We start from the raw sequence: 121,896 nt of genomic DNA, 5'->3' as shown, positions 1-121,896 counted from the left end.
AGACCATCCTGGCCCTAGCTGGTATTTGCTAGGCTGATGAAATTCCTGCCAGACAGCAACCCTACTCCAGAACTATACCTGAGCAACAGGTAACACCAGAGCTATATCCAGGCAACAAATAACACCAGAGCTATACCCGGGCAACAAATAACACCAGAGCTATACCCGGGCAACAAATAACACCAGAGCTATACCCAGGCAACAAATAACACCAGAGCTATACCCAGGCAACAAATAACACCAGAGCTATACCCGGGCAACAAATAACACCAGAGCTATACCCGGGCAACAGGTAACACCAGCGCTATACCCAGGCAACAAATAACACCAGAGCTATACCCGGGCAACAAATAACACCAGAGCTATACCCGGGCAACAAATAACACCAGAGCTATACCCGGGCAACAAATAACACCAGAGCTATACCCGGGCAACAAATAACACCAGAGCTATACCCGGGCAACAAATAACACCAGAGCTATACCCGGGCAACAAATAACACCAGAGCTATACCCGGGCAACAAATAACACCAGAGCTATACCCGGGCAACAAATAACACCAGAGCTATACCCGGGCAACAAATAACACCAGAGCTATTCCAGGGCAACAAATAACACCAGAGCTATACCCGGGCAACAAATAACACCAGAGCTATACCCGGGCAACAAATAACACCAGAGCTATACCCGGGCAACAAATAACACCAGAGCTATACCCGGGCAACAAATAACACCAGAGCTATACCCGGGCAACAAATAACACCAGAGCTATACCCGGGCAACAAATAACACCAGAGCTATTCCAGGGCAACAAATAACACCAGAGCTATACCCGGGCAACAAATAACACCAGAGCTATACCCGGGCAACAAATAACACCAGAGCTATACCCGGGCAACAAATAACACCAGAGCTATACCCGGGCAACAAATAACACCAGAGCTATTCCAGGGCAACAAATAACACCAGAGCTATACCCGGGCAACAAATAACACCAGAGCTATACCCGGGCAACAAATAACACCAGAGCTATACCCGGGCAACAAATAACACCAGAGCTATACCCGGGCAACAAATAACACCAGAGCTATACCCGGGCAACAAATAACACCAGAGCTATTCCAGGGCAACAAATAACACCAGAGCTATACCCGGGCAACAAATAACACCAGAGCTATACCCGGGCAACAAATAACACCAGAGCTATACCCGGGCAACAAATAACACCAGAGCTATACCCGGGCAACAAATAACACCAGAGCTATTCCAGGGCAAGCCAACAGGTAACACCAGGGATATATAGTTAGGACACCTTAGATGTTCGTGTGACTATTTTACTACCCAATCACAGAGCATGAGCCCTTTTAAACACCCTCCCTCCCCCCCATATCTACAACCCAGTGTGGTTGCCTGAATAGACAGGACCTGTTGCGTGCTAGTGAGAATCAGTGATTTGATAAACAAAAGTTCTGTAGCCCGTAACAATGATGGCGGAACAACGTTTGGAGAACGGGCCAGGATGACATCACAGGGAGGAAGAAGAATAGGGAAGCTGGAATCAGTCAGGAAAAATAACATAACTGACATGGTAGGAGGGAGGAGTATGAATGGGGCAGGCGGGACCTGTCAGCAGTAAGTAAGAGGAGATCGCGTAACTGTTACAGCAGTGGGGGAGGTGGGATAAGGATTTCTTCAATAGGGAGATTTTAGAGGGGGGAGAAAACAGGACTCGTCTTTAGACATATGTCCTAAAATGGACTGTGTATATACCGAGGCACCACGTGACACACACAGCCAATAGTGTAGAGACCGGTGAAATCTTTCCGCTGTGAGTCCGGTGTGTTTGTGTGCAGCTCAGTGTTACACAGCTGTACTGTATACGCTGTATGAGAGTGAATGAGTCATCCATTAGCCGAGCATTGCCCTTTCCCACTGATTTGAGTGAGTGCTATTGCCGCAGCACACTGTGATCTGGGAGAGATTAGGAAAAAACTCACAAGTGTCCTTGTCCCTCCCTCTTGTGCTCCCACCCCCTGTGCCTGGCTCTCTGACACACGGCGACTCTCACACATCCTCCTTCCTCGCCACTAGCAGCGTGAGCAGCACGGACTGACACGAGCACTTCTACATACACTTCAGCCTGCTTGTCTGTGCCCTGTCACCGCCTCAGGAAAAGCAGGTGAGCAACAAGCTGTCTCCTGTATGGGGCCAGCACCTCCCTGTAGTGTTAGTGCGTGGGGCTGCAGACTGCTGGGATGAGTCTGTGCAACAAGCAGGGGTTTCCATGAATCGGCCGCTCCCTGCTGTGCACTGGGCTCCTGGCTGGATGTCAGCGCTTCCTAGTGTAGGCTGCGGGGGAGGGATCCCAAGTACAGTCGGTGTGTTGCTTCTAAGTTATTAGAGAGTGATAGTAATGGAGTAAAATAGTGTAACGTTATATGGAAGCTTTGTGTGTAGCAGTCATGTATGTGTCAAGTGGCTTCTGGCCGACATTCACACACGTTGTTTGGGTTGCAAATGGGTTGGGGCTGAACTTTTCCTCCTGCACCTTACAATGCCCCTCATGAGCCTCCTGCAGCCTGTATTTATAGGATTTATAGGTGCAAACTTGCCTCCTGCAGCCTGTATTTATAGGATTTATAGGTGCAAACTTGCCTCCAGCAGCCTGTATTTATAGGTGCAAACTTGCCTCCTGCAGCCTGTATTTATAGGTGCAAACTTGCCTCCAGCAGCCTGTATTTATAGGTGCAAACTTGCCTCCAGCAGCCTGTATTTATAGGTGCAAACTTGCCTCCTGCAGCCTGTATTTATAGGTGCAAACTTGCCTCCTGCAGCCTGTATTTATAGGTGCAAACTTGCCTCCTGCAGCCTGTATTTATAGGTGCAAACTTGCCTCCTGCAGCCTGTATTTATAGGTGCAAACTTGCCTCCTGCAACCTGTATTTATAGGTGCAAACTTGCCTCCTGCAACCTGTATTTATAGGTGCAAACTTGCCTCCTGCAACGTGTATTTATAGGTGCAAACTTGCCTCCTGTAACCTGTATTTATAGGTGCAAACTTGCCTCCTGCAGCCTGTATTTATAGGTGCAAACTTGCCTCCAGCAGCCTGGATTTATAGGTGCAAACTTGCCTCCAGCAGCCTGTATTTATAGGTGCAAACTTGCCTCCTGCAACCTGTATTTATAGGTGCAAACTTGCCTCCTGCAACCTGTATTTATAGGTGCAAACTTGCCTCCTGCAACGTGTATTTATAGGTGCAAACTTGCCTCCTGTAACCTGTATTTATAGGTGCAAACTTGCCTCCTGCAGCCTGTATTTATAGGTGCAAACTTGCCTCCAGCAGCCTGTATTTATAGGATTTATAGGTGCAAACTTGCCTCCAGCAGCCTGTATTTATAGGTGCAAACTTGCCACCAGCAACCTGTATTTATAGGTGCAAACTTGCCTCCTGCAGCCTGTATTTATAGGTGCAAACTTGCCTCCTGCAGCCTGTATTTATAGGTGCAAACTTGCCTCCTGCAGCCTGTATTTATAGGTGCAAACTTGCCTCCTGCAGCCTGTATTTATAGGTGCAAACTTGCCTCCTGCAGCCTGTATTTATAGGTGCAAACTTGCCTCCTGCAACCTGTATTTATAGGTGCAAACTTGCCTCCTGCAGCCTGTATTTATAGGTGCAAACTTGCCTCCAGCAGCCTGTATTTATAGGTGCAAACTTGCCTCCTGCAACCTGTATTTATAGGTGCAAACTTGCCTCCTGCAACCTGTATTTATAGGTGCAAACTTGCCTCCTGCAACATGTATTTATAGGTGCAAACTTGCCTCCTGTAACCTGTATTTATAGGTGCAAACTTGCCTCCAGCAGCCTGTATTTATAGGTGCAAACTTGCCTCCAGCAGCCTGTATTTATAGGTGCAAACTTGCCTCCAGCAAACTGTATTTATAGGTGCAAACTTGCCTCCAGCAAACTGTATTTATAGGTGCAAACTTGCCTCCAGCAGCCTGTATTTATAGGTGCAAACTTGCCTCCAGCAGCCTGTATTTATAGGTGCAAACTTGCCTCCAGCAGCCTGTATTTATAGGTGCAAACTTGCCTCCAGCAACCTGTATTTATAGGTGCAAACTTGCCTTCTGCAACCTGTATTTATAGGTGCAAACTTGCCTCCTGCAACCTGTATTTATAGGTGCAAACTTGCCTCCAGCAGCCTGTATTTATAGGTGCAAACTTTCCTCCTGCAACCTGTATTTATAGGTGCAAACTGGCCTCCTGCAACCTGTATTTATAGATGCAAACTTGCCTCCTGCAACCTGTATTTATAGGTGCAAACTTGCCTCCTGCAGCCTGTATTTATAGATGCAAACTTGCCTCCTGCAACCTGTATTTATAGGTGCAAACTTGCCTCCTGCAACCTGTATTTATAGGTGCAAACTTGCCTCCTGCAGCCTGTATTTATAGGTGCAAACTTGCCTCCGGCAGCCTGTATTTATAGGTGCAAACTTGCCTCCGGCAACCTGTATTTATAGGTGCAAACTTGCCTCCAGCAACCTGTATTTATAGGTGCAAACTTGCCTCCTGCAGCCTGTATTTATAGGTGCAAACTTGCCTCCTGCAGCCTGTATTTATAGGTGCAAACTTGCCTCCAGCAGCCTGTATTTATAGGATTTATAGGTGCAAACTTGCCTCCTGCAACCTGTATTTATAGGTGCAAACTTGCCTCCAGCAACCTGTATTTATAGGTGCAAACTTGCCTCCAGCAACCTGTATTTATAGGTGCAAACTTGCCTCCAGCAGCCTGTATTTATAGGTGCAAAATTGCCTCCAGCAGCCTGTATTTATAGGTGCAAACTTGCCTCCAGCAACCTGTATTTATAGGTGCAAACTTGCCTCCTACAGCCTGTATTTATAGGTGCAAACTTGCCTCCTGCAGCCTGTATTTATAGGTGCAAACTTGCCTCCTGCAGCCTGTATTTATAGGTGCATACTTGCCTCCAGCAACCTGTATTTATAGGTGCAAACTTGCCTCCTGCAGCCTGTATTTATAGGTGCAAACTTGCTCCACCTCACCCCTTAGTGATGGACGGCACAGGTCTATATATAAAGTTTGGGAGCAAATGGGTTAAGGTCGGGTGCCCCCGTTACAACCTAGTGCTAGCATAACTGGAAATTACACATGGTTATATACTTGCCTTATTATTTATCTTCATATCTCTATTTTCCATATAAATTGAGCCTGTCATACTGCTTACTTTACCAAAGTAAAATGAAATGTCATGTCTAAACTACAGGGAAACACTGTCGCTGTCCCCCAGTGGCCGAATTATCATGATAAATGGTACATATATCACTTGGATGATTTATCTCTAGAACACGGGGATATTAGCGTTTCACTCTGAAAGAAAGTCACAAACTTGTTCTTCATAATTCATTACTGTCCACTGCTATGTCCCTGTGACTGGCTTATATACATTCCCACTGGAGAATGAGCTTGTTTGTATTACATACACTGTGTGTTAGTGAGGGTATCCTTGCCCTGGCCCAGGTTTTCTTAGTCTGCATTCTGATAATGACTAGACACAAACACTATATACTGTACATTGTTGAGGCAATGATGACAGTTCTTGCTTATGTCTTGAACTGGGTCTCCTAAAGGTGGCCAGATAAAGCTGCCGATATCGGTTGTTTGGACCAATTTGACAGCTTATCTGCCCGTGTATGGGGGCTTCCGACGGGTCTTCCCGAACGATATCTGTCCACGATATAGATCGGGAAGGTTTGATTTTCAACCAACCGACCCGTCGGAAGCCCCTTGGCGTATCGTATTTAGATCGTTCGGCCGAACGTTCGAATTACCCCCGATATAGCCATGTCGTTTATGGCATATCGGGGAAAGATCCGCTTGTTTGGCGATGTCTTTGAATCATTGAGTCTATGGCCAGCTTAACCCCTAGAAATTAATTAGCAGGTAAAATTTACCTGTTGAAAGCAAAGTTTCACACCCACACATTAGACATCTCTACTTTATAAGTGAGATATGAGTGTGATGGCACCAAGACATGGGATGGTAAAGGTGCTTAGACAAGATATTCTTCTGGGTAAAGATTTAATGTAAATCCGTTTTTATGTAGCCAATTATGTCATGCAGTGCCACAATAAAGTAATGTATTGTGGAGGGCAGGTGTGTTTATTCCCTCGCCACCATCCTTATTGAGCACAGTCCCTTGCTCTCAGATGTGATAGCTTTATCTGTAATATCTTTGGAACAACTGTGTTTCTATGCCTCCCATTTCTATCACTTTCATCGCCAGCGTCATAAACCGATCGCACTCCATAAAATGGTTGCTGGGGCTGGGAGGGAGGGTTTTCCTCTGTATTCACCTTTGTTTTTATATAGATTGGCGGTAAAGGGGTATTTTCATGTCATCTGACCCAGCTGTGAGCTCCATAGTCTTATCTGTATGACAGTATCATTTTTAATAAGTTGGCCTATGAGCATATTTAGAGTAGCTCACTTTATATATGGCAGACCCATCAAAGGTGATTTTTAGATACATTTGTATGGGTTATGGGACATTGAAACTGTCTTTTGGGAAATTTACCGAACAACAGTTGTTTGACTGTGTGTTGTAGCAATGGCAGCAGCAGCATAAAAGATCAGCTTTGAGATGTGATGAAACTTTGTTAATGCATAACTGGTGGGACACCACCCAAGGTGTTTTGTCCCATATTCTTTAAAAATCTAAGGAAAGGCCTGACTGTACAAGGGCACATGTACCTACATATGCCTATTTGTTCCTTTATTTACTTTATTTTGAATAAAGTTATAGTGACAGCCTTGGCCAAATGTAAGAGGGACATTCTGACTGGTAACTTGAGCTTCAAATGCCTGAATTAGATGTTATCGTTCTCGGATTTGTTATTTTATACTATGGCTGTGGGAAAGATTGCATTGTTATATATTGAAGCTTGTTTGTAGCTATTTGCTGCTGCCACAGTATTGCTATTGAAAACAAGCGATATGCACAACTGTTCCTAGTTGACCAGATGTAAATGAAGGTGTTTTACAAGTGGCAATTTTTCACCATTGAAAGCTGTATAAAAGACCCATGATTATGTCTTGTTGCTTCTTGAATGGGCCCCACAGGGTGTGAAAGCACATATTTCATTTGTTTTGACTGCACTTGTTCACTTTAACAGAAATGCACTGTTTGTTGTTCTAACTGTTGTGACTGTGACCATACTGTCAACCACACCTGAATGAAACAAAGTTCATAGACTCACCTTTTTCCTCCCAGTTTCTTCTCTTATTTATCATTCAGTTCAGTTTGTCTGCTACTTTATTTGTGGCAAATATTATTGGGTTGTATTCTGGTTAATTATTATTATTGGATAATAATGAAGAGGTGTTTGAAAAAAACAGATGTAGCTCTTACAGGGGTGGTTCTCCTTTAAATTTTAGTATGTTATAGAATGGCCCATTCTAAGCAACTTTTCAATTGGTCTTCATTATTTATTTTTTAAAGTATTTTAATTATTTCCTTTCTTCTTCTGGCCCTATCTAACAACAAATGCGCTGTAAGCCACAAATGTATTGTTATTGTCACTTTTGTATTACTCATTTTCTATTCAGACCTTGTTTTATTCATATTCTAGTTTCTTATTCAAATCAGTGTATGGTTGCTAGGATAATTTGGAAACCACATTTCTGAAATCGCAAACTGCAGAGCTGTTGAATAACTCAAAAACAATTGCAAATTGTCTCAGAATATCACTGTCTACATCATAATAAAAATGATTTTAAAGATGAACAGCCCCTTTAAAGAGATTGTTCACAGAGTAACATAGTTAAGTTGGGTTGAAAAAAGACCAAAGTCCATCAGCTCACCTTTAAATTAACTTTTAGTAAGATGTAGAGAGTGATGTTTTAAACAATTTGCAATTGCTCTTAATTTTTTTTATTATATGTGTTTTTTGGAATTATTTAGCGCTTTGTTCACCAACTTTCTAGTTTGTCTACCTAGCAATGGTGTGAATGGGATGTGTGACTGGAATATGAATGGGAAAGTAATAAAATTGCAGCCTCACAGATTGATAGTAAAAGTTGGAAAGAGTCAGAAGTAGCAGGTAAATAATTCAGAAACAAAAAAAATACTTATTGGAAAGTTTCTAAGAATGGCTAATTTAATAACATACTAAAGTTTACTTTAAGCAAAGTCACATGCACTGAAGTGCATGCAGTTGATTATGCACTGAAATGCATGCAGTTGATTATGCACTGAGGTGCATGCACTTGATTATGCACTGAAGTGCATGCACTTGATTATGCACTGAAGTGCATGCACTTGATTATGCACTGAAGTGCATGCACTTGATTATGCACTGAAGTGCATGCACTTGATTATGCACTGAAGTGCATGCACTTGATTATGCACTGAAGTGCATGCACTTGATTATGCACTGAAGTGCATGCACTTGATTATGCACTGAAGTGCACTGTTCTGTTTTGCAGTTATGTTGTAATATGTATTTATATGGTTTGGACCAGAGCTAAATGTTTTGTCGATCCTGAGATGCACATCTAATTCCATTAGTTCTGGTGAACTCAATGTGCATTAATTCAGATATGAACACAAGGTCTATAAAGTCACAGCAGCATCCAAACAACTTTGCTTGAAGTCAGATTCAAGAATTGAGTGTATGGTGGGACATGGCCAATGAGAGCAAAGTTTGGTTTGGACCAGCACTGTTTGGTCTGATGTTCCACATTGGAATGTATTGTGTGGCAGAAGCAGTGAGTTGAGCAATCTCCGGAGCATGCATGAATTCATAAACGCCCACAGCTTCAATTGTGTAAGGATATGAAGCACTCATACTGTATATGTATTTGACTGATACGTATAGAAGAACTTTCTTCCACATGCAGAGGAAATGTGCTACACACAAAGAAGTTGGTGAGCCGGTCTAGGTGCTTTCATCTCCGTGAAAAATGCCAAAATACTGCCACTGTGTACCTAGCAGGGAACAATAAGTCATTTGTACCCTCTCTGAAATGTTAAACAATTTGAAATAATGTGGAGCTAAACACTTGCATGTAGACTCACGCCTTATGTCTCGAAACTATTTCTCTTGAGCTCTTTACTTTTTGTATCGTTTGTTGGGGTTTTTTCGTATGAAATCTGTACATTCAATCTATATACCTATTAATAGTACAGCCCTGTGGAATATGTTGCCACTTAATAAATAATTGTTAATAATAACATTGTTTGCCCTGGCAGTGCGGGGAACTAGGGTTAGGTCGATATTGGAGGGGGAGCAAGAAAGCAGACAATAGCTGCGGGCGTGTGGGGTTGGGATGCAGGCAAAGAAATGGGTAAGAATGGAAACATTGCATTAGGCTAAAATACTCCTTGACCCTGCCCTATGCCCTGAAATTTCTACAAATGGGATTCTTTTCTTGTTTTTTTTTTATTATTTTATTATTTAAATTCTCAAGGTCTCACGGAAGACAAAGTTACTTTCTGATATGTTTTCAGCTTGTTCATTTTGTTTTCGAAAACCCCGACTGGGTTTGTACCTCACACATGATGTTATGAGGATGTGTTGAATGTAGTCTCTTTTAGGAAAGCATTGCTGACAGCAGTGGTTAAGTTGTACACTTGTGTTTGTAAGGTCAAAGTGCACATTCCTGAAAGAGAATGTCAGGACCTTCTTATTATCCTGCGAAAGTGTTCCCTGCATCTCCTAAAAAAAGAGCAGCTTCCTTTGGACTGGGTATAAATCTGCTCATACTAAATTGTTTCCCTTGGTTTACTGTTTTCTAAATAAGGTTTCATAGCACTGATGGCCATAGACATGAGCCAGACATTGTTTAATTTGCAGACACTTCAGTCATTGCTGGCATTGTAACAGTTCTGCAGCAACTAGATACTTTTGGCACCTACTCTCTAAAGATGTATTGTTACAAAAATGAAAAGAGTATACCAAAAATGGCATTCTTGGAGCCTGCCTTTTATTTTTTTAAAGAACACTTTTTTGTCATTGTTTTGGGACATGTTATCCAGAATATTTGAGACCTGTGGTTTTCAGGATAAATGGTCTTTCTGGAATTTGGATCACCATACCCTAAGGGGGTTATTTATCAAAGGTGGAGTTGATTTTTTTCCATACATTCAAGTTTTTGAGGGTATTTTTCAGTCAAAACTTGAATTTTCAGGTTTAAAACTCGAGATGTACCTGGAAATAGCTTGAATCTGAAAATATTCCAGCTAAAACATGCCCAGGTCATGTAGAAGTCAAAGGAAGAAGTCCCATCAACCATTTGAAGATGTTTATAGCCTTCATGTTCAGGTTTTTTTGTAAAACATTCGAGTTGTGAATGAGATGTGGGAGATGAGCGTTCCATAATTTGGTTTTCCAGATAACTGATCCCATACCTGTACTCACTTGAAAGGACACTATACCTTCATTCTTTTTATTTTCCTTAACTTTTCAGCCACTTACTGACATATTGCCATACCTTAGAATTCCAGTTTGCCCTTCCCCTCTCTGCTGCGGAACACCTCTTCTAACCACAGGCCCTCCTATTTCCCCGCCCAGTCCGCTCATTTCCCCTCACGTTTTCCAGCCCCATCCACCTTTATTTCCTCCTACCTGCCTGTTCCCCCCCACACATGTTATAGTGCCACCCCAAATTATGCCACAACCCCGCCCACAAGTCATGTCAAGGCCTGCCCGACCCAAAGGGCAGTAACAGGCTTTGATGTTCTATGACCTATTTATAGGTTTCTGTAACTACTGTCCTTATCTTTTACAAAGTTGACAATTTTCCCCTATGTAAACATCACAACCTGGCAACCATCAATCATATTTTCATTTTGAGGCATGTGGGACCATCTGTTCATGTCATGTGTCATTGCAATGAAAAAAACAAACATTTTGTTGTATGTATGAAATAGTTAATAAGTGTTCAAATCTCACCCTAACTGACCTTCAAGTTAGTACATCCTTCCAATGCTTCGAGGGCCTCAGGGGAGCCATCTCCACAGTTTGGGAACCAGTGATCTATTGTAATGATGTATTATGCCTATGCAAGACTATATTTGCGTTATATTTTGACACACGCGATTGCTACTCAGGAAAGTTGTACAGGACCAGCTTACATGTCATTGCATCTGTGTGCTTTATATGCTTGTAAATGACCCCTACCATGTCTAGGACTGGAATGTTGCTAAAAAAAAAGTCAAGCACTGGTGGGAAAGTTCTTCGAAGACAGCTAGAAAGGCAAACTGTTCTTAAAGGGATGCTGTCAAAACACATCAGTTAATAGTGCTACTCCAGCAGACTTCTGCACTGAAATCCATTTCTCAAAAGAGCAAACAGATTTATTTATATTCAATTTTGAAATTTGACATGGGGCTAGACCTTTTGTCAATTTCCCAGCTGCCCCTGGTCATGTGACTTGTGCCTGCACTTTAGGAGAGAAATGCTTTCTGGCAGGCTGCTGTTTTTCCTTCTCAATGTAACTGAATGTGTCTCAGTGAGACATGGGTTTTTACTATTGATTGTTGTTCTTAGATCTACCTGGCAGCTGTTATCTGGTTACCTTCCCATTGTTCTTTAGTTTGGCTGCTGGGGAGGAAAGGGAGGGGGTGATATCACTCCAACTTGCAGTACAGCAGTAAAGAGTGATTGAAAGAGCACAAGTCACATGACTTGGGACAGCTGGGAAATTGATAGTATGTCTAGCCCCATGTCAGATTTCAAAATTGAATATAAAAAATCTGTTTGCTCTTTTGAGAAATGGATTTCAGTGCAGAATTCTGCTGGAGCAGCACTATTAACTGATTCATTTTTGGAAAAAAAAATTTTTCCCACGACAGTATCCCTTTAAGATCTACAAAGAGTTCATTTAACTTGAAAATAAAATGATAAAACCACCTTTCTTTTCTAAATTGCATGGCACCATGATCAAAAATAACCATACAGCAGCCAATGACGTGCTCCCTTTCTTAATGCTAAATAAACAGACCATTAATAGCAACTCTTTGATTTGGTTTGTCTCAGATATGAAACTGCATAGGGATATATTAATATCCACCCATTGGCCTATAAATGCTTTGTAATGCGAGAGTCTAACCAGTCATTACTGATTTTGCCATTTGTATAGACCAGGGCTGCCCTGGTAACAGAATGTACAGATATGGATGGTTGCAGATTGCAGATATTTCCTCCGATATGCCCAACAAAGGCAGGTCATATTGGGCTAATTCAATCATTCAGCGCTAGGGCCAGCCTATGATTAAGTGCACTGCGGGGGCACGAAATGCGTCAGGCTATTATTTTTTATACAAGATGTAAAATAAAGATTTTTGTATTACTTTAATAAGATTTTGAGACTCCTGGATTCTACTTGACTTATCAAATTTGTTTGGGGTGACGGATTGGTGCCAGCTTCCCTTTTTTAGGTTTTTTGTCCAAACAATTGCATTACAATGATGGGAGTAGGTGCTGACAAGACGAGGACCACATCAGCTAGCCCATGCAGTCCTCGATTGGATGGGAAAATCAAACCCATCGTATTGACATCAGGCCGATTTTTGGCCTGGTATCGATTGGGGAGTTCGGTAGATAAGCTGCCCAATTGGTCTAAAGGACCTGAATTGGCATCTTAAATCTGTATGGTCACCTTAAGTTTCTCATGATGAATCCATAATTCATGCACTTTGTCATGATCTCGGATTGCTGTTGTGGCAATAGCACTCCATACCAAGGGAAAGGCGATGCATCTGTTTATGCCTTGGCACAGAAGCATACACATTCACCTCTTCGTACATTGGGTCATGTTGACATTAACCAGAATTTCATGTTTTTAGCCAAGCCTCTCATTTTCCTCTAAATATTTCCCAGGATCTCAGCCCATACTTGAAAATCACAGGGGATTTCATTCTAAGGAATGTTTAGATCTGTCAGTTCCGTGGATGCAAACATGTAATTACTCACTGTACATTAAACTAACATACAAAAAACAGTCATTTTTGGGTACAGTTGATAAGGGCTCTTCTATCTAGGAGCCCAGTGGTGCTTTGCCAGCTACATTTTTCCTCCAAGCATGAATTTATTTCTAATTAAAATTAGAAGTTTCCATAGCAACAGTTTAGAGAGATTTCATATAGAGTAAGTTATTTTTCTGTAAACCTAATTTATTGTGTTAGATATTGAGTACACTCACTGGCTCATGGAGTAACATACTGCACATTTGCCCAGTTTAGTTACCCTGTGTAACCAGTGAAATTTTGGTTTCATTGTTATATTATCAATATACTGTTCAAAGCTAATTGATTAATGGTTGCTATAGTTTGCTGATGCTAATTTGTGCCATTACTAAATTATCCTTTATGTTTCAGATGTTAGCTGGCAAATATTTGGCACACAATTATACAGTGTTTATTAGAGAATAGGGGTAAATTCACTAAGGCGCGAAGCGCCGAACGCTAGCGTTAATTCGCTAGCGTTTGGCATTTTCGCTACTGCTCAAATTCACTAACGAACGCTGGCGTAGTTTCGCTAGTGTTACTTCGCAACCTTACGCCAGGCGAATCTTCGCTAGCGACGAAACTACGCAAATTCACTAACTTGCGCAGTGTACTGAATGCTACCTTTTACGCTAGACTTCCTTCGCCACCTCAGACCTGGCGAAGCGCAATAGAGTAGATAGGGATTGTTTAAAAAAAAGTCAAAATTTTTTCTAAGTCCCAAAAAACGCTGGCGTGTTTTCTACATGATGGCTGATAGGCTGAAAAAGATCGAAAATTTTTTGGGGCTCCCCTTCCTCCCCCCTACATTTCCTGACTCATGGCAACTTACCTAGACAGTGGGCACGTGTAGGGAAAAATAAAAATTTTATTTGCAGATTTGAAGGTTTTCTAGGCATTTGTATTGCAGATACGTGTTCCTCCATTGAAATTTGAATTTTGCGCCGTATGCAAATTAGCCTTTGCTAGCGCAACTTCGCTTTATATAGCGAAACAACGCTAGCGCAACTCCGCAACCTTACGCTACCCCTGTGCGCAACTTCGGATTTTAGTGAATTTGCGAATCGCTGGCGAAACTACGCCTGGCGAAGTGTGGCGAAGTTGCACCTGGCGCAACTTCGCATCTTAGTGAATTTGCCCCTAAAGGAGAAGCCAACCTCCCCGAGAACTGAACCACATACTAACCACACCCAGGGAACATCCAGTTACACCTTGATCTTGTCTTTTGCTCTGCCATGCTGGGGGTTAGTAGTTAGTTAGTAGTTATGGGCAAATCTGACAAGTTTCACTTCACCAAAAATTTGTGAAAGTTGAAAATGTGCCAAAATGCATTAAAGTCTTAGGGCGTAAATGTTTTTTCCCAATTACATTGTTTTTCACCCTTTGCAAGTCTATGGGCATCATGTTTGAGGTGAAACTTAGCGAAAAATTTTGATCATCACTAGCGGGAAGGGGGTGGGTCCATGGTGTCACAGGGGAGGGTCAGTGATGTTCCGATTGGCTGATTTTCATGTCAGTGGAGAACCTGCCTGGTGTTTCTTGTTTGGAAAACCGGGCACACTGTCTTGACCCGGCAGCACTTGCACGTGTGGCCAATGGTTTTCTATGTTTGTTTCTTTTAGGAGCCTCAATTATTGATAAAAACACAAAATATATAATACTATAAAATTATTATTATTCTTCTGCATCAGGAACATTAAGGGCAATGGCACATACTGTATTTTATAAACCATATTTCTTCCAGTACAAATGTCCTGTTGAAGATTCCTTCATATATCTGTCATTGTGGATCACCTATGATAAAACATTTGGATCGTGGTTTGAATCTTTAAAGACACAAAATGTTTCTGACTGTGCCATCACCCTAAATATTTGTGTGGAGATTAAGGGACAGATTTATTAAGAGTCGAATTGAAAACTCGAATTCAAATTTTCAAATCCTTACAGAGCATTTGTTTTAGATGGGGCCAGTGAAAGCTGGAAAAAGTCAGAAGAAGAAGGCAACTAATTCAAAAACTATAAAAAAACCAAAAACAATGAAGACCAGTTCAAAAGTTGCTTAGAATTAGCGATTCCATAACATACTAAAAGTTAACTTAAAGGTGAACCACTCCTTTAAATGCCTTCCAGCTGCTGATTGTGCAAAACGTGTGTTTTTATTGAATGATTGTTGATAAGTTATCTTTATCTTCCACTCAACATATCTTTTAGCAGTTATTGTGAATTTGGAACAAAAAAATTATTGCTGGTAAACAATTTCATCGCAGTTATAGTTTACATATTTGGTTATTTTTGAGAAACTGAAGATTGTGGTTTCATAATTCATTTTCAAAACTTCAAGGCCAATAATGTGTAATAACTGTAAAAGTTTACAGAAAAATATATATTAGTATATTAGTACTGGCAGGCAGTTTGGAGGGGCTTTTGGTACGTGGGGTTTACCGTAGTTCTCTTTTAATCCTGCTTGAATGCCAAGAAACAATGACAGTGATGTCAAAAGGCTTTGACTGACGTCCCTCATCAATTGCAAGTGGGGATGGAGATAGAAGAGAGGCAAAGCTACATATGCAGGCAGTAATATAGGCACAGTATTCAGCAGATGTGAGAAGCCTGCCAAATATAATTACTTGCCTTTAGGGATGTCGCGGACTGTTCGCCTGCGAACTTGTTCGCGCGAACATCGACTGTTCGCGTTCGCCGAATGTTCGCGAACGTCGCGCGACGTTCGCCAATTTGGGTTCGCCTTAGCTGGCGCTTTTTTTTGCCATTTCTTCCCCAGACCAGCAGATACATGGCAGCCAATCAGGAAGCTCTCCCTCCTGGACCACCCCCACACCCCCTGGACCACTCCCCTTCCATATATAAACTGAAGCCCTGCAGCGTTTTTTCATTCTGCCTGTGTGTGCTTGGAAGAGCTAGTGTAGGGAGAGAGCTGTTAGTGATTTGAGGGACAGTTGATAGTAACTTTGCTGGCTAGTAATCTACTTGATACTGCTCTGTATTGTAGGGACAGAACTCTGCAGGGATTTGAGGGACATTTTAGGTTAGGTAGCTTTGCTGGCTAGTAATCTACCTTCTACTGCAGTGCTCTGTATGTAGCTGCTGTGGGCACTGATCTCTTCTGATCTCATCTGCTGACTGCTGTAATAACCCAATAGTCCTTGTAAGGACTGCTTTTATTTTCTTTTTTGTTTTTTTACTTTGCTACTATAAGAGCCCAGTGCTATTAGTCTAGCTGTGTTGGGGAGTGGGACTGGTGTGCTACTGTGCTGCTCCTAGTAGTTCAGCACCAACCAGAGTAATTTTCTTTTTTTAATATACATATATTTTTTTTTATTTTACTTATCTTACTGTTCTTTAACGTGTCCAGTGCTGTTCGCTGTTCTTCATAGTAGTGCACCAATAGTAGTGCACTTGCAGGCATTATTTGCCCAGTGTGTTCTTCAAACAACTGCCACCTAGCTGTGTGAGCTTGTTCACATTCTGTCTAAATATCAATAATAATACCGTCTCCAGAAACACCACCCGAGTGACGTTTTTCAAGCAGCAATAATATATTCCGTATCCACTACTGTAGTAGTGTATACGTTGACCTTGTAGGCATTGTTTGCCCAGTGTGTTCTTCAAACAACTGCCATCTAGCTGTGTGAGCTTTTTCACATTCTGTCTAAATATCAATAATAATACCGTCTATAGAAACACCACCTGAGTGACGTTGTTCAAGCAGCAATAATATATTCCGTATCCACTGCTGTAGTAGTGTATACGTTGACCTTGTAGGCATTGTTTGCCCAGTGTGTTCTTCAAACATCTGCCATCTAGCTGTGTGAGCTTTTTCACATTCTGTCTAAATATCAATAATAATACCGTCTCCAGAAACACCACCTGAGTGACGTTTTCCAAGCAGCAATAATATATTCCGTATCCACTACTGTATACGTTGCCCTTGCAGGCATTGTTTGTCCAGTCTTTAACCAAGTGCCACCTAGCTGTGTGAGCTTTTTCACATTCCGTGTCCAGAAACATCACCTGAGTGACGTAGTGTGATTTCTGCCCTTTACAGCACAAAACGCAGCGCTGTGTCAACAATGGATTTTTCAGATACATTTTTGCCCTTGATCCCCCTCTGGCATGCCACTGTCCAGGTCGTTGCACCCTTTAAACAACTTTAAAATCATTTTTCTGGCCAGAAATGTCTTTTCTAGCTTTTAAAATTCGCCTTCCCATTGAAGTCTATGGGGTTCGCGACGTTCGCGAACCGTTCGCATTTTTGACGCAAGTTCGCGAATATGTTCGCAAACTTTTTTTCCGACGTTCGCTACATCCCTGCTTGCCTTACAACATAGTAAAGCAGCTGCCTCCTTGGCATCTGATGCCTGTATTCTGAATAAACACTGTGCATACATAGCGACCACTTAATTTAGCTCTCTAGGTACCCTAACCCCCATATGTAATAAAAGGCACAACGTTTTCCAAGGTTGAGCAACCCATAGCTACCAATACAATGCATGCATTTCCACAGGTAACCTGATTTCTGATGATTGCTTGCTAAAGGTGACTTGACCTGTAGCAAAATTTGAATTATACATCCTCATTGATTAATGATTTTGCATCTTCTACACTAAAGAAGCTGTATCCCAGCTAGTGTTGCCACCTTTTCTATTGAGGGAAAATGAGCATGGAGAGGGGTGGATGACTTTCGAGGGCAGGCTAGTGACGTTGGGGGCAAGCCAGTGGAGGGGTTTATGACTTTGAGGGAGGGGCTGGTGATGACACTGATGACATGGCGTTCAGCGATTGGCTGATTGACATGCCATTAACTTCAATGTCCTGTCCGTATTTCCTAATTTGGGAATCCGGACAGGCCCTTCCAAAAACCGGGCTGTCCGGGTAAAATCCGGACATGTGGCAACCCTAATTCCAGCCTCCACAGGGTTTCACAAATTTTTTTTTTTTTTGTTAAATTAAGAGATGTTCTCCATTGATACAGGTATTATGTAGAAGCATGGTTAGTACTTGCTATTGGAAACTTTCTCTTGGAAACAGTATTCACTAGTCTATCAAGTAATAAAAGGGTGCTTTTAAAAGTAAAATTTTCTAGTATATTATTACTACATTTTGGTTTCTTAATAGAAATGCTAAATACTAATAAAGAACTAAATACTTTAATATACATATTAAGCTGCTCACAAATAGACCACAGTGTAAGGAGCGCTCGCAGGCACTTTCGTCCTTAACGGCATCTTCCCCAAGATGGCGGCGCCCAGGGGGAACCACGTGGATGTCGGACACCAGTGTGCCAATCCGGGAGCAGTTTCATGACGCCATCAACGTGCAACATCATCGTGTGATGCATGACGTCATCACACAGGTTTTAGCGTGACGATTCACCTATAAAAGGACGCCAGAGGCTTACATACTTTGCCCAATTATAGGTTCAACTCTGTTGTGTTCTTGAGTGTGATTTATCATTATTTAATTCCTGATCTTGATTTTGGCCTTTATCTTGACTACGAGCCTTCGGGCCTTGACACAGAGCAGGAGAATGCTCCAAAGCTCCATTCGAATCCCATTCTTTGTTTTTTGCCATTGTCATTTGCCACTGAAACTTGACAAACATACGGTTTAACACGTTGTTTTAGCATTTTATTGATATACCGGTGTTGATGTGATAATATCTTATACACCTCATCACTGCAACTGTACATTTGTGGCTTGTGTTCTTAGCTTTTATTCTGACATCCATCTTTCAGTTTTTACATGTACAGAACTGCTATTTAAATCCCCCGCATGATTTTGCTTACCAGCCATTAAGCGCTCCAATAAATTACTCATGCTTGGATTTACGTATGCATTTTGTCTTTGTTCCCCTCTGTTCTGTGTTGGTGGGAAGTAAAGATATTGAGAAATCTTGCTCAGACAACGGAATATTAACGTTTTCCTGCCAGAATAGTTTCCCCTGCATTGCTTCTGGGTATTGCTAAACTAGGCTGCCAATTATAGGTATGGGATCCGTTATCCGGAAACCCGCTATCCAGAGAGCTCTGAATTACAGAAAGGCCATATCCTATAGATTCCATTTTATCTAAATTATCCAAATTTTGAAAAATGATTTCCCCTTTCTCTGTAATAATAAAACAATACCTTGTACTTGATTCAAATTAAGATAGTTAATCATTATTGGAAGCAAAACCAGCCTATTGGGGTTATTTAACATTTACAATATTTTCTAATAGACATAAAGGAATTGTTCAGTAAAAAATGAAAACAGGGTAAATCGCTAGGCTGTGCAAAATAAAAAATGTTTCTAATATAGTTAGTTAGCCAAAAATGTAATGTATAAAGGATGGAGTGACTTGATGTCTAACATAACAGAACACTACTTCCTTCTTTGCAGCTCTCTTGGCTTCCACTGATTGGTTACCAGGCAGTATGATCAATTGCAAACTCACTGAATAGTTATGCCCCATGTACCCTCCCTTAAAGCTCTGACTAACTCAGAGTTAGAGAGCTGAAAAGCAGGAAGTAGTGTTCTGGCTATTATGCTAGACATCCAGTCACTCCAGACTTTTTACATTACATTTTTGGCTAACTAAATATATTAGAACATTTTTTTATTCTGCACATCTTTTTACCCAGTTTTTATTTTACACTGAACTGTCCCTTTAAGGTATAAAGATCCAAATTATGGAAAGATCCATTTTCCGGAAAATCCCAGGTCCTTAGCATTCTGGATAACAGGTTCCATACTTGTACTATGATACAGTAACTCTTTTGTGTGGTTTATAGTAATACATATTCTTTAAAGGTAGACCCCATATTTATTATAAAAGAAAATTGTATGTAGTAAATGGGTTTTTTTTGTTTGTTTTTTTTGCTTCAGGTAAAGTTGCTGTACTGTGTAAGCCAGTAAAAATGTTACCACTTTTGTATTTTTTATTTCAAAAGGGTTGCCCTGTAACTTTTTTGCTTCAGAAACACTACTATAGTTCTTATACACAAGCTGCTGTGTAGCAATGGCGGAATTTGAAAAAAGGCTATATGGCACAGGTTAAATAGTGGATAACAGATAACACCATTATGTTCTACAGAACTTCTCTGCTGTGTAACTTGAGCCTTTTCTCTATTGAATGGCTGCCCCCATTGCTACACAGCAGCTAATTTATATAAACAAAATTTGTATTTTCTCAAGCAACCCCATCAATTTTACCAGTGCAGGGCAACACTACATTGTGTTTTTATTACTCTAATTAATTAGAGTAATAAGGAAATAATTTTTCAAAATTTGGATTATTTGATTGTAATGGAGTCTATGGAAGACTGGCTTTCCATAATTCAGGGCCTTCTGGATAATGGTTTTCCAGATAACGGATCCCATACCTGTACTTTTTAGAATTCAACCTAAAACTACAGGTTATCATAAACCGCAATTGCAAAAAAAAAAAAAAAAGCACATTGGTTGTTTAATTAAATTAATGTGAAGTTGCATTCTATGGCAATAGTATAAACACTATCCAATAAACTTCAGTATTTCATATTTGTGTACCTACGTGATGAAAGGAATCCAGTTACTTACTCTAAGGCAGGGGTCCCCAACCTTTTTTTACCCATGAGCCACACTCAAGTATAAAATAATGTTGGAGAGCAACACAAGCATGCAAAAAGTTTCCGGGGCTTCCAAATAAGGGATGTCATTGGGTATTGGTAGCCCCTAAGTGGACTTGCAGCCAATACAAGGCTCTGTTTTGCAGTATACATATATTTTATGCAACTAAAGCTTGTCTTTAAGCCAGAAATTCAAAAAGAAGCATCTGCTTGGAGGCCACTGGGAGCAACACGCAAGGGATTGAAGAGCAACATGTTGCTCACGAGCTACTGGTTGGGGATCACTGCTCTAAGGGCTGTGCAACAGATTTCTCACCCATGTGATCTAGGAGAGATGTCATAACTTTTGTTTAGGGAGTGTGAAAGTACACATTCTCTGTTTTTGGCTTCAGGCCAGTGAAGTTGCAGCAGATGCTACCTCTGGTTGATGAGCAATTTGCCTTTAAAGGAATGTAAAATCATTGCTAATCATATGTCCCTTAGTCAGTGGTCTCCTGTACAAGCTCAAAACCAGAGTAGCTTCAGTAGCAGAGACACTTCCCCGATAACTAATATTTTCCATCACTGTAAAACATCCTCTTAATTTTTGACACCTTCCACAGGTGGATGTCATACAGCTAGTGGTAGCCATTTTGTTCCAGACAAATGGAAGCATTTTTTGCACCTTGCATGAATGTGATCTTGATGTTCACAAGACATGACCACAGTGTGAAAGTGCAAAGCTGTTACTGGAAAAGTCCCACCTTAGACAGCAGATTTTAGGAACATGATCTGAATACGCTGGATTTACTGTGTATAGGGAGACATACCAGAATACAACAATGTGTTGTCAATGGCTGACATCTTAAAATTGTAGCCTCAATTTGGAAATAGAGCAGATCTCCCAGCACAGTTGTACAGAAAATACAAGCAGATGTGGCAAGATAAATTAATTCCTCCTAGGCCTTCTTAGTCTGATAATTTAAACAGGACTTTGTATAATTTACAAAGTTTACATTTAATAGGTCATTCGGATATTGCTAAATTATATTTCCCTGCAATCCTTCCATCACTTGACCTAGTGGATGGATGTTGGAGTTAAAAGTTTGTCTGTCTTAGTAGATGATAGATCCATAATTTGGTGTTATATTATATGGATTTTTCTTTTTGGCTCTTAGTACAGTACACTTAATTCACTTGAAACACATACAATAGGATCGTAGGCACTTCTTTTTTTTTTTCTTTGCATAGAGAGTGGTTTGGATTCCATGTCTCATAAAATACTTTATAAGAAGGTAGAGGTAAGGGGTTCATTATCCAATAATGTTAAACGCAAAATACCCCCTTTTATGACCTAAAGAAAGGTGCATAAATGCTACCTGTTCTATTTTTACATATACATTTATACATGATTCTACAGATTTAAAAATTTAAACTGTTACAATCTCTATTTGTGTTGGAGCCAATTCCCAACCTCTCTTAGGTTCAGAGAGTGATTCAACCCTTCCCTCTCCTTTTTCCATGAAGTGAAAGATTCTGGTATTTGAAGTCTAAAAATCTGTCCATCACCTATGGAAAGCTGAGGGTCATCAGATCCTACAATCTATAATCAGAGGTGTAACTCCAGAGGAAGCAGACCTTGTGTTTGCAGGGAGGGTAGGTATAATAGAGGGCCCAGTAATGCTCTATCTATATAATGAACATTTTCCAATATATCTTGATGGAATAGGTTAATTTACCAAAGTTTTTTTGGCCCAGCAACATCTAGTTATGCCACTGTCACTTCACAGTAAAACGAGGCTAAATACGGTTGAATGACTGGGAAGGGCAACAGATAAATGAAGAGGATAGATCAATGGCAAGGAGCAAAGATCGAGACTGCTAAAAAGCAAAAGTTACACTTAAAAATGTATGGGGAAGAGTGAAAACAGAAAACAGTATTTAGTAGTGCTAAAGAACTCCACATTCAGGAGAAAGAAATTAACATAAAAGGGACACCGCAAATAGGCCTGGGGACAAAAAACAAAGGATAGAAGAAAGGGAAAGTAGATGGAGAAGTAAAGAGTAGGGAGTTCAAAAGTCAAGGAGGGTCAGTAAGAAAGAACAAAAAGGCAAAAATAGGGAATGGAAATAAAATAAATGAAATAGGAAAATTTACATGATAGGGAAAAATGAATACAAAAGAAGAATACAAAATTGAGATAAGAAAGATAGAATGCATTATCATATTAAAAAGAACTGAAGAAGGGAGGGAAGTAGGCTTGGGCTATTTTATTTACCAGTATGTGTATGTATATAACTTTAGGGCTTTGCAGGCTTGATCTTGTTCAAGTGGTAGTTCACCAAAAAGGGGCTGTAAATATAAACACATTAATTCAAAGAATAGGTGGAATATTTTTGGGCAGAAGTCCTATTTAAAGATATCTATATAATCCTATTTTCTATTATAAAGCACAAATGAAAAATTCTGCTGAACGTCCCTTATATACAGATTCATTTGCTCAAGAATGTCAGGGCCAAAAGGTTGTCCAATGTCATGATCAGAAATTCGGGACTGAGAATTAGAAGATGGCACTAGGTAACAGGCACACTAGATAAATAGTCCATTGACATGGTATCAAACGGGGTAAACATACTTGAAGTAAAGCAGTGCCAAAATGATGGTGAACACATAATAGTAGATTTTTGTAAGATGAAGATTTAGGGAAGGGAAACACAAACCATTTCCAAGCTTTCAGTATAGGATATGTATTTGTTGCCTCATATATTCATATGACTTGGGAATTCATGACCTTTTGAACTTACCATTAACATTAGCTTAATTCCGGAAAATATGTTATCAAGGAAGCTGAAATATTAATACACAGTACACAGTTGTTGTATAGCCTGTCCACTGCTGGATGCCACAATGCAATTGTGTAGTAGTTTCAGATGACATCTGCTTCCCCTGGGATTATGTATGGAGTAAATAGTTAAAGAAAAGCAGCAGGCCTCTACTAAGATGATTTATTAAAGCTCATTATTTATTGTTGGATACTTGGGTGACCTAATTTCAACGATGATTTAAATATCTATACACTGAATACATCCATATGGACTCTAGGCAGTGATCTGAATTTTTGAACAATATAGAATTTGGTGACATGCTTTATGTCTAAAACAGATTTTTTTTAAATTCAATATGTATATGCAGTATTCATGTTTTAAATCTATTTTTACACATTTTCTAACATTATTTGTAACCACCATTTGTTGTAATATTTTGCTTTAAAACTATTACTGTAGTTTTGCATGCTAAAGCTTAAGTGGATAAAAATATACAATTCTGTTCTTCCTTCCCACTCTGACAAAGATAACTTGCCTCCTTAGACCCAAACGCACCATAAACTTGACATATCGAACAAGCTACTGAGCCTGTTTGCTGTCCGAGAGATGAGATACACATATTTCAGATTTCAGACCTCAGCTGTTTCCCATAATAGAAAATCAAAAGACAGCTAACCCTCTCAAAATAAGATGCAAAGTGCTTTCTGAGTCATTATGTAGTAAATGTTTCCAGTCATGCATAAATCTGAAAAGCAACAACTTTCAATAATATTCATAGTCGCATACGAACTACTAAAGAGCCTTTGCAAGCGCAACGAGATTTTAAAGTAATTCAAAACTTGTAAATTGTATCTTAAGGTGGGTGAGATGGCTAATATAATTTAGTGGAATGGGAAATGCACATACAGATGGAGCCAACTATCTGTCATTGGTATTTCACCCAAATAAATTGTGGTTACTTCTAGTCTCAGCAATTTGCTAACTAACATTTATTGTTTATTGATTTATATTTCTGATGTGTCCTTCTCCAAAATGGCATTCAGCCTGCTGCCTGGTTGTTAGGCCTCTCTGAAAAAAAAGTTAATGCACAGGCAATTAACTATACAGTATAAAACACCTAGAATGACCCCTTTTCCTGAATACTGTACTAGACTTGTTGATGATGTTATATGACTCATAACGATTTAGATGCTTTTTCAAAAATAGATGTATCTCATGAATACAAATCACCCTCTAAATAATCTTAAAAAAAATCCCCCTTTTGACATAAGCTCATGAAATTGGGCTAATGTTAAAAAAAATTGCATAAAACATTATCTTATTTTGATACAACTACAGGTATGGTTCCTGTTATAACCATATAAGTACAGAAAAGATTGTGATAATTTTTTTGTTATACATTTGAATATGAAAATAACAACCATTTATGAAAAAACACCCTTTTTTTTTTTTTTGCTTTAAGTGAAATATTTTCCAGGAAAAAATCCTTTCAGTTCATGATAAGATGTGATATAAACAGTTTTAAGATCGTATTCATACATTGTTGGAGCCAGCACTTTGCTGTTTGCTACCGAGTAATTTTATTCACATTATTTAAAATAGAGGGGTATATGAAATATTCAAGGTGTTCTTCTGTCCCTGCTTTTACTACCAAGAAGAAACCGAAGAAATTCAACATATGCCATTCATGTTAAGGTGAAACCAGAGCAATATGTTGCATGCCCTTTAGATTGTAAGCTCTTGAGCTCAGGAGTTGTTTAATTGTTGGTCAGTATTTTTCTAGCAAACTTTGGTATGTTCACGATTTAACTAGCTCTTTTCCAAAAACAGCTTTTCACAAACGTTAAGTATCACTTGTCTTGTGTTAAGTTCAAATGGGTGGTTAACTTTTAAGTTACCTTTTAGTATGTTATAGAATTACAAACTCTAAGCAACTTTTCACTAAGGGGCACATTTACTAAGGGTCGAATATCGAGGGTTAATAAACCCTCAAATTCGACCCTCGAAGTAAAATCCTTCTAAATCGAATTCGAAGGATTTTGCGCAAATCCATCGATCGATCAAAGTAAAAATCCTTCGATCGAACGGTAAAATCCTTTGAATCGAATGATTCTAAGGATTTTAATCGATCAATCGAAGGATTTTTCTTCTATCAAAAAAAGCTTAGAAAAGTGATGGGGAAGGTCCGCATAGGCTAACATTGTACCTCGGTAGGTTTAACCTGCCGAAGTATGTAATTAAAGTATTTTTTAAAGAGACAATACTTCAACTATTGGATGTTTAAATTGTTCCAGTCGAAGGTCGTAGTAGCCTATTCGATGGTCGAAGTACCCAAAAAAATACTTTGAAATTCGAAGTCTAGCCAAACTGGAATATATATTTAAGTAAAATAGTAAATATATACATATATTACATATCTTGCCTTGAACCACCATTTTGTGATGGTTTCTGTGCTGCCTCAGAAATCACCTGACCGAAATGCTACAACTCTTAACTGTAACGGAAAGAAGTGTGGAAGTAAAAGACAGAACTCTGTTTGTTAATTGGTTCATGTGACCTAACATGTATGGTTTGTTGGTTTGTTTGTGTGCACCGTGAATCGTACGATCCCAGGGGGCCCCTTATTTTTTAAAATGGAATTTTTCTATTTATGATTACCCAATGGCACACAGTACTAAAAAAGTATATTATTATCAAAATGGTTTATTTACATGAAGCAGTGTTTTACATATGAGCTGTTTTATGCAATATATATTTATAGAGACCTACATTATTTGAGGGGTATAGTTTTCCTTTAACTCAAAGGTGAACAACCCCTTTAAAGGAGAGCTGAGCACTGTCGTTGTGCTAAAAAATGCTAGACCTATAAAATATATTGGGTTTTTTTCAAATACAAAATTCAGTTCTTGTGTAACACTTTTTTTAAAAACATTAAAATGTTTAGCTTTATGGCATATGGAAAACCCTAAGTCCTGTGCTTTCCAGATAGTCAGCCCCATTCCTGTAATGCAACTAAATTTATTAATTTTGATTTTTGTTTTAAGATGATGTTAATGCAACTATATATTCAAATGAGGTGCTAAACATACATTTTGGGGAAATATACCTGTACAGAATAATATAATATGTTTGTGTTTAATATACAGGTATGGGACCTGTTATCCAGAATGCTCGGGACCTGGGGTTTTCCGGATAATGGATCTTTCCGTAATTTGGGTCTTCATGCCTTAAGCCTACTAGAAATTCATTTTAACATTAAATAAACCCAATAGGCTGGTTTTGCTTCCAATAAGGATTAATTATATCTTAGTTGGGATCACGTACAAGCTGCTGTATTATTATTGCAGAGAAAAAGGAAATCATTTTTAAAAATTTGGATTATTTAGATAAAATGGAGTCTACGGGAGACATCCATTCCGTAATTCTGAGCTTTCTGGATATCGGGTTTACGGATAAGGGATCCTATACCTGTACTTACTAGATGAATACATTTAAACCATTAAAAGTAGATGAAACAAGAAGTGGAGAATGTAACGATGCATCTATCTTCATCTGGGAAAGTCTTGGGCAGTCAGTTGTCCTTGGCTGCAAATGAACCCACACATCCAAGAATAAACCTGCTGATTCAGCTCTTTGAAGGCTAAGTGAAATACAATAGAGGTACTGATCATAGTGCCTGTGATACTTTAGAGCATTCATATAGGGAGCTCAAAGTGGACTTCCCATCTGCCTACAATCATTTCAGAGCAACTATTTTGAAACGTTGACTATTTTTTAGGTCAGGAGCTAGTTATCCCCTCTCCTGGCTATTTTCTTAGAATAAATTACTTTGAGATATATATATATATATGTGTGTATGTATGTATGTATGTGTGTATATATATATATATATATATATATATATATATATATATATATATATATATATATATATATACTTTTTTTTTTTTTTTTTTGAAAAGGTCATCAATAAAACATTTTAAATATTCATAATAATGATTTTTCTGTGAAGCTTTTTTTACTTGGCTGGACATTGCACCCATACCCTGAGTTCCTGTATATATGTCTAGGCAAACAAACAAAACCACAAGTGCATCCAAAGAACTGGCCCTGGAAACATTGAGTTTTTTTTGGATGTCCTAATTTTGTATATATTTTATATTTTGTCTGTCGTGAGTGGTCCAAAATGCAACACATATTTGCATTGGATACATGAATTGCACCCTAACCTATTTGCTGCAGAGATTGTTAGATCTTCTATACAAGACTAAAACCTGTTGTAACTGTTGTTTTGTTGATATGCTTAACACTTATATATACTGATATGAATATGCCTTTCAAGCATTGGAAAATTAACTTTACAAATTATTTGTTTACAGAAGGTGCATTTTTTTGTACGGTCAAATTTAGTTATGCAACTTAGAGTTTGTTAGTTACATATTTATATCTGTAAGGACAATTTACTTGCTCAAGTGCAGTATACAAAGTATAATTTTAGACACTGTTCCCCTTGTTTTTTACGGATGTACTGGCAGCAAGCACAACTATATGGTAGTGCAAGGAGGGTGTTTGGGCAAAAGTAATGAATGTTGTCAGTTCACACAATGACATTACATTCGTGCTCAGCTGCTGCAATTGCATTGTACAGCTCTGCAGAATATGCCGGTGCTATATAAACAAATGTTCAGGAACGCTCCTGCCATAAGGCGAGAACCTAGTAACCTAGAAGCTAGTTACCGGGGGTGGCAAAAAGCCGCCTCTGTAACTTTAAGAGCCAATTGTCTGGTTTTCAAACTGGAAATTCAGCTCCACTAGTGCAGCAAGCACAATAATGCTTGCTACATTAGCAATGGCCGCCCCCCCTTTGACATGTCCCGCCTCTTAAGGTTTTAATTGCGGAGCGGAAGTGGGGGGGGGGAGCAGCATCACTGGAAATGTTTATAATAATAATTGTAGTCTTTTTATGTTCCCAGGATGTTAGGTCTTACAGCAAAATATGGGTCATAGTTTCGATTCTGGCAGTCCAGTGATTTAGGGGCAAATTTCCTTTGCTATATCCAAATATATATGTTATATCAGCACTACACTCCAACATGGATCACTGCCACACAACTGTGCTTATATATGCCCTTTACTTTTGACACTTTTGTTATGGGGAAACGCACCTCCCTCATTTCCTACAGCTCATTGCATATATGAGATGGTCCAGAATTTCCATTACAACACGGGGGAACAGTGTCGCAGTCACATAATATCTAGAAGGCAGTTGATAAGAACTAATGTTCGAATCAGCCAAGCCTGCAGTCTATAAAAAATGGAAGGAGTGTACAGAGAAAGCTTACCTCATGATAACCAGAGACAGGTTTATTCAGACCGTTCTTTGTTTGTGTATCACTCCACTACATTTTTTCCAGAAAACATGGAGCTAATTTTATGCTTATGATGTGGTTATATCCTAGAGTAACTAAATACTGGAACATAGTGACCAAATTTATTCAAGATAAAACTACCTGCTCTCGCCAATATTCCTTTTAGGGACAATAGATTACATAGTCCCAACATTTACTAACAACCGAATTCAATTTTTTTCCATGAGTCTCTAAAAATGTGTGGTTTTCTTTATTTCCTTAAAAAAAATAAAAAGCTCTGAAAATTATTATTTAATTATTAAGTGTAAAAACCATAAAAACCACTAATACAAAACTTTGCCAGGTAAAAGTTGTTTTAAATCAGTTTGGACTTTGAGTTTGGAATTTTTTTTTGCTAGAAATTGTCTGAAAAACGCAAAAAAAATTTTTAGAGGTATTCATATTTTTTTTCCAAATCTTTCATCGTAATTTTCTGTTTGTACTTTTTTTTATTCGGATCTTAATTAATAAATTTGAAGGCAATTTTAATTAATAAATTTGAAGGCATTCAGGGTTTTAGAGAAAGTGAATTTAGTTTCAAAAACCACTAAAAGCACAGCAATGAGATTGGTGATAAATAGGCCTCTATGATCACAGTAAAACCCTTAAAAAAAACGTAATAATGAAATGGATGGGTGTTGAGTCCTCCCTTTTTCGAACCACTGGTTAGAATTCACAGGCTTCATATTTGGGCAGGGGATCAGAAGTGATATCACTCTGTGTATCTCTTGATCATGAGTCTGTGGGGCTCCACTGAGTCAAGAACCCCCAAGTTAAGGGTGCGGTGCACCCAAGTCGCGGATATTTTACCACAGATCAGGGTGTTTACCCTGACAAGCCTCATGCGACACAACCCTAACCTCTTTACCTTTTCCCCTTCTTTTTCCTGGCTCCTACTAACTATATGGCAGTTTAAGGATATTTATGAAGCAGTATATGAATATTGGCAGACAACTCAAGTAAATGTCAATGGCTAACACAACCAATATGGAAGGGAACATAATTTCATTTAACGTTAATGGATTGAATGAACCGGTAAAACGAGCACAGATATTTAATCAATGCAAAAAACAGAAGGCAATGATTGTAATGATCCAGGAATCCCATTTTAAGATTGGTCATACCCCTTCGATTCACCTACATCATTACCCACAAATATATATGAGCAATAACCCAGTTAAAAAATCCCTGGGAGTAATAACTTTAGTTCATAAAGACCTCCCTTTTAAACACTTAGAGCAGGGATCCCCAACCTTTTGAACCCGTGAGCAACATTCAGCAGAAAAAGGAGTTGGGGAGCAACATAAGCGTGACAAATTTTCTTGGGGTGCCAAATAAGTGCTGTGATTGGCCGTTTGGTAGCCCCTATGTGGATTGTCAACCTACATTGTGGCTCTGTTTGGCAGTACACCTGGTTTTTATACAACCAAAACTTGCCTCCAAGCCAGGAATTCAAAAATAAGCTCCTGCTTTGAGACCACTGGGAGCAACACCCAAGGGGTTGGAGAGCAACATGTTGCTCACGAGCTACTGGTTGGGGATCACTGACTTAGAGACTGTTATAGACAAAGAAGGCAGGTATGTCATGGTAAAAGGGAAATTGGCCGACCAAATTTGTACCATAGCAAATGTCTATGTCCCAAATGTGGGGCAGGTGGAATATTTAAGACAATTTTTAAAGGTGCTAGAAAATTTTAGAGAGGGTCTTATTATTTTGGGGGGAGATTTTAATGTCCCATTAAACCCATTAGTAGACTCATCTTCCAAAAGAACAAATATTTCATATAAAGGCCTTAAGGAAATTAAAAAAAGATTATCAGAATTACAGTTATTAGATAGGCTTCATACCTAAAAGGGAAGGGAAAGACAACATATTTAAAATCATTTCATTGATAAAATATGCAAAAGAATATAAGATACCATCAATCATTCTCACTACGGATGCAGAGAAGGCATTCGATAGGGTGTCTTGGCCCTTTCTAGAACAAACTCTCTATAGCTTTGGTATGGGCCCAATAATGATAGAAAGAATAATGGCACTATACGACAAGCCTACAGCTAGAATTAGGATTAATGGGATAATGTCCCCTGCAATACAAATTTGTAATGGGACAAGGCAAGGATGCCCCCTGTCACCGATTCTATTCATCTTAGTTATGGAAGTACTACCGTCTCATATCAGAATAAATCCTGATATAGCTGGCATCACCATAGGAGGTAAGGAGTATAAGTGCGTAGCATTTGCTGACGACCTTCTTTTATACCTAACAAAACCAATTATGTCGTTGCCAAATGTTATGTCTCTTATAAAAAAGTTTGGTGAATTATCCAACTTTAAGGTGAATTATAATAAATCTGAGTTATTGAATATTAACTTATCAAACTCAAGAATACAACACCTTAAATCCAGTTTTCCTCTTAAATGGATAGAGTTAAATATAAAATACCTGGGAATTAGAATAAGGGCTGACTTAGGGAAATTGTATCAGGATAACTATCTCCCTTTAATGGGCGCCCTTCAAAAATTAATAGACACTTGGGATAAACTTAGACTTTCATGGTTTGGGAAAATCCAGGCTATAAAAATGGTGTTTATGCCTAAACTTCTCTATTACATTCAAGCATTGCCGATAATGATCCCAACCTCCTTTTTCAAATCAATCAAATTAATGATCTCTAGATTCATTTGGGGAAAAAAGAACCCAAGGTTAAAACACTCCACTTTAATAGCATCCAAAGAAAAAGGGGGTTTGGGATTACCTGATTCTTTATTTATATTATATAGCCACCCACTTAGCCAGGATATTAGATTGGTCTACGGGTAAAACAAATAAAGACTGGTGCACTCTGGAATACCACATGAATGGTTATCCTTTAACTAATAATTTATGGACAGAAAAGGGAAATATTCCCAAATTAGCAAGTGACCACCCCTTAGTGGGAGCTACACTTAAAGTGTGGCATAAAAATAAAATACGATTCGGACTAACACAAACCCCGTATGTATTACAAACATTAATGTTTAATCCAGAGTTTACCCCAAGTTTGGAAAGAGGCTCATTTACTAGATGGGGGAAAATTGGACCTAAGGATACATTAATAAAAGACTTAATGGAAAATGGGAAGATGATTTCCTTAACAAAGATACAAAATAGATGGGGTAACCACCCAAGAGATCTATGGGGATATACTCAGGTGCACGGATACCTCCAGTCGAAATTATCGGACAATTGGGATAGACCGGAAACATGCTGGGAAATGTTACTCTCATCTACAAGAGACATGGATAAGCCGCTCTCCAAACTATATAAACTTTTAGTGGATACTCTGGCTGTAGGCCCAGAACTGCAACGTGAGGAATGGGCAGAGGAATTAAATATAGACATAACGGACACTACATGGAAAGACATTATTAAATCCACATTTCAGATATCTAAAGCAGCCAAAGCTAGGGAGTCAGCGTATAAATTGTTAACTCGATGGCATTACACGCCGATGAAGGTAAAAAAACTATACCCAAATAGTTCGGGAACTTGCTGGAGATGTAATATAGGAGAGGGGAATCATACCCATGTATGGCTAACATGTCCAGCTTTACAGGTATACTGGGAAGAAATTCTCCAGACTATAAAGGAGGTAACGTCTTTTGAGATAAGATCGAACTGGCCCCAGTTAATTTTACTGAACATAAATTCAGACATGAAGACAATAATAAAAGACCCACTTACCTTACACTTATTGCAGTCCGCTAAAGTCATAATACCATTAAAATGGAAGTCAACTGAAATCCCCACGAGTAGGGAATGGTTAGCTAAGGTTGAAGAAGTAAGACAAATGGAGGAAATCACATATCTTACTAATAATCAGTCACAAGTTTTGGTCAATATGGCATCCATGGGTAAACTTTATAAAGTCAACGAACTAAAATATACAGGACACTTATTATTTTACGCAGTAAGGAGGAACTATACGGGACAGGACTTGTTACTATAGTGATGAAATAGATAAAACTGCTATAAAATATAAAAAAATATGGATATGCCTGCAACAATTAATAAACATACTCGGAGCCAAACCTCCCCCCTTCTACCCCCCCCATTTTGTCCTTTTTTTTTTTCCTGTACCCCTCCCCTTAATAAACCTTTTCTTTTTTCTGTACCCCAAAATATTTAAATAAAGAATTGTTAAAAAAAGAATTCACAGGCTTCACGACGGAAATAAGGTAAGTAATGCCAGTGTCTGATCGTGTCGCATCAACAATGTGACACGATCAGACACTGGCATTACTTACCTTATTTCCGTCGTGAAGCCTGTGAATTCTTTTTTTTTCTGTCTGATGCTTTAGCAGCATCTGCATCCGGTAATCGTGTTGCGTCGCATCAACGCTGAGACACGATCCAACAATTGAATTACATACCTTATTTCCGTCGCATCCAACGTGACGCCTGCGATTTTGCGCAGCGCAGCGGAATCGGCCGTGTAGTCCTGCCTTTATACAAAGGCTTACTAGATTGCAACAATCTCCTAAGTGAATGAATGCTGACTGAGTACCCTGTGATACTTTACTCCTTCTACATTAAATACTTAGTTGAATGCTAAGAATTGTTGGAATACAATTCGATTTCCGTTCCTGCTGGTGTTTCAAACTGATGTACCCCTTGCTTCCCATTTATAATCATTACATACAACCTGTTTTTTAAAAGTTTGCATTTCTCTGGTAAACAGTGCACCTGCAATGAAAGAAGTATTGATATTTTAGGATGTTATGAGGCAAATGTTTAATTTGCTTTGCACCCACCTCTGCGTAATCTTCACAAAGTCTTCAGTATTGTTTTCCCATGTGTATCTATTTGAGGAGTATGGATTGCAGAAAGGTTGCATGTTTGGGCACTCATGGCCACATCTTAAAATAGATGTCGGAATGATTAAGTGAGAGGTTTCTCAGGGTAATTGGCATGGCGTTTATTATGGGTATATTTCTTACTTGGGGTTTTTTTTGCTGATACTTGCAATTTACTTGTTTTTGCTGCCTTAATATTTTCTCATGACATGCAAGATCAAGCAAAACACAATACCCCTGGGGTAAGGAAACAAGTGAGTAGAGTTGTCATAAGTAGATTTTTTTCCAATACATACAGCTAGTCATGTTTAATGACCCCAGTATCAAGTTTTGACAGCTGACTCTACCCCCATTAAAATTTAGAAACAGCTCTTGACTCACTATGCCAAATTAATGAATGCTCATCAGGTTTTTTTCCTTTGTTCAAGAAGTTAGTCTTATATAAAATAGTCCCCTACTGTACATTCAGTCAATGTTTTCATGAAATGTTAGTTTTACACATTTTTACTATAGTACTTCTGGTGAAAGAAAACATTTCTTTTACATATTACGTAATGAACAAATTACACTAACAAAGAAGCACTCTGATCAGCATTAACAGGACCATCAGTGATAAAGCACTTTATAGTAAATCGAGTAAACCACAAATTTAAGGTGTTTGTTGAAGTTGTAGGGGGTTATTTATCAAAGGTCGAATTTTAGACACTATGTGAGCTTTTTTAGACCTCAAATAAACTCACAACTCAAATCTTTTCTAATTTAAGAAAAGCTTAAATGCAAAAAACTCAAATGTAAAAATTTTGATTCTGTGTAATCAGAGTGAAAAACTCGAATACTCAAATTGATCAAGTTTTTGGTTTAAAAGACCTTGAATCGCTCTAATTGATTGAGTTTTCGAGCCAAACCCACCGAAAAAACTCAAACATTATAAAGTATATTAACATCTTCAAATGGTTCAAGAAACCACATGACCTTGACAGGTTTTAAATGGTGTATTTTCGGATTCAAGTGGATTTCTAGCTTTGGGTATAATACATTTTGAATAATTCAAGGTTTTTAAAGACAAAAAAATACCATAGAAAACTATAATTTTTCATGGCAAAAACAGCTCGACCTTTAATAAATCTGCCCTGCCCCTAAATGTCTTTTTGAACTGCAATTGCACTGCAGCATTGCTAGTTTAGTTTTAGTGATTTGTAGTCAATAAAATACTTTTCTAACAGTAACTGCTATTTGAGTGCTCTCCTCTATACTGCAGAATTTTGAGTCTAGTTTAGAAAACCTGGCTCCTTTGGTGACATTCCCAGTGTGCTTGCCTACTTCTTGTGGATTCTAAAAACCCCTCTATCCAGCATGAGCCAAATGAAAAGTGAAAATAAGTTCTGACTATTATTGTCATTCAAAATAATCTATAATGTTTTTTTATTGTAATCCTTGCTGCCACCCCTGATACAACCTGGAGTTAGTTTGAAATGAAATAATGAGAATTTTATAAAGAAGCCCATACATTTCCTTTTTAGCTGCTCAGGTTTCACAAAAAAAGGAGGAGTTTATTGTACTGTGTTTTTTTAATATTATGTAATATATTTTTCTATATCTGGAGATCATCATTCATATCAGTCCTGCCCCAGTAAACCATACAAACTACGTCATTATCATAGGTTCACATTTAAATAGCTGTGTTTGTTAGAACAGCAGAGATCATACAAAGAGGCAAATTTGAAAAATCAAATTTTCTGCTATTAAATAAAAAAATAAATAGCTTGAGTTTTTTAAAGGGATTTTCACCTTCCAACACTTTTTTTAGTTCAGTTGTTTTCAGATACTTCACCAAAAATAAAGACTTTTTTCATTTGTGGTGGCTTTCTAATATTGAGGTTTAAAGTTGAATTTTTCAGCTTTTAGGCTGGAAGGGAGGGTCGCTTACTCTGTAACCTGTTCTCAATTGACAAACATCACTTACCTTTGGCCCTGCTGAGCAGAATCCCCAAGTGTCACCAAGGCAGCTGTTGTGTTGATGCAATAGTTGCTAATATTCCACAGATGCTGCTGAGAAATGTATCAACTAATGTAGCAGATTGTAACAGTTCAGAATGTGTACCTGGATTACTGCGCTACCCCAAGTGATCGCATGTACTTACCTGAAACCCCGGGCCTCACCTATCAGGAGAAATCTACTCTGGCCCGGTATTCTTCCAGTGAGCACCATGGAGCGAATGTCTTCTGGCTTCTTCTTTTTTCTCGCAGCTGCGCATACGCAGTAGTGTGAAAAGCCAAACTTTAACAATAAAAAGTCACTATTTTGTTCTTCTGCGCATGCATCTGCCCAGGGAAATTTTAAGATAGAAGAAGTTGGAAGACGACTGATCCATGGTGCTTGCTGGAAGAATCTTCGGACCTGTGCGGTTTTCTCTTAATATGTGCACCAGCCGGGGTTTCAGGTAATTACACGGGTCACTTTGGGGTGCCTAAAAATGGAAAGCAATTGAAATAAGCCTTTATTTCTGGTGTATAACCTGAAAACAACTGAACTGAAAAAGTGTTAGGAAGGTGACCCATCCCCCTTTAAAAAATATGATTTAGAAAACGAATCAGTGGGCTTCCGCTGTGGTGTCAATTTCACTGTTCTGCACAGCAGCAAATCCAAACTAAATAGAAAACAAAATCAAAAGGCAGAATTAATTTTTAGCACGCATTTTGAGGCCACCAGAAAACAGCATTGGTGAAAACTCTTCTATCTGTCACCTTCTATTGGAATCTGTGGGAAATGCGCTGTAACAGTGATCGAAGGAACTTTTCTCAGAGACAGACTGCATTTGGACATGCATTAGTCTTGCATGCTTTTCAGTGCATACTTAAAATGGTGTTTACTTTACATGCAACAGATGGTGTAGTTCTTCTCCCTCATCCAATTTATAGTAAGTGCAGGCAGAACCACACCAGATGGTTATTGACTACTGCTTTCTTAGCACTTTTCCTGTGTGCAAACGTATGTAAAGGGGGGGGGGGCTAGCTGACAAAACCGGGACACATTAGGAGTCGTTTTTGAGATGTGTCCTTGGGAGACTGAATATATGAGTGATCTCAATATGTGTTTACATATATAGTAGAACCCCCATTTTACTTTTTCAGGGGACCATGAAAATATTATGTAAAATACAGGAAAATGTAAAATCAGGGAAATTTGTTTAAGGTAACAAGTACTGAAAGGATATAAGCACGGGAGTCTGTTTTACTTTGAGATACAATATTTAGTATGTTAATAGCAAGGATAAATGTAAAGTTTGTTGATATACCTTTTATTGGCTAACTGAATAAGTAACATTTGCAAGCTTCCGGAGCACACAGGCCCCTTTGTCAGGCAAAATACCTAGTATTTTGCCTGACGAAGGGGCCTGTGTGCTCTGAAAGCTTGCAATTGTTACCTATTCAGTTAGCCAATAAAAGGTATATCACCAAACTTTACATTTTCTGCGTTTTTTCCGTGGCTAACACGATACAACATCTTAAAAGGGTTAAGCATTTTAGCGTTAATGTTACACTATGGGGAACATGTGCAAGGCCTCTCTGTCAGTCACATACACAACTTAAAGCAATAAGTGATTGGCGCAGGACTGTATAAGGGGCAGACTAATTGGAATTGACCATTTACAGGCAGATCCATGGCAAAAAAAAAAAAAAAAATATATATATATATATATATATATTTCATTTATATATGATTTAATTTATTTAACTCATATCATCCACCTTACAGGAATGTATCATGAATTTGTTTCATGACCACTTGAATTTTATTGCACTGTGGTTGCCTCTGGCACTGGGCAGGGGGAGGGGGGTAGCACTAGCAATTGTCTCATTATAGACCAAACTATTTTCTGTTTCTGAAATGTTGTGGTTTTTTTACCTACATAACAATGATGGTTTGTGTTCTTGACAGTCGTGATTCTAAAAATGTAGGCCTTAGCAAAAAATGGAAATCTCAGCTATGAATAGTGACAAAGAAACCTCCCTTCCGTTACGTTAACACTTGCAGTTAGCGTATAGCAGATACTAAATCAATAATAAATAAATAAAATATTTCTTTTGATTTATTTCCTAAACCTGCTAACAGACTTGTATCTTGTATTTCTCGGTCTTCTTTTTCCTTTATGTGCTACTGGTACTTACACACCTGCGCCTTGGGAGGCTTTTCTGGAAATCTGCTATCCCTTTTTTCTTGAAGAAATGTGCTTTTTCAAATTTCCCAGAGCATCTACTATAGTGTTAGGATCATGACCCCTTGTTTTGCCATTTCACGTACTCACAATAGTATTCCTGCAATAAATCTCATTGTATCATTGATCTCTCTGGAAATATTATTACTGCATTGCTGGAAAAGAACCAACGGGGGAATGTAATAAAAGTCGCTAATGGAAAAACTATTCGCAATGCGAAAAGTTATGCCTTTGCGCGAACAAATTTTGCTTTGTGCGAATTTAATATAGCTTTTGCGAGCCCGGAAACTGTTTAGCGACCACTTCCGACAGTGAAAGACCGTTTGCGAATTTTATAGTTTGCGCCAATGCGCAGTCAATGTAATAAAACTTCTTACTGAAAAAGTCGTTATGTTTGCTCCAAAAGATTACAACACCTTCAAGCACTTCTTATGAGTGCGCAATTAAAATTCGCAATGCTCAATTAAAATTCGCAATGCGCAATTAAAATTCGCAATGCAGTAACAGTTTAAGGAACAATATTACATAGCGAGATGTGTATTTTTAGTCTTATTGGTGCGAATTGTTTTTCTCTTTGCGACTTTTATTACATTCCCCTGTAAATGTTTTAAAGAAGACATAATGTTGTGTTGTAGACCTCACATCATTTTAGCGGAATTCCTGTTGTGTGAGGAAAGGACTTATCAGTACAGGTATGGGATCTATTATCCTGGAAACCCATTATCCAGAAAGCTCTGAATTACAGGAAGGCCATCTTCCATAAACACCATATTATCTAAATAATCCAAAAAGGATTTCCTGTTTCTCTGTAATAATAAAACCGTACCTTGTACTTGATCCAAAGTAAGATATACTGTAATTCATCTTTATTGAAAGCTAAACCAGTCTATTGGGTTTTCTTCATTAATTTAATGTTAACATGATTTAAGGTATGAAAATCCAAATTACGGAAATATCCGTTATCTGGAAAACCCCAGGTCCCAAGCATTCTGCATAACAGGTCCTATTTCTACTGTATAAATGGTGAGCTACTTTTTAAATATTTATGTGTAAATTTGTACTGTGGACTTAATTATGGTATTTCTAAAGGTTTTAATATTAAATTGAATGTATTTATTTAATAGAGAGAGATTTAATCAAGTTATTATTTTTCTTTCCCCTTCCGCCATCCCTGTTAATTGGGAGAAGGGCATGCTTACCTCCACCCTCTGTAATTTCACCTCCCAAGTCCTGGGATTTGGGGAAGAGATGTTTTTATGATCTATGAATATATGAATATCTGCCTTACTGTTCCTCTTTTATCAATTATATCATTATACCAAGGTTTAGTGACTGTAATGTGTTTATTTTATGTTAATATATTAATGGTGGAAAAGTTCTTATTTTAATCTACTTTGCATTACTTTTGAACCATTGTGCAGTTGATTCACATATAGGGGCCGATTCACTAACTTTGAGTGAAGGATTCGAAGTAAAAAAACTTCGAATTTCGAAGTGTTTTTTGGGCTACTTCGACCATCGAATGGGCTACTACGACCTTCGACTACGACTTTGAATCGAAGGAATCGAACTAAAAATCGTTTGACTATTCGACCATTCGATAGTCGAAGTACTGTATCTTTAAGAAAAATCTTCGACCCCCTAGTTCGCCATCTAAAAGCTACCGAAGTCAATGTTAGCCTATGGGGAAGGTCCCCATAGGCTTTCCTAAGTTTTTTTGATCGAAGGATATTCGATCGTATTCGATCGTTGGATTTAAATCCTTCGAATCGTTCGATTCGAAGGATTTAATTGTTCGATCGAAGGAATAATCGCTCTATTTGCGCTAAAATCCTTCGACTTCGATATTCGATGTTGAAGGACTTTAATTCCCAGTCGAATATCGAGGGTTAATTAACCCTCGATATTCGACCCTTTGTGAATCGGCCCCAAAATGTAAAATCAAAGAACAAGCCAGTTTGACTTGCAGTTTTATTGACAAGGCAGTTGATAAATATGCCAAAATGGGAATGCGTGCAATAATGCTACCTGATGTATGCTACATGTCCGTTCGTAAATCCTCTTAATACATTGTTAGGACTATTTTTCAGGAAAGCAAAGAAGCATTGTCTACAAATCTCTCTCTAGCATCTGACCTTCTTTTTGGCCTTTCCTAGGGGCGTAACTTCAGAGGACGCAAACTCTGCTGTTGTAGATGGACTCCAAGTGTGTACAGGGCCCAAAAAAGTCGTAACAACCAAATTCTATATATACTGTATATCAGTAGACTAGAACAGCATACAATTGTTTAGGGGTCCTGAATTAAGTTTTCTGTGGGGTCCATTGACATCTAGTTACATCAATGGACCATCCCCCAGTCTTCTGATTTTAATTCACTCGAGGTAGGATGGAGCTATAGAGTTTTGGAACCTACAATTTCTTTTCATCCATGGTCAATAAAGAATCGAAAATGAAATTTAATCTAGCACTTCCAATTTGTTGATGCTAATATGGAGAAAAGAAATATAATATATACCATTCTGTCTGGGGCAAGAGCACCTGTAGTGCTCATAAACAGATGATGTTGCTGCCTTTAGCAGGTAATCAATATGGCAGCTCCACAACATATATAGACATTTTGCAGTGAACAAAGTTGAGTGTGGTCTTTGGTTGAAAATGGTTACTTTTGTATTAAAAACATCTTAAAATTATGTCCCAGACTTTCCCTGAACTCTGCTTATTACTGGTTTAAAATAATGGATTACTCATTTTGAAAATACCTTTAAATGGGTAAGTCACTATACTGTAAGTAGTTAGCCTTCTCAAATGCTCTTAACTCCAGGATATTTTCCAGACACTGAAGCAATCCAAATCCTTTAAAAGGCAGGCACTTGCATTTTGCCAAGTGCCTTCTTATTGCCAGCAGTGTTAGTCAGCCTTAATACATTTAGCACTCATACCATGTTCTGTAGGCCTCGCAGATGGCTTCTGACCACTTGGATGTTTAATAGACATTCGGCAGGTGCACTTATGATTTATATGAATGCTAATTTGTTGAAAGTGAAAGTCGTATCTAAGCTCATCAATCATTTTTGGGATTGTTTCTAAATATACTTTATGATGGTAAAAATATACAGCAACTTATAACAAACAACTGGTGGGAGATAGTTCTTCAAAAAAGTAACCAATATCTGCCTTTTCCATGTATATTGCAAACAAGATGTATTGACAGACATTTATAATGCATCATTAATAGTGCAGGTAACTTTGTAAGCTTTTCTATTCATATATATTAGATTTTTTATTTATTTATTTATTAATATATAGAGAGCAAGAGAGAGAGAGAGCGAATGAATAAAAAGCTCTTTTTAATTAGGATTCTGTTTTCAGCCAGACCCAGACGTGCTAAATTAACTGCAAAAGTGCTAATAAGGTGAATAAACTAATATATGATTTTTACAAATAAGATATGTCTAGAAATTTGGAATTTCCCCTCACATCAAAAATGCCATAAATTATTATAAAAATGGAGTGTAGATTAGAAAAAAGAACACAGGTTTCTTTTATGAAACTGTGTATCATTATTTCATTATTGATGACAACATTCCAGAGGCAAAAGTCAGCGTGTAGATTGCAAAAACATGTTTGCTTCTATCAAGGCAAAATAAAAATACTTTTGTAACTAACATCTAACTGTTGCTGCAATAGTTTATTTGTTCGTTTGTTATCCACATTCCCCACAAGCCGTATCGTTCTATAAGCAATGAAACAAAATACTTTTTTTTTTTAATCTACCAAAATGTTTATTATGCAAATTACCGATTAAACACAACCACTGTAACCTTGTCCTGCAGTAACCACTGCATTACATATACTCACAGATCCATCTGCTCATGAAATGTATTTACCAAATGTATTTGTAGAAATTATGAGCCATTTACTGCATGTCCAATACGCATTTGTACCTAGAGATATTATGTTTGTATAAGAAGACTAGTTAATCACATTGAGTCTAACAAACTACATATGCAGTGAATATGTGTGTGTGTACAGTACGTATGTTTATCTTGGGAATAATGTACCACATCTTGTAAAATATAAGGATTTAAAATATAATTCACAGGTCATAGAACTCTAGTGTGACTTCAACAACTGTCAACCTGGCATTACGTGCTGTCAGAGGATGAATGTGGCTCCCGAAACTTTTTAGTGCTTAGTGACGTTAGTGTAAGTGACACATTCACAACTGCACTTCTGAAGCAATGAATGCCCCCCTGTGCTATTGCACATCCCACTGATGACTCCATTGGACACTTAGTACATGTGTAACCCTTTCAACACCCCTTTGTTACACTCCACTTGTGGTGCTTACCTGATGGCACGGGATAAACCTGAGCCACTCCGCAGTGGTATATTACATAAAAAAACAATGTTTTTGATCAGCGCCTAAAGCAACCGGAGAGCGTAAAAAACAAACAAAAACAGAAAATATGGTGTAGTATTTTTGAAACACCCAGTGTTTGGAAAGATGAAGTGGATTTCTATATAAGCTTTCCTCTAACTTGATCCTTCCTCCAGTGTCACATACATTTGGCTTTATGTGCTTTCCCAGAGGGCACCTTCACCAACTTTGGATTATCACATGTAGTTATGGTACTCGTATATCCTTCTCTTTTCCCCAAACGGTACAGTAGTCAGTATCCTCCCCCGATCAATATTCAGGCTCCAAAACAGGGGTATAAACAGATCATAGTGTAATATCGTTTTATTAAGAAATTGTTAAAAAGTTAAAATTCGACTCACATGTTACATGAGTTAAAAATCATGTATAAGCTTGATAAAGGCCCCTGTGAGGCCCGAAACATTGCCCTTTGTCTACTTGAATTGGAGCCAATAAATGTCACGAATATAAACACATTCATCTTGTCAGTGTGCCGCAGTGCTTTGGACTTTGCAAGTGTATTCCCTACTGTTTATAAGCATTTGTTTTACAGATTTATCATAGTTCTTTTGTATTATATAGTAAATAAAGTACCCCCTATTGTAAAATATGTCACAATACACGGAGTTCCATTTCATGGTACTCTGAGGTATATAATTTAAGCATATAATTTACTGGATATTCAGGGCTTTTATATATACTCACACATCTTGCATGTAACTTCATAATAAACAATGTCAGCCAGAAATATTCATGAAAGCAAGTATTTCTTCTTGGAATTGATGTAAGCAAATGCTGGGATGTTGTGATGCTCTGCCTAAAGTGGTGCTCCCTGGGTTCTTGTGGAATATTGTAAAAAGATGAACATATTTAGTAGTCCTAACAAATTTCTTACCTGGCTAGTTAGGGCCAGATATTGCACAAAATTTCTATTTCTGGGTAGGGACTGAACCTAATGAACTGTGTGTGAAATTGGGTCAGATTTGGTATGATTGTGTGTAAGTGGGTGTGGTCTATCTTAAAATATTACCAATTATAAATATAAAAAACAATTTTTTAACCTCAATTATTTCAATGTGCTTTTTTGTTACATATTACAGAAATTAGCAATCATTTCATGTTTTCCGCCGTGCCCCTTTGCTTCTGCAGAGCTGATGGAATGTTACATGTCAAAGAGGGTTTTGAGTCAAGAAAGTGGGAAAAGCTCTGCCTAAAGCTGGCCATAGACGCAAAGATCCAATCGTATGAATCCTCGATTCATGCGATTTTCAAACCGCGTGTGGAGAGTCCTATATAGTCTGTGCAATGTTACTTTTCTGCTGTACCTATTCCACCACAGCATGAGCCATTGAGCCAATTTTTGATAGCGGTAACCAATACTCTCCATTATAGGGGTAAATTTATCAAAGAGTGAAGTTCCGCCACTAGAGTGAAATTCTGCAGCTCTCCATTCATTTCTATGGGATTTTGAAAGGCTTTTTTTATCAATGGGTGAAAGTGAAATTTCACCCTTTGATAAATACGCCTTTAAAAAACCCATAGAAATGAATGGGAAGTGGCGGAATTTCACTCTAGTGGCGGAACTTCACTATTAACTTCACTCTTTGATAAATTTACCCCATATTGTTATTACTACCAGTGCTGTATAGTAAATGGGCATATATAATAATTTTTTCTGGGGCACAGTGTTGCTGCTTGTGGATCCCGAGGCTTGAGAAACCAGGAAGCGTGCAAATGTACTCCAGCAGTGCAGGAACGTATATGAAGCTGTGAGAGGAAATTCTATTTGATAGTATATAATAGACATACAAAAATACAACCAATACAAGAAGTAGAGCGGGCCCTGCTTAGCAAAGCTTGTGGTTATATTATTTGTGTACAGAAAGAGACAGCTGCTAAATCACTGGAGAGGGAATGAGTCAGTTTGAGATGAATGATTCAGATTACAGATACTTTATATTAACATTTACCTGCTGAGTATATCCATTTTATTGATATTCTGCATGCATCTACCAGATGTTATTGAACGGCACAGTAAACTCTGAAAGCATGCTGGGAGTTGAAGTTAAACAGCAGTGCACAAGCAGCAGGTTTAAGATAACCTTGTGATTATTTCCCCACTCCTCCTTAGCAACAGCCTTTCAAAGAGATCCCCGGGTGTATAGGACAATTCCCTCTTCAAGTACATCTGATAAAAAACAGCCTCAACAATTTATTTATCTAGGCACTGATTCCCCTGCAATAATATTCACTTCATGCAGATGTAGTCCTGTAAACTGGTGCCAGCACTTTGCTGTTCCACCTTCTGCAGGGGAGGGTAAGGTGCAGAGCACAGGTTACAGCATAGCAGATTTGGGCTGGGTACAAGCAATTCCCAACCATTCACACTAGCAACCTGTGGGATAGATAAGATCCGTTGGATAAGCAGAAATATAGAATATTGTCTCTTGCTCAGTGTCTGTTTGGAATGAGATTAAAAATGAAGCAGTTGCGGTCAATGTGCTGGGACAGCAAGCACAGCAATGCAGGAAAGGCGCATTTAGACACACCGCAACCACTACAATGCAGAAAAGCAAGATGCACTATATATATATATATATATATATATATATATATATATATATATATAGATCTATATATATATTTCACATGCACCTGGTCTAGAAATGTAGCAGGTTAGCAGTAGTTGAAATGGCAGTATTGCTGTAGCCAATTATTATCTTGAGTATTGTAAGATTAGAAAAGCCAATAGCAGGATCTGGCAGAGGGCAAAACAATGAAGGGATGCAGATGCTATCTCCTGATCCTTATGTGGTTGACACTGAGCCTCTGTGAAGGAAATTCCTTTTCCATCAGTATGGATGCAATGTTGTTTTTTGCACATTACTGCTGCTGTACTCCAGTGCCAATCATTGTGCTCCAGCCAATGCTCACAGGCCAGCGATTACAATCCTGCCTGCTATTGGTGACTGTGGGGTGGGTGTAACCGGGAGGGGAGGGCTGCAGTATTCTGTCGACAGTGCTCTAGCCATCTCTCTCTCTGCTTCATCATCTGATGGGAAAATCCCCTGGAAGGGCAAATCTTCTCTGTGTGCCAAAATAGGGAGAAGAGCAGGACGCTATAGTTATCACTGTGCTGCAAATTATAATCCACTTGTGAATTGGCAAAGAAGTGATACTGTGCGCAGGAGCCGCCGATACAGAGCAATAAGAAACAGCCAGAACTGAACAAGGTAAGAGGCTCCTAAATACATCTGAATGCAAGAAGAGTTTGCTGCAGTCTGCTGCATACAGTGTGGTGCTTACAGGAGTATCGTAGTGCAGACGGGAACACAGCAGGAGGCATTCTGATCTGCAAGATACTATGTCTCCAATCACTTCAGGTTACTATTGTGTAATTGTCTAAATTAATTCTTGTATTCAAACCATTTTACTGCATTACTTCCATAGGCCATCAGTATGTTTACGCTACATATTGCCCACGATGCAGTGGTAGCACACTTTATTGCCTAGATACTCAAGATAAAGGTGCTTCAGTTTTATAACACATAATTATCCCTCATAACTACTATAAATAGGTTTTCATGAACACCCCAGGGTAAAATTGGGCTGTTACGTTATACAGAATCTGTATCGTTTCTCTCTGTATATATATTATGGAGATATCAGCATTGCCTCTACTGTACAACCATATCACTATTATCGTCAGTAATTGATAGCAGTTCTGTTTATCAAAGCCTTTTAATATTTCACGTTCACAACTGGTATCAGAATATATATTGGATTTGAGAGGATAACAACGCCTACTGTAATTATGCCACATTCATGCAATATTAATGAGAACACACAGCCAGCAGAATAAATTAATGAGAACAGATATTTTTTTATACGCATTGCTTTTACTCTACAGGTCTCTTTCAAGTTTCTGGCTTACAGCCCTAGCCAGATACAAGGTTGTTTCATTTCAATTCCTCTAGCATGACAACAGCAAATAGCATGTTTAGAACACTTGCTGCCGTTCCTGTGTCCTGTCAGGTGCTGGGCTGGGCACGGTGGGTGATAGGCCCCAAACCTATGCACTGATACTGGTTTTCTCTAACGTGCTGAGTATAGATAGAAAGGAAAAGTACATTCATATTTATTGATTGGGTAGCTCATTGGGTAAGCTGAAAGAAATGAAAAGCTCAAAATAATCCTCATACTGTAAATCAGGCACGTGCAACCTGTCGCTTTCCAGCTGTTAAAATTAAATCAGGTATTGGTGAATGCTGGGGGGTGTAGTTATTTATGTAGTATTTTATATTTATGTTAGAAATAGGTGCAGAGTTTTCTATCAGCCCTATCCCCAGTGGAGTTTATAATCTAAGGTGCCTATAACACGCATGCAATAGGGTCGGTTTCATCATAGGCCGGTAAAACTGATGGCTGATCCCAATGTTATTAATAGGGAAAAAAGGGGAAAAAAGAAAAAACCCTACTTGTAGATAGTGGCCAGTTTGGGACTGAACTGAGAACTCTAGCACCTTAAAGGGGTTGTTCACGTTTAGTATGATGTAGATAGTCATATTCTTAAGGTGGCCATACACGGGCCGATAAAAGCTGCCAACAGACCATGTCGGCAGCTTATTGGCCCGTGTATGGGGGCCCCCGACGGGCTTCCCCGATCGAGATCTGGCCGAAAGTCGGCCAGATCTCGATCGGATGGGATTAAAAATCCCGTCGGATCGCGGCCGCATCTGTTCGTTGATGCGGTCCCGCGATCCGACCGCCCGTTTGGTGAACGCTAGGATCCGATCGTTGGGCCCTAGGGCCCACGATCGGATCAGCCCGATATTGCCCACCTCAAGGTGGGCATATCGGAGGGAGATCCGCTCGTTTGGCGACATCGCCAAACGAGCGGATCTATCCGTGTATGGCCACCTTTAGTCAATTTGCAATAGGTTTTCATTTTTAATTACTTGGGGTTTTTCAGTTACTGTATTTAGCTTTTTATTCAGCAGCTCTCCAGTTTGTAATTTCAGCTATCTGGTTGCTATGATACAAATTAACTTAGCATCCATGCACTGATTTGAATAAGAGACTGGGAAATGAATAGGAGAGGTCTGAATAGAAAGATGAGTAGCAAAAAGTTGCAAGAACAATGCATTTGTGACCTTACAGAGCATTTGTTTTTAGATGGGGGCAGTGACCCCCATTTCAAAGCTGGAAAGAGTCAGAAGAAGGCAAATAATTTAAAAACAATAAAAAATAAATAGTGACAACCAATTTAAAAGTTGTTTAGAATTGGCCATTTTATGACATACTAAAAATTAGATTTTAAAAGTGAATCACTCCTTTAAGGCTCAGCCACTGACCCAACTGTGCCTCTTATAGTTCAGCAGTAATTGGAATGTGTTAGTGTTCATATGTTTTGTACAGATATGGGATCCATTATCCGGAAACCTGTTATCCAGAAAGCTCCTAATTACAGAAAGGCCATCTCCCATAGACTCCATTATAATCAAATAATCCAAATTTTTTTTTAATTTTTTTTTTCTTTCTCTATAATAATAAAACAGTAGCTTGTACTTGATTAATCCTTATTGGAAGCAAAACCAGCCTATTTAATGTTTATATGATTTTATAGCAGACTTAAGATACGAAGATCCAGATTACGGAAAGACCCCTTATCCGGAAACCCCCCTGGGTTCAGCCTCAGCTCTATCCCCCAGTATTTGTTAGGAGGATGCTGCAGTTGAATAACAGCTGGATGATTGCAGCTAAAACTTTGGAGATCCCTTGTTTAGATGCTGTCACTCTGATTTCCCATCTTCTATCTAATGTACACTCTTTACTGCAGTTTGTAACGTAGTAATGTAACGTTGTAATAGGGAGCACTTGTGACTGCAGCAACTCTGCAGTTTACAATCCTCAATTAGTATACCAGTATTCACTTAAGGACAATGTCCAACAGAGCAGTTCTCAAACCCCCCTCTCTCTGATGACAAAATTTTTGATTCAGAGGAATGGATATCACTTCACCTTCAATGCACTTTACATATGGCAGTCAGGCAGGAAAATACATTTTCCCCATAATTATGCTTAGATTGAGCACACAAAGTGTTTTAGTGTGTGGCGGATCACATTTTTTGGATCATAAGGTTTTTTTGGGTTCTTTGTTGGCCAGAGGGAGACAATATCCCATGAGCAACAAAGGGTCCTGTCTGTCAGTGCCCTTACTCAATTCAAAGGAATATTTAGGTTCAACTCATTCATTTTGACAATGTTAATAATGGCTTAATTGTAATTTTGTTTAAAATTGTAACTTGTCAGGGTGGTTGCAAGAATACTTCTGTGCATTAACATTTTAAACTAAGATGGTTTGGGCTATACCAGTTTTAATTTTTCTTGTCCTTGTGGCTGTGCTGTACACCAGACCGGATGCTATAGATGCAACCCATTTTTAAAGATTTTATTGATGCAGCTTGTCCTTTGTACTAAGTTTGAAAATGTATTGAATGCTTCAAGGACGCCCTTATGCTGTAGTGCCAATACTCTTCTCATTTCACGGGTGAGCAGCCTTCATTTTTATTTTACAGTACTGTTATCATTTGTTGCAGGGTGGTAAACATCATAAGAGAGTATGGCATGTAGTTATTTAAATTTTTAAGGCTGATCTTCAAAGGGTATTTCCAGATAAATATTTAATTTTATGTTCCATTTTGTTCTTTTTCCCCAAAACTATTTCAAATTTGCCACCTGCTGATTTGTCATACTTGACGTTCAAGGACCAAATTTATATTAATTTAATTTTGTTATGCAAAGAAGTTATAGAAGCCGTTGATCTGACTGAGGTCATAAAATTCCTTTGGAGGGCCACATACATCCAATGGGCCTACACTACAAGATTTTTAGAACAAATCCCAAGCAGTGTATATCACTTTCTTTGAACTTTAAAAGGGGAGTATACTGACTTGTTTAACATTAGTCAATTAATGAGGTTTGAATTGTACATACCATTTGACTAGTGTTTTAATCACAAAAAGGTGACTGTTGGCTTACAGATACCGAGGAGTCCTTATACAAGGAGATTCCGCAAGGACCAAACTTGGAGACGCTTCAGTTTCCATGTTTGCCGTATTTTTCTCAAGAAATAACAAAAAACATAGATTTATTTTTGCTTAAAATAAAGACAAAATGTATTGTGAGCACATGCTCTATTCTTTGAGCTAGGGTTACCACCTTTTAAAATATGCAGTCTGAAAAGAGCACTAAATGTGTTAGGCGGCTGTGATGTTGGCCATTACCAGTTAATTTGTAATAATGCCCCTCCCCCCGGTCTTGGCAGGTGTTTTACCGACTAGGGCAGTAAAATACCAGCTGAATGGTAAACCTAATTTGAGCTCATGTTGATCACCAGGGAATACGCCTTTCAACTATCTTTGGAGTTATAATTGAAACATCACAGTGAATTGTCCTTTAAAGGGAGTCATAGGCAAGAAGTATAATTCACAGGAGCATTGCTTTGCATGATAGCAATAAAGTTACATGAAACTCCACCAACAAATTAAATCATAGTGTTCCTATTGCATAGGGACATAGTAGTATTACTCTTTCCTACAGTATGTGTTTGTTTTTTATTACCTCTGAGGAGCATATATACTGTTTATGAACAGTCAACCCAACAGTTGTATATGGGCATATTTCCCAAGTCATATTTGTAAACATATAGCTGTATTTACTCTGGATTTCTGGCAGCTGTTTTCAGAACTGTTTTAAGATGACTCTTTATCACATGCATGGACGCAGTTCTTGTTCAAGCCCAATTATAAAGCAGTTTGAACTGCTTTATAATTGTCCCTTTTGTTATATATGTGTAGTCTCCCAAAGCCATCAAGTAACCCTCATGGTCTAAAGCACAGACGTACGTGGAAGTGGGCATTATTTGGGGCAAATCTGGGGCCTTTGAGACATAACTATACCTCACCTTGTAAACTGAAGCTGTGGCCTGTTTATAATTGGGAGTACTGGGAAGTACATTCCATATTACAGTTCTATTTGTTGAGAGCTAAAAAGAGAGTGTGAACATATTACATGTATGACCTTGCTATTTTATGTAAATAAATGCATGCTTTCACAATCCTGCTTCTCACCTATACACTAAATAATGTATGAACAGAGAAGAGCAGAAACAAGTATTGCTGTGGGGCATGATTACACTGACCAGCCGTTTCTGATGTGTATGGAATTGTGTGCAGTGGAATGTAGATAAAGCTTTTGCACAATGTGTTTTCAGGCATTTGGGTAACCACTAGGGTCATACAACATACAACTCAAATGTAGATTTAAAGATGAAAAAAATGCTTCAGAGCAGTGTGTATAATTCAGAACAAAAACTCTGTGTAGTGTGTGAAGTGTCACATAGCATACCTCCCAACTGTCCAGATTTTGACAGCTCAACCCTGCAGTCCTGGATTGTTACTGAAATGTCCCAACTTTCTCTTTGATCTCCTGCACTGAATAGCCAGAAAAAGATACAAAGTTTCTGACATAATTGGTTTTTGTAAGAGCCCTGAACAGCTACCAGGTGCGCTTGGATACATTTGTAACAATTTAAGATAAGCAGGTATCTTGGGGAAACTGACTTGCAGCTTAAAGGGCAATTCACCTTCATTAGCAAAACTGTAAAAACACAGAAAAACCACAGAAATGTGTTCAAACTTTCATAACCTGCCAAATTTTGTAAAATGAACATGGTAATTAGGGGGTGTGGCCACAAAAATGGGCATGGTCAAAATTTTTTGCCATGCAACGAGCGCCAAATCTTTTTGTCCCTCTTTGTATTTCAAAAATGTTGGGTGGTATGCATAGAGCCATTGCCAGCATCACTTTGGCAAGGCTTGAAAGAATTCCCAAGCCCTTCCTGTCTACAATTTCCACTGTTCAGATTACAGGGAAGTGGCCCTTTCCCGCAGCACCTGAAGACAACACTGCACCTTGCTTCTTGATATTTGCGGTCTTGCAATGACAATTCTTTACTTTTTTTTCTTGATACATGTCCCAGTCAGTCTATTTGCTGTGGGTTAGATGTGTCCAATTCAGCACATAAATATTATCTTGTTTAAGGCTATATGTATTGATCAAATAGTACAAGTAAGTACTGTGAAGCTAACATTTTTCCAATAACTTAAATCACGGAAAACAGAAATAGAGAAAATGTGAAAATGCCAGACTCTGACTATTTTTAAAATAGCATAAAGCTCCCCATAGACGCAACGATTCTTCTTGCCAAACGACCGATTTTAGGGAAGCCCAACCAATCCTTCGAAATTATCGTGTGGTTAGTGGGATTCGAACGATTGTACATTTTAAGATTTTTCGGCCGACATCTGTCAGGAAATTGATCGGCCAGGTCAAAAAATCTTTGTCGGTCCCAGTGCAATCTATCTATGTTTGCAGGGCCAAGCAGCTCCCCTTTGTTTTCCTGGCAAATTGGTCTTTTTAGTTGATGGTAAATTCGTACGATCGTTTTGAGAAGATCGTGGTCTCACTATCAGGATCTGATCTTTTAAAAATCTCAACATCTATGGCCAGCTTTAGTTTCAAAATCAGAATATCTCATCAAATTGATTCAAACAGTGCTCCAGACGTGCCATTTTGTAATGCAGACACACAATCACATTTCTGCCTGCAGTCTCTAGGAAAAAAAAAGATGCTGGGTGCTCACATAGCTTCAATCTCTAATCTCTTTAAGAGCATAGGTAGTGGATCATCTTGGATGGAGCTGGTGAGGATTACCACTCAGACGTGACAAACAAAACAATTTGCATGTATGAACATTTATTCTAGATGTGACTTCACACCTGTTGCTGTTCCATTTGAACACATCTGTGTGCTGTGCTATCTTTTCAGTTGTCAGTCTCATGCTATTGGTGTCCATCTGCATTTGCCTCAAGAACATATCAATGCCCTCACTGGCTGAAGGTCTCTTTTAGCCTTGCCCACTTTAATGTTTAGGTACTTAAAAATGATTAAACTAAGAGTTCATACACCAGTGAACACACTTTAAAAAGTTCATTAGTTCAAAAAGTTCAAATTGGCACCTGGTGTGGGCTAAGCTGTTATAGCCCAATTAAGGAAAAGCTGTTCTGGCTTTCTAGACCTCTAATGTGTCCTACAGGCTTTTGACTCATAATTAACTTCAGTAAAACTAGCTATCCATGTAGCATGGATCTTTACTTGATTCGCCTGTGTCAAATTTAGTCTTAAAAAACCCACAAATATATATTTGCCTTTATTCATATGAGATGGTAACATGCTACTATAATTAACTATATTATAAGTTAGCAGTTATCCAGCAGCGATTCAATAAATATAGACTCGTTCAATGTTGGTTCTAGTGCAGCAGCCATAAATGTTCTGTTACAAACTCTTTTCTCGGTTACATTTTTTATTACATTGAACTCTTGCACATTGGTGTAGAGAAGTAGTCATTGGATTCTAGAAATTAGGCCTTACTGCCACATTCATTTACCCGATATTAAAAAAAAAAAAAAAATTATAGCTCTTTACTAAAAACTGAGATACATGCTTCCCATTGCACTCCTGATATCTCAAGTATTCAATTGATTTAAAGTACATTGTTACCTCATTCTAAATACGTTGGATGTCCTATAAATCTTCTTATATAAACACCCTTTGCTAAATTGAATTGTTTAATATTGTACGACTGTGTTCATACTCCTGTTTTATTATTTGTGATGTGCCATGTGTGGTGTTTAGCAGGCCTGGCGCTCCATATTATATGCTGGCATCTTTCCCAGATTAGGAAACTGGTGACATGCCACTTCACTCATTGATATGGCTGGATATAACTGGGTGGAACCTTACTAGACTGAGAGTGTGGGGCTAGTTTTCAAATTGTTCATGTCTGAGGGCTGTGTTGTAAGTGATATCTCTGCAGACTAATAAAAAATCTTAAATCGTATGTGAATTACAAAACTAAATTATATGTTGGCATACTTTAATGCAGGGGTACCCAAGAGGTAGATCGGGATCAACCAGTAGACCTTTAGCTGGGGATCAGTAGATCTCAAGACACTGTTAACAGCTTGACTAAATTACCCTTCTTTTTTACTCTTTTCATTCAGATATTTATTATGTTATGGTTACATAAGAAATAGTTGTTTGTAAAATATAGCAATATACATTTTCTCATAAATCAATAATAATGTTTTATGGATGTAGATCATAATGGGACATCATCATTAAAAGTAGACGTTGCATTAATAAAGTATGGGCACTCCTACTTTAATGGTTATTATGAACACTTGAATCATCTATGGGAAATATTGGATTATAACAAAACTTGCAAAATGAAAAGGCTCTACTTTATCATCTGCCGTGTCTATTTTTGTTCTTAATCTATAGGACTAAAGCTCCTCAGCTCTGGTTCACGGTTCTTTATTGTCCCATGCAATAACTAGCAGCTGAACTGAGCTTTCAAATCCCACCTTGTGAAGAAGTCTTCATTAATTTCTCCTTAACTCAGCAGTTCATTTCCCTTCAAAAGCTCATGTCTCACTCTTAATCCGCATACGTAGAAGACTGATACGGATAAGTGACCCGCTCATTTTCTTCACTGGAACAAAAGTGACCTACACTGATTAATGTGCTCTCTACACATATGGATATATATGGACCAATACAAGTATTAGAATCATATCTTAGAATCATATCTGTAATCCCTTATTGAACCTTATGTAAACCCTACTTATTGAATGTTTGTTAAGCATAGATATATAATTTTTTCCTTAAAATAAAGTGACTTTAGGAGTGTTATTTATTAAGGTTCGAGTTGAGTTTTCCAATTTTTATTGTCATTTGTAGGTGTTTATGTATATTTTATTATCCTATTGCACAGCACAGCATTTGTATTGGTCATCATTTGTAGGCGTTTATATATTTTATTATACTATTGCACAGAACAGCATTTGTACTGGTCTGTGTGTGTGTGTATGGATTTATTCATTTTATTATGCTATTTTGTACAGCACAGCATGTTATTCTGGCTCTTAATGGTAACAATCAAACTAAAATTCAATAATGTTGTTTGGTGGATGGTATACTTATGAGTAAGCCTTTTAACAAGCTAAATGTTGTGTGGAGGGGGGTATATTCAGTTCAGCTAATTAAAAAGGCAGTGCAACTGTAACCTAATTTTTAAGTTAGCTGACAGCATTCTATTCTGGTACGTCTGTTGGGGCTTTCAGCAAATGAGAGCTGTGAACACTGGGATAACATCACAAGGGAGAATTTTTTTCACAGTATCTTTGATTTTGTCACTAGATTCGCACCAACTATATTGCTGCTCCATAAATGATTATCAAGACCGTGAAAATCATTAGTGTGATGAACTGCGAAAAAAGAATGTATACAAGGTTTTATTTTAAAAGAATCTGAAAATGTTTGCAGGCAAAAGCTGTATAATCATGTTGTCTCTTTATTTGAATCTGAGCAATTCATAAATACAGTAAATGTGGTTATATCTGTTTTTATAAAAAAAAAAAGTAATGCCTGATCATTTTGCTATGCCATGCTATGTCAGTGATTTTTTTATACAGTGGGCCAATGATTTCACATTTTGGGGGCCAAATTATTGTAAAATAATGGTGTGTGAAGTCCTTGAGAATTCTAAGGGTCATACAATTCTGTGAAAGGGCAACAAGTGTTAAAATAAGAATAATCCAGTTTCACATTCCTTCTTTTTTTTCTGGTTTCTGGGGTCACTGACCCTAACAACTGCATAGCATTTTAAATTCCAAGTTGGAGACAGCAGAAAATTATTCAAAATCTGCAAACCATAGATCAATTCCAAAGCTGCTTAGAGTACATTAATTTGCAAAGTACTGAAAGCTAATTAATATTAATAAAGATAAATTAAGATAAAACTTTCTATTACTATTATTGTCATTATTACTTCAATAATTAATCTGTCAAAACCTAAAAAGCTCAGTGCATACGTTTATTGTCCAGTTATCGGTAGGCTTTTACTGTGTACGGTCTTATAAGACAGATAGAGATGACTCTTTTGGGACCTGTTGCCATATTGTAATGTTTCTATTTTTACAGAATTTGTGGATAGTACAGAAGAGATCATCATGTAAGAACAGGTGAAATATTATTGATATTTACTTGTACTTCCTGAAGTGCAGTACAGGATCTATTCTAGATCTGTTATTTGGAATGCTTGGGACCTGGGGGTTTTCTGGATAAGGAAACTTTTGTTAAAGGTAAACTATACCCCCAAAATTAATACTTAAGCAACAGATAGTTTATATCATATTAAGTGGCATATTAAAGAATCTTATAAAACTGGAATATGTATTTAAGTAAATATTGCCCTTTTACATCTCCTGCCTTGAACCACCATTTTGTGATGGTCTGTGTGCGGCCTCAGAGATCACCTGACCAGAAATACTACAACTCTAACTGGAAGAAGTGTTGAAGCAAAACACACAACTCTATCTGTTAATTGGCTCATGTGACCTAAGAAGTATAGTTGGTTTGATTTGCTTGTTTGCATAGTGAATCGTACAATCCCAGGGGATGGCCCCTATTTTTTTTTTTAATTTTCTATTTATAATTACCAAATAGCACATACTACTAAAAAAGTATATTTTTATGAAAATGGTTTATTTACATGAAGCAGGGTTTTACATATGAGCTGTTTTATGCTATATCTTTTTATAGAGACCTACACTGTTTAGGGGGTATAGTTTTCCTTTACTTTAAGTCTGCAAAATACCTTAATTGCAAACTACTGTTTTAGTATTACAGAGAAAAAAAATCCATTTTAAAAAGTAAAATGATCTGGTTTAAATCCCACAATTGGATGTTTTCTAAATAAAGGGTTTCTGGATAAGGGATCCCATACTTTTATTTCAATATTGTCTATACAAAAGATAGATAACCTGTCAGTCAGCTGAGGATTTATGTTGGAGCATGGCTAATGAGAACATTATACAAGTGAACTTGAGGCATATTTAAGTGTGAAAATAGAGTTTTTCATTCTCAATTTTACAAATGTATGTATGTATATTTTTATTTGTATAGCTCTCATTGAGGGCAAAGCATTGTACAGCAAAACAATAAAATAGTAGTAACAAACAAGGGGCATTGAAATAAAAAGTATCAATAAGTGCATTATTAGAAATACAATTCACATAAATATAAAATACAATTACAATGCAGATTAAGTAAACAAAAGGCTAGAGGACCCTGCCCCGTAGGGCTCACAGTCTAAATAGGAGGGTAACATACAGACACAATTCAGGGGTATTAAGTTGCTGTAAGTTACAGTTTGTTACACTGTTATATAAGTCCACAGTTCTCCCTTGTATGTGATTTTTATGGAGATGTTTGATAAAGTGAAATAAATGGGTAACTCTCGCATTTACCCATTCATAAATATGTCCCTAAAAATTCCACAGAAGTAGCAGAATTTCACTTTTCACTTTCACTGTAAATAGCCTGTGCAAAAGAAAAAATCTTTCCAATATATTTAACCAAAAATGTAATGTATAAAGGCTGGAGTGAGGGATGTGACATGGGCCTTAGTGCTGTTTGTTCCTGAAGTAGCTCTCCACCCCTTTACTGCAGGTTAATGTTAAAAGCTGAGATTAAGTATAGAGAAGCATTGTAACTAGATCTAACAATTATATACTTAAATTGATTGCGCAAGGTGTCTCTCCAATTTGAAATGGCCTAATTGGAGGTGTCCACATATACTTTTCAAAATTTCAACAAAACCAGATGGGACTTATCCTCCAATAGTATGGGCCCAATTATTTGCAAAATACACACATAATCGTATTAAGGAGTAAAGATAAAAGGCAATATTTATTTAACTACCATGCCACAGATACTTAAAACCATTTAAAATAAATAAAAAACAGCGCTGCGCTGGGTTCAGGGATCCCTTTAACCCCAAATAACCACTTATAAAGAGGACTCCTCTATGTAGGATTTGGTGGAAATTTGATTATGTCTAGGTGGCTCAACAGCCAGTATTCCAATCAAGCGTTAGTAGATACACATGTAAATCCAATTGTTCATGTGAGGGAACGAAAGTGCATCCTTATAATTCACATCCGCAAGATATTGCAGAGAAGAAAATCCTGGTTATATAACACTGAATAGCGTGCTGCAGCTTAGTGAAGGTTACTATCTCCCGCGGGTACAATAGTCCCCGTGATGGTTTGCGGTGCAAAGCCAGTATATCAGGTTTAATGTCTTTGCGGGTAACTGGATTTGCCAATGTCTACTGTCCCATCCATATATTTACAGCCGCCTATTGCTCTCAGTGGCCAGCTGAGAGGTTGCGGCTTCGTGATACTGCGATCACTGACAGTCACCGTATTGTGCCAGCCCAGGTGTAACAGTTATCCCGGCTATCACCAGACCCGAAAATAAAGGTATACAGACCACGTGTCTTTGAGAGTTTTTCACCCGATAATTTCCGCGTTCCATCAACTGGCAGGAGATCTTCTGTCTGCGCACTTAAGTTCCCAAAATAGGGGAGCAGGGTATCCCAAACGACTCAGTGTCAGCGCTGTGCCTCGACAGCTGTTTCGCCACTCAACGTGGCTTTGTCAAGAGACCGAAAGGGTGGATATGACGTCGTTTTATCTTTGCCATCACATGTTCAAAGTGGGTGGTCTTTTGTGTAAGCCGCTTCCCACACATAAGAAGGATATAGTAATATCAATATGAACAATTGTATCATTTTCACTTCCCATAATCGTGGTTATGTAACCCTTTGGTATTATCTCAGTAGAATATATTTAAAGGATCAACCAAATAGGTATCAAATGAGAAGAGAGGACTCGCGGCTTCACTTTTGCTGTGATGGAAACATCAATATCAACTTGTGGCATGGTTACACAATACTATATTTCAAAAATTTGTAAGATTAATCACTATTGCTTATTTTTAACTATCATCCCATTTAATCGATATATAATTATAAACTTATATCAGAATAAGAAATAAGAGAGAAAAAGAGAAAAAAATGAAAAGAAAATCAAAAGGTAGAACTACAACTCTCACCAACACAAAATTTTATTTTTTTGAAATAGTCTAAAAAAGCGGGGCCAATCAAGGGACTATTGTTATGACCATTCCTTCATTTATTTATAAAGGCCTGAAAATTCAATTGGCCATTGAGTCCGAACTCTGACTTATAAGTATTAAGCTTAAATATCCAACTGGTCTCTAGTTGGAGCAACCTGTTATCTAGGTCACCGCCCCTTACATCACTATGCAGACGGTCAATGCCCTGAAAATAAGACCCCATATGTTTGCCATTGTGAATGCAATAAATGTGTTTGGCAATAGATGACAATAAATTGCAATTATTAATATCTCGCATATGTTCATATATGCGTCTTTTCAGCGGCCTCTTTGTTTTTCCTATGTATTTGCTCCCACAGTGGCAAGTAAACATGTAGATCACGTAAGTCGTAGTACAACATATATAATGATACATGTTGTATTTTACTCTTCCATTGCTAAAATCCCTAGATGTCCTCATATATTGACACTGTTCACAGGCCCCACACTTATAGCTACCTACTGTTTTGCAACACGCTGTTTTCGAATGTTCGAAAACAGCGTGTTGCAAAACAGTAGGTAGCTATAAGTGTGGGGCCTGTGAACAGTGTCAATATATGAGGACATCTAGGGATTTTAGCAATGGAAGAGTAAAATACAACATGTATCATTATATATGTTGTACTACGACTTACGTGATCTACATGTTTACTTGCCACTGTGGGAGCAAATACATAGGAAAAACAAAGAGGCCGCTGAAAAGACGCATATATGAACATATGCGAGATATTAATAATTGCAATTTATTGTCATCTATTGCCAAACACATTTATTGCATTCACAATGGCAAACATATGGGGTCTTATTTTCAGGGCATTGACCGTCTGCATAGTGATGTAAGGGGCGGTGACCTAGATAACAGGTTGCTCCAACTAGAGACCAGTTGGATATTTAAGCTTAATACTTATAAGTCAGAGTTCGGACTCAATGGCCAATTGAATTTTCAGGCCTTTATAAATAAATGAAGGAATGGTCATAACAATAGTCCCTTGATTGGCCCCGCTTTTTTAGACTATTTCAAAAAAATAAAATTTTGTGTTGGTGAGAGTTGTAGTTCTACCTTTTGATTTTCTTTTCATTTTTTTCTCTTTTTCTCTCTTATTTCTTATTCTGATATAAGTTTATAATTATATATCGATTAAATGGGATGATAGTTAAAAATAAGCAATAGTGATTAATCTTACAAATTTTTGAAATATAGTATTGTGTAACCATGCCACAAGTTGATATTGATGTTTCCATCACAGCAAAAGTGAAGCCGCGAGTCCTCTCTTCTCATTTGATACCTATTTGGTTGATCCTTTAAATATATTCTACTGAGATAATACCAAAGGGTTACATAACCACGATTATGGGAAGTGAAAATGATACAATTGTTCATATTGATATTACTATATCCTTCTTATGTGTGGGAAGCGGCTTACACAAAAGACCACCCACTTTGAACATGTGATGGCAAAGATAAAACGACGTCATATCCACCCTTTCGGTCTCTTGACAAAGCCACGTTGAGTGGCGAAACAGCTGTCGAGGCACAGCGCTGACACTGAGTCGTTTGGGATACCCTGCTCCCCTATTTTGGGAACTTAAGTGCGCAGACAGAAGATCTCCTGCCAGTTGATGGAACGCGGAAATTATCGGGTGAAAAACTCTCAAAGACACGTGGTCTGTATACCTTTATTTTCGGGTCTGGTGATAGCCGGGATAACTGTTACACCTGGGCTGGCACAATACGGTGACTGTCAGTGATCGCAGTATCACGAAGCCGCAACCTCTCAGCTGGCCACTGAGAGCAATAGGCGGCTGTAAATATATGGATGGGACAGTAGACATTGGCAAATCCAGTTACCCGCAAAGACATTAAACCTGATATACTGGCTTTGCACCGCAAACCATCACGGGGACTATTGTACCCGCGGGAGATAGTAACCTTCACTAAGCTGCAGCACGCTATTCAGTGTTATATAACCAGGATTTTCTTCTCTGCAATATCTTGCGGATGTGAATTATAAGGATGCACTTTCGTTCCCTCACATGAACAATTGGATTTACATGTGTATCTACTAACGCTTGATTGGAATACTGGCTGTTGAGCCACCTAGACATAATCAAATTTCCACCAAATCCTACATAGAGGAGTCCTCTTTATAAGTGGTTATTTGGGGTTAAAGGGATCCCTGAACCCAGCGCAGCGCTGTTTTTTATTTATTTTAAATGGTTTTAAGTATCTGTGGCATGGTAGTTAAATAAATATTGCCTTTTATCTTTACTCCTTAATACGATTATGTGTGTATTTTGCAAATAATTGGGCCCATACTATTGGAGGATAAGTCCCATCTGGTTTTGTTGAAATTTAGATCTAACAATCTTGCTTGGCAACTTGTGTTTATGCTGTTTTGTGATTGTCTCTTTGTGCTTATCAGATGAAACCATAAATAAGTATTATGACTTCTGCTATCTAAACTGATCATTGCCTTGTTTTAGATGAGTATTTCTAAATACTGCATAATACATGTACAGCAGTTAGTCAACATTAAGAAGGAACCATTTGAAAGGTAGAAATGTATGCTTATGTAAAATTTGAAGTGTTGTACAAAAGGTACAAATCAGAATTGAATTGTCTAATTATTGTTTCTTCCACTCTCATCTACACTCTTTCTGAGTCACTCCCATCTCCTGGAGTATTGCTGCAATATGTGTTTCTTTTGGTTATTTTTCTCTCTCATATCTTTCCAAGCAAGGCAAATGTTTATTTCTTCTGAATTAGAATGCAGCTCCTTAATATCACACAGCTTCTTTTAAAGGGCACTTTGTACTCATTTTGGTTTGAGATTTTATTAAGTAGACTTTTTCTTTTTTCGTTTTGCTAGGTTTACTTGAAAAGTGCCTTCTGTAAAGTCACTTTTGCCAGAAAGTACTAAAGCAGGCCATCTGTTTTTTCAAGGCTTTCTGCTTGCCAAACACACCGGATCCTGCTCTGAAGTGTGACTTCATCTACCATGTCTTTACTTGCCAATAACTCAACATGAAATGGAATGAGCCTCAGCGAAGAAAAGAGATCCTAACCGCACCATTTGTGTGAATTTCCCAAAAGGCTGACACAGTTTTTGCCAACCTCAAATAAAGAGAAACTTTGTCTTGAGTCAAAGAATACATTACCGAGACGGTGCAGTTAATTTGGAGTAACTTCATGGAAAGTAGTCGTCAGCAAATAGTCCAGCCATCCTGACATTTCCAGTTGCTGAGTATTAAGAGCATGTTGTTTTTAAAGCCAGATTTTTTTAGTGGGCAGCCTGATTTATGAGTAACTTTGTGCTGATTAATAGGCTTTTTCTTATGGTGCTTCAAGTGCCTTGGACTCCATTCAGCAGTTTAACGCCCGAACATTTTATTATTTTTCTTTTATTGCCAAAGTTTTTAAACAGATTAACTGGCATTTGAACAGTTACTGAGAAGGCGTTCCATTTTTTTCTGTTTTCCCCAATCATGGCTTTGAATGTAGCTCCTGTAAGAGACACAAAATGGCTTACATTGGAGGTGTGCAGACAGTTTCAGAGGGGGACTTGTTCAAGGTCTGATGAGGAATGTAAATTTGCACATCCACCCAAAAGTTGTCAGGTTGAAAATGGACGAGTCATTGCCTGCTTTGATTCCCTCAAGGTAAGTAACAAGCCTTAATAATTTTAGGGATATTTTAACTGTGTATGAGAAAATGCGTTGGTCAACATGTGTTATTTGCTGTCTGTGGAGTTTTCATTGACAGTATGAATGTATTTATTGCAATTGTCACATTCATTCACTGCAAAGAAATATATACAGCAGAACATGGGATCCAGTTCTCAGGAAGAGGATAGTAATAGTAAGGATAATCATTTTTTACCACATTTTTATTTATTTAGCTTTAAACAAAGGGGGTTTCCACCAAAAACTGAAAGAAACTGAATTATAATTCTTGGAAGCTTTCCAATATATAAGTTTTAAAGCTGTTAAATTACTATTTGTAAATTAAGTTATTTGCAAATATAATTACTATTAACAGTACACAGAAAGTTTGAATCGCAGTAGGTGCCAATATGTTAGGAAACCCTAGTGAATCCAGTTGTTACCGTCCTGCCGTCTACTGTCCACAGGGGAATAAAGTAGGGTAGCAACACACCACCATTTTACCTTTCATAGTTGTCCCTAGGGCTGACTTAAGTGTCTTTTTATGAACAGTCTCATTTTCATTGTTTTAGTGGTTTTTGAAACCACAACTAAACTCACAAACTACAAATGTTGTGAGATTTATTTAAAAAATCTAAATGGAAAACAATGCTGAAAGATGCACTAAAAAATATGAATACCTCAAACAACTCTAAAAAAATTAAGTTTTTCAGACAATTCCTAGCGAAAAAAAACCCCCAAAAAACCTGTAAAAGTCTTAATTTATTTAGAGGGTTCAAAAGGATCAGCGTAGCTCCCATTCACATTGACTTCTATAGGACCTTTTCACTTTTGTAATAGAGGTTTTCGTGATTCAAACACTTAATCATTCTTGAATTTTTAGAGCTTTCTTAAAAATCACGATTTTTTAGAGATTGGTGGAACAAATGAAAAATGATTGTTAGTAAATGACCCCCTTATACTCACATGAGTAAAATTCAAATATTCTACTCTATTGTGCTTGCCAGAGTGTACGTCTGTCTACTGACGCCTGGGAAGGGTAAGTAAATGGAGGCATGGTGCTGATTAGGAATTAGAATCACTAAAGGGTGCCAATATGAATAGGACTTTCTTTGCCCTTTAAAACCAGTATGTGACTTGCTGTTTTTATTCTATGCCTTATTGGTTCTGACTCTTAAAACCGATAAAATGTACCCACACAATAAAATATAAGGATTGCCTACTACACCATTTCCAGTGTACACTAGTATGCCAATATTTTGGTGTCTAATGTATTTTAATCTGTCTGTATTTATCTATGAGCTGTGAAATGTATTTTTGCATGAATAGTTATGATAATTGCTTTTCATTAAAAGTTATTTGGAGCACAAAAATATCCACCTTTGTAGAATGGAAATATGTGTATTACAATTCTCGATAAGATATGACAATTAATTGGATGATACAAAGTAGCTGAGCTCGAGAATGCAGCAATGCGGTGTCCAATCTAGACAGTATTTGCTATTCTAGGCATCACGGACGGTAAATTCAACCGAATATAGGCATTTTTATCAGTTTCTGTTTACCTCCGAGATGAATTATACAAACAAATGTTTGTATTGATTATACAAACAAATGTTGAATATTCCAACAAAAGATTTTATCTGATGTCCCCCTGGAAATTTCAGAATAACTTTTTGTTTTAGTTCCTTTCATTGGGAGATCAAAATGGTTATATTCCTCTGATGATTTGGTTATGGTTGTACACAGAATCAATTTCCTTAGGAATAGTTCAGTGCTCTGAATGTTGTCTCGTTATCATATTTCAATTCCTGGGAGGGGGAACAGCTGTTTTAGATAGCTCAAGGCTAAGAGAATCACTGGAAACTCAAGTACGTGTCTACAGGGTTGTGTGTATCTAAACCGAGATTCTGCAGTGTGTGTTTTGGTTTAGACACATAAAGCAGTAGTGTTTAATGCAACATTAACTGGATCTCTTGGAAACAGAAAGCAGGATTATAGACCAATCATCACTTATATTGACAAACAATTATTGCTCAGTCTTTTTTAATTTTTTAATGTGTTTGCATTGTAGAATGGTGCAGACATTCTGATTGATTCACATTATGATGTGTGCTGAGCAGCTTATTATCCAAATTCTTATTGAATCACATCAAATAATCCCAATAAAAATACGAATACATTTACTATTTAGATGAACCCTGGTTATAAAAAAGTTCCAGGCGTGAAAAACATCATACCCCAGCTTTGCAGAGGTTTGTTTTTAAAGGAGTTGTTCACTTTCCAAACACTTTTTTTTATTGTTTTTCATATTGTTCAACAGAAATAGAGTTTTATCAATTACTTTACATTTTTTATTTTTTGCCTTTTTTCCAAAATCTAAGTTTAGGGGCTGATTCACTAAGGGTCGAATATCGAGGGTTAATTAACCCTCGATATTCGACTGGGAATTGAAATCCTTCGACTTCGAATATCGAAGTTGAAGGATTTAGCGCAGATAGTACGATCGAACGATCGAAGGATTATTCCTTCGATCGAACGATTACATCCTTCGAATCGAACGATTCGAAGGATTTAAATCCAACGATCGAAGGAATATCCTTCGATCAAAAAAAGTTAGCCAAGCCTATAGGCTAACATTGACTTCGGTAGCTTTTAGATGGCGAACTAGGGGGTCGAAGTTTTTTTTAAAGAGACAGTACTTCGACTATCGAATGGTCGAATAGTCGAACGATTTTTAGTTCGAATCCTTTGATTCGAAGTCGTAGTCGTAGTTGAAGGTCGAAGTAGCCCAAAAAAAACTTCGAAATTCAAAGTTTTTTTACTTCGAATCCTTCACTCGAAGTTAGTGAATCGGCCCCTTAAAGTTTAAAGGGGAGGTTTACCTTTAAGGTAACTTTTATTATGTTGTGAACGGCCAATTCTAAGCAACTTTTAAATTGGTTTTCATTATATATTTTTTATAGTTATTTGCCTTATTCATTTAACTCTTTGCAGCTTTCAAATGGGCGTCACTGACTCCCTTCTAAAAAACAAATGCTCTGTAAGGCTACAAATGTATTGTTATTGTTACTTTTTATTACGGATCCTTCTATTCAGGCCTCTCCTATTCATATTCCAGTCTCTTATTCAGATCAATGCATGCTTGCTAAGTTAATTAGGACCCTATGTACCAGATTGCTTAAGATGCGAATGGAAGAGCTGCTGAATAAAAAACTAAATAACTCAAAAACCCCAAATAATAAAAAGTGAAAACAAATTGCAAATAGTCTCAGAATATCACTCTCTACATCATACTAACATTTATCTCAAAGGTGAACAACCCCTTTAATGTTCCTGGCTCTTGTGTTATAGTCTGGCAGTTCAGTAATTCAGGTGCAGACACTAAACTGCTACAATATTTAGTTGATACATTTCTCAGTCACATCTCTGGAGTATTAGCAACTATTGTATCAATTATGACAGCTGCCTTTAATGAAACCCAGGGATTCTGCTCAGCAGGGACAAAGATAAGAAATGTATCAACTAAATGTATCAATTTAGAACAGTTTACAGGGTCTGCGACTCCCTTCCCACAGCTGCTTTAGAAGGTGAAAATGATGCTTTATACTTCAATATTAGAAAAATGATCACACATAAAAAATGTAATGTATTTAAAAAAAAGTCTTTATTTCTGGGGAACTATCTGAAAACAACTGAACTGAAAAAAGTGTTGGAAGGGAGTGCATCTTAAACCCCTTTAAGATGCACACAACATTTTCCATACATTGTGTCCATTATATGGTTGTTACAGTTGTTGTTACAATGGTGTTGCTTATGTCCTACCAGTTTTTCTTGATAGTCGAGCTGAAATGCTGAGCTTGGCAGTGCTGTTTTTGGAAGCACAGTACGGTTTTTCTTGGGTTATATAGTTGAAGCTCTTCATCAACAACATATTCCATAGTTGCTCAGGTAGCCAGGCCTGGATTCAGTCTAGGTTGTCCCTAGAAAACAAATCAGGAATAATCCTCTATGAAGATTAATCACTGGCCCTTGATTCTATCCAGAAAGTATAAGAAGTAGTACAACTAAATTCACATTGAACTGCACACATTAGTCTCTGTGGGCGATATCGGGCTGATCCGATTGTGGGCCCTATGGCCCAATGATTGGATCAGAATGGAGGCCAAACGGGCGGTCGGATATCGGGACCGCATCAACTAAAAGATGCAGCCGCGATACGACGGGATATTATCATCTGGCCGATCGGCATCTGACCGACTTTCGGACAGAAATTGATCAGGAAAGCTCGTCAGGGGGTCTACACACGGGCCGATAAGTTGCCGACTTGGTCTGTGTATGGGGGCCGTTAGGGTGGTGACACACGCTAAGATTTGTGGAGATTAGTCGCCCAACGATAAATCGCCCCTTCTTCGGGGCTACGAATCTCCCCTAAATGCCTTCCCGGCAGGATGCATTGGAGTGTCTGTCGGTGATTTACATTCTAGCCGGCAGGAGGACATTTAGGGGAGATTAGTCACTTGAAGCAGCAGAGTGTGCCACTGCCCTTAAAGTATCAAATTCTTTATTCTTATGGTCTTTAGTTTTATTGGAGGTATCAAATATTAGACAACTAATAGACAAAGGGGCAAATTCAGTTCAGTGAAAAAAAACATTATTGTTTGTCACATAAAAACTTCTTTGATATCTATGGGGAAGTTTGGAATTGAATTAGGAAATATGTTTTCTCAGGAAAATAGATCTGGCTCAAAGCCAGCATTCTTTTAACCCTTATCCAATTTAAAGTAAAATCTAATTACAATTTAAATCCCATATAATTTTCTTTAACATCCTTCTGATTAACTAGCAATATATTTACAGTATAGAGTTTAATACACAAAGGGATACATAAAATGATACAATTTATATCAATACCCAATTAATGCTCATATCAAAAAAATCCTCTTTTTGAGGTGTGGGACAACCGTTTTCCCCAGTACGATATTTGATAAATCTGCCATGCAATCTTAATATTTATACTCCAGACTCTAGCCTGTCATCACCCTCTGTTTCCTGGGGAAATATTTACTCACCACAAAACACCTGTTAAGGTCATCCTGGGTTTAGCATTTAACAGAAACCTGCCAATCAGCATAATATGATGTTGAAGCTGAACTGGTGATGGCCTGTTTCTATTAATGAACAGTTATATAAAAATTATACTTCAATGTAATACAGAGCATCATTTTAGTTTAGTTTTTAGTAGAAATTATAGCAACTGTTTTCTTATTTAAATATATTGTGATCTTTTTGTTATTTATGTATGTATATATACAGGTATAGGACCTGTTATCCAGAATTCTCTGGACCTGGGGTTTTCCAGATAAGGTGACTTTCTGTAATTTGGATCTCCATACCTTAATGGTGGAATGTAATATGTTTTGCTAGCGCAAAAATCCTGGGCAAAGAGGATTGCGAACATTAGCAACCATGTTTGCATCCTTTTTGACCGATTACAGACCTCATCAACAATCGCAAAGTTTTTGACCAAATGGCTTTTGCGAACGTTCAGTGTATGTAATAAAATTTCACAAACGCAAAGCGTTTTTTGGAATCCAGATAATGGATCCAATACGTGTATATATTTATATAGCACTACTTGTACATGCAACCCTGTTCAGCAGAACAATTTCCAAAAGCCTTCTCTGGAAAAGACAATGAAGTTGCTAAAATAATCTGGCCCAACACCCAGCGTGACTTTGGAAACTCACACAACATTTTAGTTGTGATACCTTTGGGCTCAAGCAATCATAAATAGGGCCCCTAGTGTTGTTCGTAATACATTTTAAAAGATTATATCTAAAGATTAAACCCGGGTGTATTTTTGTTATTCATCAAATGAGGAGCTTTGATCAACATGTTGTTCAGCCCTTGACATTTACTGAAAACAGGTGCTTGAAATGTGTATTTATGTTATGGTCCTTTTCTCCAGACACCAGGACAGAAAGCAGTTAAAAGCAGCAGAATAACATTCTGCAATACCATGCCTATGATGTCATTATGGTATGGCATTTTTTTTTTAAGATCACTATTTTTTCACAGCTGCAGCATTTTGAAAATACTAAGCTGATGTGCTGATGTGCTGATGTGCTGCTCCCATAGCAACAGCTGATGGTGTTCCATAGTATATGTGTCTGTGTAGATGTGTGTGTGTATATGTGTGTGTGTGTGTGTGTGTGTGTGTGTGCGTGTGTATATATATATATATATATATATATATATATATATATATATATATATTTATAAAATACAAATGTATTCCCTGATGAAAGTTCCAGCTAGGAACTGAAACGTTGGATTCTAATAAACCTGCTCTTTCTTCACCTTTGAACTTTGTTTAAAATCCTTGGAGTGCTGCCGTTTTTGCCTATATTTATATATATATATATATATATATATATATATATATATATATATATATATATATATATATATATATATATATATATATATATATATATATATATATATCCTGGGTGCACACTGCAGAAAAGTTATATAGAATATCATGTAAAGTAAGGCACTCACAGGTCTTAATAAAATATGGTGAAAAAGAGAGAGAGTTTATTTGTTATTCCAACATTTCGGTCTTCCTTGAGACCTTTGTCAAATATATATCTATCTATCTATCTATATATATATATAGATATATATATATATATATATATATAGATATATAGATATAGATATATATATATTATTAGTGGTATAAGATATTTTTGAAACCACAATTAAACGGTTTGTCTAATATCAAGAATGCCATGAAAGTCATTAAAAATGAATCTGAATCGAAAAAGTATTCTAAGATCTATAAAAATTGGATAATTACTACTGTAAAAAAATCCAAAAACATCTAAAAGGCTAATAAAAGGTCCAATAGGATCAGCACAGATTCCGTTGACTTCTATGGTACCTCGACTGCTTTTACGTGGAGACGTTTTGTAATTAGTGTTGTAGTGGTTTTTACACTTAAACCGTGAATTGTTCGAGTTGTAGAGAATTTTTTTATAAACTCGATTTTTTTTTTAGAGAAAAAAATACGATTCGTGAAAATAAAGGAATTCGGAATGTTGCTAAATAGGTCCTTAAGGTTTTTAAAGGCTTTTAGGTGCAGTGTTTTTCATGATGCAGTGATAAAAGTGAAAACATTTTATTGTCAACGTTTTAGTACCTTTCTCAAAATTTAGCATAGTCTTGAGAAAGGTAATAGGGACTGCATCATGTAATCCAGGAGTGCGTTAATTTCTACAAAACCTGTGTGTGTGTGTGTGTATATATATATATATATATATATATATATATATATATCCAGTATATAATATTTTTGGAATTACATAAGTATATGGACTATTTTATATCTAAAGTACTAGAGCCACATATAGACAACAGAAATAGGACTTGCCTCAATTAAACAGTCTTACATTAATAATGTATTTATAGCTCCTTGAATACGAGGAAACCTTTAGCATGTAAGTACGAACAACTCTGTCAATTTCTTTGCTTGTATTAGAATTGCAGTTTAAATAAAACTTTATCATTCATTTGTAACAGAAGAACATGAATTTTAGCCACGTTTTCCCAAAATATATACTTTTCCTTTAAAAATGGAGCTCTGCATTCTTATGTGTTAAACATTTGCTGTAAGATCTGCCATGATGCAATGGCAAAAGAACAAGTGAAAAGTAGCCACATATGCTCTTTACTTCCGATTTTCAGATTGTTTGGGCTGTCTGCACCTCATTCAATATCCATTCAACCCATAGGTTGAGTGATAAGATATGGTACTGGGTCATCCCATTTCCCTCCTGACCCTTATCATCAGTTAAAGACCGTGTTGCCTGTGTAACTATCAGGCAGTGTGAGTAGTCAGATCTGGTGTTGTGGAGATGTGCAAGGCCTGTCAAATAAATATACAGTGCCCACATCTATACACATCAATTGTGGCCCATTGGATTAGGGTGAATGCACACACAGTGCTGCCCTTTAATTGATTGGACAACTTGCAGCCAAATGAGCAATGCTTACTAGCAAATCAGCCACTAGAAAGTGGCTAAAAATATGAAGAAATAGTGTAAAATAAAAGTGCACTGTTGGGGAAAAACATGGCAATTTGCTCACTTTTTCTCTCTTAGTAAATGAGCTCTAGAATGCATTTATTAAGATGAGGGTTTATTAATAGGTTTTAAGATTGAGAGTATTCTTTCTAATTAGCTATTAACCTTTAAATCCGGAATACACCTGGGGACAGGATTCAATCCATATTAATTGAGCCATAGCGTGGTTTAGATTCCTTTAGTGCATATTTCTGTTTTTTTTGTCATTTAGTTGCTTTTATTAATTTACTTTTGATTTATTTTTTAAAGAGTTGCTGCATTACATAGCTTTATAAAATACTTTTTAGTGCAGATCTGTAAAAACGTTGACTTGAATACCAGAGATTTATGGATTTAGCTAGTCTTAAATATGACCTATAGAATATATAGGCTAATATGCTATTAGAGGGGCATTGCAGAAAATCATTAGCAAATGGTAGATCACCTCAAAGTGTCACATTCAACATGCCATCCTAATTAGGACACAGACTAACCATTGATTTACATTTAATAGAGTGTTTCTGATTTAGGACAAATGGGAAATTAACTAAATACCCACCTACATTATGTGGTGTTGTGAAAGGAAATATAGGACAGCACGTTTTTTTATATACTTCACAAATAATATCCCATAGCTCAAAATCCATAAAAATCCATTTTTATTCAATTCAAATAAAGAATTGTTTACATACTAATCCCTTGACAGTTGACCTAGGTCAAGGGGTCAGTATGTAAACAATTTTTTATTATGTGAATTGAATAAAATGGATTTTGAGCTACGGGATTTTTTTTTTTTGTTAAGTATATATAATTGGTGCCTTGGGGACTGGGGCAATATCCTGGAAGAGTATTGCCCAATATAGACTGGCAATTGTATTTTCTGAAGAATTTTTGAATATAGCACCATATTTTAACCCCCATTTCATATACAAAGGCAGATGCTACTTGTATCCTATTTTCTATTTGATGAACAAGATTATAATAGGCAACAACTTATTGAAAGAAAAAGTGAATTTTCAGCATTTTGGGGTAAAATCTTGTTTATCTTATGGTCCTTAAGTGTCCTATGACCATGACAATATAGCAAATACTTATTTTAACCCTTAACAGATAACACATTTTGCTAATTTCATTAGTCTTCTCCAAAATGTATTCCAATGATTTACTTGTGCCCCAATAAGGAATTCATTCATTAAGTAAATTTACCTTGCTTTGGGTGCATCCATCTTTCCTATAGTGATTGATCACAGCTCTGCACTGTTACTGACAGGCATTCTGGCTGACTCAATGGAACTTCCCAGCAAGCACAGCAATGACAGTGTGGAGCAATCCATCATTAAAGAAATTAAAGCTATATTTGCGAATAAAAAGTAATCCTAATCAACTAATGATGCATGGTTCACACATGAGGAAATTCAAAAGAGACTAGAACATGTTAAGATGGTATTCATCCCAGGGTACTTAGCGAGCTTACCTCTGTGATTGCCAAACCTCTTTACTTAATTTCTTCAGGATTCATTGAGGTCTGGCATCGTGCCGAGAGATTGGCACATTGCTAATGTGGTACCTCTATTCCCATTTTCAGCCTCAAAACTATAGGCCAGTTAGTCTGACGTCAGTGGTAGGAAAGCTTTTCGAAGGGTTAATTTAAAGGATAAGATACTGGACTTCATAGCAAATCACAATACTAAGAGTTTGTGCCAGCATGGTTTTATGCGTAATAGATCTTGCCAGACTAACTTAATTTCTTTTTATGAGAAGGTAGGGACCTCGATTCTGGGATGGCAGTGGATGTGACTTACTTAGACTTTGCTAAAGCATTTGATACAGTGCCACACAAAAGATTACTGGTTAAATTAAGGAATGTTGGCCTGGAACATAGTATTTGTACCTGGAGAGAGAACTGGCTAAAAGATAGACTACAAAGAGTGGTGGTAAATGGAACATTTTCTAATTGGACCAGTGTTGTTAGTGGAGTACCGCAGGGCTCTGTACTAGGTCCCTTGCTTTTCAACTTGTTTATTAATGACCTGGAGGTGGGCATTGAAAGTACTGTTTCTATTTTTGCAGATTATACTAAATTGTGCAGAACTATAGGTTCCATGCAGGATGCTGCCACTTTGCAGAGGGATCTGTCTAAGTTGGAAAACTGGAAAATGAGGTTCAATGTTGATAAATGCAAGATTATGCACTTTGGCAAAAATAATATAACTGCAAGTTATACACTAAATGGCAGTGTGTTGGGAGTTTCCTTAAATGAGAAGGATCTAGGGGTCTTTGTAGAAGTTGTCTAATTCTGGGGAGTGTCATTCTGTGGCTACTAAAACAAATAAAGTTCTGTCTTGCATAAAAAAGGCATTAACTCAAGGGATGAAAACATAATTATGCCTCTTTATAGGTCCCTGGTAAGGCCTTATCTGGAGTATGCAGGGCAGTTTTGGACTCCAGTCCTTAAGAGGGATATAAATGAGCTGGAGAGAGTGCAGAGACTTGCAACTAAACTGGTTAGAGGGATGGAAGACTTAAATTATGAGAGCGGACTGTCAAGGTTGGGGCTGTTTTCTCTGGAAAAAAGGCGCTTGCGAGGGGACATGATTACACTTTACAAGTACATTAGAGGACATTATAGACAAATAGCAGGGGACCTTTTTACCCATAAAGTGGATCACCGTACTAGAGGCCACCTCTTTAGACTAGAAGAAAAGAACTTTCATTTGAAGCAAGGTAGGGGGTTCTTCACAGTCAGGACAGTGAGGTTGTGGAATGCACTGCCGGGTGATGTTGTGATGGCTGATTCAGTTAATGCCTTTAAGAATGGCTTGGATGATTTTTTGGACAGACCTAATATCAAAGGCTATTGTGATACTAAGCTCTATAGTTATTATAGGTATGGGTGTATAGAATTTATGTGAAAGTAGGGAGGGGTGTGTGTATGGATGCTGGGTTTTCATTTGGAGGGGTTAAACTTGATGGACTTTGTCTTTTTTCAACCCAACTAGGCACTTATATGTGGTGAATTTTGGTTTTAGCAGTTAATTCCAGATACAATAGGGTGGTATTTGGTCTTTTCAGACATACTGCACCATATAGCTTATTTTTTGTGCTTTCTTATAGTTGTTATACAGGTATAGGATCCCTTATCCGGAAACCCGATATACAGAAAGCTCCGAATTACGTAATGGCTGTCTCCCATAGACTCCATTTTATCCAAATAATCCAAATTTTTAAAAATGATTTCCTGTTTCTGTGTAATAATAAAACAGTACCTTGTACTTGATCCAAACTAAGATATAATTAATCTTTATTGGAAGTAGAACCAGCCTATTGGGTTTATTTAATGTTTAAGTGAATATCTAGTAGACTTAAGGCATGAAGACCCAAATTACGGAAAGATCCATTATCCGGAAAACCCCAAGTCCCGATCATTCTGGATAACAGGTCCCATACCTGTATTGTGTATAATATGAAGATGATAAAAAGTCTTGCCCTGTGTATATAATAAATTAATAAGTTACAGAAACTATTTATAACCATTTATTTTTTATACATAAAGGGATACTTCCACATGGACACAGGCTTAGACATTTTGATTAATTTACCTATGCACTATTTATATATATATATATATATATATATATATATATATATATATATATATATATATATATATATATATATCCTTAGGGAGACTCCAGCTGTAGGGCTAAATTAGATTGTTAATAGAGTATCCTGGGCAGGAGTTCATACATCATAAGATGTATGTTTATACTTGTAATATCGTTTCTGATTTGGAAATTTGCTATTACTTAATGCGGGGGTTTACCATATTGGAGCCATGTCTTGTTTCTGTTCCAATAAAGGGGCAGTAATTACATAGATACACCTTAGTTCAACATCAGGTCAATAGGACTTGTGTTGAAAATATTTTTGCCCTACTACCATAACTATCCCTACTCCTTAAGTTCTTCTACTGTTTCTGTTGCTCTGAATAATAAGTACTTTCATTTTTACTGTTTGCGTGATGAACACAAGCACCGTTTCTATAACTCATGTTGAATTAAAGGGTGTACTATGTCTTTAACTGATTTTAAGGTGCACCAGAGCACCAAGGGGCTTCATAAAAGGACTTGTGGTGGGACAGTGTGTTACTTGATTGTTTAGATAGGATAGGGTTTCTACTCAACAGTGCCACCAATATTTAATAATGTAATGCATTAATAAATACAATGATGCCAATAAATTCTTTGTGACTGCAAATTTTTTACTTTTTGTTTATAGATACAGGTATATTGGTTTTCTGACAGTTTTAATACCTGGCATCTCTGCATGTGTGCTAAAATTGGTGGTATAATAACTAGTTAGTATAATATTCTGGCTATTCAAATTTAACAAAGAGATTATTTTCAAATTCCTAGCATTTTTCTGTCTTGTCACTACGAAACAGTGAGCAATGTTATTGGAAACACGGTTTTCCTTTCACATGAGCACACATTAGGAGAATGAACTGGCTGCATAAAAAGTTGTTGGTAATTTCTTAAATTAAATAAAATGTTGAAAAAGTTGCCAGTTTACAGAACCTGAAAGTGGTAGAAGAAGGGAAAAAAATCAGTGGGAAAAAAATGGTGTGTAAAAACAACAGAAAAAATATTGGCGCAAGAAAACTTGCAGTGGGAAAAAATGGTGTGTAAAAACAAAAAATGTGAAAAATATTTTCATAAATCGTTGCTTATAACAGTACTTTTATTTCAGAAATAGTTCTTAATAAATATTTGTTACAAGATCACTTGAAAAATCAGGGACGCTTCTAGAAAATCCAGCCAAAAGGGTTGCAATGCAATCCTTGAGGCCATTGCAATATCCATTTAGGTGTCCCTACAATATCAGAAAATAGGAAAAACAACCATTAATTATTGAATTAGTACTACATCTTTATTATTGAATTAATACTACATCTTTATTATGGCTAATGCTGTCAACACGACAACACAGAGGACAACACAGAATGAGGTGGTTGTCTTTTTCCACAGGAATCAACAATACCTTTGCAATTGCTACCCACTGGACCAGCCTGGCCTCACCTGCTAATTCACTGTTCTGTCCATACATGGATAAGGACAATTTGAACACCAACTGGATCTGTGTTTTTCTAAAACTAGAGAGCTTGTTCCAAGACTCTGCAGTGGTATAAATGAGCAAGTGTAGTACTTTAAGAGCGAATTTCCAGGGGAAGGGGGGCAGCAGCAACTGCTGCTCCCTCGGGTGGCAGAGGGGCCAGGATCACCCTGATAATATAGTGAATAAAGTACCCCCTTTTGTAAAATATAAGGATATTATAAGTTACCGAGGAGTTTCATGATCATATAAAAACACGAGGCCGAAGGCCGAGTGTTTTTATACAGGTCATGGAACTCCGAGGTAACTTCTAATATCCTCATATTTTACAACTGGGGGTACTTTATTTATTATAATACACAAGTTTCAGTGAGTCATGTGACAGAAATGACATCACTACTCACCGTTTATAACTGATGAAATCAGAACTCACCGTTTATAAGGATATCATTTACAGGATAATCATGGCTTTTGTGTATTATATCCTGTTACAAATGATTACGCACAGTGGCGTAACTAGAGTGCACCGGCTCCTCCTGCAAAAAAAATATTCAGAGGGACCCAGTGCACTCTGATCCCCATCCTCCCGCCCATTTCCTGGCACCGCCCACTCTGCCCATACCCCAGCCAGACTCCGCCCACTCTCTGCCCTGTTTCGTCACTCTCTGCTTCCCCACCCCAGGTAAGAGAGTAGCTGGGGGGGAGTTCTTGTTATCTATAGAAGAAGCAGTCTGGCCCCCCCCTTTTCCCCAGGCCCCCCCTACAACTGCGGGGTCTGCTACTTCTGTAGTTACGCCACTGATTACACAACAGACCAGTGGCCTGTAACCACAAATGTGCATCATTACTTGTATACACTGTTATGAGATCAAGGTTTACTTACGGTACTTTATTAAATTTGGAAATGTGACATGATGGTGCAAAGGTCAGAAATGTAAATGTTATCGGATATCTCTCACACAGTATATTTTACCTAGCGGTGGTCCCATTCCAAATCTCTGTATTCAAATACTCTGATTTGGACAGCCATTTTTTTGAACAGCATCGGCCATGGAGATTCTCCATCACCTCCAAAATCTTGGTTTTGGCTGCGTGTCCCATGCACTTTTTTAGGGCTGTGGAACTGTCTTCAACTTGTCATCAACTTTTACATGCCATGGTGATCTCAGTATTGTTGCCAATGTAAATTGGTTATTTTTACAATCTAGCAGTAAGCCATAATTAGAGGAAAAGGGCCCCTAAATGGTGTTCCTGTGTACATGAAGCATTTTAAATGTCATCTACCAGTAAGCTATAATTATAGAAAAAAGGCTACCTGAAACCTATTTAATAATCTTTTGGCATTTCTTGTATGGTAGGTTTCTCTTCTTTAGAGCAAATACTAAGCATCTTTCCAGCTCCATAGTGCCCCTGGAGATTATTTTCAAATGTTGACAAGTTGGCATGACAGGTTTTAACGTTTAACTCCTGAAAAATAATGGCTGTTAAATCAATGTTTCTGAATTGTGTCCTAGTCCTACCTCTCACTTTGAGTGCTAGGTCTACCAAAGACAGAAAGAAATAAAAGTTCTGTCAGAAAAAGGAGAAATATATACAGTGTACAATATAGTACAGGTATGGGACCTGTTATCCAGAGTGCTCGGGACCTGGGATTTTCCAGGAAACAGATCTTTCCGTAATTTGGATCTTCATACCTTAATATTAAAAAAAAAAAGAAATATTAAATAAACTCAATAGGCTGGTTTTGCTTCCAATAAGGATTAATTATATCTTAATTTGGATCAAGTACAAGGTACTGTTTTATTATTACAGAGAAAAAAATAAATATTTTTTCAACTTTTGAATTATTTGGGTAAAACGGGGTCTGTGGGAGACAGCCTTTCTGTAATTTGGAGCTTTCTGGATAACGGATTTCTGTATAATCTATCCTATACCGGTATATATAAATTATATTTCCATTAGATCATTTTATAATTTAGAGGTGACAGATAACAGTTTGGCTTCCACCCCCTGCCCCTTCTGGCCAGGACTTTATAAAAACATCCATGCTGCATTTGAAACCTCCTTTGTTTTAATCATTAGCAATTCCTTCTCTACACAGTAAAATCTCTACAAAATTGAATAGAATTAGTTTGTATGACCTGCTTGTTTATTTAGATCAAGTGCAAGTGTTACACCTAATTCAGGGTTAAGGGTTTTCTGCTTACTTGGAATATAGTTTGTTTATGTTTACTATAACTATTTTGTTTACATTCCCTCATTACAGTATTTAAGGTAGTTTCCTAACCAGTGGGGGAAAAAAACGTTCCCTAATTGGTTCTTTTAAAAGGCAACAGATATATCCCACCACTTAGGAATAATTGGCACTTATTTAGACACACATTTATAATGCCAAATCTACAGAGCTGGTTGTGAAGTACCTGACTTCCAGGCTCCATTGTTTCTCATTTTCTGGATTCTCCTTTGTTTAATGCTCATTCACATAGAGTCATACAGTTGGCAGCAACACAGTTAAAACAAATACTCTTGAGCACTAATATACCTATGGATTGGCACAGCTGTTGAAATTATTTTTTAAAAAGGTATGGCCTTACACTATTTCCTCATCAAGGGACATTTCTGTCACTTAGTAACCTTAGAACACTCTGTACTTCTTCATGCATGCTTCCTGCCTTAGCTCGGATTTGCTTTTAAAGTTCACAAAGAAACAACTGTGACAGTATAAATCCTAGAGAAATGGTTGCATGTAGAGTCAACTTGGCTGGACAAGGATCTAAGTGTGTTGTATATAGTGAATAAAGTACACCCTCTTGTAAAATATAAGGATATTATAAGTTACCGAGGTGTTCCAGGACGATATATAAAAGCATGAGGCCGAAGGCAGAGTGTTTTTATACAGGTCATGGAACTCTGAGGTGACTTCTAATATCCTCATATTTTGCAACAGGCGGTACTTTATTATAATAAACAAGTTTCAGTGAATCATGTGACAGAAATGACATCACTAAGCTCCGATTATAACCAATGACATCACTAAGCACTGTTTATAAGGATGTAATTTACATCACTAAGCACTGTTTATAAGGATGATATTTACTTATTCATTATATTTTGATATACTTTTGCAATATTTGAGCAAAATAATGAGCTTATTCAGGTAACAACTGTGTGGCCTTCTACAGGGAAATATATATATGGTATCACAATTCAGCAGGGCAAACCTGAGAAGGTGTGATTTTAATATTCCAAGGGAATATTATCACTGAATTTGCTACAAAAAACTAAGGGCAGGTGTAATGAAATTTATTGAAGGATTTGGAACGATCAACATTTACCGGAGTAGTGGCAAATGCTTTGAACACAAGTTTCGAGGAGGCTCAGTTCAGAGCGGACAAATGAACGACATGAGCATGCGGTGGCTGAGAGTGGGCAGATAAGATATTGTTTTACCATATTATTTTAGTAACGTATTGTTTTTTGTCAAGTAAGGTTATACAGTTGTTTATCTTGTCTTACAAATCATAGGTGACAGTGCCATTCTGTTTCAATGTAGTTGTTTCAGTTTATAGCATTATGTTTTACTGTATGTTTCAGTAAAGGGTCGTAATTTGGCTACACTGAAGTATGCCACTAAGAGATCTCATAGTAACTCAATCTGACAATGTTAATATTACACATATTCAACATTATACAATCATCCAATATGCGTTATACTATTTTTTATTTAAATATGACTTCATCCATTCTAAATATATACCATTAAACTTCCTCTTCTGTGCACGGCCAGAGCACATATAAAGCTGACTTAGAAGATATTTGTTTGGAAGGATAAAGTAGCCCAGACTGCCCATGAGCAGCTTAGCTATGTGATACTTGAAGATCTGTTAATATATGGAAATGAACATGAGGATTCCATCTGTCACTACGCTGTGCCATCCAGCACTTCATTTTGGCATTCAGACAGGGACTTTCGTTGTGTGAACTGGGGAATCATGATGTTTTGTAGGAAGAAAAACTGTCAACTAATATAAAAGGGACAATATTATGCTGACCAGTTGTCCAGAAAGCTCCAAATTATGGAAAGGCCCGCATAGACACTATTTTATCCAATTAATCCAAAGTATTTACTTTTTCTCTGTAAAAATAAAACAGCACCTTATACTTAATCCAAATACAGTTTAATGAATGCTTATTGGAAGCAAACCAGCCTATTGGGTTTATTTAATGTGTACATGATTTTCTAGTAGACTTAAGATATGATGAAACAAATTACGGAAAAATCCGTTATCCGAAAACCCAGGTCCCAAGCATTCTGATAACAGGTCCCATACTCTGGTTTGGTCAAATGATTACCGACGTTGATTGGATTAAGTACAAAGTACAGTTTTATTTTTACAGAGAAAAAATAAATAATTTTTGAACTTTTGACGGCCTTTCTGTAATTCAGAGCTTTCTGGATAATGGGTTTCTGGATAACAGATCCCAATCCAATCAAGGTACAGTAACCACTTCAAATATTGCTATGTTCATACCTCAATAGATCCTTCGGTTCATCCCTGAGTATTAATTTTTATGATTTAGAAAAATGCATGAATGCTGGTTATTAGGATCTTGTAAAATTACTTTAAACTCTTCAGTAATTGTATTTTTTTTTTTTTTTAATTTGTAAAAAAAAAATTATGCAAAATAAAAAATCATTTAATTTTTTGTAAAATATCTTTGATATTATGTTATCAGAGCCTCTAGAAATGCGGTGCATTATTTTAAGCCGCTATTTTATGAACTATGAATATCTTCATATTTGGAATTATATAAACCTAAACAAGTTGCTGAGAGGGGGCTAGTGAAAACTGATTGTTAACTACTGGCATATTATTTTTCTTGTCGTCTCATCTCTAATTAATTACCAACCAGCTCAAGTATAATACTGTACTCACTTTATGTTTTATTTCTGTAGCGCCAACACACTGGATAACCCTTTTCATTTCATATTTCCCTTATACTTGCAGGGCCGCTGTTCAAGGGAGAACTGCAAATACCTTCATCCACCAACACATCTAAAAACCCAGCTAGAAATTAATGGCAGAAACAATCTTATTCAGCAGAAAACCGCAGCAGCCATGCTAGCTCAGCAGATGCAATTTATGTTTCCAGGCACACAACTGCAGCCAATGGTAAGTCCTCTGACCAACCTGCCAATAAATATGCCTGCATGCACTTAATTTGTTTATTGATAGCAGCTGATAAGGCTTCAATAAAGGCTGTTAATAATTATTGCTAATTTAAGTCATTGAACAAGAAGAATGGTAATGACAGGACAGAATGACTTAATACGCCAAACATATATTTCCATAACCTCTACCAAAAAGAGGATGTACATTTTATAGTTTGCACAGGGCAGTATTAAAACGTCTTACTGAAAAAGTTGTTCTCATTTAGGAGAAAATATGAAACCAAGCAGGAATTTTAAAAATCCCTTGAAATCCTGACTAACATTTTTTCATTAAAAAAACACTCTTTTTTTTCTTATTTATGCATTTTTTTCCCTTTCAGCTTTTTTTCCCATTACACCAAATATCCGTATTTACCAGGCTTTAGATCAGAATCACTAAAGATCTATACTAAAATGCAGAATTTCATAATTTTCTGAAATGTAAAATGAAAGATACCTGAAATACAATTCAGCATGAGTACCAACATTTAAAACATATAAAACTGTTTTATTAAAATGAATGAATGTAATTTTAACAGTATAACATGATGTGTCAACTTTTGTGACAGTGACATTTTGTTAAATAGTTATACACACTAGCATTATTCTCTTGAGAATTGTGGACAACCTTATTAGCATTATTATAATAAAGCTACTCACAGCAGTATTTCTCTAATAAGTGAACTCCTTTGGAGACTTTTTGTATTAGCAGCTACTAGAGTCACTAGGGAAAATAGTTATATTTTTAGAAAAATAAATCATCAGATCTATTATAGGTTTTCTTCCATGGAAATGTGTACCTTGAGCTATATATTCCAGGCATGACAAAAATATAGAATAAGCGAGATATCCTTGTTGTGGCGTCCCAGTGTAGGGGGGTGGGAGAGGGATAGCACAGTAAATCAGAGTAGCAACCAGCAAGGAATAGATGTCCCAGTGCGGCAATCAATTATATGAGGATTTCAAGAGAAAGTGTCTTGATCTTACTGTATCTTTATTAGCTCAGGGTAAGGCTCTTGGCAAATCTGTCAGATATGAAGAAAACATTAGTATAGTAGTTGAGCAGGTATTGTTAGAACAGGATCCCTGATGGGGATAAGAGAAATTGCTAGGAGCATTATAATCCTACTGCTTTTTCAAATATGTACTTTTTCCCCACTGTATTGTTTCACTTTACATTACAAATGAAAATTACTTGTGCATCATATTGTGTTTATTTACACATTTCCCCTGCATTATGCTGCCTGCTAAATAATGTGGCATTGTGCATCATTTATTTTGACAAAGGAACTCTTACTTATTTTCATAATTTACTGTGAGTTTTTTTGTTTCACAGCAAACATTTCCTGTAGGTCCAGCATTAGGAACAAACACAGCTATTAGTTTTGCTCCTTACCTTACGCCGGTAAATCCTGGAGTTGGATTAGTTCCTACTGAAATACTGCCATCTACACCTATGATTGTTCCAGGAAGTCCACCAGTATCAGTCCCTGGATCTACTGCTGCTCAGAAGCTTCTCAGGACTGATAAACTGGAGGTACTGTTAGCACCATACACCTTGCAAACTCTACACTGTTCTAACAACCACAACAAATAAAAATTAGAAGGTGGATAATAGTAAAACGGACGTAGGGTTTTAACACGTAAGATCTTATCTGTATACACCAGCCTTGGGCAAGGTGTTAATAAACTGCATCTTCTAAAAGGTTCTTGTGGATTACTGGAAGCTTATTGAATAAGTAAACCTTTTTTCCATCCAGTTCAACTGGAGTTCTTTTCGTTTCTTCCTAGTCTAGTTTGAAGCTCCACCCCCATTGGCTTTCTGAGCACTCCTCTATCCAACTATGAAGACCTCAAAGAGGTGCCTACTGCACATTGGAACAAAGACAGTGAGCATTCCCAGTAGACCATTTTTTAGAGGTCTTCATAGTCTGAAAGAGGAGTGCTCAGAAAGCAAAATGGCCGGAGCTTCATGCTGTAGAAGTAACTAAAAGAGCTGCAGTTGAACTGGCTGTAATAGAGAAGCAAAAAAGTTTGGAATGCAAGGAGAAAGGTATGTTATTCTGTGAGCTATGTGGAGTAATTTTGGGTGTTTTCTAAAATAAAAGGATTACTTATCCAGCTGGAGGGCCTCCATTTGAAGTTCCTGATAGCATAGTTCCCTAATACACTGGGGACAGCAATCCTTGGGTCTGTTTTTGTGTGATTACAATAGCTCATCCCCTTTTGCTGACCTCCTCCCTACATGATAAACACACCTCTTGCAAAGACATAAGACCCCAATTGTCCCATCCTTTAAAAGGAACAACATTAGTCAATTATATGCTAGTATGTTTACTTTATCTTGATCTTGTGCATAAATCCTCATTATACTGAAATGACCCCCGCCTCTTATGTCTGCCACATAATTATTTTTACTTCATGATGGTTTTTGCAGTGGAAAGTACCTCTGCATAATAATATAGAGTTGTAAGTGTGATGTGTCTGCTATCCCACATTTCAAGCTGATGTAAGCTATAAAACTGCTAATTGGCAGATCTCCAGTGATTTGCCCTTGTCTTCCCTATGTAGGTATGCAGGGAGTTTCAAAGAGGAAACTGTGCACGGGGAGAGACTGATTGCCGCTTTGCTCACCCTGCAGACAGCACGATGATTGATACAAATGATAACACTGTAACCGTTTGTATGGATTACATTAAGGGTCGCTGCATGAGGGAGAAATGCAAATATTTTCACCCTCCTGCACATTTGCAGGCCAAAATCAAAGCTGCACAACATCAAGCCAACCAGGCTGCCGTGGCAGCTCAAGCAGCTGCCGCAGCTGCAACAGTGATGGTAAGTGCCCATAACTCTAACCTCCTCGTTGTTTATGCTCAGAAATATGGTAAGGAGCATGGTATTGTCGAAGGAATGGCAACTTGCTACAGTATCTGTTTGCCCCGTTCTGCTCAGCAAAACAGGTCTATATATATTTTCTTGATAGCTCTGAATTCACAAGTGTTTTCTATCCCACATCTGATGCACAACATCAGTAGTGTTAGAGCTAATTTATTGGTAGATGTCTATAAAGAGTGCAGTAAAAGTAATTCTAGGCTAGAGGTATATATCAAAATTAAAGTGCACTTATAACATCTGGCATGCTTTGATTGTTCATAATGTGAGTGGTGGATAAAATTAGCATAAAAAGTTCCTGCTGCTTCATGTGCCTTTCTGTTTTGCAAGTGTTGTAGATTATTTTCACAATTTTATGATGGATAGTGAGCAAATGTTTCATTTTTGGCACAATTCACATATAGTGGACTAAGGAGAAGAAACTTTGAGTAGGAAACAGATTTATTTATCACCATTTATATATAAAGCACCAACAACTTACATAGCGTTTGCTTTTTAGAAGGGGGTCAGCGACTCCCATTTGAAAGCTGCAGAGAGTCAGAAGAAAAATGCAAATAATTATAAAACTATAAAAAATAAACAATGAAAACCAAATGAAAAGTAGTTTAGAATTGGTCATTCTATAACATACTAAAAGTTACCTTAAAGGTGAACCACCCCTTTAATAATTTTATCCTGTAAAACAAACAGTAAACTTGCAACAAATGAGCAAACGTGCTACAGGCATACCATACATACCATTGCATTAATATCATTATTAATAACATATTTATAAGCACTAACATAGTTAGCTGAGCTGTAAAATAGAATGGCGTATAAATTGAACATATAGATTTTATACAAAAATACAACAAATAACCTATAGATTAAATCACGTTGGTCCTGAATTGTAAAGCCTAAAATTTAAAAGAATAAAAAATAAATTATTTACAATAAAATGTAGGCGTGAGCAGATAACATTGTACAGGTATAGGATCCGTTATCCAGAAGGCTCTGAATTATGGGAAGGCTGTCTCCCATAGGCTCCATTATAATTAAATAATTGAATTTTTTAAATAATTATGTCCTTTTTCTCTGTAAAAATGACACATTTAGCCTTATCGAGAAAGCTCCTAATAACAGAAAGGCCATCTTTCAAAGGGGCAAATTTACTAAAGGGCGAAGTGACTAATGCGGGCGAAAATTCGCCAGCGTGACATCATTTCAGTACTTTGCCGATATACTAATGTAACATAACTTCGCTAGTGAAGGAGATAGCCTGGCGAATTTGTGCTCTGGCGAATGGACGTAACTACGCAAATTCACAAAGATGCGGATTTTACTGAACGTTACCTCTTGCGCCAGACTTGCCTTCGCCACCTCAGACCAGGCGAAGTGCAATAGAGTAGATAGGAGTTCCTCAAAAATTGTTGAAAATTTTTCTAAGTCCCAAAAAAACGCTAGCGTCTTTTCCTTTTTCAGGGTGATAGGCTGAAAAATAAAATTTCCTAACTTATGGCACATAAACTATACACTGGGCTCATGTGTAGGGCAATATAACAACTCTATTTTATTTTATTAAGGTTTACCGGGCTTGTGCAGTGTAATGTATTTGCTACAACATATACGTCTATTGTACTTTAACTTCCCGCCGTATGCAAATTAGCCAACTATAGCGCAACTTCGTTTCACTTGGCGCAGTAACACTAGCGCAGCTTTGCCAGCGTTCGGTGCCCTGGAAGCAACTTCAGATTTTAGTGCATTAGTGTTGTCCTGGAGAATCTACGCCTGGCGAAATGTTGCGCTGTGAGCGAAGCCGTTATTGGCGAATTTTCGAAGGTTAGTGAATTTGCCCCAAAGACCCCAAAATAATCAAAATTTTTAAAAATTATTTTCTTTTTCTCTGTAATAATAAAACAGTACCTTGTACAGTACTTGATTCCAACTAAGATATAATTAATCCTTACTGAAAACAAAACCAGCCTACTGGGATTAATTCAAGTTTAAATTATGGATGCACGGAATCTAGGATTTGGTTCAAGATTTGGCCTTTTTCAGCAGGATTCGGCTGAATCTTGTGCCTGGCCAAACCGGATCTAAATACTAATTTTTATATGTAAATTAGGGGCGAGGAGGGAAATCACGTCACTTTTTGTTACAAAACAAGGAAGTAAAAAATGTTTTCCCATATTTTCCTTTAATTTGCATATGATTCTGGGATTTGGCCGAATCCCAAAAAGTGGATTCGGTGCATCCCCTGTTCAAATGTTTTTTTAGTAGATTTAAGGTATAGAGATCCAGAAAGACCCCTTATCCAGAAAACCCTATGTCCCGAGCATTTTGGACAAAAGGTCCCATACCTGTACTCCATATTCTAATTCTTTTATGTGGGAAAACTTGATCCAATTTGTACTTGAAATGTATAGTTTCCTGCACATTTGTAATTATTTGTCAATCTAAGAAAAAAATCTAGGAAAAAATGTGAGAAATAGTTTTCTTCAATATGTTCTGTTATATTTTGAATTCATGCCCTTGTGCTCTTTTGTTTGTCAGCATAAGTACCATCCACTGTGATTTTATAGCAGTGTATTATACACAAGCAGTATGCAGCCAGCATTCTTTGGAACTTGTTTTTGTGCCACCAGACAATGTGCTGACTGGGTCCCAGAAATGACGAGAAACTTGCTAAGCATGACATTTACCTGTTCCATTATCCCTAGTGCAGGATGTGCAGTGAAGGAACATTACTGATGTAGCGCAAGATTTGGTGCCATATGGTTTAAACATGCTTACTGCATTGCTTTTCCTTATCTTGTGCGTGTAGCTGCAGTCAATATCTGTCTGTAGTGATCTGTATAACTGCTTAGTCAGTTTTTATATCTGCCTTGAGGTAAGAGTTCTATTTAAATGCACAAAAGCCCAGCCAACACCACATACATCTTAATACATCTTTAATAATACATACAGTATACATTTTTAACATGATTTGAAAGGTCCTGGTAAGAGACATCTTTAATGATTTTTTGCTAGCAATATAATGGGGGATATAAAAGTCTCTACCTTGTTCCATTACATCGTGGTTGGCACCAGTAGCTCCGGCTCTCTTGGCCTACTGCATGGTTTGTTCAGTTGAATGCATTCATTGAACCTTTTATTCTTTTGCCCAGCTGTTAGTGTATAAAAAGTCATTGTCAAAGTCAAAGCACTAAACAATGGGTACAATTACATGATATAAACGTGGCTTGTCATTTCACATCACATAGAGTATGCGAATAATAGAGGCTTTCTAATCCAGCAAATACTCCTAGTCGTTTGAAATGTCTTTTACATAGAATTTATATTATAGTAACATTCAAGACAAAGCCTAATTAATGTGCAACCATATATAAAGACCAGCACCAAGGGTCTTTGAAAATGAAAAAAATTGTATTAAAACATATATAAAAACCAGCACCAAGGGTCTTTGAAAATGAAAAAAATTGTATTAAAACATATGTATCACCGACGTTTCGGTCCCACCGAAACGTCGGTGATACATATGTTTTAATACAATTTTTTTCATTTCCAAAGACCCTTGGTGCTGGTTTTTCTTGATTGGACTATACACTAATTATATCCGTGCACAAGGGCAGCCATGGCATGGCTTGTCTGAGATGAGGTGCTGTCTGTTACGAAATTATATATTTTATATATATATATATATATATATATATATATATATATATACCCCCTCTTTGTTTTGTGATACAAGTATTACATTTGTAATCTGGAAACTACTACCCACTGTGTAGTGCGAAGACTTCTAATATAGGTATGGGATCCGTTATCCGGAATTCTGTTATGCAGCTCCAAATTACAGAAAGGCCTTCTCCCTTAGACTCCTTTTTATCGGATTAATCCAAATTTTTCTCTGTAATAATAACACAGTATCTTGTACTTGATCCAAACTAAGATATAATTAATCCTTATTGGAAGCAGAACCATACTGTTGGGTTTATTTAATGTTTACATGATTTTCTAGTAGATTTAAGGCATGAAGATCCAAATTCAGAAAGATAGCAGGTCTGGATAACAGGTCCCATACCTATACTTAATTTCTGTCTTATTGGCTGTTTCTCTTTAATATAATAATGTCTTGTAGCAAAAGATTTTGTTTATTTTGTTCCAAATTAAAATCCCTTTTCTGTATAACCGAAAGTTCCAAGCATCATGGATAAGATCCCATCTCTGCACCTTATTTAAGCTTTTCTCTGATATCTATGTCTCCCAATACTGTCTCTTATACCTTAATATCTGCAACTCACCAATCTAATTTGTATCAACTAACTTCTCCTTAATCCATTCTAATCTCATGCTTCTTGTATTCAGTTCATGGAGATTATGTTAAATGCTGACAAGTAGGTATTGTACCCAGGGCCATTACTAGGTCATTTAAAGCTTTGCCATTCGATGCATTGATCATGCCTCTATAAATAAAATAGAAAAAAGGCACTAGCAGTCTCAAAAATCTGGGCAAGGACTTTAGTATTTGAGACTTAATGAGACTTTATGGTGCCTACCTACCTGTACTTATATATACAAGTGCCATTAAGCAGTTTGCTGGCTTTGCCTAGTTAGGTGCATGAGACAGGGCTCCTTTCCCTAGTTATGCTGCTCCTTGCTGTGTCAGATAATAATAATAATCACATGCTGTTAAGGGTTTGCAAGTGTACACTTATGTCCCAACCTATGCTTGCAGGGGCAAATTGCACTCATCTGCAGGCAAATGCATGGGAACTCTGTAAAGATGTTATTTTTGGCAATAAACTGATTTTTTTGCACTGCTTTAGTAAGTAAAGGTGGCCATACACGGGCAGATAAAGCTGTCGATATCGGTTTGGACCGATTTGACAGCTTATCTGCCCGTGTATGGGGGCTTCCGACGGGTCTTCCCGATCGATATCTGGCCACGATATCGATCGGGAAGGTTGGATTTTTACCCGACCGACCCGTCGGAGCCGCTTGGCGCATCGTAATTCGATCGTTCGGCCATACGGCCGAACGTTCGAATTACCCCCGATATAGCCACGCAGTTTAGTGGCATATCGGGGAAAGATCCGCTCGTTTGGCGATGTCGCCAAACGAGCGGATCTTGGAGTCTATGGCCACCTTAAGCCAATAAACCTTTGTCCTGATTATACACAAAGAGGCATATTTATTAACATTAGAGACAACCTTGCTCAAAGCAACCAATCGGAACTTTGCTTTTGTTTTCTAACTGTTCAAATCTAAGTGCTGATTGGTTACTATGGGCAACATCACCGGTGATGTTTGCCTCCAGTGATAATAAATACTGTATACTTTTGCTTGACTTGTCCATGTTCTTTACTTTTATTTGAGGTGGAGTAAAATTATGGTGTATCTTTCTGGAGTAAAAAAAAACAAAAACCTTACACATCTTGATAAATAGTTTTTCTTTACGCCTATTTTTACTTAAGAATTTCTCCTCAGCCCCATTGATTTAAGACATCTTTGAAATATGCCCCATAAGGTTGAAGAAAATAAAATACAAATTATCTGTGTACAACTATGATTAATTTATCACGAACACAAGATTTTCTATTTAGGGTGTTGCTGTAATGTGGGGGTGGCATGCAGGGTGTTTAACACTTGGGAGAAATATTTAACAGAGCCACGAAAATTCTTCTCTTAATTCCTTATCAGTGAGTTGATGTTTAATAACAGTGTGTTAATAAACATCAATTTATTGATATATTATGTTCTCTGTTTCTCTCTGTGTGTCTCTAGAAAGAGAGAGAGAGAATTTTTCATTGTATAGTAACATGTTGGATACAGAGCTGTCATCATTTAATTTATGCCTGTTGTGCTGAACAGATACTGGTTTTGTGAAGTATTGTCTTCATTACTACTTATTTTGCTGTCATTATTGAACACCGAAAATCATTCCTAAACATATAATGAATTGTTACTGAAATACCAGACTGCCAAGATCAGTCCTGTTCCAAAGTTCTAGTCTTATTGTTGCCAGATGAACACAAGATTTCTGTGTCTTCTCATACTGGCCTGAATAATGAATGTTATTTTCTTGTGACAATTTGACAAAAAGACAACAGAATGATGCTACATTTAGACATTTTTATGTGACAAAATTAGGACAACTTTTTTAGAATGCCTTTTTGTGAGGTTTATGTCAGTGTGTATGTGCTGATCTAATGTATAAATATCTGATATACCAACATTTTGTTTTATAATGGGCATAATATATAATGTTTTAGTTATGCAAACTAGCCGGGTCAGAACTGGATTCCGCATACTTGCAGTTAAGAAATAATGCACTTGAAAAACACATGAGAATCATGGAGGCTAATTGTCCTGAAATTCTTGTTTGTTTTTGCTTGTCAGCTTTAGAGTGAGAAATTGCTTTCAGTGGTACTGCTTTCTTTTGCTAACGCAACTTTTACTCTGCATCTAACAGCTTCCCAAACATACATGATACTATGTGATTCATTGACGCTGCCTACTGCCTATTTATAAACTGCAATCTGATAGTTATTCATTTGCGTTTGCTGCCTGGAGTCTTAACTCCAGAAAGACAAACGTATAGCCCACAAACCTGTACTCATGAGTGGGGAATTTTTACTTTTCATTGGGTACTACAGGTATTGACCCGTTATCTGGAAACTCATTATCCAGAAAGTTCCGAATTGCGGAAAGGATATGGCTCATAGGCTTCATTATAATCAAATAATCAAAATAGTAAAAAATTATTTCCTTTTTCTCTGTAATAATAAAACAGTACCTTGTACTTGATCTCAACTAAGATGTAATGAATGTATAATGGATGCAAAGCAATTTAATGTTTTTGTTTGTTTATAATTATTCCTTATTGGAAGCCGAACCAGCCTACTATTTATTCGGTGTTTACATGATTTTCTAGTAGACTTAAGGTATGAAGATCCAAATTACAGAAAGATCCATTATCCGGAAAACCCCTGGTCCTGAGCATTCTGGATAACAGGTCCCATACCTGTATTTGGCATTTTGTGGAACGGTATTCCAGTAACAGCTAAATTGCTATAAGCTGTCCAAATCTGCACTAAAAATATATTGATAGTGTTTCTTATTTTTAATGGAGTACCGTTTATGTATGCATATGGTAAATGTATGTACCGTATATACTCGCGTATAAGCCGAGTTTTTCAGCACCCAAAATGTGCTGAAAAACTCAAACTCGGCTTATACGCGGGTCATACCTCCTTCCGCGGCCCCAGCAGGACTGTCTGTGACTGACTGTGTCGCCGCCTGGAGCAGGTCCAGGAGCTCCGGGCGGCGCGTCCTTCCCTGCCGGCGTTCGCTCCCAAAATGGCGGCGCCCATGGCCGCCACGTGGGTAGCGGCGCCGGCCATGAGCAGCAGACGTGAGGGCCGGGGTGGGGAGAGCGACAGATGGGGAGGGCAGGGGGGGGAAGTGGCAGAGGGAAACAAACATGAAATAGGGGTAGACAGAGGACCCTTTAACAGGTACCTGCCCAGTGTCCCCCAATTGTTGCGGCCGGGTCACATTCACATTTTGAAATCTGACATGGGGCCCCTAGGCTTATACACGAGTCAATACATTTTTCCAGTTTTCTTAGGTAAATTAGGTACCTCGGCTTATACACGGGTCGGCTTATACACGAGTATATACGGTAAAAGGAAATGATTATACTACAGTAATAACAGAAGAATTCTAAATCAATTTAATAACACTGTAAACATGTCACTGACAACATTGGCACTACAGTACAAAACCATGTAATGATGATAGTTAATATATTCTTTTGTTTTAAAATGAGCAGGCATATAAATAAATTGCATAAAATACTTGTAAGAGTGGTAAAATACAATTGAAAACATGCTTCAGGTTGCAACTAATATTTTTTTGGGCTAAAAATGGTGACTAACTTCTCATTTGCAGTAGTAGAAGCATATAACAAAAATGTTAATATATCTTAATATGCGGTTGCTTTCCAGAGCCTGGAAATGCTTTAAACTGATTTCCTGATTTTCAAGCCCATGTATTTTACTCTCTTATATGCTTTTTTTTTTTTTCTTTAAACTAAGGTATAGTAGATGCTTTTTTGCTTCAGTACTAATTAAAATTGTAATATTCATTTCTTTAAAGAAACATTTTTGTTGTTGTGCATGCCTAGTGTTTTATATGTTGTATATTGCATTCAGAATATTTTTTTCCTTCTCACCTATCCACAATGCAATGCCGTTCCCATGATGCACCTCTGCTTGCTGTTTACCTGTATGTTAATTCGCTTGAATCCCATTGGCCCACTGCCATCATGTGCTCGCTGCCTGTTATTAAAAGACGCAGTCGACTGCCAAAGCAATGAAGCGACCTCTCGAAGCAACTGTAGATCTGGTACTTTGACCTTTCACCTTTTGCTTTGCATGTAGCTTTTTTAATGAAGCAACTAATATTTTTTTTATTGCTTTTTTAACATCATCTAGACAACCAATGCATATAATTAATGTACAGAAATGTTCAGAGTTGTATGTAGCCATCTCATTTGTCCATAAAAACTATTTATATATATATTTTTTTTTTCTTTAAGAGCTTAATTTTTTTTCACAAGATTAAATTGTACCAAACCTCATTTACTGGTAATTTTTTGTTTGCTATTTCAAAAAGATTTGATTGAATGCTTAATTTCTGCATATTATAAAACACACACACACACATATAAATATTGTTTTAATACCAAAAAACATATGCTGTTTTGATGCTTTCTTAAGTATTTCTTAGCTGTAGTTCTGGCACTACAGTCTTAATAAATAAATCCATGCTTTTGCAACCAATAACCAAATCTCACTCATTCTGCATTGCCTTCGTTTGGGTTAAGGTGCATGGCAGAACATCTTTTATTTTGAATTGTTTTTGCCAATCTTATGATTACATATAATTATTTTTATGTGTGTTTATGCAAGTGCGCACCTACGTTGTAAACTCTACAAGTTTAATGTGATTCTTTATTAACAGGCTTTTCCTCCTGGCGTTCTTCATCCTTTACCAAAGAGACCAGCTCTTGAAAAAAGCAATGGTGCCAGTACACTTTTTAATCCTAGTGTCTTGCACTATCAACAGGCTTTGGCTAATGCACAGTTTCAACAACCTGCCGCATTTTTCCCAGCAGGTATGTCTACTGTTTTGCAAAAATACAAAATATATTAACATATAAAAGCATTTAAACGTATTCAAGGATTGCAGATAGAATGTTTCATGTCAACATATGAATCTATTGTACTGTGTTATTGAGGAATAAGAAAAGAAGTATGCTGTTTTGTTCCCCTTCAAATTAGCCAAATAATTGCACGTGAATAGCTAATTATTACTCTTTTATGAAGTACTAATATTTGCTGGAGTTTATAACAATATGGGGAAGTAAGAAACATGACATGCAAACTTGCTGAAAGAGAACATTTCTAACTGTAAATGTAGATAAGATTTGTAAACCCACATTATTTTGCCCAAGTTAAGAAGTTTAAGATAAAGCGATACAATTGTTCCTCAATGCAAGATGCAGAAACATGTTATTAACAATGCCAGTATAGCCTTACCATGAATCATGCATGTGCTGAGGATGGAATCTGCATCTCGTATTATAAGGAGTCTGTTAATAATATCCAGGGATAAACCTCTGTCCTTCTAACTATTGTAGGAACCTTTGAGTTATAATTCTACAGTAGCAGTTGTGTTCTGTGAAGTAAATTTAAGCAACATTTGTTGCTTTCCAGTTGGTGCACTTCTACAGTGCAACTCTAGTTTCTAAAATATATTAGTAGGATAATGTGGGTGTACACTGGATGATCCTCCACAGTATCTGATTAATTGGCCCACTGGTGGAAAAGATGGATTCTGGATGAGCAGCCATACACTTGCGTGGCTGCCTTCCTTTATTTTTTTTCATCAGAATTCCTCATCTGCTTCAGACACCCACCAACATGGCTCATCAGCAGATGAAGAATAACTTTTTTAATATAATACTTTTGCACTGCACTAAGCACTGTACAGCAGCTGAAATATATTAAACATATTATTGTTTAAAAATGCTAAAGAGAGAGTGCTTATTGTACAAGTATATCTTACAGTACAGATGGGCATTGTAAATGTTTGAGGCCTTGCTTATCTTACAGTACAGTACAAAGGCATTTAGAATTCCTTTAGAATTATTAGACCACAATCGATGCAGCTGATATACTTCAGTGACTTTGGGAATATGGCTGCCTGAGCTTAAATCAATATAATGCTTTCCTGCACAAACTTTCACATTACCATAAAGCCCTGGTCCTCACCACATCCAAAAGCTTCTCCAACCAAAGGCCACTACTGCAGAAAAATTGATGGGTGCACACAGATTCCTCTTGGTGGGCCAAAAAGAACCACAATAGTATGATTTTACTTTCACTAATAAAACTTAAAGGGTTCTGTTTGGCCCACCAAGATGATTTTTTGTATCTTTATCTTTTTTTTGAGTTCATATTCCACTGATGCCCTGCAGGAATAAAAAATGTATGACCCATCACTTGTTTGGGAGTAGTTCTGCAGTAGCCAAAACACACTGTTGACTTGTGTAAAGGCTGTAAGAGAGTCCAGTATATCAAACTGTAGGTCCCTGTAACTTTAACCAATAGTTGATGAAGAAGACTGGAGCTATAGACTTGAGAATTCTAATATATACATATATATATATATATATATATATATATCACAAAGTTCAGTCTAAATGTGTATGCATATTTGTTGCTCTTTTTGCACTTGTGAAAAATCCTAAAGCTGGATTTAGGCCAAATATCTATAACAGTATTGGAGTGAAAGTTCCATGATACATTTCTTTAATTATTATCATTAGATTTTATCACAAATTAAATGGTAACCTGTAATGTTGTCCTATCACATTGGCTGAGCTGTTATTCCCATTCGCTCTGAATACAAACACACCACAGCAGCCACTGCAAGCTGTGTAGGTCTTCTGGAGAGAAATTATGTTATTTTTGTGATAATCCACTTTTAGCTTTTAGGTTGATATGAATCAGCTAAGCCCAGGGCAAAGCAGAAGAACATTGTTTCAAACTAATGCAATATACATATACTAATGTAATTTAACAATTTTTTGCCAATTTTTCTCAAAACACTAAGCCTGAATATTCCAAAAACATATATAAATACATTTACTGAGACCATATATTACCACTTATTATTTAATTATAATATGAATGATCTTTATCATATGCTTTTTAAACAGTGCTACATAGATAGTACTTTGGGGTCTGCAGATCTGCACTATACATAGGGAGCCTCTACTTTTTTCCCTAATTGCTTCTCTCTATAATTAGTCTTTTGCTTGATTTTCCTTCAAAATTGGTTTGAAAAGGTAAACAAAAATGTATTGTATTGGGTTATGGGCTTTTTTTTGCCTGTACCATTTGCCTTAAAGGTACTTAAATATTTACCATATACAGGTATGGGATCCCTTAACCCAGAAACCCATTATCCAGAAAGCTCCCAATTATGGAAAAGTCATCTCCCATAGACTCCATTATAATCAAATAATCGAGATTTTTAAAATTGATTTCCTTTTTCATTGTAATAATAATACCGTACCTTGTACTTGATCCAAACTGAGATATAATTAATCATTATTGCGGGCAAAACCAGCCTATTGGGTTTATTTAATGTTTACATGACTTTCTAGTAGACTTAAGGTATGAAGATCCAAATTATGGAAAGATTTGTTATCCGGAAAACCCCAGGTCCAAAGCCCTCTGAATTAGAGGTCCTATACCTGTATCTAAATTTGTATTCAGACTACCAGCTATTTGTTTTTGATTCAAGTTATAAATTTATTCAAAAATATTTCAACAAATAAAACATTGTTTGGCCTTTTTCAACCAATTAACAAGCCTGCAAAGGAATAAACATTTTTTCAGATTATTAAAGAATTTCCTTTCCAAGGTCTATCTCAAATAACTGCTGTGCTTAAATGGATGTGATTTATTTGTCTCTGTTAATGTTCTGGAACTGATTTGCTTTGCTGTGGTCTTTTAGCTCTCTGGAAATTGTTCGCTTTGTAGCTGTTTATTTTAAGAATGTCTGAACAGCTCCTCTGTGAACAATGTGTGTTCTCTGTTTAATACCTTTCGCTCTAAGGTCATTCATTGTTTTCCTTAACAGAATTAAGAGCAGGAAAACATACATCAACCCTTGGGCTTATATTTTGTAGGTGTGTGTGTGTATATAAACAAGTGAATACAGGACACTAATTTCACTCTGTGGTGCATTACAAAAGGACATTAAAGTCATTAACCGGATGATCTCCAGTGTTACCACTTCCAAGCTCACCAGCCTACAACTTCAGTTTAAGGCAGAGGCACACATGGAGATTCGGGGAAATTTAGTTGCCCGGCGACAAATCGCCTCTCCTTCGGGCGACTAATCCTCGTAAGGCAACTTCGGTCGAATCTCCACGTGTGTCTCTGCCCTTATTCCCAGACAGAAAAGTTTCTGTTACAAGTTTACTGTTTTGGAAACCTTGACCACATTTTTTGTATGGCTATTAAGCAGAATTTATCTGAAGCCAATTATCTATCTATATAGCAGTAATTTGTGTTCTAAATGTGCTACACCACAGGGAAATTGAAAGGAAGGAGCAAATGGGCCGATCGTGCAGGTCGTGGAAACCTCCTAAAGTTTGCTACAGGTCTAATAACCTACAGCAACCAATCAGCAGGTAGTGCTTACTCATCACCTGCTTAAGAAAATTGGCTTTTTTGACTGCAATGGTTTACTGCACGAGGGCTAACACTGTACCTTTTATCATATATGGTGGTTTGTATTTTATTTTTACTTTATGCAAGGAAGCCTTACTTAACATCTGCATCCCTACCACTCCCTAGGTTGCAAATTGAAATAATGCTTAAACTAGGGGATGTTCAAGGGTGCACCCTAATTTTCCCAACCACCACCACCTCTGTGCAGCATCTCCGGACATGTCCCAGTGGGCAAAGTGCAAAAAAATCATGATTCTTTGCCACTTTTTAGAACATTTTTGTGCATTGGTATTTTCCCAAACTCTACTAAATGAAGCTGTAATCTCCTGCTTTGAAGTGCTTATTGTTTCGAGACTCGTCTGCCCAGATTTCTGTGCAATTTGCTTCTTGATATGTAGTGGCATAAATGACATGCATCCTTCTGAAAAAATCCTGCAATCAATGCTGTTCTATAGAAGGATCAGTTGTTGATTTTTAATATTAACCTGCAGTGGCTTCAGTGGTAACTGCTCCTATAGGAATGAGAGTTTTATAAAGTAAAAATGGTGGTCTTAACTGTTGCAGCCGGATTAAGATGGAATAGCTTAGCACCTAAGTTATCCATTAACTTTTTCACTATTTTGCAATTCCCTCACTTCAACTCACTGTAAAAAGTGAAATGTTTGCATGGGGTGGGTGCACACGGACATTTAGATCCAACTTCATAATTGTTTTAGGAACATGATCTTTCACAGATTTGCAGAGAAATACTCAAAACCATGAATGGCCTTAGCAGATAATGACTGCAATAACTCCTACTTCTTTTGAGTTGCACCTGAATTTCACCCCAAATGTTAACGATGTAGCTAACCTGTTTCTTTCCCTTTATTCATTTTCTCCACCTGTCATTGCATGACATGCAGGGTCAGTTTTGTGCATGACACCAGCTACTAGTATTGGTAGGTTCCTATAATTTTTCATCTTCTTATTCTACAAGAGTTATCTTCTATGGGTTAAATTCTCTGAGAACTGCTTTAGAATATCAGCCGTTAGTTGCCATTGTTCTAGAATATTAATACTAGACATATTAATACTCACCTAGTGTATGTCTTTTGTGTTAACTTGCTTTTTGGCTTAATAATGATACCTTTAGCAGAATTCTTGAGGATACTGTGTTTTTGCTTTGTTTATTACATGTGTGAGTTAAATGAAAATGAAGTGTAAGTAGTATCACCTGTGTCTTAAATGTCATAGTGTTGTGCTTTTCTTCTCCTTTTTGCCGTGTGTTGAATATTTCATCAGAAATTCCCAGAACCGTGTTCTCTTAAAACCTTAAGCCCAAATATACTGTTTAGCAAGAGTAGTCATGTAGGATTATTACCATTGGTGTCGCTAATTACCAGCGTAAGTAAACAATTTCTTTTTTGTTAATTATTGCATCATATCCCTGGGCCCAAAGGGAATTGCTTCACATGGTTGTATCAACACTCAGCGAAGAGCGTCTTAGCAGATGCAGAATAACAAAGGTGTTTTCCTAAGCTAATGTAGCATTTTTATATGTACAGATATATATATATATATATATATATATATATAGATAGAGAGAGAGAGACAAAGACAGAGAGAGAGAGACAGAGAGAGAGAGAGAGAGAGATTGGTGGATGTGGATTGCCTTAATTCATTCATTAAACCAAGTCTTCTTGTTGAAAAAAAAAATCACATTGAAAAAATATATTTTGTGTAATTTATAGCAATTTGCTGTTTACTTGCACATTCACTTTTGCTCAGTTTTAGACCTAATTTATACACGTATTTAATTAGTTTTCTGGGAATCACTGATTATATTTATATTTTTTTTCTTTTACAAACTTCCTTTAATTGTACCTGTAATAAGCTTTTTTTCCCTTTTTTTATTTCTCTCCCACGCTTTCTTGCTTTGCATTGTGATTGCATGCCATCTGCTGGTTTAACCCATGATGGCTTGCTGCTATGTGATATTCACCATGCCAAAACCACTTCTATTACCATAATGCTACACCCTCCTGTTCATTGCTTCCATGGTTCCCCTCCTGAAAGTACCCATGATGCACAGCGCTACGTCTGCCACTGTCTCTGCAGCAACAACTCCTGCAACAAGTGTCCCCTTCGCCGCAACAGCTACAGCCAATCAGGTTTGCTCCTTTTAAAGCTTTCTTTCACAAATCCCAAACTCTAAATGAGTGCTAATATCTTTAAAAAAAATTCTCAACAGAATTTTTTTTATCAGTGTCTTACCCATCAAATTTATACTTTGTAGAACTGTATCATTAGCAGGTTGCACTTATTCAGAGTTAACATTTTGCAAGTATTGATCCTTTTGTTTTGTGTCTCTGTTTTTGGAAAGAATGTCTTGTTAATATGAAAATATCATTTCAGCAATGCCAACCAAAACTTTGGTTTCAGGCCTGCAGATTTGGATATAGAGTGTATATTACTAAGAAATATGTTAAGCCTAATGATACTGGAGACATCTGTTGCTTTTTGATGGGGAGGATCAACCAGGGGGTGTGTAGGGTGTCTAGTCCCTAATGTTATTATTGCAGAATTCTCAGGCAGTCTTGTAGCAGCTGTCTGTTGTTATACAGATCACAGAAAATTGAATGTATGGACATAATGAGGAGCACTACTCTTCCTCACCTAAATTTCTGCATCACATGATCCATTGTCAGTCAGCACATTGTGTCAGATCACAGCAGTACACACTGGCACACACATATACACTAGTTTTACCAACAAACTTCAAATTGCAGACTAAAATCAACCTTGACTCAGAAGCAACTGTAGCTGGTGCCCTTGGAGGGTGAGTTTATGTTCGGGTACTTGCAGATATGCTGGTAGGATACTTGATAAGTGAAGTCACAGCACCATCCATGTATCATAGTTTTAAAAAGCCTTTATTGGTATCAGCTCTCAGACAAGGATATGCTGGTAGGCACAGAAACGCACAGGAATGATCAGTACCAACACTTTGTGTCTGTTCTGCTATTGCGCGGACCTCTATTAGCGTTTTGTTGTAATCCTGTAACAGTACACGCAAATACCGCCTAATACGGTGGGTACAAACTGAAATCTATTGGCATATTAGATGAGAATGGACCATTAGAGGTAGATAGCAAACATCAGAGACAAACAACCCAGCCTATGTTTGCACAAGGTAATATTAAGCCATGACAGTTTCTTAGAATAGAGCACCCTCAAACTGGGTGATTGAATTACATTATCTATTTAAAGAGATACTAAGACCAAAAATGAAGCCTTTTTCAGAACTATAATAACAATGTTGCCTTTGCATTTTATTTGGCGTAAAAATACTTACATTTACGTGACCTAGCCAATCCCCATATGAGGGAGCTACCGTATTTGTGCTGCAGTAGTCCGTTAGTGTTAGAAATTCTAACTAAGAGACAGTTAGGCAAAACAATCGGATTTTGAAACTTCAAGTTACAATTACTTATAAAATCAGCCCTACCTGTGAAAAATGACTTATAGGTAACTTTGATCATACAGGTATATTTTTTTGCATGCTTTTTTTTAGTGTTGGTATCACTTTAAAACAACACACATTTTGCTTCTTTGCCCAAAACTATATAGTGTTGTTCTTTATAATATGTTGTGAAGAAATTGGCAGTTAGTACCTTATACATTTACATCCTTCATTGATTCCTCTCTGTAAGGCCAACACTGCAGCTCAGAACCAGCATAGGACTGACTCCCTGCTGATCTGTGCATGTTAAACACAGCTGCATACAGTGTCTAAAGGTGATCTTAATCCAAATATAAAATACATGTCAACTTAGAAACTACTATATTGCATACACCTCAGAAAATCAGTCTGAAGTTTTATTGGCTTATGTAATAAAAGGTACAACGTTTGCTACAGGTCTAGTCACCTATAGCAACCAATCAGCATGTAGCATTTAATGGTCACTTGATTAAAATCAAACATCTTATTGGTTGCTATGCATTACTGCTCCTGGGAAAATGTGTGGCTTTTAATTACATGTGGGGATTACAGTGCATATACCAGGGTTTTGTTCCTTTGAGTCCCATTGTCATTGACCTGAGGATTAACTGACTGCAGGCAGTAAATTGTTTGTGTCGCTAACCCTGGGACTCTGAAAGAAAGATTTTGAGCCAAAAGCCTGGTATCCGCACTCTAAAACTGCTACTCTCTCAGAAACCACTAGAAACAGAAAATGACAGATCCTCTTTAGACCCTGTATACCCACTGTGTGCAATTTGCCATAAGGGAGTAATGTAAAAATCTCTAACACACAAAATAGAACAGTAATAAAAAAGTAAATTGTGTAAGTTCACAGAAGTAACTTGGAGTAAGATTTTATTATTTCCATACAGTATTTGGGTTTAGATCCCTTTTAATTATAAACCTTTATTCTCCAAACCAGGTTTTCAGGTGTATCAAAAATTATATCCAAATTGAGTCCAAAAACAGATATGACCCTGGAGACAGAAGTATGGACTTGACCAATGAGACAGAAGTATGGACTTACCAGTATCAATACAAATGTAGCTTCAGTGTCTACATATACCATGCAGATTACTGCCACAAGTTTAATATAGACAAAAACTTCTGCCTGGCGGCTAAAGCGTATATGCCCTATCAACCAGGCAGCAGTTTCGATGATCAATAGGAGAAAGATATAAAAGAAAGGTGGTCCATTTAAAATAAGACTAACAATAAAACTGAATCATCACAGGCAACACATTTTAATGTTTATGGTTGCTAGGATCAATGACCCTGACAACTAAATAGCATTTTGTATAACAAACTGGAAATAGGCAGAATTAAAAGGGGGGGGGTCAAAATAAATCATGTAGACCATTTACAAAGGTCCTTCCATAACATTTATAAAAAGTCATTGTAAAGATGATTATCCACCCATTAATATTCCATTAGAATACACACCTCCATAAATATACCATTGAATATAATATACTACACAAAACTAGAATTAAAAGCAGGGTGGGAGGGAAGCGTTTGAATCACATTTCAAAATCACTCCAAACTGCTCATAGAGGGAGAAACACAGGATACTTGAAGTGTTTGGTGAATTCCCTGCAGATACACAGCGCAAGCCTTTTGTCTGAGGCTTCACAACATTTAGTTACTTGCCATTAAGGAATACAGAGTTCCTCCATTCCCTTTTAAGGACAGCAATGCTGGTGATGCTGGAGTGGTTTGTCTCTAAGCAACGTGTTCACATTTCTGCTAGTTGAGTTATGAAATAGCTACCATTGCTAAGTGTATAAACACTGGGAAATGCAAATATGCGTTTAAATTAAAGGGAAAGCTCTTCAGCATCAGTCTGGGGATTTTTCATTTTGAATGTTTTACCAAAAAATTCATATGGTATTAACAAGTCACTGCAAGATTTAAACAGACTGTTTCTTGCTAATAGAAATGACTATAGCAAAGTTACACAACATAAATCCTTGGAATTCGGGATGTAGATACAGTATACGTAAATGTGCAATGATCATAATATTTAGTAGGTGTGGTACTTGAATATGTCTCATTTGGGGATTAATATGCTAAAACCCAAACTGCCAGTCTTTGCTGTGTGTCATTTCTGTGCTATCGATAGTAAAGCTCCAGGGCAAAACATGAAATTCTTCTTGATTTAATCTTGGGGGTTTATCTTGGCTTAAACTTTAGCTATCAGATGAAGATGCCATCTCAACATAAAAGCATATGAATAACATTTTTGTATAATGTGATTTTAATTATTAAAATAATCAATTTCACCAGCTGAATAAAACATGATGCATTTAGTGCTTGAAGCACTTTAATCTGATGTTAATACAACGCGACCCGAGCTCTAGTGTAGTGCAGGATAGGTTGTTTCTATACCCGTCTTCCCTTTATCTTGAAAGGACATGAAAAGTAGTGCAGTCATTTGCCAGCAATAGCATTAAGGGTTCTCTCACTCAACATACCTGCAAACACTAGAAACACTTTTAAAGTTCACATTACCTTCTAGGTCTAGAATTATAACACAAGTTGACACTTGATCCCCTCAACCTTTTCTAGCTGTATTTCATGCCTGAAATAAATGTAAAGAACCATAATCAAAAGAAATGTCCATGTCCCTGGGCCTCAGAACAAAATAGATGATCAATCCAGGCATATAAAATCTTTCTTTTCAAGCAATCGATGTTGGGTCTAAAAAGGATTAGAATTACCAAGCCTGAATGATACCATTCAATACTGTTTCTTACATGTTTTTAACTCCCAGCAAGTTATTAAAAACAAACGATTGATTAGGAGAAGCCATGAACACAAGTAATGTCTTGTATTGACTGGGAGAACAATGGTGAATGCACACTTCCATGAAGGTTGAGCTTAGCCCCTGCCTCCATTAAAGGCAGTCTGCCAGTCTGCTTTTGTTGTCAGTGCATGGGCTGCAGAACTACTGTATGTAACACCAATTTCAACATATAAGTAACTCTGCTGTTATATCTGTGCAAGTAGGACACGTCCAATGTGTTAGGTCTTTGGTAGTCTGGAAACATTGAGTTTGAAGTGCCATAGATTAGACATTCTGGATAACAGAAATATACCAACAAAGTATATCGCTTAGAAGGGCATATTGCTGTACAGTGTTAGCCAATAAAAATGTTACAGGGCAAACCTTTTGAAATAAAAAATAACAAAAGTGGCATAAAGATGATATGCCACTGATATAACTAATACAATCGTAGCAAGCTTTCAGAAAATTGTAGTTCATTTTTCAAGCTGATTACCTTGAAAAAAGAACTAAAATGTTCTGAAAGCTTGCTATGATTATATTAGTGGGTGGGGAGTCGAGAGGGGGTAAATGGTCATTAGGCTAGGCGGCTCAGTTCAAGACTGGCCGTGGCCTGGTTCTGGGCCATGGCCCGGCGGTTGGGGACCCCTGCAGTAAAGGTATCATCTTTGTGCCACTTTTGTTATTTTTTATTTCAAAAGGGTTGCCCTGTAACATTTAGAAGGGCATAACAGCATTTAAAATGTTATACAAGACTATACAAATATTACACAGCATGCAGATATGAAAGTAGTATAAAAACCATTGTTCCAGAAAGGTAAACTAAAAGGGTAAATTCAGGTAAACTCATGTATGGCTTAAATGCTGAAGTGGTGGCAACAATGTGAGGGGGGGGGGGGGGGTGTGTGTGTGTGTGTGTGTGTGTGTGTGTGTGTGTGTGTGTGTGTGTGTGTGTGTGTGTGTGTGTGTGTGTGTGTGTGTGTGTGTGTGTGTGTGTGTGTGTGTGTGTGTGTGTGTGTGTGTGTGTGTATTTTAGCCAGCCATGAACCAGGAAATATGTGATCTTAGTACATTTCTGAGCAAAAACAGAATGCACTTTTGTCAATACTTGCTAACACTGCTATGCTTTATGTGTGCTTTCAACCCCTCTGTTATCTTGTAGGCATTTTTATCTGCTTGGCTTTTCCCCCCAATGTGATAGATATCCTACATGAGGATATCGGCTCTAAACAACATTCTTTTTCCATTTTATTTTACTTGAACAGGCATTATCTCCAGTAATAATAGTATGAAAAAGGTAGGTTAGTATGTGATGTTACCATGATTTTACTCTTCAGTTGCTGAGCTTACCCAAAAGCAACCACCCTAGCACACTCTTGTGGCATTGACCTGCTGCAATTTACATTACTAATGTGACTCACCTGTAGCTCACAAATCCAAAATCACTGAATGGAGTTTTAAAAACGCTTCTTGGCTGCACTGATGAAATTGATTGAGTCGGAATGTTTAAATTCGTTGCAGTCAGTGTAGCTGATTCCATATAATTATTTAGATATACCCCTTACTTTTCTCAATATGGCTATATACAGATGGAGCAGACATCAATAGTGCATTGGAGCACCCCGTGCTGGCACACAGAAATGTGTGAATTAAGTCTGTTTAATCTGCATTTAGCATGAGGTATAAAACCATCAAACTTTAGAACTCTGTCAGCTGTGAATCTAACTCTGTATAGCCATGTGTACCCATTAAATGTATTGATGCACAGAGATTTAGATTCAGACATGGTGCATGGTTTATTCTAAACTTAATTTCATTTAATTCTGAATACATTCCAAATAGTGACCGCAACCATTGTCTTTCTTTTTACCAGATCATTCTGAAATAATCAGCAAGGGGGAATCGGAGTATCACGGAGACTTGCAGAAGCTAGCGAAGCATTCATATTGTACATACTATCCTGTCTCCTCCTCTATAGAGTTGCCACAAACTGCATGCTAAAAGGATATCTTTCTCTTTACGTTCAAACTACAAACTCTTATGAAGCTAGTGCTGCTATATTATAAATCGATAATATATATGGTATGCTTAATATATTCCAACATCAAATAGTTAACTACCTGATACCAGCTGTGATGTTAAAAAAAAAAAAAAATGTTTAGTGGGTAAAGTTTACTTTTTAATATTTTGTACACCTGGTTCCCACTCAACAATATTGTCTTATCACCTATTATATAATTAAAGCAGATGTTAATGGTATAGATCCCATTTAAAATTTTAGGAAGAATTTAAGAAAAGAGATATATATATATAAATATATATAAATATATGTATACAAAAATGTTTTTTTTTTTCCCAACGGCTAGTATACAGTGTTAGATTGTGTATATTAACACTTTGGCATTCACATTAGCCAACAATATATATAGCTATATGTTCCCCTCTACAGAGAAGACCAAGAAGATCAAGTACTCTCAATTATGGACAGAAAGCACAAAGTCAAAGTGTTTAAACTAGCATCCGGCTCAGTTTATCCATAGAAACTGTGTTGGAATAGGTGGGATAAATCAGCAACAAAACAAGCAAAAGTGGAAACCTTTGCACAGTATGACTGTCATACACAAGGAAGTCTTGAATACTTTTATTTTTCTTTTCTAACCAAGACTTTGCAGAAGTGCCTACATGTTGCCACAGTATACAGTCGCAAAAAGAATGAATGCGATGCCAATGCCCCCGTTCCCGGTGATCTGACCTTTCAAAACCTACAGTCAAAGGTTGATGACAAGGCAAGTTGGATCTCAAGCATGAAAAAGGCATCAGAGGAGGAGTTGTCTTAGAAAATTGAATGTACAAAAGAGTAAATTAGTCACTTAGAATATGTTGGTGACTCTAATCTATGTTAGTAAACATTTTTAAATGTTGTGAGAGTTTTTCTTTCGAACTTGTCTGGCGATTGTGGGGCCTGCAAGAGACTGCAGAGCAATATACTGCAGGCCTTCCAATCCCCCACCCCTCTGCTGCCAGAGGAAAAAAGCTACAGTACTTGCTATTCCTTTGGCAACCAAGGGGTCAGAAAAGACGCATAGTGATATACTTTTATATAAGTGGTTCAAGAAAGTTGTAACAGGATTACAGCACAAACAAAGAAAAGAACATCTATTAAAGCCTATTTTAATGAAGAGAGTCGCTTATAAGTAGATGCAGAAAAAAATAACCTATACATAAAACAGATATTAGTGTTTACTTTTATAGTAAGCTATTGATTTACAAGGTAAAAAGTCTGTACATTTATAATGTAATTGAGTTGAATGTTTGTTTCAAGCACTATTGTACCAAATATTTCATGTTTCTGTGTTGCACATTTGTCACATAATAAGTATGTGGTTGCCGAATTACGGTTATCAGAACAGAACAGCTGTTGTACATGAATAGTAAGTATACTTACGTGTTCAAAATCTGTTGTTATTTTTTTTTTCTATTGTAAAACATTATTAGTGATTGCAGTATTTTATGAGGATTTTAAGAACCGAATGTAAACTATTTTTAATGCGGGCAGCCTGTTCTGAAAGAAGGTTCTGTAATTCTATATTTGCTGATCAGGAAAAGATTCTGCCTTTATTTGTGTTTATTCTGTAATATTTGTACCTTGTTTGATTACTTCTCTTTTATTCTAGTTGCTGAGCAGATTACTGAAAAGATCAATGTCAAGATCCCCACTGATTAGTACTTAAACACATTACATCTTATCACATCCAGTTTGCATTGATATATGTGACCAGCCTCAGATCTACTGCACTTGGCTATATTCTTAGTGGTGGCTAGAGACACAGCACACCCATTTTGTCTAGTTAGATTTCAACGCTTTTGTTTTTATTTTTTTTAAAGATTGATGTGAATTTTGATGGGCCTCAATGGTTGGTCTGTCTTTACTTTACCTTTGCAAACCCACATTGTTTAAAATAAGAAAATTTGTGTTTTTGTATATTTTTTTTCCTCTTTTTATTAAGTCCTCTAATTAAAAATAGTATCTTAATAAAACATTAGGCAGTTAATGCTTCTCTTAAAATAATACAAGAAGTGTATAAAGCTTGTAAAAATTGTCTTTAATTGCAGGAGATAAGCTGTAGTCTTAGAGAACGAATGCATATAACAGATATTTGATGTTGGCTACTTAATTTCCTAATATATTTTACATGCACATAATCTTCAATTTTGAATTAGTAATATAATCTATTAAAATGCAGTAGTTAATCTAAATATCTGCTTCCATGGGCATATCTGTCAACTGGAGATGAGAAAATTATCCCTCAAAGTTTCTTCACACTATTTGTCAAAATGCTTCTTAGTGTGTTGAAGGCAGTAGTAACCCTAAGGAAATAGGCAGTCAGTCTTAATTTAATTTGTTGTGGGTTGTATCATTATTATTAGTTATATTATTAATTGCACTTTCTACGCTGCAAACCTCTAGTCTGGCATTTCACCTACAATGTGATTGCTAGAACCTTGAACACCAGGTATTTGCAGTGTTGGATTGAAAGACCTTTAAAGGGGAACTATGACTAAATATTTTTTTAATTATGAGGTTTCCTGTATGACATGTAATCACTGTGAATACAATATACACTTTTTATAGTTTTAATAATGTCAATTTGTGCAGAGAGCTATGAGAGCAGCTCAGCCCATGTCAAGCCATACTCCTCCAGCTCTGCAAGAAGCTCTGCTCACCTGCATGGAAAAAGGCAATGGCTCTTGTAAGAGGTGCTGCTCCCACAGCAAAATAAAATACTGCTTTAAGCAAAATCTTTAGAATCTAGACTTTGCTGCTCTACAGCTTCTAAGAGAAACAATTGTATTATCAGGGGACTAGGAAAGCCAAGCAGAGCATTTTTGAGAGATCTTTTGAACGCAGACAGAACTGTTCAATAAGCGGAGGCTCAGAAATCATGTAATATCTCTTTAAAGCATTTAAAGGAGAAGAAAAGTCGTTTCACACTTGTAGGTGCCAAATGTTAGGCACCCAAGTGTATGTATTTACTTACCTGGGGTTATTCCAGCAAACACCACAGAGCGCTCCGCTTACGGCTTCTTCTTGCAGCTGCGCATGCGCATTAGAGTCGACTTTTTCATTCTACTGCGGATGCGTCTGCCCTGGGAAATTTGAAGAAAGAAGAAGCCGGAAGAGGATCGCTCTGTGGTGCTCACTGGTATAACCCTGGGCCGGTGCAGTTTTCTGCTGAAAGGAGCATCGGCCCAGGGTTTCAGCCAAGTAAATCACTTGGGGGTGCCGAGCATTTGGCACCCCCAAGTGCAAACAGACTTTCCTTCTCCTTTAGTCTAAATTGTATTTAAATATCAAATTCACGTGATAATCATCATTCTTAAAAGGAGATTTAGTGGTAATTCCCCTTTAATAGAGCAAGACTATGTGTAAGAGTGTAAGCATTACAAGTGTAAGCAGTCTAGAAGACAGATCATTTGAAAACCAGAAATGGACCAACAGTAAAGCACAGCTTAGAATGCCACTGTCTACTTTAATTTTTTGGTTTTCATTTTTTATCAATTGGTTTTTCTGTGAGATGCAGTTGAGGCTCTGCAGATTTTTGCCACTATGTAGAATCCCATTAACAGCAAGCCAGCCTAGATTTCTGTATTTAAGCACTCAACCATACGTTCATTACATCATTACATTGTCATCTCAAAGCCAAAGGGCTTGCATAGAATTGCATAAATTATTCTTTATTAGAATTAAAATGGAGAATAAATGGCAAAGGCGTTATTTGTATACAACCGACATAAGACATGACCCAAAATGATGGATCTGACTGACGTCAATGCGCAATTAGTTCAGTGAATGCACACCCAAGCAAAGGCACCACCATCCTTTCCAGGAGCTGCCGTGTCCCTCTTCAAGGTCTTCTCTTTGTATGGGATGTAAAATATTGAAAGTTTAATAAATTATTTTGGTGCAGGATTTTGTTCTTGTTCAAGTTTTTTTTGCAAAAAGTCACAAAGTGAAATGTTGATATTGGGGAAATAGAGACAGACACTGGTTCATTGTTTTCTTGGTATAAAATTACAAAAATGGTATCTTGGAACTTTACAGTGGAAAAATGCAGGAGGCATTTCTTCTTAAAGGGATAAATCTTGCATGTGCTCTAATGTACACTTTTCAATATCCTCACAAGGGAATTTCTGTCCAATCATTGGGATTACAAGTTGCTTATGTGTAAACAAGCATACAAAAACAAAAGCATTTTTTGATTTGCCATGAGAACAGCTGATAAACAAGTATCGAAGGGGGAAGCGTAAGGCCTGATACATAGTCAAGTAATTTGAATTTTGCAAGACTACTATCTGTTTTAAGCAGAGCTCAGTTTTGTATTCTATATATTCAGTTGTGTAGTTTCAAGCAACTTGCATTTAAAGAGAAGGAAAGCTACCAAAGCAGTTTTTTGCTTTACCATACCTGAGTAAACCGCTCTAGAAGCTCTCTCCGATATGTTTAGGATAGCAGCTGCCATATTAGCTTGGTTTGAGATCACTTCCTGCCTGAGTCTCTCCTTGCTTGCTCATATCTCTGAGCTCAGATTACAGCAGGGAGTGTAGGAGGAAGGGGGGAAAGGAAAGAAATGTGGTGTTTCTTTTGACAGAGGACTGAGAGCAGCATTACTTTGACGGTTTACTGGTGTATTTATATAGACCTTTCTGATAAAGCTTACTTAATTTTAGCCTTTCCTTCTCCTTTAAGTAAATGCCTGACTGCTTGACTGCAGTATATCATGGGCTATAGGGTTTTACCACTCGTGGAGGCCATTAACCCTGTATGGAATCTTGACGGGGGATTATAAATATCCTAAGGACTGTACAAGCACATAATGAGGGTTGTAGCCAACGAGGCAGTGAAAAATCAACTGGTATTCAAATCTAGAGCTGCAAGCAAAGATTTAATAATTATTTAAAGGGCACTGGTTTACAGGGTGAGTTAGAGTATTTTACTGTACACGTGATTATGTCTTTGAAACACTCACTGCCGTGTCTGATCTGCTATTGCACCATGACAGCTACCATGTTAGTAAATGGAGGGGTAATTTGGAGTGGTTTGATGCCTTCTGTGCTTCCAATCACGTGTGTAAAAACATTCTGAATCAATCTCCCTGTGTCTGGGGCTTTACAACCGCCTTATCCTCTTGGCAGAATTGAAAGCTGGTTGACTGTAATAATACTGTGCATTTAATTGTGTCCATGTTTCAACCATGTTGTGGGGGTAGTCCTGGTGATGACACAACATAATTGTAACCTGCAAGGGCTGAAAAAAGTACTGAAAGACCCAAGGTAAATGTTAGTGATGCCAAACATCCAGGTCATGTTTTTGATTACTGGAACAGTCACAGTCTGACTATAGCAAATGAAAAAGACTGTATGTTAAAATCACTATGTTTAATCTTTATTTTTAATATTACAATGTGAAATGTAAATTTTTGCTCTTACTGATGTGATTTTTTTCTGTTGAAATGTATTACTTATTCTCTCTTCTAAGTCTAAAACAAAGTTCAGTTAAGGACGTATTGAAGGGCCCAAGATATTAAGCAACATGTAGACTGCCAATATAATGAATTTTGTAACAATACCACCACCTGCTGGTCAGTTTTCTGACTGTGATCCGGTCAAGGAGAAAGATGAGACATCTTATCTGAGGTTAAAGAGCAACATCAGTCCTCTTTCTTCTGTTTACTTTCTTTGCACTAAGCAAATCCATAATGGAAAAGGACCTTGGAGTCCTAATAAATAATAGAAGATAGTAAACTTGGCTGCAGCAAGCAATGTCAGTCAACAGCTTGAAGGGCAAATAAGGTCTTGAGCTGTTTTAAAGGGGATATAGATTCGTCGGAGGAGGGGGTTATTCTTCTACTGCTGAGTTTTGGCTGGAAATGTTGTGGACATTGTAGTCCAATAATTATTAATAAACAGTCTGTAAATATGTAAAAACAGGTTTTAAAGGAACAGCGGAGAATTCTGTAGTAGGAAACCTCATAGAAATTGTAGCCTAAAAATATATTGTTGGTCTCATTTCTTCTAAGGTTTTTTTTTTTTGTGATAAAAATCACACCAAGTACAAAAGATCATTTCTATGACAATCACTTATACCTAGGGCACATTTTTGACATATACATGTGAAAAATGTCAGTTTATTACTGGCAGGTGAAATACTGGTAAAGCATATTATAAATGATATGAATAAAGCGTGTTAAGATTGAATGTAGGAATGAAAAATGTGAGCTGTAACTTCATTTTAGAAGTAACCATTGCTGGGGGTCATGGTGTGGCAGTAGTGGAAGGCAGAAAAGTTCTGGGAGAGATCTGAGGATACAACAATCATCCTAAAATTGCCTCCAATAAATGGGTAGAAACCAGTACAGCAAAAAGTGGGAGACCAATCCACCCTTCAGCAACAACTTTGTTGAATTTTCTAGACATGAATTGAGACCAGGAAAGACATAAGTTCATTCATTATATGAGAAGTGGAGCAAGGCTTACAAAACGTAGCCTGTCATGCAGAAAGATATGAGAGTGGAGTGAGAATGAAAGATATGACTCCTCTAGTAGTTGCAGGACAAAACTGAAAAAAATATATAATTTTCCAAGATTTATCATACCCCGAAACTGCTAGAAATCCGAATCCGTAAATCCGCTATCTCAAACCTGCTGAGGTCATGTAGAAGTCAATGGCAGATTTGAAGATATCGTGATCTGTGCTGGGTTTCGTCTGATCATCCCAAAAGGCAAAGGCCCCCCCTATAAGATATATTGGATCTAAAGGTGGCCATACACGGATAGATCCGCTCGTTTGGCGATGTCGCCAAACGAGCGGATCTCCCTCCAATATGCCCACCTTGAGGTGGGCAATATCGGGCTGATCCGATCGTGGGCACTAGGGCCCAACGATCGGATCCTTCACGTTCGCAAACGGGCGGTCGGATCGCGGGACCGCATCAACGAACAGATGCGGCCGCGATCCGACGGGATTTTTAACCCCATCCGATCGAGATCTGGCTGACTTTCCGCCAGATCTCGATCGGGGAAGCCCGTCGGGGGCCCCCATACACGGGCCAATAAGCTGCCGACTCGGTCTGTCGGCAGCTTTTATCGGCCCGTGTATGGCCACCTTAACTGTCCATGAATATCTGACACCCAACTGCTGCATGAAGAGAAACAGATGCCTAGAGAGGAATAGTGAAAATAAACTTATAGTCTGTACAGAATTGTTCATTGATTGTATTTAGAAAGTTTCTTATTTCAGTATGATGTACCTTAAACAAAATTTTCGTGATAGTTCCCCTTTAACTGTGAAGTTGAGGTGAATGCAAACCATGCCCTGGATGTGCTGTAAGTAGGACTTGTATTTGAACTGAATGGCCATTTTATTGGCACTTTTCCTATGGTTTACACCCCCCATACACCAAAGGAGGATGTTCCAACAGACACCTTGCTGTCCCATTAGGTCTAGACAGAAAATGCTTCTCATTAGCACTTGCAGGACATTGAGTAGAAAATCACAGGAGCACATATAACAATGTAACAACTGGAATTATGGGACTACAATGTCCACAGCATTTCCAGACAAAACTCAGCAGCCTTCGCATTCATTTGGCAGCCCCCAAATTTTAAATTTCTCCCATGCTGATGTTATATTGAAGAAATAAATACAGCAGACAGTGCTACGCATTGATCTTTGAATGGAAATGCACTCAATAACACACTGAATAGAATGCAGATTATAAAATGCTTTCATTTGTTTCCTGCTAAGGAATATTTTATCTGTTGCAATTTAGTCCTATCTACAAACATTTTCACAGATTTCCCACCCACACAATCTTTCTTATAACCTCCTACACAGTGATCAAGGCTGTCTATTCAAGGCTCAGGATTATATATTTTTTTTTTATAAAAGCAGGATAACACAATCAAATATGCTTTATGAGAATGACAAAAGGAAAGGGGAAAACACATAAGGTACATCTCAATCAATGTTCTGTACAGGAGAATGAGAGCTTTTCACATGCCTTACGTAATCTTGGCTTTTCATTATTTCTATAGTGAGTCAATCTGGTTTTCACATGATGCAATTATTCAGATGATAATCACAAGCCTGCATTTAAAGCGATATATATATATATATATATATATATATATATATATATACGCTGTCATCTGTCATGTACTGTATGCTTCTTGGATATAAATATTGTTCTATAATTTAACTGCTGTATATTGTATATTTTGTTCATTTAATATAGATTAAATAAGAAAATATTAAAAGAAACCCTTAAGAGACGTAAATTGGGCAAATCAGTGATGGAAAATGACCTGGAGCTACTCATGAATAATATAATTGTAGCAAAAAACCCCAGCCAGCAGCAGGCAGGGCCAAAAAGATATTGTCCGGTGATTATTCATAACATGAGAAGGAAAGTCAATGGTAAGGCCCTATTTGGAATTTGCAATTCAGTTTTGACTGAATTGCGAGCTACTGAATTGACAGTAGATCGTGAGCAACATGTTGCTCCCCAACCCTTTGGATGTTGCTCTTAGTGTCCTCAAAGCAGGTGCTTATTTTTGAATTCCTGGCTTTGAAGCAAGTTTTAGTTACATAAAAAATAAGTATAGTGCCAAGTAGAGTCTCCTGTAGGCTACCAGTCCACATAGAGGCTACCAAATAGCCAATCACAGCCCTTATTTAGCACCCCAAGAACTTTTTTCATGCTTGTGTTGCTCCCTTACTCTTTTTACATTTGAATGTGGCTCACAGGTATGACCTTTGGCATCTTACAGCAGCCTCTCTGGCATTTGCCAGAACCCTCAGATTGCCAGTCTGGCCTGGCAACACCTCATTACCCATGGTTTCTTCAGCAGTGATGTTGAGATTGGAGGCCATAGTGGCTTATGCCTTTCCCCCCATCACTGCTGGAGCGACCACGGATAATGCGGTGTTGCTGGCCAACACGGCAACATGATGTAATACTAAAAAAACATTATAACAACATATGTTTCCATATAAGCCACCAAAATGATCAGTTAATTCATCTTAAAATGTGTGTATTGTATTTATGTATAAAACACGTGATATGTGACACATGATATGGGGCACTTCCAGATGTCTGAGGCTTTCTTTGTCAGTTAAAATAGGAACAAAATCCCAGTACAGAATAACCTTCAATAGTTTATCTTGAAACAGTACATAGGGTAACGGTATTGCTTACCAGGTTTATGACCTGAAATGTGCGGCCAAACATATGGCACCTTTTCTTTTCAAATGAGATAACTTCCAGTCGGACAGTGTATACCATTACATTACTCTGGCACACTTCATCCACTGGCATTCAAAATAGGCTCTGGCATTTTATGTACTCAGAGGCCCAAACAGCTTCCCACCAGCCCAATGAATAATGACTGTCTATGGCATCTTACAGCAGACCCTCTGGCATGTGCCAGAACCCGCAGATTGCCAGTCCCGGACTAGAGCATAGCAGGACACAGAAAGATAACCGCACAGACATGGGGATAATGTATATATTCTTTATAGGAATGGCATCACACTTAAAACCCCAGCTTGCAAGGCAGAACAATTAACCATTGTGTCACAGTACTACTCTAATTAACTCCCACGTGGAACAAGTCTCCCTTATCTCCCAAGCCTAGAGAATGCCTTCATCTGTTCTCATTCCCTTATGAGCAGGTTCTGCTGCTATTCTTAGGAATAGATTTGTATAGAGTCTGAGATATTATTAAAAGAAAAACATTTTCCGTAGGTAGAAATTTTATCTAAAATGATATACTTTCTCAATACAGATATGGGATCTGTTATCTGGAAACCCATTATCGAGAAAGCTACGAATTATGGAACGGCCGTCTCCCATAGACTCCATTTAATCAAATACTCCAAATCTTTAAAAATGATTTCCTTTTTCTCTGTAATAATAAAACACTACCTTGTACTTGATCCAAACTAAGATATAATTAATACTTATTAGAGGCAAACCCAGCCTATTGGGTTAATTTAATGTTTACATGATTTTCTAGAAGACTTAAGGTATCAAGAGCCAAATTACACAAAGATCCGTTATCTAGAAAACTCATTCTGGATAACTGGTCCCATACCTGTATTCCCAGAAGCTATGGGAAACATTTGTTATTTTTTTTAAAGTATGTTTATAACTTTCATAAACAAGACCAATACAAAGCAGTACAATGAGTAAATAATCCAACTGAGCCAGAAAATGTACAAAGAAAAAATGCATAAAGAAATACTTCCAGATATCAGGACTTTTAAAAGCAAAATAAAATCATTATGCACTTGGAAATGTTAGGACACAAGTGAAGTTAACTCCCTGGAACTACTACATTTTTAGAAACATCTGCCAAAATCTCCTTAGTAACCCCCAGATGGAATAATGTTCTTTTTAAATGTCCAAATATCTAGACCAAAGGAAATTAAAAAGGGTGCTAGATGACTTATTCATAGAGTGGTAACGTAGAGCTTCTTGTAAAAGCATTACAACTGCTGGTCAGCTTCACCTGTTAACCCCAGTATTGCAGTTTCACTCAGTCCCTTAAAGGGGCTGTTCACTTTAATGTTAACTTTTAGTATGATGTAGAGAGTGATATTCTGAGACAATTTGCAATTGGATTTTAATTTTCATTATTTCTGTTTTTCTTAGTTATTTATGTTTTTATTGAGCAGTCCAGCAATCTGGTTGTTACCCTAGCAACCATGTATTGATTTGAATAATAGACTGGAATATGAATAGAAAGTTGAACAATAATAGCAATAACAATACATTTATAGCCTTACAGAGCATTTGTTCTTTATATGGGGGTCAGTGACCCCCATTTCAAAGCTGGAAAGAGTCAGAAGAAGAAGGCAACATTAAAAATTAAATTAAATAATGAAGACCAACTGAAAAGTTGCTTTGAATTAATCGCTCTATAACATACTAAAAGTTAACTCTTGAAATAGGTGCTTCACCCGTAAAGTGATACTGACACGTTCCTATAAAAATCATAGGAACGGGTCAGTATAAAGTAGTCGCTGCACCCGGAATAGTTCACTTCAAAACCGCCACCAGCCCTGCGAACCTTTGAACAGACGACCCGCTGAAACAGCTAACAGATCTTCTGCGTTGCTTCTGTGATGCTGGGCTGGGGGTGGAGCGATCCTTCCATAGGCTGAATTCCTGTTTTCAATCAGTCTCTTGTACCTCCCAAGTAGCTTACAACCTTGCTTTATCCATCAAAAAGCTACTCCACATTGCCGTGAGGATTGTTTAAAGTAGACAATGTCAGTTCAACTACTGCTGAAAATATTTGCTCAAACTGCATCCTACACCATGAGAGGAGGGTCCCTTATCTTGTTTTTATTTACATGAAGACTAAATCAATAACGTGGCAGCTTGTTCCTACAAGTAGTATAGCAGGGAGGTCAAGCCCATTTTTCTGTCCATGTTTGCTACAAATATCTAAAATGTGCAGCTTTACTACCATTTATTGTGGCATCAGTTGATGTTATGATGATGTTAAACTTTACAGAGACGTATTTTACTGTATGACAGAAAGCCTCTGTATCTGAATGTTTTGCTGTTAATTCCACACGTCTATTTGCATACAAGTGCCACTTCACTGATTTCTCTACGGTTCCATCTTACTGAAATTGTATTTGTCTAAATTTGGCACCAACTGAATATGCTGAAGACAGCGTCGCAGTGTAATTCCCTTTGATTCCGTTAGACATTTGTCAATCGAAAGCATTCTTAGATGTCTAGGACTGCTGGATAGATGGACATTTGAATTTGCATAATTCATATATTGCAAAACACTTTTTTTAAAGAAAATAAATTTCAGAACCACTAAGGAGAATCCTGCACACGATGCATTTAAGGGCTCTTACACACAGCCGTTTTAGCCGAGTTTCGCTTTCTTCCGTTTAGCCGCAAGGGAGCGCAAGAGAAGACGCACTCAATTATTGTGAAGGGGGCTGTACTCACACAGACGCATGTACACGCTGAACGCAGGTGAAATGCAACATGCTGCGCCCCACCTGCGTTTGCTGCATACATGCATCTGTGTGAGTACAGCCCCCTTCACAATAATTGAGTGTGTCTACTCTTGCGCTCCCCTGCGGCTGAACAGAAGAGAGCGCAACGTAGCGGATCGCAGGAAAATCCGCCTGTGTGTAAGAGCCCTTAGTTGTTTCTGAGGGGCTTGTTTACTAAAGGTCACAGTGATATAAAAAGGCAAAGGTTTTTTTCCATCAGATTATTATTTCTGATAATTTTAGCAATGATTTTGATAACAAAAGCTAATTTTTGTGATTGTTTTTCAAATGGTACTCTAAAAGGTGCCACCTTATGCTCTTTAAATCCAAGAAAGCATGATGCCCCCTTCTTATTCATTTTGTGTTTATTTTAATTTATTTGGTCAGAGTAAAGTTGTTTTTTTTTACATTTCTTTATCTCATTCTAGAACTGATCTGAAGACAAATCCAAATGACTGTATAATTATTGTAATTCAATATAATGGATTGTAGAATAACAACTTTCATCTATTTCTAAGAATGGCTGATTATTTAGATCTGGTTAGATTAGCGACAGCATTTGAGTGTACCCAATAAAAGTGTGTAGTTCTTCTTCCAGCCATTTGGATAAACGAGGATCAGATGCAAATCGACAATGTGAAGGAGACTTTAAGGGGGTTATTTACTAAACAACGAATGCAAAAATCACAAAAAATTGTCGTGATTTTTTTATAACAAAATCGGACTTTTAAAAAATCACAAATTTTTCGAAATTTATTAAACCCCGCGGATGAGAAAATCCGAATCTGAAAATCCTGCATCTCAGACCTGTCGAGGTTGCATATAAGTCAATGGGAGAAGTCCCAATGATTTTCTGATGTGCGCTGGGTTTCGTGCAATACCCCGAAGTTTTTGGGTTTAAAATCGGAAAAAAACATGAAAAATTTGTGAATATCGGATAAAATATCAAAAAAAATCATGAAAATCAGTTTTTTTCCTGCAAAGCAAATTTTTGAGAAAATGTAATAATAAATAAGAGTAAAAAAACCCAATCAGATTTGATCAGAGTTTGTAGCAGAAAATATTGAGATAAATTCGGACTGTGATAAATAACCCCCTAAGCTTTATGGCAGGTCTAATTCTTTATAAAGGGGTTGTTCACCTAATTATTATCTTTAAGTATGATGTAGAGATTAAAAAATGCAATTGTTTTCATTTTTTATTTTGTATAATTTAAATTTTTATTCAGCTGCTCCCCAGTTTGCAATTTCAGCAATCTGGTTATTGGGGTCTTGTTTACCTTAGCAACCAGGCAGTGGCTTGAATAAGAGACTGGAATATGAATAGAATATGGTTTGATTAAATACAAAAGTAGCAAGAACAATAAATTTGTAGCCTTACAGATCATTTGTTCTTAAGATGGGATCAGTGACCCCCATTTAAAAACTGGAAAGAATCAGAGGAAGAAGGCAAATAATTCAAAAACTATAAAAAAGAAAAAAATGAAGGCTAACTGAAAAGTTGCTTAGAATTAGAGATTCTATAAAATATTGAAAGATAACTCTAAAGGGGTCCTCTATCAAAGAACCTTTTTTTCCATAAAGAAAGAAAATGTATCTCCAAACAACTTCCCAATATGCATTCATGACACACTCTTTAAAGGTTTTTCCATTACTTGGAAATACATTACAGTTGAAAACAGCATCTGCCTTTCTCTTTTTGGTTTCTGGCCCTGACTTTTAAAATAGTGTAACTGGGGGGGGGGGTCAGGTCTGCTCTGGGTCTGTTCATCATTTGGCTTGCAACATTGCTTCAGCAGTTACATCCAGTAGGACAGAACATGTGAATAGCCAAATACTGTTTTTTGAATAACTTTAAAATAACTGAAATGTTAAATGAATGTATATTGGAAAGTTGCAAAGAATATAGTTTTTCCCGCTGTGCACAAAATTAGTTTTGGAGTCTTTGGGTGGAGGACCCATGTAATACATATACAGTACATATTAAGATAAACAAGGGTGTCTGTGTAGTGCTTTGTACTCTTACTTTGTTATACAGGTATGGGATCCGTTATCCGGAAACCCATTATGCAGAAAGCCCCAAATTGCAGAAAGGCCATATCCCAAAGACTCCATTTTTTTTCTTTTTCTCTGTAATAATAAAACAGTAGCTTGTAGTTGATCCCAACTAAATTATAATTAATCCTTATTGGAAGCAAAACCAGCCAATTGGGTTTATTTAATGTTTACATGATTGTATAGTAGACTTAAGGTATGAAGATCAAAATTACAGAAAGATCCGTTATCTGGAAAAGCCCAGGTCCTGAGCATTCTGGATAACAGGTCCCATGCATGTATTACATAAATGTATAATAACACACCTTTTAATATGGCACAGTTTTATTTTAATGCACCATGGATTAATCTGTCTGCTAGCTATTAAATTGGAAATTGACTAATATTTTACTTGTTCCGATGAGTTTGCAGTCTAGTTTCTTTAGCATTCATGCAAATCCTGAGAACGTTATGAACAGTAATATCAGAATATTTCTTATACAATCCTAAAAAAATTACATTTCTAAAGAATGATGTATATATTATAATAGGTGGCATTCTTTCCATTTCACAAATTGATATTTCAGATTTCACTTTAAAGTCTCCATTTGATTATCGGATCATGCAGTAAAATCTAAAAAAAAATGTGCCACTGTAAAGGCCGGTACTTATACCTGCAGTGCTCCTCTACTGCAATACCAAAAATAGACAGCGAGTACTGCAGGATGCTAAATATTCTGACAGCTTGACATAGGATTTTACAAAATCAGCATTATACTTGTGTCATATCAAGCTAAGATTTTACAGCTGTTAAGTAATTAGAAAAGGCCACACTCATAAACTGTATTACTAAGACACCTCATTTATTAAATGATTGAAGAAAAAAATAACAATGTACACACATTTTCATTTTGTTCACACAGTGGCAAGTGGTGCAGTGGCTTCAGTCAGTCTATAAGACATAGCAAAAGAGGACGATCAATTGAAAGAGTCATTCATCAGATGTATAAAAATCATTTCTACTCTTTAATAATACGAGTAATAATTTGTAACCGTATTTTACATTTTAATTCATAAGAGCTCATTAATCTAATCCAAAGTGGGCAACTTAGGTGTAACGTAGGTGAATATGGGTGTACTCTCAGGTTTTTTGCCTGAAGAAGAAGGAACATTTAAGGCTCAAGGCATGTGAGATACTGTACAGGAAAGAAGTCTAAGGCCTGCAGCATTTAGGGTTTATTCTTTTATTAAATTAAATATGTATACCACTAGTGGATTTGACTGCAATATCAGATTCCATTTAGCTAAATGGGCATGGTACACCTCTTTGGCCTATGTACTAATTCATGGTAACTGCCCCAGGGCTAGCGAATGACAGGTTAGAGGGAAGTGGAAGTTGCTATAGGAGCGAGTGATAATACGCAGCCTCATGTGCCAGGCACCACAGCCCCCCCCACCAACCTACTTAATTAGCTTTTGCTGTTGACCTAATTTTCGTGCAAAGATAGCTGGAGTTAAAGGAGAACTAATTCCTAAAAAGGCTAGAAATGCTATATTTTATATACTGAACTTACTATAACAGCCCAGACATTCAGCAGCCCTGTAACAGAAGATTCACGCCTTCAGAGTTGTCCATAGCAGCTCTGCATCTCCTGATCTTGTTGAGAGTCCATGACACTGCACATGCTCAATGCTATAGTTTATATACAGCACTTCCTGTACAAACACAGATGTTCAGCAACCCTCTAACAATCAAACAATGATATTCTGGCCATCCGCTACAAGCAATAAATTACTAGTATCCATCCTACTGGGATACAGCAGGGAATATAAGTAATTAACATTGTGCATATGTATGATACAAAAATTTCCATGAGACATCTACATACTATAATTGGCTCAAATTACTCAGTTCAACCTGGTACCCCATTAAATATTTCATATCTCTGTGTAACTGGTGAAAAATTTTGCCAAAACCAGCATAGTTAGTAAAATAGTGTAAGCATTTACATCTCACTATTTAGGGCTATTTTCTACACATGTGTTTACTTATGCCTTTACAGATAGTCCTCAGCTTATTATAAACCACCATTTTACATATAAGCCCTAACTGATCCAAATAAAACACTTATGTTTTAAAACAATTGCAACAGTGTGTGCCAGCCTACTTCTTCACTATATGACATATCCAAATGGACAGCAGTGTCTGGTTTCAAATTATAAAAATAAAATAAGCAACGTTGCGGGCCTCACAAGACTCATTTCAAGCTAAATTAACACATGTACAAAGCATCTTAATATATTCTTTAGTGCATTCCCATCTAGTGGTCCACTAAGGAAACTACAACCATGCAACATAATAAGGTCAGCAGTTGGCGTGTGCCAGAAATTAGGAAAATACATATATGTGCTTTAAAGACAAGAAGCCACTTGAAGTTCTAAAGGGTTATTAAATTTTTCATGATTGTTAAAAGGTCAAGATAGTGATATACTACAGTGTATTTAAGGAGATCTGCACACATTCTTCTAGCTTTATGAATAGGTGTTTTGGGACAGGCACCCCAACTTTATTTCAAAATATGATGATTGCATGTGCCAGCAATACCCTTTATATCTAACGTAGTCCCCCTACCCAGGACAAAATGGCTGCCAGGCTTCAGTTGTCCTCACTGGATAGATATAAGTTTATACTGAGGTGGGAGCAGAATGTAATCAGCAGTGGAATTAATTTATCTAAAGCTATGAGCACACTCGCTGGAGCACTGGGAGCTGGCATATGGGATAACACAAAACCTATTTTTTTTATCAAAAAATAACCGTATGATATTGTGGTGTCACTGAATGACGCATATTCATGAGATTTGGCAAGCTTTGCAAGACTTTGTCTCCAATCCCTAATTAATGATTTACATCTACAGCTCTTTCAACTAGCATGCCACTGTCTAATTATGGTTTGCACCTTCTGTGATCGAGCAGCATTTCCCATATTACAAATAGATAAGATGATACTAATTGCAAAGGCATTCGGCTGTATGGACACCCAAAAAATACATTACCATGTGCACTGGAATACAGTTTATGTGTAGTTGTTAGCATTATATCCTTAATTTCCAATATAAAAATACATGATATACAACAAACTTCCACCACGTTTCTGTATTGCTTAGCAATAAATCTTAAATAAATCTTGTTAGAAAACCTGTAG

General features: G+C 37.3%; 1 protein-coding gene across 15 annotated transcripts; it reads left to right on the top strand.

Moving 5' to 3' along the window:
* Nucleotides 1–1,700: 1,700 nt before the first annotated feature.
* On the top strand, nucleotides 1,701–106,826 carry LOC108708479 (muscleblind-like protein 2). Of its 15 annotated transcripts, XM_041582416.1 has the most exons (11): nucleotides 1,702–2,179; nucleotides 61,345–62,134; nucleotides 80,391–80,555; nucleotides 81,930–82,130; nucleotides 83,165–83,428; nucleotides 91,823–91,876; nucleotides 92,495–92,648; nucleotides 97,185–97,220; nucleotides 98,338–98,432; nucleotides 103,835–103,866; nucleotides 104,443–104,540. In XM_041582416.1, the coding sequence occupies exons 2-10, from the start codon at nucleotides 61,961–61,963 to the stop codon at nucleotides 103,859–103,861; spliced, it is 1,170 nt and encodes a 389-aa protein (XP_041438350.1). In that variant the 5' UTR covers nucleotides 1,702–2,179; nucleotides 61,345–61,960; the 3' UTR covers nucleotides 103,862–103,866; nucleotides 104,443–104,540. The 15 variants fall into 15 exon arrangements, with proteins under 15 accessions (XP_041438352.1, XP_041438350.1, XP_041438351.1 ...); XM_041582418.1 differs by lacking the exon at nucleotides 104,443–104,540 and having other exon boundaries at nucleotides 1,701–2,179; nucleotides 91,829–91,876; XM_018247237.2 differs by lacking the exon at nucleotides 103,835–103,866 and having other exon boundaries at nucleotides 1,704–2,179; nucleotides 104,443–104,573.
* The last annotated feature ends 15,070 nt before the right edge of the window (nucleotides 106,827–121,896 follow it).

This window comes from Xenopus laevis, chromosome 2L, assembly GCF_017654675.1.
Source record: "Xenopus laevis strain J_2021 chromosome 2L, Xenopus_laevis_v10.1, whole genome shotgun sequence".
Taxonomy (NCBI): Eukaryota; Metazoa; Chordata; class Amphibia; order Anura; family Pipidae; genus Xenopus; species Xenopus laevis.
This window is presented reverse-complemented; position numbering and strand designations above follow the sequence as displayed.

Excerpts from the sequence above, each read along its gene's own strand:
- LOC108708479 (XM_041582413.1), top strand. The coding sequence starts at position 61,961 with ATGGCTTTGAATGTAGCTCCTGTAAGAGACACAAAATGGCTTACATTG. Across the intron at positions 62,135-80,390 it reads CCTGCTTTGATTCCCTCAAG|GGCCGCTGTTCAAGGGAGAA; the intron begins GTAAGTAACAAG and ends TTATACTTGCAG. Across the intron at positions 91,877-92,494 it reads TCGAAGCAACTGTAGATCTG|GCTTTTCCTCCTGGCGTTCT; the intron begins GTACTTTGACCT and ends CTTTATTAACAG.